The 144179-nt window shown below is 33.7% G+C and overlaps 5 protein-coding genes and 2 long non-coding RNA genes across 15 annotated transcripts; 5 read left to right on the forward strand and 2 right to left on the reverse strand.

The window, feature by feature from the left end:
* The first annotated feature begins 3974 nt into the window (after nucleotides 1-3974).
* Nucleotides 3975-5834, forward strand: LOC141483747 (uncharacterized). The gene is made up of 3 exons (XR_012466266.1): nucleotides 3975-4144; nucleotides 5414-5521; nucleotides 5629-5834. It is a non-coding gene; the product is annotated as an uncharacterized lncRNA (long non-coding RNA).
* A 27475-nt stretch (nucleotides 5835-33309) lies between these two features.
* On the forward strand, nucleotides 33310-56129 carry Ncoa6 (Nuclear receptor coactivator 6). Of its 5 annotated transcripts, none has more exons than XM_074178550.1 (9): nucleotides 33310-33573; nucleotides 33980-34418; nucleotides 38275-38507; nucleotides 38567-38971; nucleotides 39046-40632; nucleotides 48020-48535; nucleotides 51263-51790; nucleotides 51914-52697; nucleotides 55501-56129. In XM_074178550.1, the coding sequence occupies exons 2-9, from the start codon at nucleotides 34061-34063 to the stop codon at nucleotides 55539-55541; spliced, it is 4452 nt and encodes a 1483-aa protein (XP_074034651.1). In that variant the 5' UTR covers nucleotides 33310-33573; nucleotides 33980-34060; the 3' UTR covers nucleotides 55542-56129. The 5 variants fall into 5 exon arrangements, with proteins under 5 accessions (XP_074034651.1, XP_074034652.1, XP_023022070.2 ...); XM_074178551.1 differs by having other exon boundaries at nucleotides 33310-33553; XM_023166302.2 differs by having other exon boundaries at nucleotides 33310-33534.
* LOC141483749 (uncharacterized) lies at nucleotides 50524-66960 on the reverse strand. Of its 4 annotated transcripts, none has more exons than XR_012466268.1 (4): nucleotides 66096-66960; nucleotides 65900-66014; nucleotides 60699-60893; nucleotides 50524-51180 (listed from the first exon to the last, which is right to left on the reverse strand). XR_012466268.1 is itself a non-coding variant. In XM_074178552.1 (3 exons), the coding sequence occupies exons 1-3, from the start codon at nucleotides 66253-66255 to the stop codon at nucleotides 60857-60859; spliced, it is 312 nt and encodes a 103-aa protein (XP_074034653.1). In that variant the 5' UTR covers nucleotides 66256-66960; the 3' UTR covers nucleotides 60664-60856. The 4 variants fall into 4 exon arrangements, 2 of the variants coding, with proteins under 2 accessions (XP_074034653.1, XP_074034654.1); XR_012466269.1 differs by lacking the exon at nucleotides 50524-51180 and adding an exon at nucleotides 57921-58001; XM_074178552.1 differs by lacking the exon at nucleotides 50524-51180 and having other exon boundaries at nucleotides 60664-60893.
* A 6778-nt stretch (nucleotides 66961-73738) lies between these two features.
* On the forward strand, nucleotides 73739-76291 carry LOC141483752 (uncharacterized). The gene is made up of 2 exons (XR_012466270.1): nucleotides 73739-75870; nucleotides 76067-76291. It is a non-coding gene; the product is annotated as an uncharacterized lncRNA (long non-coding RNA).
* Nucleotides 76292-92315: 16024 nt separating this feature from the next.
* Nucleotides 92316-107478, reverse strand: LOC111514720 (glutathione synthetase). Of its 2 annotated transcripts, XM_074178557.1 has the most exons (9): nucleotides 107327-107478; nucleotides 106860-107241; nucleotides 105251-105384; nucleotides 104528-104570; nucleotides 98287-98525; nucleotides 98092-98190; nucleotides 96292-96504; nucleotides 95763-95990; nucleotides 92317-92602 (listed from the first exon to the last, which is right to left on the reverse strand). In XM_074178557.1, the coding sequence occupies exons 2-9, from the start codon at nucleotides 107220-107222 to the stop codon at nucleotides 92476-92478; spliced, it is 1446 nt and encodes a 481-aa protein (XP_074034658.1). In that variant the 5' UTR covers nucleotides 107223-107241; nucleotides 107327-107478; the 3' UTR covers nucleotides 92317-92475. The 2 variants fall into 2 exon arrangements, with proteins under 2 accessions (XP_074034659.1, XP_074034658.1); XM_074178558.1 differs by lacking the exon at nucleotides 107327-107478 and having other exon boundaries at nucleotides 92316-92602.
* Nucleotides 107479-118652: 11174 nt separating this feature from the next.
* Nucleotides 118653-121014, forward strand: LOC141483737 (uncharacterized). Its single transcript, XM_074178537.1, has 2 exons — nucleotides 118653-120174; nucleotides 120233-121014. Exons 1-2 carry the CDS (start codon nucleotides 119613-119615, stop codon nucleotides 121012-121014), a joined length of 1344 nt encoding a protein of 447 aa, XP_074034638.1. The 5' UTR covers nucleotides 118653-119612.
* LOC141483750 (uncharacterized) lies at nucleotides 120990-122051 on the forward strand. Its single transcript, XM_074178555.1, has 2 exons — nucleotides 120990-121276; nucleotides 121340-122051. The coding sequence occupies exons 1-2, from the start codon at nucleotides 121122-121124 to the stop codon at nucleotides 122043-122045; spliced, it is 861 nt and encodes a 286-aa protein (XP_074034656.1). The 5' UTR covers nucleotides 120990-121121; the 3' UTR covers nucleotides 122046-122051.
* The last annotated feature ends 22128 nt before the right edge of the window (nucleotides 122052-144179 follow it).

The following is a 144179-nucleotide window of genomic DNA, read 5'->3' on the forward strand; positions in this document are numbered from 1 at the left end:
CTCCACTTGAACGAGCTATGAGCGAACGGCGAACGGTTTATCGGACCAATTTAGTTTTTGAAGTTACGGGGTGGACCATCCAAACCGTAACAACTTCGAAAATAAAATTTTCAACAACCCCTGTATAACGTTAACCATGTTTTCCTTCTCCAAATCGACGCTTTGCTCTCCCCCACCTCGAAAACAAAATTTTAATACACCCCTGTATACTTTATTGTTCACCGTGACTATATCACGAGCAAAAATCACGAGCAAAAATCGCCAGAATGAACTTTATAATACCTTGTAGAGATTAACATGTAAAAATGTACTGACATGCAAACATTATTATTATTATAATGTTATCATTAATAACATATAAGGCAATTATATTGCATCGTCATCCACTTCAGAGCTATGCGAAAGTTTGTTTAATATTGATTGCAAAATTTGTATCAAACATACAAACATTATTATTATCATGTTATCATTAATAACATATTAGATAATGTTCATATTGCATTGTCATACAGTTCTGAGATAGGTATATAAAGTTTCTTTAAAATCGATCGAAAAATTTGTACTGAAGAGGAAAACCACGATCTTATATAAATGAATCGGAGGTGCTAAGCACACTAAAAATATTAAAAAATAAAAAGTCTACTGGATTGGATGAGTTGTCAATAGAAACAATAAAAAATAATAATCGATGTAGTGATTACCCCTTTGACTTATTTATTTAATCAGTCTTTTTTGCAAGGATACTTTCCCGAATAATTCAAAAAGGCATTAGTAATGCCTCTTTTCAAAAAGTAATGCTCGGTAGTAGAAATTATAGGCAAATCTCTTTGCTCTGCTCACTGGCTGAATTATTTGAAAAAATAGTCGCAAACAGGAATACAAATCATTTGGAGAAAAATAATATACTGTACAAAGATCAACATGGATTCAGAAAATATAAATCAATTGAAACTGCAACAAATCACTTACTGAATTATATCTACAAAGAAGTAGATTTGAATAATTTTATTTTTTGATCTAACAAAAGCGTTTGACACAGTGTCTCCTGAATTTCTAATTGCAAAACTAACCCAACTTAGTTTCCCAAATAACTTGTTGAAATGGATCTTACCTCAAAGGGCGTACCATGACTCTAAAATGTGAAAATGTTAGATCAAGGTACAATGACGTTAAGCTTGGAGTGCCACGGGGGTCAGTGCTTGGACCATTGCTTTTTTTGTTTTATGCAAATGATTTGTCAGAATATCTGAAAGATTGCCACCTGACTATGTTTGCGAATGATACTACTATCACAGTTACAGGGAGAAATATTGATGTACTGCTTAGTAAGGTAAAATGCATAATCGATGATTTTTAGCTCCTGGTGTCAGAGAAACAGATTGATAATAAACTCCACAAAAACTGTAATAGTAAATTTCTATAAAAGGAATAATAATGTTCCAGATGACCTACAAGTTACTGACGAAATAAAGATTAGTAGGGAAGTAAAATTTTCAGGAACTTACTTGGATGAAAGCTTATCATGGAATCTGCAAATAAAAGATGTCTGCAACAAACTAAACAAGACATTCATTGCTTTAAGGCAAATGAAATTATGCATGAACACAGCAGGTCTACTAGAAATCTATTTTGCTATGGCATATTCACATATATCGCTCAATATTATAGCATGGGGTTGCAGTAATGAATTCACCAGAGTATTCGTAGCACAAAATGCGCATAGTTGGACTAATTTTCAGCATTGAACACCAAGACAGCGGTAAACCAGTATTCGTTAGGAAAAAATTATTATCTGCTCCCTCCATATACATTCTCAAATGTATAGGATTTGCTAGATATAACATCCATAAACTAGAAACGAATGCAATGGTGCATATTTACAACACACGTCATGGTGATGTTTTGCGTATTCCAAGTCATAAGACAACGAAATATAAAAAGTCCCCTTTGTATAATGCCATAAATCTGTATAATAAATTACCAGAGCAGATCAAACAAATTACCTCTGATAAAGTATTTCATGGTAGAGTAAAGCAATTGCTGCTGCAATTCCAGATGATGATTTCCGATGAGCACTGATTTTGTTTATTTTTTTTCTTACTGTTATTTAGTCTTATCTTCGACGCTTGTTCCATATTTTTACTGGGGATTTTATATACATGACCTTTATTATATATATATATATATATATATATATATATATATATATATATATATATATATATATATATATATATATATATATATATATATATACAGGCTGATTCATGGTGGATGGCACATTAGACGTTTCTGGTGAACCAGACAACGGATCACTTTGAAAATTTAATGGAGGGCATATTCGGACATTCTCTAGCCAACTAAAATATTTTCGACAATGCGGTGTTGCCGCTTCTAATAGAAAGCAGTAGCAACTTTGATTTTTCAAATGGAACACTCTGTATATAATATTATTTTTGGAATCTCCAACAATTGCCCGACAACTTTTCTTGATATTTCCCTATACCTATCTGTTACCGTTTTCGAAATAAAAATTAATTTCAATTTTTTTCTTCGAAAATCATGACTTCTAAAAATGCCGATATCTTTTAGTTAAGAAGTACTATGATATCGAAATTTGGTTTGGAGTTAGGTGATACTTGGACACTTCCCACACGTCAGCCTAATCTCCGTTACTTCAATACAGGGTGGGAAAAAAATACAGTTTTTTCGTTTGCTTGAAAAAGTTGCTGAAATTTGATTATTTTAAATGGAACACCCTGTATATTATTGAAAATTCGGAAAGCTGCTGAAATTTGCTTTCTTTCTATGTATATCATACCTATACCTAACTAGTCAAGTTTCGGACTTATGAACATTTATTTGTGAAAATGTCCCTTCAGAATGGTATTTCCATTCGGAATTAACCAACTTAATTGTATCTCTTAAAGAAAAAGTCACCAGATTGTCCCATCCGGATTTTGTTAAAAATGATTTAAAATTTTTAAAAAGTATTCTAATGGAAAATTCGTATCCTCCTAAGCTTTTGAATAAATATTTATTCAACTTACCCAAATTCAATCTTAATTCAAGTTATCCAAATTTATCTGCCCTAACCTCACGTAGTATTAGGTATGAAATTTCCGAAACAGATAATCCTTCTTCTAATGAGAATAATCAAATTATATATAATTATTCTATAAGATATATTCCAAATTTAACCCCTAAATTACTTAATATATTTCGTGACATAAAAAGTATTAGAATTTCTACCAAGATTTATAAAACAATTTCAACCCTATATTCTAAAATCGAAACCCCTCTCAGCAACAAAGAAAAATCTAATGTTATATATAGTATTTCATGTTCTTCTTGTAATTCAATTTACATTGGTGAGACCAGTCATAATCTATCTGGAAGAATCACTTCACATAAAAGTGACTGCAGACTAAACAAACGTTCCTGTGGACTAGCTGAACATGTTATCTCTTCAGATCATGTTATGGATTATCAAAATACTAAAGTTTCAACAGTTGAAAATAATAAATTCAAAAGGCTTTTTCTATAAATGGTTCACATAACTAAAAACATAATAATAATTTAAACAAAAATCAGAAATACAAAATTTAAGTCAAATTTACAATTATATTTTAACTTTTGATAAATAAAATTGAACAAATAATTTCAATATCATATTACTAATAATTTTTCACTTACACTTACATTTAAATCTCACTGTATGTGTAAATATTATAATAATCACATTTTCTCTGGTGCTGTAACAAAATTTTCAACGTCAAATTTTGCATTTGACTTTTCGTTTTTATGTTTGAATTTATATGCCTTTTTTATATTTTATACTATATATATATATATATATATATATATATATATATATATATATATATATATATATATATATATATATATATATATATTTATTTTATACTATATATATATATATATATATATATATATATATATATATATATATATATTTAAAGGTCATGTATATAAAATCCCCAGTAAAAATATGGAACAAGCGTCGAAAATAAGACTAAATAACAGTAAGAAAAAAAATAAACAAAATCATTGCTCATCGGAAATCATCATCAGGAATTGCAGCAGCAATTGCTTTACTCTACCATGAAATACTTTATCAGAGGTAATTTGTTTGATTGACTTTTCGTTTTTATGTTTGGATTTATATGCCTTTTTTATATTTTATACTAACTTTTGTGAGTTTTTGTAACATATCTATTGCTGTATAATGTTCACATGATCTTTATTTTGTAGATATTCTTGATAAAGGAGAAAAATATACTTTCCGAAAGCTTGAATAACCAAAAATAGTGTTTCCATAGCCCGCAGATATCAAATCAAAAATAATTTATAGAGCCACCGGCATACAGCTGTTTCAGCCTATTGATCAAAGGGTACTTATCTATTTATTTTTTGATTTTCATGGAATTATTTTCCAGCAGCTTGACTGCATTAACCTTTCTAGATTTCATATCATTTCTAGTAACATGTGGATTCGTTTTCCGATGGCATTTCAGGTTAACTATCCCAAATTTCTGCTACCGCAGTTGTCGGTTGATTGGTCAAACCACCAACACTGACATGAAAACTTGGCAAGTTGACTTGGGTGTCACACCAATAGGTGGTTCCACTTATGTTTCGCTTGCGTTTACGCAGTTATTTTTATTGAGTACTTTCTTGGTTTTTTCTCATTTTGTCTTCAATCGAAGACCGCCTGCCCGATACTGACGATGCCCAATAGGCTGAAACAGCTGTATACCGGTGGCTCTTAAATTGAAATCAATATGGGAACGATCAAAGACTACTTATCTATTTATTTTTTGATTTTCATGGAATTACTTTCCAGCAGCTTGACTGCATTAACCTTTCTAGATTATATATATAAGATGAATACCTACCTATTTTTTTCGTATCACACCGTTATTGTATTCTTTATATATTTTAAGTTATTGACATACCATATGTACATACTGTACCACAGTGGCAAATAAATAAATAAATAAATTACATTATTAACATCGTCTTAAAACTTCAGAAATGTTTTCTATTCACTCAAAAAAAAAGTTTCCAACTACACATTTTTGATTAAGAAATCGGAATTTTCCGAATTAAACTGCAAAATTAATTTGAAGAAAAAAAATTATGCCAAATACCTACTTGAATGATATATGATGGAAAACCTGAAAACAAAACTCAAATTCATATCACTTTTCGTCTCATTCAATTTCAATTGACACTCGCTCAGCTCCTAATAAACGCCATAAAAGGTTATAACGCCTACACTGTCTGGCTCGACAGACAGCTAAAATGGGACGTGACAGAAAACTTTACATGAATCTACCATTTACAAGCTAAATTTATTAGTTGCTTGAAATGATTGCATTTGTTTCAGATGGCGTCTCAGTACAGGCTATTTTCATATCAAGAACGAACGTCAAAGTACTAGATGGCGCGCGAAATTGCTTCAAACGATTTTATTACAGGCGCTTTATATTATGAGGTCACTTGCTGTTTTCCTACATGATTCAGTTTTATCATTATTAATGCTTTTAAATTATAATACGATGTTCTATCTGAAGAACATTGTTAATTTATATTTTTTTTCAGGGACCCACAAAAGATAATTGTGAATAAGCCAGTAGGTCACATGCTGAGAACTGAAGCGCAGACTCTGATGAATTCAATGTTATTCATGTTCATATAGCAACTCTACTTGTTTACAGTTTTATTTTTCGATTGTTCAACTGACAATTATAATGTTATGTGATGTTTATTATCACAATTAATAAACACATCGACTATCAGTATAGAAAGTGACTATTGCAATCATCTCAACCGTACTACAGACCCTATACTTATAATCTTTTTTTTGAGAACCTCTAGACTCTAGACTGTCAGACACTCAAAATATTACAGGTAGATTGCCGAGTCTCCCCAGGAATAAATTTTTTCTGTCTTTAAGGGTCAAACAAATTGATTACTTATATACCTGTATAATTTTTGGGAAAGAAAGTTTTTGGCTTTCTACTACTCCATCTTGATAAAAAAAATGTGGGAATCTTCCAAAGAAAGGAAGGAAGTAATCAATTTGAAAATAAGTAACTCTATACATGGATGTGTAGATCATACAAAGAAGCAACTTTCAGGAACAAACTGATAGAAAGCCCTCCTGAAACAGCTACTTTCATATAAACATTGAATTACACGAAAGAAAATAATTCTTCGAAACAAATACTTTTACATGAACACTGAATTATACAGAAGATACTTTTCTCTACTCAGTTTGTATTCCCACATTTTTTTATATCAAGATGGAGTAGTAAAAAGCCAAAAACTTTCTTTTCCAAAAATGAATCACTCCTATAAAATATAACCCCTTCAATTCAAATAAGATTCCTCTTGGCTGGGTTTTAATCAAATAGGTGAATGAATGTACTACGATGTCATCGATGACATAAGTTGATCAAACTTATTCCGTGACATTAAAAATCGTAATTCACGAATGAATTGTCTGTATTTTCTATAATGTTATCCAATTTGGTACTGACAAGCCCTAAGGCAAGTGTCTTATAGCGAAACATCGATGTATATCAGTGAGGATGACAGTGTTCCATGTAAGTGCAATTTATTACCATTCATTTAAAGTAGAACTCCTGTGAATGATATCTGAATTTCATTCCAAACGAATGTTTGGAATATAAACTGAGTAGAGAAAAGTATGTTATGTATAATTCAGTGTTCATGTAAAAGTATTTGTTTCGAAAGAATTTTTTTCTTTCGTGTAATTCAATGTTTATATGAAAGTAGCTGTTTCAGGAGTGCTTTCTATCAGTTTGTGTCTAAAAGTTGTTTCTTTGTATGATCTACACATCCATGTATAGAGTTACTTATTTTCAAATTGATTACTTCCTTCCTTTCTTTGGAATATTCCCACAATTTTTTGTATCAAGATGGAGTAGTAGAAAGCCAAAAACTTTCTTTCCCAAAAATTAATCACTCCTAAAAAATATAACCCCTTCAACCTATATCATCTTAGACACGTACCTATATTTGTGAAGCTGAAGAAATGTTGGCACTCGAAATATATTGAGTAGATTACAAATATTGTGAATAATTATAGGCTTCGTGTTAAATTACGTTACTTCCAGATTCCAATTACCTGAAGAAGAGTTTCCTGACGCCAGAAAGTGTGACTAGAAATATGTAGCAACCTTCACGTTAATTCAGTGAAATGGTTACATTTGAAGCCAATTTCAAATATGTGTAAGGGCAATCAAAAAAAAAACTGATAGGTATATATACCTCTTCCGGATTATAGACCCTGATCTGGAAGGACTGGAAACTCTTTCAAACGTATCTGATACTTCTTCAAGTTCTATTGCTTTGGAATTATCGGATTGGTAAACTGGTTTCTGGCAAGTTGATTCAATGTCCATTTCTGCTTTCAGTTGTGGAAAACAATTATTGTAATCTGTTATACAGAGTGCTGGTTGGCAAGGGATTAGTTTCATAACAGGTCGGTTATTGTGAACACTTATTGGAGAGGAGCAGAGTGTATCTAAAACCAAGAAATGAAAATTGACCCAAAATCAAGATAGAATATTATCAAGAATAAAAGTAATTACTTTTTACTGAAATTGAGACCCACCTTCGAATTGAGTAATGGGGTCCAAAATTTTTTTTTGGCCATAATTCAATCTTGTTGGATCTTCATAAAAATTGAATATGGATGGAACTGCTCCCTTTTTCAAATACTTCATCCCTTTGTTATTCACAACATAATCTTCTTTTCTAAAATGTCTGCTGCAAAGTGTAGCATAATTTGAAGGGTTGTAACCTTTTCTCCTCAAGGATGCTACCCATTGTTTCCTAATAATTTCATCCTTTGGGAATCTGTTAACATAATTATTTCTCTTAGTATACCCTTCTTTGGGAAAAACATACAACATAATAAAATGTATGTAGTAAATGAGTCATAACCTCAAATAGTTTTTCATCTCACCTATGAAAGGATATATCACCTTCTTCTTTATTGTATCTAACTGTACAATTATAAGCCGCACAAGAAGCCACCATATTATTATGAGTTTCATATAAACAAAATTCAATAAGTAATAGAACATATAAGAGCCTTGCAAAAGACACAGCAATCCATATAGTGCACAAACCACCTATATAGTGTCGGCACATCTGTGGTGTCGGAATACTGTTCCTTCCAAGAGTTCCAAGTGCCAAAGACCAGAGAACAGAGAACACTCATATATTTATTCTGTGACTTATATGAAAGACTATTCCTAACCCAAGTCACAAAATTAACTTTCAGTCATGAAATTTGTCTTCATTCTATACAAATCTGATCGGTTGGTTAGTGGCACTCGATCGGCAAACATTCTTTTTTCTCAGTTACATCTGATATGTGTTCTGTATTTACAATAGCTCAACTTACAATAGATCAACTTTACGATTAGAGACAGTTTTGAAATGTCCTCATATTTAAAATAGTGGTTGTATTTCAGCTTTTTTTTTGATGAATCATTTTTTTTTTCTTACATTCTCATTGACTTAATGATGCCTTCTTTAACCCTAGTCATTCGAAAATAGGTAGTTGCAAAAAATGTTCGCTGAAACGTCGAACAATGCAAACTGTGAGCGCGATTCAACCCGAAATTCAGGATGTTCAAATTTCTAGCCGCGGAAACCATTTGTATACTTATCTAGTGATGTTTCGAAGACTCTATCCATCTTCATTATCAAACCCACGATCAATTTGATATTACCAGTGTCAATAATAAATTATCAAATTGATTTACTTCAAAAGACGAATTATAACTACAAATTATAATGTTTTGATTCAAATAGGTTGGATATATAAAGGAAATCGATAGTCTTTAAAACGTCACCAGATGATATATATTTATTTTTATGTGCAAAATTTTATAACTTCAAATTACTAAAAAACTAGATTTTTTTTCAAAATCCTAATTTATTTACTACATTTGTTTGTTTTTATTTTTGAATTAAATATTCTGATTATTTTATAGATCTGTAGAATGTAACAATCCTGAATAAAAAACTATTTCAAATATAAATGGTCCTTCTCAAAATAAAATTTTTGAGCTAAATTAGGTAGTTATTTTCACAATATTTCAATTATCTTCGCATCTTGCAGAATATATCATTGGAAAATTTATATTAATACCCCCACCCCGACGCCTATCAATACTATATTTATCGCGATATGATAAACATCGTTGGCCACCTCTTTTGAAGTTCTTTGTGGCAAGTCACTATTTTAATAGCTCCTTATTAGCGGCGTCCTCAAGAGGCATAGCGGGTACAAAAATCTCAGTGACTTTGTGGATGAATTACAGTGTCACTTGCTTGAGATGACTGTATTACTTCCTTTGATGTACCGGCATTTTTGTATTCTTGAAATTCATTCACTTTCAGTTAATACCGAATGGACTATAACGCTATTCAAATATAATTCACTCCGTTGACTTTATGATCACGTGGTATCAAGTCAATATCTGCTCGCTTTCTTCCAGATTTTTGAAACCGAACATACCTACTTAATTCAAGAGCCGCCGATACCGATATACAGCTTTTTCAGCATATTGGGCAATACCGGGCAGGTGGTCTCCGATTGAAAACGAATTGTGAAAAATCAGGAAATCAGAGGGAGTAAGTATTTCATCAATATCACACCCAAGATAACACCTCAATATATACAGGGTGTCCCTTATAAAACTCCGCGTGCAAATATCTAAAAAATTAAAAAGAGTATCCATATTTCGTGAAAGCAGATAATTTTGGTGTCAAAAGGTCCTCTTATTTACGTAGAGATCCAGCACTAGGCGTCATACGTTAAGGCGTCGCGACACCGATGCCAATTTTTTGACATGGTAACCCAATATTTTCAATTGGTTTTTGAATACTGCATTAAATTTTGATTTCAGCCATATAGTACACTTGTAGTTTTCCTTTGAATACTGATAACAAAAGGCAATTTTATTGCGTATTAATAAAGATGGCCATGAATAAGTCAAAATAAATGCAATAATGTATTTATCGATCTGTCAGAAGACCTGTCAGATTTGACGAAAGTGTATTCAGTTTTGTGTTGGTTTTTCGTAAAATTGAAAAATGGTTCAATTTTCAAATGCAGAAAAGTTGGATATAATATGTATTTATGGCGAAGCAAGAAGGAATTCAAAAGAAGCTGTGAGAATATACGCTAATCGGTATCCTGACAGAAAATTACCGTCAGACAAAACATTCGCTGGCTTAGCCAAATCTTTGGCACGAAATAGATGTTTTAATGAACGGAAGCGAAGAAACCAAAAACGGCTACTGATGAGAATCACAGTGTTGCAGTGCTAGGTCAAATGTTACTGGAACCACATAGTTCCACCAGACAAGTAGCAACGAATTGTGACATTTCTAAATCGTCAATACAACGTATTTTGTCAAAAAACAAATTCCATACATACAAAATACATTTGGTTCAAGGACTACATCCAAGTAATAATATTCATGTTTCATTTTTAATAACTAAAATATATTCCCATATTCAGGAGGTGCTGATAGAAGATTGAACTTCATTGCATGGTTATCCATCCGTATTCATGATCAGTTTCTGAAAAAAATATTATGGAGTGATGAAAGCCGTTTCCATAACAACGGTATAATAAACAAACATAATTGTCACTATTGGTCTGACCGTTTCTTACACCCTCATTGGGTGTAAGAAACGAGATTTCAGATATATATATATATATATATATATATATATATATATATATATATATATATATATATAAACATATATATATATATATATATATATATATATATATATATATATATATATATATAAACATATATATATATATATATATATATATATATATATATATATATAATTAAAGGGAATAATTTTATAGAAAATATCATTATTATCATCATCAGAAAAGGCTAAATATTTCACCTGAACTCTATAGTACCCTATTTTCAAGCAGACAGCCATACAAACCCAAAGAGCCATCACACAGTACTAAAAAACATAATTTCTTAAGCAAGTTTAGTTCATTCCGCCAACTTCTTTCGCATTAAAATAAACCAACAGCCTATCAGCCAAATTTATCTGGAAAAACAATAATACTTTTTAATTATATAGCAAAAGTAAAGTCCACAGATTAGGCAGAACCAATAAATTTCGCGAGTGCCGTGAAAAAGACGCGTATGACAACTTGGCAACGGTAGTTGTGTATTGAGGAGATTGTTTTTTTTGTAAGATATTGGTGAATGAGTTTTTTGTACCGGCATTTATAAAATCATCAAATTGTAAAGAAAAACCACAAAAACTAAGCAAAATCCAAGTTATATCCTCTCAAGAAAGGTTCACTATAGCAGGGTAGTAACATTTTCACCTGATGAGCAGATCCAGAGAAGAAAATCCTTGTTGAAAAACTTCACCACTCCAGACCACATCGTCACCTGCATTTGCCAAGGTATTTATTCCATATCATCGTTCGTGGAGAACTTCCTTGAATTTTTGAGGTATTTATTTGAAGCCTGAACTATTACAACAGTTTTCTTCAAACATTTAAAATCGTGCAAAGCAAATAAACTTTCATTTCCTCGCACCAATTTCCTAGAGAACTTTTTTACGCCCTTCTTCCGCACTTTCAAGTCATCTATATTCGTTATTGACTGCTATTTGTAAAATTTCATAATTTTCTGTAAAATTTTCAACATAATCAAAGAATAACTCATAATTCTTCAACAGTACGTTTAGAAATCTATCCCGAGCAGAACGCTCTCAAGTTTGTTGAATATTCTGATAGAGTGCGTTTCATTTATAGCTTGACTCGGAACTTAAAATTCTTTGGTTATTAGCATTCAGTTAAACCTGATATTAGCAAGCCAATAGATAAGTTATATAGCGCAGAGTAGGTAAATATAAGAACCACATTTGGGAATATCACAATTTACTGCGTGTCTTTTGAAATTTGATGAAATAAAAACATATTTTGAGTGTTTGAATATTTGAACCTTTATTTATTTGTATAAATATAACAAACAAAATATTTGGCGAACCCTTTCCTGGAACCCAACCTGAAAAAAGAGACTGCATGTTTCTTTGGCAACGACTGAGCTAGCTGCTGAAACAAACTAAAATTTTTATACAAAAGGGTAACAAGAGTAAGTAATTTAGCCATCATCTATATCAACAGGCATCTACAATCTCTACTTATCCTTTCAAAAAACTAAAATATAAATATAAATTATTATAATAATTGTCGCCGACAACGTGAAGCGATTTGGAAAGGGCAAATTTGAAGGTAGATTGTGAGTTTGATAGAAGTCAAGAGTGTGATTGGAAAGAGTGAAAGATTTTAAAAGAGTGTAAGTTTGGAGAATAATTGAAAATAGAGAAAATGGATTTGAGGGACAGAAAACGTACAGGTGTGAATGAAGAGAGTGGAGATCATGGTGAAAGCGGTGGAGTGCAAGAGAGGGAAAGACAGGTGGAAAAGGAGAATGAGCAAGGAGCAAGTGGAGAGAGCATGGCATTTGAAAATCAGATACAAATGTTAATGCAATTTATATTGAATAAAATAGAGAATGTGCAATATCCTTTGTTTCTAGAATCACCAAGAAATATGAACACAATTACAGTGTAACTGAATTAGAACTAGCAAGCATAATATTCTGTATAAATAAGTTGAGATTTTTCTTACTTGGAGAAAAGTTCTTCATTGAAACTGACCATGAGGCATTGCTTTCTATTGTAAATGGGCTAGTAATAGAATCCAAAGATGGGCATTGCTCTTACAAGAATATAAATTTGAAATCAGACATATACTAGGACGACAAAATATAGTTACAGACACAATAACTAGAATGGAAACTAACAAGACTAACAACACTAGACAAATTAAAATAGGGGTAAATGTATTTAGGAACAAGACGGGACTTCACTCACTACAAACAATAATACAAGACCAAAGAACACTCACTGACAAAGAAAAGAAGGGAGCAATAGACAAAGATGGAATTATTATTAAAGTATTTGATGGGGAAGAACTCTATATGATAACAAAAGGACTCACACAGAAAATTATTGACGAAATACATCAAAAATACGCACACATGGGAATTAGAAAAACATGGATGACATTTAGGGAAAACTACATCAGCAGAAAAGACATAGAAACGACAAAAGACATCATAAACAAATGCAGACTATGTCAACTAAGGAAAAACAAGAACATGACTAACAAGAACGAACCTAGGAGTATTATAACACACAGACCACTACAAATAATTTCTATGGACTTTATCAGCAATTTAATAACCACAGACAACAACAACAAACACATATTCATAATTACAGACCATTTTTCCAAATTTGTAAAACTATATGCAATGACAAAGACAAATTTCAAAATAGTAAGACAAAATTTAACTTACTACATACTCGAATTTGGAAAACCACAACAAATTATTCTAGACAATGCCACTTATTTCAACAATGACAAAATGAAAAGATTGCTCAGAGGTCAGATATCAAACTGAACTTTACAAGTATTAGGCATCCAGATTCAAACCCTACAGAAAGGTACACACGGGAAGTTATAAAATATTTAAGAATTGTTTCACAAGAAAACCACAGGAAATGGGATGAAAAGTTGCATTTAGTGGAGAACTATCTTAATGAAGTGCCAAATACAGTTACAGAGGAGTGTCCAAAATACATTATGACTGGAAGAATGCCTGAGAGAGAATGGGTTAAGAATGAAAGAGATTTGGATGAGAGTGAATGAGAGGATACAGAGAAATGCTGGTAAATATTTGAGCAAAAAGAATAAGCGAAGGAATAAAAGGATAAAATTCGAAAAAGGAGAATTAGTGATAATCAAATCATTAAAAGTGCCGAATGAAAGGAGAGGTATATGTGCCGAATGAAAGGAGAGGTATATGTGCGAAATTACAACTACCATTCGAAGGTCCTTACGAAATTGCTAATGAAAATCCAAAAAAGAGTTGAGTTGAGAAATCCTGTGGATGGAAGTTTGAGGGGAATTTTCAATATAGAAAGTATATATAAATTCCAAACATAACTCAAGAATTATTTGAATTATACCTATTATGATTATTCAATTAATGTACACTTTAGGAAAGAATTTAACTTTTGCAGAACCAGCTCTTGAAAAAAAATTATATTAGTGTAGAAATTGTGAATATTGTGAAATTGTGAAATTTTACATTTGATTTTTGTTATTGACAAATGAAAAATTTGGGGAATTTGTTATGTAATTAATTATAGGGAATAATTTTATAGAAAATATTATTAGGTATTATTATCATCAGAAAAGGCTAAATATTTCACCTGAACTCTATAGTACCCTATTTTCAAGCAGACAGCCATACAAACCCAAAGAACCATCACACAGTACTAAAAAACATAATTTCCGAAGCAAGTTTAGTTCATTCCGCAACCTTCTTTCGCATTAAAATAAACCAACAGCTATCAGTCAAATTTATCTGGAAAAACAACAATATTTTTTGATTATATAGCAAAAGTAAAGTCCACAGATTAGGCAGAACCAATAAATTTGCAGAAAAAAGTAATATGAAAGAACTCAGGTAGGTATTTGAAAATCTCATCTAAATTCTATGCACAAGTGTCAGAATTCGTTAATATGGCAATTCTTATAGAAAAATAAACATTGCATAATTTTTGACAGAGCCCAAAAGATAGAATAAATCACATATCCTTTATAAAAGCAAGTTCAAATTGTGATATTTGCTACATAACCTAGATTAGAAATTAGTCATAAGAATTTTCTGTACAAATTAGTGAATAAGAATAGTCTAAGCCCATAGAAACTAAAGTGCGTGGAAAAAGTGAAATAAAATTCGCGAGTGCCGTGAAAAGGACGCGTATGACAACTTAGCAACGGTAGTTGTGTATTGAGGAGATTTTGTACCGGCATTTATAAAATTATCAAATTGTAAAGAAAAACTACAAAAACTAAGCAAAATCCAAGTTATATCCTCTCAAGAAAGGTTCACTATAGCAGGGTAGTAAAATTTTCACCTGATGAGCAGATCCAGAGAAGAAAATCCTGGTTGAAAAACTTCACCACTCCAGACCATATCGTCACTTGCATTTGCCAAGGTATTTATTCCATATCATCGTTCGTGGAGAACTTCCTTGAATTTTTGAGGTATTTATTTGAAGCCGGAACTATTACAACAGTTTTCTTCAAACATTTAAAATCGTGCAAACCAAATAAACCTTCATTTCCTCGCACCAATTTCCTAGAGAACTTTTTTACGCCCTTCTTCCGAACTTTCAAGTCATCTATATTCGATATTGACTGCTATTTGTAATTATATTTGTAAAATTTCATAATTTTCTGTAAAATTTTCAACATAACCAAAGAATAACTCATAATTCTTCAAAAGAACGTTTAGAAATCTATCCCGAGCAGAACGCTTTCAAGTTTGTTGAATATTCTGATAGAGTGCGTTCGATTTATAGCTTGACTCGGAACTTAAAATTCTTTGGTTATTAGCATTCAGTTAAACCTGATATTAGCAAGCCATTAGATAAGTTATGTAGCGCAGAGTAGGTAAATATAAGAACCACATTTGGGAATATCACAATTTACTGCGTGTCTTTTGAAATTTGATGAAATAAAAACATATTTTGAGTGTTTGAATATTTGAACCATTATTTATTTGTATAAATATAACAAACAAAATATTTGTTTGTTATATTTATATATATATATACATATATATAAATATAACAAAAATGAATATATATATATACATATATATATATATATATATATATATATATATATATATATATATATATATATATATATATATATATATATATTCGTCTGTCCCCTCTCTCTCACTAAGAAAAGCAGTCAAATGTCAAATTATACTGAGGGAGGGATGAATACGTTTTGAGTACCATAGTGTTAGCGTCTCTTCTGTAGCTATCTATCATTATTATCTTTTGTTTTCAGTTTTAGCATTCAATATTCAATGTTTCCATTCATTTGAACTTTAAATAAAAATAATGGATAAGTGGCAAGTCAAATACAATAAATAACAATGAAATAATAAAAAATAATAATTTTAAAACTTTTGAGGGAAGATAAAAATGAAACTTCTGCTGTGAGTAATGATTCATCAATGTGTGAATCAGTACCTTCCACTCGCATAGAGAGTGAAGAGATACCTGTAGAACATGAAATTGAAATCGAAGAGGAATTCTCATATACTTCAAATGAGGAAAACGTGGAACCCACTATTTCGAAAAAACGAAAAGTGCTCAAGAGGCATAGGATAAATAAATATTGCCAATCCTTAAAGAAACTCCAAAATTCCAGTGAACATAAAAAAAGTGGACATGAACTAGCTCATTGTAAAATTTACAATAGTTACTTTACGGCCCACAAAACTAACATCAAAAGGCAAAAATTATCTGAAAAACATGTATATAACATTGCACAGGTGTCTAACACTCCAAAAATAATTGCGTTGGTAAAAATGTTGAATAGAATAAACAAATCAGAAGATCGGAACTGAAAATATGTTCATTATTAGCAACAAATAATCTACCTTTCTTATTGATGGACACGCGTTGTGTCCCTTACTTGGAAACCTTTTCCCTGATTCTGAAATTACCAAGAAAATGGCACAAGACGCACAAAGTCAACTCAAATAATGAAAAATGTATTGAGAAGTGAATTTGAAGATACACTGAATAGTGTGTTACAAAATACCTTTTTTTCATAATTGCAGATGAAACAACAGTAGGAGCATTGTAAAGCAGTGTGCATTCACCGTCATTAATATTATATTGAAAAACAATCAGTTCTGACAATTTTTTTTTGATATGGTTGATTTGAAATCTTGTAGAGCAGACGACCTTTTTAATTGTTTGAAAAATATTAAGAAAAAAAAACATTACACTACAAAATTTGGTGGGTTTTTGTTCTGATACAACAAATGTAATGTTTGGAGAAAGAAATTCTGTATTCACGTTTTTGAAAGAAGTTACTACCTTATATTGTTTGTATGAAGTGTTTCAGTGTTTGTGCCATATAAGATTCACCTTGCTGCATCGCAAAAGCATGTTTGACACTTCCCAGAAACATCACAATACAAAATTTGGTGGGTTTTTGTTCTAATACAACAAATGTAATGTTTGGAGAAAGAAATTCTGTATTCACGTTTTTGACAGAAGTACTACCTTATATTGTTTGTATGAAGTGTTTCAGTGTTTGTGCCATATAAGATTCACCTTGCTGCATCGCAAAAGCATGTTTGACACTTCCCAGATCTGTTGAGGACGTATTGAGGGATATAGGTTCCCATTTTCACCGCAGTTATGCAAGAGTAGTGAAGTTTCAGGAATTTCAAGAGTTTTTTCAGAGTGAAATTCACAGAACATTGGATCCTGCTAACACAAGATGGCTGTCAGTAAAAGCATGTTGATCGTATTTTAGAACAGTATCTTCCTCCTTCCTCTGAAGGAAAATACTGATCTACTAATCCCTCAAAAACCACAAAAGATATTTTAGCCACACTTGTAAACAGGTTTACCAAAGTTTACATTGAATTGGTGTCTTATGTTTTGTTTCTTTTCAGGGAATGCAATTTTCTGTTCCAATCGGAAATACTTTTGCTCCATGAGCTGAAACCAGGATGTGAAATACTACTGAAGACTGTGTAGTAAATTCAAATCAGTAAAATATTTGAAAGATTGTAATATATTTGATCCACATAGAATTAAAGGATATTTATTTATCTCTGTGCCTGAAAATGTCAAATGTAGTTTTAATGTGAAACAAAACTTTGTTTTTGTAGTCACGTTTTATTAACGCTTCAAACTGTAATTCTCTGGAGACAAAATTCAAGTGCTTTTGAATGTGTCAGAATGGGGTAAAGTGCGGGTATTTTGAAATAGTGCGCGGGCAAAATCGGGTCTTTTGGTTGAATGGTATGGGTATTTTGTAGATGTCATTGGCAACACTGATAGGAGAATACCCGTGCACTGTTGCCAAGTTTCGCAGAATAGCCACACTTTTGTATGCATTTACCTTAACATCTGGAAATAAATGTTTGAGTAGATTTCAAGTCTTGAAATCTACTCAAACATCTTTAAGACACCCTTGAAATTCAAGGGTGTCTTAAAGATAAAAGAAATGAAAGATACCAAATGCTCATCGATGTCTTTGATTTCTTGAAAAATATTTTTGGCATTTTTTGCTGAAACTTTCGTTAATGATAGATCATCGATATTTATTTACCAAAATGCTACAGATAAATTATAAATTTATAATATTTGCATGATTTAATCAATTTGTAGTGCCGTTGGAAGTTTGAGAAAACTAAAAAAATGTGTTTGATATTTTTTGTAATATTTCAGTAAACTGAGAATGCTCGTTTCGTTTTCACCAAAATATAGCACATTTTTCATAGATGACATAGGTATACAAGATCAAATCAATTTGCAATTCCGTCGGGGAGAAATAAAAAAAAACGATTTTTTTGACATATAGGTACATGTATTATTTTGAAAGGGATGAAAATAAAATATGCACAGGTCTAGTTCCATGACCCTGAAAATGGAATGAACGTAAAAAAATCAGCAATAATAACAATCATGACACTAGAATTGTGCTAGAGTATATGGAATTCAAGATTTTGGTAATGTAAATTTTGAGGTAGAGCATTATGATGACAATTTCAATAGATGATATTAAATAATTATTGAATATTAGTTTTTGATATATAGCCTAAATTTGAGACATTTTTTGGAAAATCTTTAGAACAATTCCTATGTCACAAAAATAGTCAAGAAATAACTGATGTTTGGTAGCACATTTGTTGTATCAGCTGCAGGAAAAGTCCAAAACTTACAGCACTAAGTACCAAAAAGTTTAATGAAAATAAACATATTCAAAAAAATATAACTCAAGATTCTTAAAATCAACATACTTTGAAATAAACACATTTCACATAAAGAAAATGAATAATAAATGACAACCCAATATATTGAACATAAAGTGCAAATACAAAGTTTGTATGGAAGACCCTTTTTCCTTTAATCATATTCACAAATAATCATACCAGCGTGACTAATTCTCTGCTAAAAGCTGCATGTTAGTTCAAAACATAATTGAGACACTCCATTTTTACAAAACAAACATTTCTGACTCATATCATGGGAAGTTCTAATGATAATTTCCTTTAAACTGTAAGTAATTATTATTTTTCATTCTTCCCATTCACACACATATTGAAAAAATATATAATAAAAACCCACTTGCTTATCATGTTCTTAAATTTCAATTGACCCTTTTCAGTATTCAAATGAGGTTCCATTCACTTCATTATGATATTTTAAATATTAAAAAAAAAAGTTAATTTTCAATATCCACAACTGAGCAAAATGATGAGAACTTGAATTATCTGAGTAACCTGAATAATTGGAATTACTATAACTTTTTATCAATTTAGAATTCTGTAATTGAGGGATGTTTATAAAAATTTTATTAAAACGCAACGATAAAAATAAAATAAAAACAACAATAAAAATTAATTGGCGCTCCGGGGCGACTTTATTGATTCCAGTGGCGCATTTGCTTTTTCAGCTGTAGGAAAACCCGGAAAAACCTGCAGCACCACATCATCTGAAGATCTTGATCTAACAATGTCCTCTCTCTTATAAAACAAAATGTAGGGTGTCTCCAGAGGCTCCAATAAATTCAATGCATCGCCAGAATACTTCGTCACACGACTATCGTCAAACTTAAACCAGTCCGTTTCGTCTTTGACCAAGGCGTTATAATGACCAAATTCAACGCCAGAACCACAGTGAACAATGGCTGCATGAATATTATAATAGTGGTCTGCTGGTTCCGTTAGAGGTTGAGTCTTTTTTGAAAATCATCAGTGTTATTATTAGATTGACTGGTGCCTCAGCTATTCTTTCGATCATCACCTGTTAAAAATTCCATTTTCAGATAATTTAACAATAAGCTTTGCATGGACTGGTTATTAGTCATATTAGGAAAAGCTAGATGAAGTTCCAGAAATTCACATAAGTTTTTGGTACTTCTTGAACATTTACCACAGAGTAAACAAGTTAGGATTTTTCCAACAAAAGATTTACAAACACAAGACGAGATGGGCTGTACGGAATCATTCAGTCCAGAGCGGTCAGGAGTATTGATTTTGCTATTGTTTTGCTCACGAAGAGTATTCAACAAGAACCCCAAGAATTCGGAACAAACCTCTTGTTGTCCTAACGAGTATCTAGTGGACTTCAAAGACTCCAGGAAATCGGTTGGAGGGAAAGATGATACCTTCTTACGAAACTGCAGCTGCATGAACAGGTGTTTGAATTTGATGAATAAGTAGGAAACATTCCCGTTCTCATTCATTATTAAAACTTCGTTCTTGAAATTCTTCGTCATGAACAACATTTGTAAAATGCTATTCATGTAGCAAGTGTTTCCTAAATTATCCAATCCAATTTTCTTCTCTAGATTTTCAGAACAACTATCTGCTGATTCGTAAGGAAGAACATGTTTTACAGAATCTCCATAAGAACCATTTCTCAAGCTGCGATCGATCCTTCCAAGTGAAGAAGGGTTTCGTAGAGGGATCAATTCGGCTCTTGCTTCATGAAGCTCTTCCACTGAAAGGGATCAATTGGCAAACAAGCATATTCTGGTAGCCAGCATACAGATTACAATTTGAAATGTTTTTTCAGCATCATTAAATATGTTCAGGCAAATGATGATAATAATAAAAGATGTTATTGGTATAATCAAACTAAAATAACATAGGGCCAGAGAAAATGTCCTACAATGAAATTTGTTCCCCAAGGTTATTTCCAAATTTTCATTTGTAATTTATTTCACTTCACAATTGAAACTAGGAAAATATGAAATATAGTAATTTTGTCCAATGTTTATATAATATTCTGAAACAGCAACTACTCGATTTGGTGATTTAATCAGTTCATTTGCAGGTTTCCATTCAACAAATATAGTTGTAACTACTGACCTCTGAGAGACTTGGAAGCATCATTAAATGAAAAAATATGTTCAATTTAGGAAACATTACTCCAAAAATGATCACTTCTATACATGTGTTCTACTTCAACATCCTCCGATATCCAAATTACACCAAAATCTGTCAGCCTTTGAATGTGATATTGATATTTGTAATTTTTCAAAATAGGTCTGGAACTCTCATCGCAAAGGGTTATTTGACCAAGAAAGCATGTCTCATTGGGATTTGAATTTCTACACGAATAAGGTACATTTAACCTCAACCAAGCCATCATTGTCTATAAACCCATCTGGAAATCCAGCAATGAACTGATATTCTTTATGAATTATCAAACCAGAAAGATCACACTTGTTGCTAGTTATTGCTTTATATTCACTAATAGTTTTCTTTTCAAATTGTATGCCATGTCTGATTGCTAGATTAGATTCAATATTTTTTGGATTAGAAATGCGCTCAAGATATTTATCAAGCTATCTTCACTTTTACTTAGACAAATATTTCCAAAATTAGATGAAGTAACTTTGCTTAAACCACAAGTTTGTATGTCCCATTTCCACGTTTGAAGGTTTATCTTCATGAATTTTGATACATACCAAATGAATCCAGTGGTCACATTTGTCACATTGCACCTAATCAGTCTGGAATTCCAAGTCCTTTTACAATGAATCAGTTTCTTCTTAATACTGGTTGTGTTTGTTGCGAAATATAACCCAAAACAATATTAGTATTGATGACTAAAAAGATATTTTTCCTGAATTAACTTTCTGTCTTTCAATATTACAAAAAATTCGTCTGGGTTGTTCTCTTCTTAAGAACAGTTTTTGTAATTGAAAGTTTTATAATCAATATAGATCACATTTTTTCTACCTTTCTGTTTTCTCTGTGTTTTCAGGTGAGGATATCGACAGATTTTGGAATAAATTAATTGTTCCCAACGTTTGAAATAAAAGATTTTCTTCAGAAATTCAGTTCTCCAAAAGTAAAAATAGATATCGTTCTGCTTTTATTACTCTCAGTAGTCCTTCCAATGCTAATTAACTTCATCGATTGTTTCATAGGAGTGGTAAATGAGTATTTATGCACTAACAAATTGAAGTTAAACATAACAAAAACAAAAGCAATGGTATTCATCACGAAATATAAATACAGTTCTCTAGATATCAATGGTATAAATCTCAATATCAATAACGAAAAAATTGAAGTTGTGTCATCACACAATTGTGATGACACAATTGTGTGGATAATTTTTTAAATTTTGACAATCACTTTGAATATATACATAAGAAAATATCGAAAAAACTATATTTTTTCAGTAGAATAGCACAAAATTTGTCAACGCAGTCCAAAGTAACAGTTTACAATACCATTATTCAACCACATTTTGATTATTGTGCGTCATTATTATTTTTATTTAACCTCAACAAATTAAATATGCTACAAAAACTACAAAATCGAGGGATGAGAGTAATCTTGAAAACAAATCGCCGTACTCCCATAAAAAGTATGCTTGATTGTTTGAATTGGTTATCAGTTGAAAGTAGACTCTACTTTTGTTTGAAGGTGATTGACAATGTTTCGTGATGAATTTCACTAGTTCGGACTTCCATTGTCTACTATATAAAATGATTTGAAATCCCTGAAACAAGTAAAAAAGAGTAATTAAAAGAGAATAGTTGAAAATAACAATTATATTAAGCAACAATAAACCTGAAATAAAATGATAGTGAAATAACCTACAAGTAAAAATATAATAATTGAATAAATAAAAATTAAAGGAATGAAAAAAGAAAATAATAAAGAATAAAAAAGTGTAGCGATTCCAAGTCACCTTAGTTCACGACGTTTCGATTGTTGGTATCTACAATCGTCTTCGGGTGATGACTGGGTGATGACAGTCATCACCCGAAGACGATTGTAGTTACCAACAATCGAAACGTCGTGAACTAACGTGACTTGGAATCGCTACACTTTATTATTTTCTTTTTTCATTCCTTTAATTTTTATTTATTCAATTTTTATATTTTTACTTGTAGGTTATTTCAATATCATTTTATTTCAGGTTTATTGTTGCTTAATATAATTGTTATTTTCAACTATTCTTTTTTAATTTTTTTTTTTACTTGTTTCAGGGATTTCAAATCATTTTATATAGTAGACAATGGAAGTCCGAACTAGTGAAATTCAAGATAGACTCTACTATTTTACAATGACTAAAGAATATTACTGGAGTTTTATCTTCCTCTTGAAGATGATCACTTGGTGATCGAAACACGTGTCGAGGTGTAAAAATAACGATTTGGTGTTGGGAAAAAACTCCAGTAATATTCATTACTACACCAAAGGTTCCAAACAGTACATCATAAGTACAATGACTCTAGTATACAAAATTGTAAATGGGATGGCACCAGAATATTTTAAAGATTACATGAAATTCAATAAAAACATTCATAATTATAATACAAGAAATTCCAATAATATACATATAAACAGACCGGCATTCGGAAGTACCATGAATTCGTTAATTTTTAAGGGCTTCCACGAGTTCAATGAATTACCTGAAGAAATAAAAAAAAAATACATTTTAAAAGATTTCAAAAGAGCACTTAAAGAATTTAAGAAAGAGTAATAAAATACAAATTGTATAGTTATGTGGAATTATTTGGGACATTATTGATTATCATTTATTATTTTTAATTGTTCACTAGGGTATTTGTATCTGTAATGAAACCAAATATCACTGTTTTAATAATAAGTTAATGTATATATGTACCTATATTTCATTATCTATTTAAATGTTACTTAACATATGATACTGAAATCTTTATATGTAATATTCACTGTCTGGCTACATGCTAGTTTAAATCTCAAATTGTTTAAATTTAAAATTTTTTACATACATTTTTTTTATATTTCATTGTGCTAGTGTTATTACACTCATAGATATGTATATTAGGTTTCCTATTTCAATAAAGATTATATCTTTTCGATACTCTTTTGACAGTTCACTTCACTGTCGCGACAAGTTATTGAAGTGTCGATAAAAAAAAATAAACAAAGTTTAATTTCCGATGGTGTTTTTTTTTTATATACTTGTGATTGAGTCGTTACTTTTAGAGTTTGCAGTGTGGAAAATACTCATTCAGTTAATTTAACCACTGGAAACTTGGCAGATCTCACCGACAAATTGTTTCATTGAAATGAAATGATTGTAATAGGTACATTAAAATTGTTTTTACTCACCATTTAACGTTGGTCACCCGCGGAATGTTAGATGTTATATACATATACATTCTTCCATTCCCGCCGGAAAATGACAGGGGACATAAAACCACAGTATAGGTAAAGCACATATTTACCAGATGCGAAAACTTTGATGTTCGATTGCTCAAAATTCGTAACCTTGAGTATTCACCTTTATATACACGAAGAAAAAAGTTTGGTTGATTTCAACGATTTCTTGTTAAAGTACACTGAAAAAAACATGCTTTCGCTATTCACAGAAAAAGTGATGGTATTTTTGTGGTACATTATAATGAAATAAACTCGCATATTGACAAATTTGATTATAGAGATAAGTAGATATTATCAATTAAGTTCAATAGTGAAATTTGATAAAAATTAGGAATATTTCTAATGTTTAAAATGTTTTTTTCCGTTAACCAACTATCGCACCACTACAAACGATAACCCTCAGAAGTCGAAACTTGTGCGAGCTAAGGACTAACGAGGTCTTACCTTTCAACGTGTGATTCCTAACATTTTGTATATTACAAAAATTACACTTCTTATTGGTTGAGATAAATTTCGTAGATAAACGAACAATACAAACAGACTACCTTGTCACCTAATAACTGGCAAACATAAACATAGGTTTTCCTAAATTATCATCATCTATTCTTCTTAAACAAGAGATTTCTTATTTGAAGACTTATTTGAAAAAACAAACAATCCAACTTGTTATTTATTCATTACATTCAATCAATTCAAATAACAAAACATAGGTACGTAATTATCAATAACAACATAAAATCGGTTTCAAGACACACTTCGATGAAATATGTGCGATAGATAAATGTTTATTTCACTATGTTACATATGTTATGTGGTATTTTTAGTGGATCTGTCGATCGTCAGAAGACTCTCCACACGACAGAAAATCTGTGACACTACCTTATGTCAAAGGTGTGACCGACAAAATCGAGAGAATACTAAGACGTAAAAACATCCGGACAACCTACAAACCGCACAAAACGATATCCAGTTGGCTGCCCAAACCGAAAGAGAGAATTTCTCTAGAAAACCAAGGAGTATATAGCATCACATGCGAGGAATGTGGTCAACAATATATCGGTCAGACCAGCAGACGTATATCTGCCAGAACCCAGGAGCACAAAAACTCGATAAGAACAAAACAAACCTCCTCTGCCCTCTTTCAACACCATCTACAAACAGGTCACAAGATTAATTTTGAGTCCACAAAACAGATAGCACAGGTGCAAAACCCAAGAATTCGTCAAATCAGGGAAGCTATCGAAATCGAAAAGCAAGGCCTCATCAACAAAAGGGATGACTCACTAAACATCCCAAGGATTTGGAAAACAATAATTAAAAACAACCACCAAAGACAACCACAAATTGATAATGAACCATCGCAGGTAGGAGAACCGCCAGAAGCCATTAACAACCCTCAGGTAGAAAAACAGGTAGGAGAACCGCCAAAAGCCATCAAAAACCCTCAGGTGGAAAAACAGGTAACAAATCCATACTACTTACGCAAGCGAAACCATATAAAAACACCACAAGAAGAACCTAACATCAGTTACACCTCTCGAAGTGAAGCAGTATCTCGTCTTGATAATGCCATCTGAGATGATGGCGAAACGTCGACTATCGAATAGTACACAACGGATGAACAACGGGAAAAACAACACACACACATATATATATATATATATATATATATATATATATATATATATATTATATATATATATATATATATATATATATATATATATATATATATATATATATATATATATATATGTTCCCAGGCATCATCTAACATCACCACGTAGGCAGCTCTAGCTACCTGCGTGACTTCCGGGTCCAGGATATAGATACAGCGATATAGATATTATTGAGTGTATGATATAAATCAAAAGGAGGAAATTCGTGGACATGACACTCAAGAAATATGGAGGCAAACCGCGGACACGTGTTTCTGGCTGTTGGCCTCATCAGCGCGGTGCAGCCAATTGCAAAGGTGGACAACAACTGGTTACCAAAAATGGAAAAAAAAACATCACATATGCACGGTGTCACCAACAGGAGCCAACCGCACATTTGTGGTTTCAATTAGAAGACCAAGCATTCCCAGGCATCATCTAACATCATCATCTATATCCTGGACCCGGAAGTCACGCAGGTAGCTAGAGCTGCCTACGTGGTGATGTTAGATGATGCCTGGGAATGCTGGGTCTTCTAATTGAAACCACAAATGTGCGGTTGGCTCCTGTTGGTGACACCGTGCATATGTGATGTTTTTTTTTCTTTTTTCCATTTTTGGTAACCAGTTGTTGTCCACCTTTGCAATTGGCTGCACCGCGCTGATGAGGCCAACAGCCAGAAACACGTGTCCGCGGTTTGCCTCCATATTTCTTGAGTGTCATGTCCACGAATTTCCTCCTTTTGATTTATATCATACACTCAATAATATCTATATCGCTGTATCTATATCCTGGACCCGGAAGTCACGCAGGTAGCTAGAGCTGCCTACGTGGTGATGTTAGATGATGCCTGGGAATGCTGGGTCTTCTAATTGAAACCACAAATGTGCGGTTGGCTCCTGTTGGTGACACCGTGCATATGTGATGTTTTTTTTTCTTTTTTCCATTTTTGGTAACATGTTGTTGTCCACCTTTGCAATTGGCTGCACCGCGCTGATGAGGCCAACAGCCAGAAACACGTGTCCGCGGTTTGCCTCCATATTTCTTGAGTGTCATGTCCACGAATTTCCTCCTTTTGATTTATATCATACACTCAATAATATCTATATCGCTGTATCTATATATATATATATATATATATATATATATATATATATATATATATATATATATATATATATATGTCTCAAAGATGAGACAGTATTGAAAGCTTTCTGTTTTTTTTTAGCTTTATTATTCTTCATTTCCTTCCTTCCTTCCTTCCTTATTTGAGAATTTCAATGTATAGAATATCTTCAATCTGATAAATAATTTGATTACATACAATAACAGAAACTGAGAACAAGGGTGAGTAAAACTAATTTTTCTCATTTCCTCCAGATATGAAAGTGATATGCGATTTCCTTTGCACAAATCAAATTTTGAAATGAATATCTCCTCACATTGATAAATGAAGTTAATGAAGTCTTCACTAGGAGACCTAAGTCCACCATAACAACTTTGATCATTTTCAAATGCTTTGAAATGAGTCAACAATTTATTATAATCTAAATTATTAACCTCTACCGAGAATACTCTACAAACTTAACAGCTGTGAACAATCAATGACTTTTTGATTAAATAACCACAGACATAATTGAAAGCATTCTGCATGGGTATAAGTTCTTGTCTGTAATCATAATCGGGAAGAGTTATTGATTTCTCGTCTTTTAAAGGCTTTGAAATTTCATCAGTAACTATAATATCATTAGATTTAAGTTTCATCAGCAATTCGTCAAAATCATCACTGCAATTCATATTTGTTGTATGAAGAAAATTATGAAAAAACAGTTTCTTGAAAGCTCTCTCAAACTGGATTGGTGTAGGATTTACACAATTTCCTCCCTGTTGTCTAACAGTACCAAAAAAATTCTCAATTGTATCTTGATTTACTCTTCGAGTTTTCAGATTTTTGAAATCTACTGCTTGCAACTTTTCCCAGAGTTTCAAAATACCATCGATGGTAACAATCCAACAATTTTTGAACTTTGACTTGGAAGTAACATCATTTCCATCCTTATTCAAAATCCTCAGCTCACAAATGAAATCTTTCATTTCTATCATGTATTGCATCTGATAATCATACCCATCAAAAACATTTTTGAATTTATTTGGGTGATTATTGTCAGAAGAATTCAATAAATTAAATAATTTATCAAATTTTTCAATTACGTCTATAGTTGCCATGGCATCTGCAGGAAGAGCCCCCAAACTCACATAAGTATTCATTGCACTAGCTACTGTGTTACTCAGAACTTGGGTAGCAAGTTTGACTTTCATTTTTTCAAAATTTGTAGGACAAATATGTGAAGATGTGAGTTTGGGTGCACATCTATAGGTTTGTTTTTTATCTTGCTGAAAAAACATCCAAGACAGCAATTTTCTTAGGAGGTCCTTCGCAATTATCATCATCGATAACTTCCAAGGAGTGCTTAGTGGCACTGTAAGGAAATATGGATGGAACTGCATTTTGGAATAGATGTTTACAAGTTCCAGATTGAGAAATGACTTCTTTGGCAAAATGTTTCTACCCTATAGTTTCTATGCAAGGCATGGATACTTTTACCTAATAAATCCTCTCTGTTGCATAACCACAGCCAACAAGCAGCCCTAAAAAAAACATGAACAAAATATCAATTTATTTGCATGGGACATTTCCAAATGATTATAAATAAAACGTTCAAAAAGTTGCGTTGAGATAATGCTGTGAAATGAAAATTATTATTTCCGTGTTAGGAATTACACGTTAAAAGGTAAGACCTCGTTAATCCTTAGCTCGCACAAGTTTTGACTTCTGAGGGTTGTCGTTCGTAGGGGTGCAACAGCTGGTTAACGGAAAAACAGATTATAAACAGATTAACATTTATCTACCTTGTAGAATCCTCTGGAATTCTGAATAAACTTATATTTTCGCCAGTTTTGGAAAACAACAACAAACAACACAAACTGTCCCTCCTTTGCGAAACATTCTCCTGTCTAAAATATATTTCACTTATTCACAAATTTTATTATATTCCAATAGCACAGCCAATAGTTATTGAAATAAAATTTGTAAACAATAACAAAGGAACGTTGAGTGAAAAGTGAGGTTGACGTTAAAAACACCAAATGCGTATAAAAACTAGGTTCTGGCGGGTAGCCTAGCTTTCGTATCTGGTCAGCTAAAGCATATAGGAGATTTCTTATGTGTCCTAACCACTGACGTAGTCCTAACATAAATGGTTGTGAATATTGCAAGTGTTATAATTTTTGAACTCAATGAGAACTAAAAATGTGTGAATGAAAGGTTGGAAATCTCCAAAATACTCAGACCCAAGAATAGCGATGAGCTAGGATATATTAAAGAAATGTGCAAAAATGATAATATCTGAACAAAATAATTAGAATAAAATTATGAAGATGAATGATGAAAATGATGCTGAAAACAAAAATGAGAACAAATATTTAAAATCAAACTACTTATGACGTTTTGATCGTTGGTATCAACAATGGCTTTCAATTAATATCTGGTTAATATATTTAAATTGAAAGGTTCATTTCTATGTCTTTTACCACCTTATTTGTAACTAACGTTACTGCAGTTTTGTCCTATACGGACATTTTCAAACTTATACAATAAACTAACAATGACTCATTACATTCTCAAGACGGAACGTAATATTTACAGTAATATCATAAATTCCAAATGCGTATGAAAAATGAAAAAAGAGTACCTCCTGATTATGTCATTTACCGAAGTGTGAAATTTACCCAACATGTGACTTATCAAAAAACCCAAATATGACTTTACCCGGATGTGTCATTATATCACGTACAAGCAGTTTGAACTGCTTCTGTGATTTCTCTGTTTGTTTTTTGCATGTGTTATATTGGTTTTGAAATATTTTATTTTATTATGCAAATAAATATTATTATTATTATTATCATTATTATTCGCCATTATATACCGCCCCTGTAGATACTAATAGAAATAGAGGTACTTGACTTGATTAAGTACCTGAATTTACAGTTCACAATGCGGATGTGCCAATTTAAAAACCGGAGAGTAAATTAAATCGATTTGATCATTTAACAGGTTGCACCCGCAATGTTTATGCTTGTGAGTTTCCAAGGATTCTAAATAATTGAGTTTGCAACCCTTCCTTGCATAGTGAAGAATTTCCGTATCGTTTAGATTCAGAAACTTGTGGTTGCATGCCAAGGAATGGTTTGAAAACGTTGAATCATTTTTTCCTAGTCTGAAGGACCTTTCATGTTCAGCATTCCGTTTTTGGAAATTTCGGCCACATTGTCCCACATGAACACTATTACACTCCGGACACTTAAGCTTATAAACTCCAGATTTTTCCAACTTGTCGACCTTATCTTTGGCATTGAAAAGGAAATGAGATAACCTGGCATGTCGTCTGAATGCTACTTCCACATTGGTTTTTCTGAAGAAACCTGCAATTATTTCTGTTTCTTTTCCAAAATACGTTAGCGTTACCCATTTCTTGATTTATGGTTGTTTGACCTGAGGGTAGGTGAATCATTTCTCTTTTCATTATGATTTCCTACCCCGTAGTAATGGCTACATCCATCAATTTATTGAAAGGTTTATATTTTTAGGAGAGGTTAAATGTTAGGAAAGAAAGTTTTTGGCTTTCTACTTCTTCATCTTGATGAAAAAAGTGGGAATCTTTCAAAGAAAGGAAGGAAGCAATCAATTAAAAAAAGTGACTTCATATAAAGATGTGTAGATGATGCAAAAAAGGAACTTTCAGCTGTAAACTGGAAGAAAAATCCCTCTCGAAACAGCTACTTTCATATAAACATTGAATTGCACTAAAGAAAAATACTTTCGAAACAAATACTCTTTAATGAATACTGAATTATACAAAGAAACACTTGTCTCTTCCCAGTTTGTATTCCAAACATTCATTCATTTAATTTTTTTTTGTTAACATATTATTGATATAAACTCATTATTCGACCAATTCGATTATTCCTTTTCATTTTAGTCATTTAGGATCACAATACTCCGTTTTTTTTCACATTCTATACTCATTATTGATTTTTTGTCTTGAATATTTCTTTTTCAACTGTTTTTAATTTGTTTCAATTATTTTTTTTTCGATTTCCCCATTCTCAGATAGATTTGTTTGCCAACTCGTAATCATTCGGAGTAAAATGTTTCTTGCAAACAATAAGCCATTTGTCAAGGATTTGTTTATCATTTGGAAATCTGTGATGAGAACTACTCACGAATAAAAGACGTTTTGATCAATTAGGAGGCATATTATTAACACTCAGTTTGAGCCAAAACCTCGCAAAACGAACTCGAAATAATTTAAACAAGCCAAAATCAAACATCCATCTCTCAGGCACTTGAATAGCTGTCGTCTATACCACTTGTCCTCCAACGCCCTCTGATGGCCTGGCCGAAGATGGTCTTCATTTGATAAATAATTATTCTGGAAAAATATCCTCATATTCTCAGCATGGAATCAGAATAACCAATTAATTGAAAATTGAATCAGCATGTGTGATGGTTCATACTTGAAAAATAATCCAAGCTACTTTTTATGGAGTTTAGGATTGTTGAAGATATAATTATAGTATCCTCATAATGCACGATCAACTTGGGAAGAAATATATGTGACAAAATGACTTCAATATCAATATATTTTACATTACTCTCAAGTTTCTAATACAAATTCAAGTGATTGGAAAATCGTGTATGTGAAAGGCCATTAAAGTTGATGATTTTTCTCTCCTTTTCATGAAACTTCATCAATACTGAAAAATAAAATGTTTCATCTATGATTCACTTCGGCCCAACTTACTTCACCATTACTGAAACGTATTATAATGCATTGAAAGTACTACTCCATGAAAACAATAAAAATTATTGACCTTAGTGATGCGACCCCAAGGTTGCCAACTGCGGTAAAATAATGACATTTGACAATTTGACATTCTACTAATGAATAAATAACCTATCTTTCTGAGTTCCTTCTGTATTTTCATTTTTGGGACATAATTGGGACATATTTCTCAATAGCTAAATCTTCATTCTGGATCCCCAACTTCATATAGGACGACTGGAAATCTCTTTTCGACCATATTATGGAAATCAGTTTCTCATTTACCAAAAATGAAAATGCAGAAGGAACTTAGAAAGATATGTTATTTATTTATCAGCAAATGTCAAATGTCATTATTTTACCGCAGTTGGCAACCATGGGGTCGCATCACTTAATAAGGTCAATTCTCTTTCTCTAATTTTGTTGGACGTTGCTTCCCACTCGGGCGAATTTATCCAGACTCCTCCTATCAAAGTTACGTCGGGGTGGGGGGGGTGCAGCGGTTTTGCTCGAAGCAATGCTGCCACCCCTTTTTTGTCGAACTTTTTCACGATAAAAACAATTCAAATTTTTTATTGTTGCCTTCTGCTCGGAAGACCTTTTGATCTTTTCACATATATTTTATGAGTCGCCTTCTCTTCGGGAAACCTTCAGGTTTTCAAATTCACATACATGACCCCCTTTACGTAGTTATCCGAACCACTACGGCCTGGATACCGGCGTGAATGAAGGGGGCCCTCACTTCACATTTTTGTTTGAACTTTCACATACACTTCAACATCTTTGCACAATAGACAATCACAACATAAATAGAAGCCCCGTGATAGCACGTAGCATCCGCGCACCTTCTTTGTGGACGGACGTTATCGGCACACGTCCACTACCACGGCCACCACGAAACTCCATAAAAATAATTTATTCAACATTTGTATTTTCTCTACACATGCCATCGTCCTACCAATCACTGAAGCCGCACGATTTTGAAGAGCTCGTGCTGAAACTGACTACAATTCTCAATGACCCGGCTTTCCAATGAAATAAGTGGAATGACATTTGTTTCACCAATGGAACACAAGCAATGCACTCGTTTGGCACTGATTTCAGTAAAAGAAAACGCTATGAGTCGAGTTGCTGAGATATGTGTGATTGAAATTGCAAACGAACAGAGGTCATTAGTTCCTCCAATAATTTTATTGAATTCTAAAAACGAATTGTTCCTGAATCATTGAATGTTCATACGTTCATTTTTTCCAGTAATAAAAACATTAAAAAATTGTTATAAAATGGACTCGTTCAAATCTATATTCAAATGTCAAAATATTTTCCGTGTTTGTTCGATTTCCACCAGCTTGACTCTTGACTGCGCATTCAGTTCACGCATGACGAATGGCGTCCAGTTGTTATTGTTGAAAGCGTTTAATTATTTGTAATAAGATTATGAGTGTTTTTACAGTCTTTTTACACAAAATTGTACAAATTAGTGATCTTATTGTTTAATCGGATAAGTGCTACGCAGGACTTTCCAGCCAGTTTTCTGGGTTTGAGTGTCAAAAGTATGTCACATAAAATGGGGTATATAATGTTTCTTGGCCGTAAGCAAATCAATTTCCGTAACAAATTTTTGGACTTTTGTATGAGAGGATAACTGCAAACTCAGCAGAAACATTCTTTGAAATAGTATTCAGCTAGTTTGAAAGTTTTTAAAGTGTAATTAAGTTTGTGAGTGATAAAATATCCATTTGAACACATGGAATAACACTCCCCCGTCCGTCGAACAAGATGGCTGCGATCAGTTCCATCTTTCCATTTCGCGATATTGTTGGCTTTTAGTTACGGGAATGGGTTTAATATTACTTGCTTATACCGCATTCGCGATTTTTTCTTAAAAGTCTGTCGTTTTTAACGGTCGCACCTTTTGGGAAACAAGTAATATTTTCTGTGTGTAATTGATAAATAAGTACATCTTTATAGCAGTGATAACTAGGGATAATTTTCCAGGTGCCTGAAGTGCTTCATATGGCTTTTCGAGAAAATGTGGTTGGCGATAGTAGCAAATGTACATCATTATGCTAATTTTTAATGGCAGCAAATAGTGACGGACAATTAGAACTATCTACGGTTTTAACCTGTGAAGGGGACCTGACAGACCCCAGGTTCCCTACACAGCTGAACAAAGTGTTAAACAGGTTGAATGAAATTTTGGGTGATACAGTGAAACTACGCAAACTGGAGCCCTGGAACTCGGTGCGTGTAACGCTGTCTATTCCTAGGGATGCAGCGTTACGCTTCAGAAGACTAGCCAATGAAGGCTCACAAAAACTCACAGAACTTGGGATACTTAGTGTTCACATTGAGGGGGACGAGTGGATATCTCTTAAATTTGCAGGTGAATCTGGCAATTCCGAACCTCGAGAAATAATTCTGAGAACCTCTCAAGGTAATTTTGTTTAAAGTAATTATATTCATATTATATAAAATTATTCAAATGTTTGGTAAATGTTCGCTTTGCAACTCTCTCTGGCTTCTGTTTGTTTTTTGTTTACTGATCATGAATCTGAAGTCACTTTGAGACATACAGTCACTCAAATGCGCCACTGGAATCAATCAAGTCGGAGTGCTAATTAAGTTTTGTTGTCGTTCCATAATTTGTTTTACTTTTTTTTTTATGTATTGAAAATTTACTATTTTAGGAACTCGCTTACCTGTAAAATGTCCTTTTTTCACAATCACATGCTGCGGGTTTCTGTTTACTGGCCAATTCCATTTCTTCCATACAGACCAATTAATTTCCTCAAAATCTTGAATAAAACTTGCAGTTTGACAACATATTTTTCATTTCTTGAATTTAACTTTTCATGATGTTGTCAACAAATAAAACTACTCCAGGGAAGTGATGATTTCATTTTATCATTTATAACGTGAAACCAAAAAGGGTTAGAATTTTTCATGATATAAACATTTTTCATTCTGTGAAAATATTTGATATGGGTGAATATTACAATTTCAACTTTTAAGAAGCCATATCCAAAGCCCAAATATTTATGTCTCATAGAAAGTTTTGCAAAAACTAGCAATAACTGGATAAAGGAACATTTACCAAATATTTGCAGAGTACTGTGATCAGAAATAAATAAACAGGTCAACGTCTACACCCTCCAAATGTATGCAATAAAAATATAAGTTTCTATTGGTTTTCATGTAAAATATTTATGAAATTGAAGTTTAAAAAAGCTGATATAATAAATACATTAACTTACATATTTCTCATGATATGAAATGAAATATGTTGGAATTCATAAAACCTAAACTTTTTTCAATAGGAATGAAAATTTAGCCATAAAAGGAGTTGAATCCAAAACAACTCCTTGTGGTACCTTCCTCAGATCTTTGATGTGAAAAAATCATATCCCTGGAGAAACCACCTTGCTTTTGTATTTATTATCAGACCATAATTGTAAGCAATTTTTTTAGTCAGTTCCTGAAATTTGTGCTCTTTATTCAAGAGTGATATCGTGGGTTCTGTCTCTCCTGTCTAAAAATAAAATTGATTTTCGTTTTTTCAATTACATTGTAAAAAGCAATATAGATCTACATATCTCAACTGTCCCAGCTCAAAAATGCATTCTAAACCTAATGTTCTTGTTATCACATCTTGTCAGGTTTAGAAACATTTTTTTGTTTTTTCCACAAGTTTCAGTTTGTGTACAACTGGGGTTTCTTAAACAACTGATTTAATGCCAGGCTCACTTTAGGAGCCGTTTACTGTTGAGCTGCCAAACAGTTTTAGGCTTCTTAATTAGCCTATTGGATACATTTTTGCTCCTAAAATTGTTTTTTTTTGTGACTACCGTAGACATGCACGATAAAAACAGAATTAATTTTATGAATTAGTGGGGGAGAGATAGAAATATATTGATAATTTTAAGTTCATTTAGTGGTTCAAAAGTGAAGCTAGCAGAGCCGACTACTTGAAGAAATAACAAATAGAAAATCGGTGATGGTTTGGAATACGTGCCTGAAATTATGAAGTACCTAGTCTGATTCAACAAAATGTTTTTTCTGTGGCTCTATTCCAGAATATTATGCTCTTCATTTAAAGGAGGTATTGTGGGTTCTGCTACCTTGATGTTGAGTTAGTAGAACACATGATATATCCGTTAAATAACAAGTAAAAAATTCTGGAATAGAGTATAGGCTTAGCTTGAAATTATGGCTTTAAAATAATTGTGATGTCCAAAGTGGTTCTGCTGGCTTATTAGGGGTAATGTTATTTACTACTCCTATAAGACTCAAAACTCAGGACTCTCAAGGCCTTGCATTGAATATTTTTTAGGAGTCTGATTCACGATTGAAAACTTGAAACGTCCTGAAACATTGCTTCTACCATTTCCCCTATTGTTGAGTTTTGTATACGCATCCAAGTATTTGATGTGATATTAATCAAAAGAAATATATAATTTTTTATATAATATAAGTAAAGAAAAGTGTACGTCTTCACTGCTGTAGCTTACCGTTTGAACAGCCCTAGTGGCTGAAAGTATGTAAAATTTAGGTTCAAATTATTTCAATAAATCGGAACGACTCGTATTTTTTAACTCGCTTTAGGCATTCACATTTGGTGGTTGACGTCAAGCAAATTGACAGTAATTTGTAAACTGGCATTGTTTTTGAGTAGAGTTGGTGGCATTGTGATAATTATTATGAGGAATGTATTTCTGTGCCAATGCCACTGTGCCAACCACTTTAAAAATTGCTGTCAGTTTGTCAACCGCTTAAGATACTATAATCCAATACACCAATATATCGGATTAGAGAAATAATTTATTGTGAGATTTTCACTACACAGTTTTACAAAAACGCAACACGTGCTTCTTATTCTATACATGCCTATACTAACTGAAATCTACAATTCAATGCTTCATATCTATTTTTACAATTTGAAGTATCTGAATTTTGTTATTGAATTACATAAAATAATTTTACTATTAGACCTGTGATGTCATATATAACGGCTCCATCCATAAAATCTCAGAAATACCCATAACATTAATGAAAATCTATACTAATTACAAGCCGCGATGTAGTATCAATAAAACATATCAATTGGTGAAGTAAAAGTAGCAGTCAAAGGTCAAAGTTCCGAATGCTTTAAGCCTAGTAAATCTTTGGGAGACACTGAGTTCTTGAGTTCTGATGTAATCTGGGACACTCATTATGAATGTCACCCTTAGTCACCAAAATGATGAATATGAAAGTAGCAAAAAAAAATTTGAATCCACAAATATTGTTGGTTAAAAGGAGTGTCAGCCACTTGAGATTCCTGCAGATGTTTTGAAAGTAATTGAAAATATTAATGCCAGGACTACCCAATGCAACTAACATTCAGAGATACCAACTACTTTTCCTTGTTTCTGTGAGCATATCCATTCCTTCCAAGCCCATTTATCCCACTCATCAACGATTCATAATTAGAAATATCCAAAAAAGTCAAATTTCGTGGTTTTCCTCGATTTGTACATCTACTCATACCAGACCCTTTACAAAGTCATTTTCGGATTCGTTAAAATTATCTAAAGATATCATCCCAGGCTTTAGTAAACATTGGCCAAAGTCACAAATAAGTAGAATGAAAGTCAAGAGGCTGAAATGAAAATTTGTGGAAAACTGGAAAAAAGTGCAAACAACAAGCGTATCCTTCAAATGAAATATCGCATAATATTTATATCATTATTGTTGCATTTGTATAATGCGGTTTACTTTCAAAGAGGATAAAATTTGTGTTTTTATGTGTAATTTCAGTCTAGGTGACCAATTTTCTCTGTGGAGATACCAATAGTTTCTGAGAAATTGAGTTTTCCAAAATAAGTCTAAAAACAAGAAAAAAAAACTTCGGTATTTTATTCCCACTTTAGGGGAATCACTTACAAGAAAGAAATTAAAGTATATGGATGAGTGCCGTTTTTCTTTAAAAAATGGACTGGTTGCCGAGGACAGAGTTTTCTGTCAATCCCACATATGGCATTTTCGTGAGGAGAGATATTGTCTTGATTTTCACTTTCAAGTAAACCTCATTTAAAATAACTGTCAAAGATACCATACTTTTAATTTTTCTGTTCCAATAAGAAAAAACTTTACATTGTGATTTTTTTTTCACGGAAAAAGGAATGAATCCTGAAAATTTCAAATTTTACTAGTTTTTTGTCAAAATAAAACACGATTATTCTCATGAATATGGTTTGTGATTTTATAGCCAGTCAAGTTGATTTTGCTAATTCAGTCATCTTGTTTTATAGATGGGTCAACTACTAGTGGTGGTAGTAGCGGAAGTAGTAGTCAACACGATTCAGATTTTGGAATCATAAATTTTTTGCAAACCAATGCAGCATCAACTTCTGTTGACACCAACAATATGCAAGTGCAATTTAAATCACCAAATGTGGTATGCCCCACAGATACGGTGGTACCCAAAGTGGGTAATAATGGGAAGGCATTCACTGGTCCATTTCCATTCGCCAGTATGAATCAGGTATTTGTCTCTATGAACAATTTTATAATCAGACTTTATAACTTTTTTATGTTTATTAGGTTAGACATGCTAATCGCGAAACACCTTTCAAGTCTTTGCCACCACCATATCCTGGCAAGCAGCCACCTGTCACCATTTCGAGTCCTCTTCTTGTTAATCTTCTACAAAATGATGGGTCCAAAGAGTCTGGCAGTGGTCCGAAGGTATCTGCTCGGGCTCATCCAGCAACTACTACGCTAGTGAATTCGGTGGGAGTATCTAGTTCTTCTATAGTCAAACCTAGCAACTCTATACCGATTCCTCAGGCCAATGTGCTAGTAAATAACTGTATATCACCAAGCGCCTTATCAACTAGTACTTCCATTAGGCAGAATAGCACCATACTGACAAGTACAACAGGAGTGATGAACAAACCACTGCCGCCACCCCCACCTCAATACCATCGGACACTTTCTTCTTCAGTGGTGAGTTTATTCAACAGTTATAATTAAGTCAAAGAAAAATAGTACGGTACTATATACATATATATTTTTTTTAGGTTAAACAACATTCAGTATCTGGCCTCCAAAACAGCAGTAATCCTCAATCAAAATTGCAAAATAATCCTCTACCCCAAAACAATAATATTATCTCACATTCTACACAACCGCAAGTCAATGCCATAACCCAGCCAGCAATCGCTGTACATCAAACCAATATTTATCAAATGCAAACTGCAACTTCAGGACAGCCTAGGAATCCTTTAGTACAACAAAGTTCTTTGCCTTCAACTGGGCTTGCTTTGAACCAAACAAACATTAATTCAAATCAAATGAAGCATAACTTTCCTACTAAAAACAGTTTCATATCTAATTTAGTCAAAACACCATCTACAAATATCTCCATTGGAAATAATCCCATTCCTACAGCTCAACAGAAAAGTTCTATTATGAGCCAAACTACAAATAATGTAAAACAAATACCTCAACCAAGTGGGTTGGTTGCTAAAAATACCACTAGTTACTTGCCACAACACATTAAGAGTTTTTCTCATTCAAATTCAGCTAATATTGGAGGTTCAGTTGTTTCCTTGGCACAAATCAGTTTGGCTACATCCACTCCAATATCTTCTGTATCAAATACAATGGAAATGCCAAGTGTAAATCCCACAAATTTGAGTAATACTATGTCGAGGAGAAGTTTACCATCTCCACCACCATACTCAGTTGCAATATCAAGGCCTTGGGATTCTTTAGTGCATGGAAATTCATTAATGGATTTAACTCCTACTCTAACTGACCTGAAACCTGATGATTTGGATGAATTACTGCCAACCTTGGAAAGGGAGTTAACTCAGAGTCCACTTCCTGAGCTACCTGAAGACTTTTTGGCAGTTCACTCCAATATTATATCATCTGCTGAAGAGTTAACTGAATTGAATGATAACAGAAAATTTCTCATTAACCCACTGACTGGAGAATTGGAACCACAATCCAGTGAAGAGAGTGATACAGAGGAAATGAAAGATGTTTTTACTGGTTTACCTTCACCGGCTGCTCTCTCAGATGATGATACTTGTTCAACTACTCGACCTGATACCACCACCGATCAAAGCGATAATGAAACTCGGTCAAGTGATACAAACAAGCCTCCCAGGATAAAAAACTCCAAGGTGAGAGATCGTGGACGAGATTCACCTGCTCTCAAACCTGAGAAAATAAAATTGAGATTGAAATTGGAAAAATCTGAGCCAGTACATCCGGCATATAAAGTCGATGTTAGCTTCATCAATCAGCAACCGAAAAAAGCTTCTACTTCATTGATGGTTGCTGGAGAAGAGTTGAGAGTACCACCTCTTCATATTTCATTGAGGGGGCGAAATTCTGTAGTAATCAAGAACAAGAACAAACTTAACCCAGATGGTACGCCCCTCAAACCTAAGGTGCGGAAAAATCCAGATCACATGAAGGTGAAAAAAAGTGAGGGAGTGAGTAGTGTGAGTAGTTCTGAAGAATCCATTGGAAGTACCAGTAACATGGCTTTGGAAGAGCAGTCAATATTGATCGGATCTGATGTTAATAAAGCAAGAGTTTCTGGCATTGATCAGAAGAAGTTAAAGAAGTTGAAAATTAATCATGAACATAAGGTAAGGAAATTCAAGTTAATATTTAGAATTTTGAGATAATTCATTAATTTAGGTTTAAGCGTCTAATATATATTAGTTTTTGTGTATAATAGTTGATTGCAATCATATAAATTAATATGAGTGCCCTAGTAGGCCTTTTTTTACTTTTTTATACATTGCATCACATTCAGTTATGAAAACATGTATTACCATATTTTTGATATGTGATAGATTACAGATTTGTTTTTTTTAGAGGTGTATACCTTACATTTTCAATATACTGGTAGGAAATCTGAACTTGGTCTACTGCAAATTCAAAGAGTCGATTCTCGAGAAATGTTAAAGCTTTAAAGTTCCATTGTCAAAAAGTGGTAACAGATTTGAAAAGTAAGAACAGAAAAATACATGAAATAAAATTATTCAAAAAAATGAAGACTGAAATGTAAAATTATGAGAAGGCAAATTTATTGAAGAAACAAAGTATTGTGACCTGAAATGAAAGATGATTAATAAATAAAGAAAGATTTCGAACCAAGCAACTTCAAGTTTTTTTAAACTTAGTAATTAGTGTGCTTTGAACAGTAATATATTATATACTATCTATTCAACTCCTTTCCCATTTGAATGAAAGAGATGTCAAAAACTTCTGCAATATAATTTGTAGTAACTGCTAAGTAGTGCATACATACGTAAGCAATTTGGAATCTCTGACGTGAAATGACAACACTTTTTCCTAACCAGAACAAAAATGCTTTCTCTCAATGTGCCTTTGCTAACCATATTAGCAATATTATGAGATGACTGAGACTACTTTTCCGACTATGCTAATGTTTATACATATCTAGAAGAATCATTACCTGTCATAATGAGGGTCAATAAAATTCCTAGTTTCTAATGTTATCTGATATCTAATCTTTTCCTATATTCTATCTGTAACTTAAATTGCAAATAAGGAGCTGCAAGGTATAGAACCTTAATTGCTATTCATAGAACTCACTTCATATTTATTGATTTCTGAACTCTGAAAGGCATCTGAAAATTTGTTGTCATGTATCGGTCTCAACCGTTACAAGCATTCCTCACTTATTCTGTGTTCGTTTTCTATGGCATGTTGAGCAACCTGGCCCATGAAACCAAAAGAGTGAAACATGTTTCTTGTAGCAAGCTGTTTTAACAATCTTCTTATTTTGACTGACATACTTTTCATCTCAATCCTCACAGCTTATTTCGTAAATTTCAGACTTTTTTTTGTCATCTTCCGATGACAGAAAAACATCGGCAAGACTAACCTCTGTGAGGTATCTTGTATAAATGCCTGTCAGATTTAAGTAATTGTTTTCCGTCAGGCAATTTCCAGAACCTACAGTGTGTGTAAATTGGGAAAGATGAATATTTCTAGATTTCATTTTGAAATATTTATTTTCTCAATACAATTCAAATTTGTTGGAATGTACAAGCAGTTTTGAAAGACACTTTCATATTCAATTTTTAAAAGTTTGAACCAATTAATTGGTGTATTAGGTTTTTGAATGGTTAAGGATTTAGGAAAACATCTAAATTTTTCTCTTCTTGATCAACTTATCCATTGTGTTTCAAAGACACCTGTTACTTACAGCTATCTCCTTGATAATATTTTTCTCAATATCGTATCTTTTTTTAATTAATTAACACATTTTTATTAGCTTCACCTGTATGTATGTATGTATGTTTGTTTGTAACTATCAAGCTCGGGATCTGTATTTGACAGAATTATCGACATTATTGATTGACCTATTCGCGGGCAGAAGGCGCTGTACGTAACCGCTGTACGTAACTAACTTAACATGTATTTCTTCATTTGAAAAAAGTATTTTTTTAATTAACACTTGGGCCTGCTGCCTTATTTGTAAGCCTCCTTTGCGCGCCTGCTGTCTTGAGCATGGTAGCTGATTTTCAGGCTCCCTCTCCGGAGAACAATATATGGCTGATCGGTCCCAAAGATTAGATAAAATAAATATAGTTTAAAAAGACTAAACACGCTTTTAAAGAACATCGAACTAAAAAGGTAAAAACAATTTTTTTCAAATAAGCTCAAAACAATAACGAACGAAAAATACTAGTATTATTGTGAAAAAAGCATGGGCACTTTGTGCAATATTTTTTGTATATCAAGCGCCCGTCGCTTTTTTCACAATAATACCAGTATTTTCGTTCGTTATTGTTTTTAGCTTATTTAAAAAAACATTTTCAACTTTCTGGTTCGATGTTCTTTAAATGCGTGTTTTTTAAGCTATATTTATTTATTAAAGGGACCGTGACCAGCCTACGTACATCAAATCCCATACCCAAATTTCTAATATTGTCTCGCGATTGTAATTAAGAGTAGCATATAACATTTTCATTATTCAAATAAATAAATCCTTGGCATCACACCCTCCAAAACTTTCGAAATATCTTATCTGAAAAACATTAAAACATCGGCAATGCACACACATTCGAAAAGTAATTTTGTAATAAAAATGGTCTCCTGCCACCAACTTTCACAACATGTTAGTTATAAAGTAATCTTTAACTATATCCAATACTTGTTTTTTATTTCTGATTCTTAATCTCAAATTTTTATAGCTGACATTTTTTTTATCAAAGAAATGATTCACTAGGGTATCATTATTTCTTGTTCTATACTTTTTTAAAAACCATCAGTTTTCTTTTCCCATAAATAACTATCCGACTTGTGATGCACTGTTTGGAATCTTTTTTGTAGTGATGAATATTACTGGAGTTTCATACCAACACCAAACCATTATTTTCAACACCTCGAAATGTGTTTTAATCACCAAGTGATCATCTTCAAGAGGAAGATTAAACATCTCTTAATCCTACTTCTGAAGATGATCACTTAGTAATCCAAACACATGTCGAGGTGCTAAAAATAACGGTTTGGTGTTGGGATAAAGCTCCAGTAATATTTCTTAACTATCCGACTGAAACAGCCTTCATCAATTATATCATTTTCAGCAACATATTAATTATAATAATAATATAAACCTGATCATCGCTCAAGCACAGAAGAACTCTGTTCGTTGGGTTTGGCACTATATTTTTTGTCATAATAACTATCATATTTTTTGTAGTTGTTACTTTACATTTATGTTTTCTTCAACTTTGTCAATAAGATGAAAATTTTCAGGCAATAAGTATATTTTGGTTTGATTTGAATGCAAAATATTGAGAATTGACTCTGTATGTAAATTCATAACAGACTGATCTTAAAGTTCAGATTAAATTTTAGTGTTTTGAAAATAGGGGCCCATCAAACTAACTGTACAGCAAAAATTCAAATCAGTATTTCTTCAAACCTCGATTTCTAATCCTAAATGTAACCCACTGTCTAAAAATATAGATGAATTATTGAAACTATTTTTAAAAACTACAGGGAAGAGACTTGTAGCTGCAGTTATATCTTATGAAGTATGACCAGGAGGTCATTAATTCAAAACCAAAATAGAACAAGAGTCGTCACCCAGATTTCTCTATCCCATTTCAGGTCGGCTCTATTATGTTTCATGATTCACGGTACCGCAAAATAAGTATGCGAATCCTGATATCATGAACACAAGGCTAGTGACTGCAAAATTTTAAGTTGATGCAGTTATGTCTGAACCCCTTTCCAAATTTCACCTGACAAAAGTGAAATCAATATGTAACAAGTTTAGTGAATAAAGTAGTTCTATTTTTTTCAAACTAATGTTCATATTGGAAAATTTTTGAATAAATGAAAATTAATTCAATATAGAAACTAGATGACCCAGCCACACCATTTAGGAATTAGGATACTGCTCTAAGCTAGTTCCATTGTGTATCACCAAAGACTCGTCCCTTGATCAGTTTGAGAAGAGTAGGGTTGTGTCTTAAGTGGAACACATGTCAGAAGCAAATGGAGCCCTAAGAAAAGGAATTATTTAGGAATGTTCACTAGTTATCTAGTCCTTTTGATAATTACATTAGAAAGCTTTAGTTGCCTAGCAGGTCAAGACCATGTTATGTGGTTTTTACTTTGCTTTGTGGTGTTCCGCTATGCAAAGTCATGCAGCAGTTACTTCCCTATATGTCTCCTAAAGGTAACTTGACTCGGAAGTTCCAGGTAATAATTGACGTTTTACTGATTCAGATTACTCAAATGTAGATAGATGTGAAACTAGAGTTTACTCGGGAATTATTGTATCAAAAGTCAATCAAAAATTTGTTAATTGTTTTGTAGCTGTTACTACATGGTAGTAAATCATCATGAAAAATCAGAATTGAAACTTTCTATGGTTTTTACCACTTTTATTTGTAACTAATGTTACTGCAGTTTCTTCCTATAAGGACATTTTAAAGTTTAATGTATATACATTAATGGTTAATGTATAAGTTTGAAAATGTCCTTATAGGATAAAACTGCAGCAACATTAGTTACAAATGAAAGTGGTAAAAAACAAAGTTTCAATTCTCATTTTTCATTTTTTCATATATACATACACATATATACATATATATATATATATATATATATATATATATATATACTTACTAACGTGAGAATAAAATATTAATTGGCACTCCTGAGCGACTTCATTGATTCCAGTGGCGCATTTGCTTTTTCAGCTGCAGGAAAACCCGAAAAAATCTGCAGCACCACATTATCCGAAGGTCTTGATCTGCTAATATCTTCTCTCTCATAAAACAAAATGTAGGGGTTTCTCCAGAGGCTCCAATAAATTCAATACATTGCTAGAACACTTCGTGACACGACTATCGTCAAACTTAAGCCAGTCCGTTTCATCTTTGACCAAGGCTTAATAATGACCAAATTCAACGCCAGAACCACAGTGAACAATGACTGCATGAATATTATATTAGTGGTCTGCTAGATTGAGGTGTTCATCTATTTTGAACATTCGTGAAAGTTTGGTGCTTACGTCAGAGGTTGAGTCACGTTTGAGATCATCAGTGTAATTATTAGATTGACTGGTGCCTCAGCAATACTTATTTCCTTATAACAGTCAGTTAGTTTGGCGCATGTTTGGCAATTCAGTCGATCATCACCAAAATGATGAAGGTGGATCAATCACTTGGGAATTAACCTTGATAGGAGATTGGTGAATATCCTCAGCTTGTTTCAAAGAGATTTTATTTCCGTACTGAAATTAGGGCAATGCATGATCTCATCAAAATTATGTGAAGCAGGAATAGTTCCAAGGACTGAAGCAGCATTACCACGTTGAATCGCAATACCAATTCTTTCTATCAAAAAAAGAGGTAGAACGGTAATCTTTCGTGGCTTGGCCTATTCTCCTTCCGAGTTCATGAACGAATAACTGAGACTCCGGGCCATAAACACCAAAAGTTTCAACCACTACTCGATGGAACAGATAGTTGTTATCAAGATTTTGGTATTTTTTTCTTTTCAATTTTTCGCTAGACAATTCTGCGTTTCCAGCAGACTTCAAACTTCCGGCTAGATGGGAATTCGCGATCATGTCAACGCAAGTGAAATCTTATACCACAGGTTTACCGTATTTCCATGGTATGAGAGACATACCATCTGGTCGTTTACCATCATCTCGATTGGTACCTGAAGGTTCCAGAATTGCAGGAACACCCGCTGACAACATAGCTCTTTTCAATATGTCGTTCACTTGGTGATGTCGAGATGTACGCCCTGCCCTTCTGCAACTCAAACCATGTGTACCTTTCTCATCAACTATACTACCACAAACAAAAGTATGATGCACATAAATAGATGAACCCATTCTAAGCCCTACTGCTATTCTGAAAGATTCATCTTCTAATAGTGTTCCAAGAGATGCAACAGGTAAAGCATTCAGCCAAGCACCCGTTCATTCAATCTGGTGGTCAGCAATTTGAGTGATTCCCGTTTTTCTCGAAGATGTTCTGAAAGTGAATCTTTAGAAAGAGGAGCACCCAGAAGACTCCATTTAGACTTTACCAAAATTCTTATACCAGGAGTCAATTTCAAAATGATGTATTCGGAAATATTATTCGGAGTTGAAAGAATAATCAATTCGCATTTTCCAACATTTAGTTCAAATCCAAGATGTTTTGAATAATCGAATGATTTTTTCTAAATCCTTTGAAACAATTTTTTCATCGCCAGCGATTGAGTCATCGTCAAAATCCAAACAATTAAATTCGGATGATGAGCTTCTAGTAAGTTTATTGATGGTCAGACAGTAAAGAGCAGGTCCTAAGGGATCACCTTGTTGAACACCTCTCTCAGACAGAATCAGATTGTTCACCAAAACTCAACTGACTTAAGAAGGGATATAATCCTGAAAACGAATCTTTAACCTTACAAAGCATGATGTTTCTATCAATCATGTTGAAGGCATTTTTGAAGTCTTTTTTCAGGAAAATTTTTGATTCGGGATTTGGAATAAGATTAATATATGTATGAGCAGCATGAGCAACAGCTTCACATCCACCTGTAACAAAAGAAAAAAGTTTCTCTTCTGAATTTCCAGAGCTGTGACTAATGAGGTCTTGAATGTGGCTAGGGCGGAAAGAATCTAAACCACCAGCAGAACCAGAATGAAAATATTTAATTGCCTCCGATACTTCATGTTCTGAAAATTGGAACACCGGAAACTCTGAAAAATCGGGTGGTTGCGAATCCAGGGAATGTGTGAAGGAATCTGATCGTGGGTGTTTTGATCCGAGAACTGAAAGTGTGGATTCATCATATTCGGCCAACGTATCACTTGAGCTCAAGATTCTGATATCTGACCTAATGTAACTATCAGCTATTTTTTGCAAAACATGCTTTAAAAAAATTATATATTTCCTTTTATCGATCTGAGATGGAATGACATTGGTCTTGGAATTAAGAAGTTTGAGGTTTTTCTTTATAAGAGATGCGAGAGAAGATCTACGGGAGTCCTTAGCATGTGGGATGGAGAACAAAGCATAAGGAAAAGTTAACAAGTTTTCCCAGCTTGTTGGAGAGTTTGTATGTAAACATTCATCTATAATTTGGCAGAGACAGAGCAATTTCTAGCAGATTTAGGAATCCTTTTTATAATATGACTGGATCGTTTCAATGAGGACAATTTTTCATGAAACGTAGTGTTAAATGACACATTTTTATGAAAATGAAAGAACTACTGAAAATTTACTCTCATCTTGAAATCAACTGATCGCAATTTTTATTTGTTTGCCAATAAAATAAACTTGGTGGAAATGAATTTTAGGATACTTGGATTAGATACTTAATTAAATGATCTTTCAAATCAGCTCTAATTTGCAAAGTACATTTAGATATTACAATTTTAATATTCATTTGTGTTGACCTCAAACCTTTTTTTGAATTCCTTTACAAAATCCCAAAATGAGTGCTACAAAATCAAAATGGTGTTTTTTTTTTCAGGATATCATTGCTAGTCTCACTCAGGAAGGTGATTTAAAATCCAAGTTTGTCATTCACAACCATTACAAAGAAAAGCAAAAGGAACGCAGAGGAAGTGATTCTGAACTTGTTAGAAATAACAAGAAATATACTGACAGCAATGGCATTTTGTGCGATGAGAAAAAAAGGCGGTTGAGTCAGTCAGAGCAAACTGAAGAAGACCATCCTGTTCTTGGATCTACCAATGTGGGTACGATTATGAACCTTCCTCAAAAACCTCGGAAAGATAAAATTAAAGTTAAAGATATTTTCAAGAAGGATTTGAGCAAAACTAAGATTTTCAACAAAAATTTTGGTGATAAATTACAGAGTAAATCTGTAACTTTACCAACAGCAGGGGATATGAATATGGAGGCCAAATTCAAACAAGGCTTACTTGAAGGAACAGAAGAGAAAGGAGTACCCAGGCCACCACATCGGACCGATGTGGTAAACCTTCTCACCACTGAAACTGTACGATCCGGAGATTCTGAGAAGGTGAGTCTAAAAGAAAGCAATTCATTCAAAAATATTCTACAGTCTAGTACATGAAAGAATATAGCTTCAAAGATACTTCTCATGCTCACAACTAGGGTTATCTCCAGCCACCTATCATCATACTAAGTGAGTGTCACATTAAGTAAGATTGCATCACAAATGAAGGATTGAAGTTATTAAAAAGTGTTTTGTATAAAAATTTAAGATTTCAATGAACTGGGCTTTTTTAAGTTATTCACGAATATACAGGGTGTGGCACCGAAAACAAAACAGATCAAATATCTTCAAAACACATGTTTTCTGAAAAAAATGCAAAAACTCGTTGATTTGTAATCCAAGAGGGACATCTTTCTATCATAACCTCAACTGTCATACCTCTCCCCCTACTCCTCAGTCACTATCACCCAAATATCGTCCGCCATCTTGTGTTTTGCACCGACAAAATCATAATTTCCAACTCTGAAAATCCCCACATACTAATTTTGATTCGAATCTGACCATAATTACAAATTTCGTTCGCCACCTTGGAGTCAACATATTGCTTTTTTGCATTGACAAACAAATCATAATTTCCGAACCTGAAAACCACAACTTATCAATTTTGAATCAAATCGGACCATAATTGCAAATCTTGTGGAGCCGCCATTTTGTTTTTTCCCTTAGAAAAATTTCATAATACATTGTCACCGAATTTATGTCAAATTAGCTTACAAAGGAAGTATCATAATTTGGAATACGGAACTTTTTTTTTCGCAAGAGGGCGCCAAAATAGAAATTGTTACTACTTTTCCTATTCAAATTGTTTGGGTGATAGTGACCGAGGGGTGGGGGAAGAGGTATGACAGTTGAGGTAATGATAGAAAGATATCCCCATTGAATTACAAATCGACGTGTTCTCATATTTTTTTCAGAAAACATGTATTTTGAAGATATTTGATCTGTATCGTTTTCGGTACCCCATAGAAGGGTACCCATAGAAGCTTGCCATATTGAGATTTTTTAAAAGAAGAATGTAACTTACATTGCTTTACATAATAATAATGCCAAATTCTACTATAAAATATTATGCATACATGTTTTCATTATAGAATAATGATTCAATCAAAACCCTTCCTTTTAATTTTGGGTGAAACAAAATTCAAATTGAACTTATTCTAATTTTTTTCATATCTTATTTTATATTTGATTTTCTGATATTTGATTGATTTTCTGTAATCAAAATTCAAAAAGAACTTTTTCTTTTTTCAAATGGAACATCCTTTATTTTTATTCTATGTTTTTCTGTTGTTTTGTTTGAGTGTGTAAATATGTAGCAGTTCGATATTTCATATTTAATTTAATTTAATATTTAATATAATCATATTATACAAAAGCACTGTAACAATAGGATTCTCAAAATCAATATACAATTTATACAATTGAAAATGATAACAATACAATAAATATGATATGATATATACACACACACATATACACATATATATATATATATATATATATATATATATATATATATATATATATATATATATATATATATATATATATATATATATATATATATATATATATACATATATATATATATGAAATAAAATACTAAAAAAAATGTAATATTTCTAACATTGTAATCAAAATATTTTGAATGATGTGGTCCTTACATTCAATGCTAATAATTTTTTCTATTTAACTAACAATATTGCCACCATTTCAGCTCGCAATGATTCCTTTTCTTTACATATTAGGTGGTGAATTTCATTGTATATTATTTTTCTCTGGTGAATATTGAATTAATCATTGACTATTTATCCCTTTCTTATTAAAAAAACATTTACAGTAGAAGTCCGATAATCCGGCACGTTCCGGACCAGCTCGGTGTAGTGTAGGCTTTGCCGTAAAACAAATATACTTTGTGTTTTTAACTACATACATACATAAATCGTAATTATAAGAACAATTAGGTTAATAATTAAACTACAAATAAAGTATACAAATACAACAAAGTTTATTTTACATTTCATATAATGTATGTACATGTACATATTTCACTTAAATTTAAAGAAGTCACGAATGTCTTTTTATTTTCTTGACTTTTGGCGTTTAGTATAAAATTTATATCTAATAATTTGGAAATCAATAATTTCTGAAGCACTGTAGCTAGTACTAGCCTCAACAAAAGAGATTAACTTATTTAGTGATTCTGTACTAGTTACTTTCTTCAAGATTTTGAGTAGGCTGAGGGTTTACTACACTCCTCTACCTCATCTTGAGGCAGATTTTTCAAGGGATTGTCAGCACTTCCAATGACATCCAAAAGTTTGGCCAGAGAGTCTTGATGGTTTTCTTTCTCATCAGTCTGTAGAGTTAGGTCAGATGCAGGGTTTGCAGCTGGTCAAAGTTTTCTCCAGCATTTTTGGAGTGTTATATTTTTCACCTGGTTCCAAGACAGTACAATAGCATAAACAACATCTTTTACTGTAAACTTTTTTTGATCCTGAACTACCCCGAAAACTTCCGAATAGCTCTGGAGCGTTTTTTATTTGCTTTAAAGACACTCTTTTGGAGAAAACCAAAATTTTTACAATTTTTCGGAGCGATGCCGGACTATCGGGCATTCCGGACTGTTGGATGCTGGACTTCAAATCCTGGAAATAATGGGTTTGAGAAAATAGTTTTTTATTTATCATTTTCCTTGAATTGAAAATAATTGATATATTTTATTATTAGGCAGCAAATACAATACCTGATACTACATCTCTCAAAGACAAGTCTCCCGAACCAGACAAATGCAACACTCCCAACAGGAAATCAGTTGAACTGATTGAAAAACCTCCTGCTGTGACGGGTAACCGATCGCCAAACTCTACTGGAAATCAAGGTGAGGACAGTGGCATCGAGAGCATGGATGCTCTGAGTGAAAAGTCTCCTAATCAAGCGAGTCAGAGCCCACATGCTGACATTTTACCTCCCAAGACTCAAGTGCCTAATATGTTGGATATTGAAGCACAGCTCGCCAAGATGGAAGGTTTGAATGGGGACTCTGACAGGGTCGATGGCATTGAGACAAAAGCTGGACAAACACCAGACGTGAATGAAAATAAATGTCAAGACCAGTCGACCAACTTGAAAAAGTGTTGTGAATTAACATCTGTATTACAGGACACCCTTCAACAAACTACAGTTAATTTGACTGCAGCATTAACTTCTCCACCTTTGCCAACCAAACAAGCTGACCTCGATATTGTTGCTCTTAAGGTAAGAGATTTTGATATTTATTTTTTTTTCATTGAGAATGGTTATCTTGAATGGAACCTGATGGCATTTGTTTCATTTAATAGCCCCGAAATGAAAACATTTTAATTTTACAAAAATTTACAGGTTAAAAAGGAGGAGGATGATTTGGAACCATTACCTGTACGAGTAACACCAGCCTTGTACACTTACTCTAACCCAGAAAAAGGTCGAGGAGATTCTGAGAGTCCCATTCTTTCAGATGAAGATAGCAATTCATGTTCAACTAGCAGTACAATGCCTGGTAAGCAGAGTAAAAGCCTCCTTGAGCAGTTACTCATAGAGATACCAAATGACAACCAAGGAGTTCCCAGCTCTCCAAGTCCTGCAACTCGACTATCTGTCAGGACCAGGGCATTAAATAAATTGGGCAGCCCAGAACTGAGCTCGCCAGTGGCAAAAAATACTCGCGCTGTCCCAGCGCCAAAGAGGAAAAGGAATGAATCGGATAGTTCAAACCACAGCTTAGATGAAACAAGAAAGAAGGTACGAAAACTCACTGATAATCTGCCTTCAGATGCTAGCAATGCAACAACAACAAAAATTCGTCCGAATGAAGTTGCAAAAATAAATAACGCTAAAAAGATGCCGAAGGTACAAGACGAGAGTTCAGATAGTGATGAGCCTTTGATAGAGAAGGTGAGGAAACCAGCTATTACAAATGTGAATCCAAATACTCAGGTGAACAATACCCTTGTCAAGACAAAGTTGAAGGCAGGGCCTGGGACTGTTGCTAATAACAATAAGGGTGGGATGGTGGTGAATACTAGGAGGTCGGTAAGAAGCAATATGCCTGCACAGAATACAAGAAGCAAAGGTGAAAAGAGTCAGTCTGAGTCGGAAGCTTTGAGGAGGAAAACGCGAAGTGCTGGTAAGTAAAATGATGATAATATTGTAACATTGATTGTGAGGAAAAGTACTAGGAGAAACAGAAATTGAAGGTTTTTTTTGGGAATAGTCCTTGTCTAGACCAGTCTACAAGAACAGATTACTGTATGTATAATCAGTAAAACAATATAAATAAGCAAATTTGGATGAATTACTATTTTGTTAAAAATTTTCTAATTTGATTAATAACAAAAAGGAGATGTGTTATCTATTTTAAGCTAGCTCATTTTTCAAACTAAAAATATTTTACCAGTTCAACAACTACGGAAATAAGGAGACAGTTGAGTAAGTTTGTAGTTAACCTGCACTAGGTATTGACAGAATTTATAGTAAATGCCTTAGGGTGGTTAGTGACATTTTATGTAATCCATTATATCACAAAATGGATCATTTTGCACTGAACAATATTCTGAAAAATTGAAATCATCAAACTTCATTCCAATTACCACAATGTTTGTATACAAAGCCAGTTAGCAAAGATAATAATAATGATTATTTATTTATTTATTAATCCAATAAAGTCACATGCAGACTTAGGATAAGTCACATAAGTAAGTAAAAAGAGTATATTTCAAAATAGATTCTGAAGAATATCAAAATTATATAGAAGCAAAGTGATAGTACCTGGTGTAAAAAGTTCACATATAGATATAAATAATGTATATAACATTAGTACTAGACAATGACTTAGTTAAAAAATTCATTCAGTCTGTAGAAGGGAGTAGTCCACATGAGCATTCTTCTGAGTTTTAATTTAAAGTTACAAATGTAGTGATTTCAGAATGGAGGGTAGGTGTTTGATAACCGTTTAATTTCAAGGCTCAGTAGCTTTCTAGAGTATTCAAATCTCTTTATTTTCAGCCAAAATGATAGTGAAATCCTATAGAATGGGAGTGTAGGGCGGCGTATCTAATTAATAAGTTGATTCATATTTGTGAAATAGAACTCAAATTGTTTGCATAGAATTATTCAGATTGAACATATTGAATGTATCTCAAGGCTCAATCCTGGGACCATTACTGTTGTTTATTTTCAGCAACAATATAATTTTGTCATGCTTATCCCCACAAAAAGAAACATTGTATTTGCTGATGATACAAATTAGCTTATCACTGACAAATTATATCTCGTTATAAGGAAAAGTAATAATAGTGCAAATGAATTTCATCAATGGTGTTCCAATTATGGAACACCATTGATATGGGTATGTTTATTTTATGGAAATTCATGTTCACTGAGGATACACTATAAAAACACACTTTAGTCTATTTTTCACAATGGAAAATAGACAAAAGTGTGTTTTTATAGTGTACCCTCAGTGAATTCTATAAGCCCTTTTAACAAAAGAACATTCATTATAATTTTAATTCGCCAATTAAAATTAATCGTAAACCAATTCAACGGGTACCACACATACAATTTTTGGGTATAACTTTGAGATTAGTAATAGGGTAGAATTGACATGATCCACTTTCCTGAATTACTTAAATTTTGTAATGTTAGGTATTGTGAAAAATGGCGAAGTCTAGCTGAGTCTATACTATTTAACCAGTGACGTGAAGTGAAGTGACGTGACGTACACATCAATAAAATTGTATGATTTGTACTATTAAATTAAATTTTGTCTTGAAACTACAATAATATTATATTTAGGTAAATAAATCACTTTTAGTCTTAAAACTACAACAAATTATATTTAGGTTAATCTATCACATACAAGCAACGGTCTCACCACTGACGCTTCGTGATTTTGTATTCTAGTTTATTCGTTTTAGTTGATGATTTTCATATTTGTATCGGTTATTTGAATAAACTTATATTATTATTATTATTATCAGAGGGGCTTACACACACAAAAGAGATGTATTATGTGTAATATGTAGAGTGGTTTAAGAGTTTGTCCTGTTGAGTTTTACTGTTTGGAAAGTAACAATTTTTTCATTTTATATTTGAATTTATTAATATTATACATTTTGAACTCTTCTGGGTAACTTATTATACATACGGATAGCATTAAAGACAAATGACTTTTGAAAAATTGATGTTCTATGCTGAGGGTAGACTTATTTCTGACATTTTTTGAAGGTATCTGATTGAGGAGTGAAATAACGTATCAGGCCTGATGGGTCGGGGTTATTCCAAAGTATTTTAAAGAAGGTACTTAAGTCAAGTTGTCTTCTATTTTCCATGTTGAGCCATTTACATTCAATGAGTTTATGAGAAATGGGTATATATTTCCTTCCAGGAAGAACAAATTTTTCATCTGTTACTAGTTGCAATACATTTCCAAAACATTGTTGTGTGTCTGGAAGGTAAATGCCTCTGTCACAATTGGGCCTGTCTGTGATTTTGAATAAATATTGTTCATTTATGAATATAATTTTAGTGAAAGTGGAATACTTTTGAGTAGTCCCAGAACTCCTGAATGTAACAATTTTCGACACCTGTCTCAATTCATGCTCCAGAATAGATATGCTTGCTAAGTGTCCTCAACATTATTTTTCTTGTAAGTTTTGTTGAAGATGATGATACCTTGCATTAAACAGCCACCTTCAGTTCATAATGCGTTGTTGCAAATTTCAACAATACTATTTTCTTAATTGTTGTATTGAATTGAACAAAAAGGAAATATTGGAATAAGCAATGAACGTACCTTTATAATGATGTATTACGAGCCCCTACTTTCCATTCAAACAATTACATTATCTTCCTGATAAGAGACAAAATTTGTTGGTGACGTCACATCTGTATTAAAAATTATGATTTTCATGTCAAATTTATTTCAGTTTCTGATGTGGACAGTAAACGCAAGAAAGAAGTGAAGTGACAGTATGGGAGCGGCTGCTGGGAAAGCAGCCACCAACACCATAACCCATACCAGTACCCACCGTATCGCCCTTACCTGTGTGACCTGTCATCGGAGAGCGAAGATGACAGTTACAGAAGCGAAGACTCTGATCAGTAACCACCACTCTTACTGTACAGATTGTGATATGCTACCCACTATAGTTGTACATAGATAGGCGAATTTATTGTATATAAAAAGATGCGTAGTTATTACACAAGCAGAGGTGTACATTGTAAATGTGTTATTTTCCATACAAGCTAATGCATAAATAATATATATATTATATATTATACAACTACTTTTGTTTACTGGATTTTACGTAGGGTGACACGAAATATGTGCGTGCGCGCATGTGTGTACAGTTGTTGAAGACATATTGTTTATTATATTTAGCTTAGTTGTACTTTATGTAATTTGTTTATTATTATTTATACCACGGAGCCTTGTAGAATGTTTCTTGTTTCTTTACGTAAAATACATTGACTTGTAATGTTCTTAATTGTAGATTTGTGGAAAGGTTGATGATTATAAACTATACATTGTTGAATAGAAATACCTTAATATTTATTTTCTTCTTTTTATTTATTGGTCAATCATTTTTGAAATGGGGAACAATGTGAGAGTTGGACTCGTACAAAATATCGAATATATGTAGTTGGGTTTATTTCAAGGTTGCCGTCTAATCGACCAGTGAAGCCACCATCTATTCTCATAAATATCCAAGCCTTTAACTTTCTATAGGCGTTCTGTTATCAGAACTATTTTCTATTATATAAAGAATGACCAATCTCGTACAGCAGTTAAGTACCATATCTACTTCAACAAACCAACTATCCATAAGAAGGAAGTTCTTGTGGAATTTCTCTCAATGTCCGTTTCTCAACATCACTTATAGAGATTATTATATCGAGCCATATTTAGATGTTGTGCTCCAAACCCGAATTATCAAATTATTTTTAAGTAATTCAAATAGTGACTATCAAATAAAATTTTCTTGTTAGATAGTGCAACCTTCTGAACAAAAAATAATTCCTTATAGGAAAACAATCTTTTGAAAACAATACATTTATATAAAAAGTAGAAGCTGAATATATTCTTATTCTATATCTGTCATGAAAACTATGAGATCAATTTTTTGTGGAACTCTATGGAAAAAATATCAGAAAACGCTGATCTTCATCTTTGATAATGAAATTGTGTTTTTGGGAAATGAAGTTATTGGCTTTCTACCACTCCATTGTGATACAAAAAGAAGGAATCTTCCAAAGAAAAGAAGGAAGCCCTCCTGAAACAGATACTTTCATATAAACATTGAATCACACGAAAGAAGAAAAATTATTTTGAAACAACACTGAATTATACAAAAAATACTTTTCTTTACTCAGTTTGTATTCCAAACATTTGTTGTGGAGTTGAATCAGATATCATTCACAGGAGTCCTACACAGTATACTAAATTAAAGGTAAAAATTTCACTTACTGGTAGACATCGATGTTTCGCCTTAAGACTCTTAGAGCTCTTCGACAGTACCAATCTGGATAACATAAGAAAAAAACACAATTCATTCAAGAATTACGACTTTGTCACGAAATGAGTTTGATCTACTCATGTCATTGATGACATCGTAATGACATTCATTCGCTCATTTGATTGAATCCCAGCCGAAGGAATCTTGTTTGAATTAAAAAGGTTATATTTTTAGGAGTGATCAATTTTTTTTGTGAAAGAAGGTTTTTGGCTTTCTAGTACTCCATCTTGATATAAAAAAAAATCTGGGAATCTTCTAAAGAAAGGAAGGAAGCAGTCAATTTCAAAAGAAGTAATTCTCTACACAATGTAGATGATGCAAAGAAGTAACTTTCAGACAAAAACTGGAAAAAAGAGCACTTCTGAAACACCTACTTTCATATAACCATTGAATTACATGAAAGAAAAATTATTTCGAAGCAAATACTTTTATATGAACACTGAATTATACAAAAAAAATTCTCTTCTCAGTTTGTATTCCAAACATTTGTTGTGGAATTGAATCAGATATCATTCACAGGATTTCTACACAATATACTAAATGAAAGGTAAGAATTTCACTTACATGGAACACTGTCATTCTCACTGGTAGAGATCTATGTTTCGCAGTAAGACACTTGCCTTAGGGCTCTTCGACAGTACCAATCTGGATAACATTATAAGAAAAAACACAATTCATTCATAAAATACGACTTTATGTCACGGCATGAGTTTGATCTACTTATGTCATCGAAGACATTGTATTGACATTCATTCTCTTATTTGTTCCAATAAATATTATAATGAACTTTTTGGAAGATTCGTTGATTGACTGTTGAGGTGTTTGCATCGTGCTGTCTACCCAGGAGTTTTTTGCGACGAAGTTGGATTCAGGTGTGCTCTTTTCCTACTAATTTTTCACATTTTCTCAATCTAAAATTTCATTCTCTTTTAACATAAAAGAAAAAAAACATTTTCTTAGTTTGAGCTAATTTAAAATCATGAGTGTTCATTCGGGTGGCGGTTCCCCGCCACCCACAAAAAAATCGTTTTTGCCGGCTGATAAAAACTTGAATTATGAAGAGGATCAGGAAAATATTACTTTGGACGAACTTAATGATAGGGAAGTTGAGAAAATAATGAGTTTTAGTAACTCAAGGGCAACTCATTCATCAGATAAGGAAACCGAGGACGATTATAATGAAGAAAAAAGAGAAATTATTCTTTACAAAGAAAACGACCTTGGACCTTATCTGGTGATAGTAGAGGCCAACGAGACCTCAGACAACAATATTGGTCGATTCAACCACCTAAAGATAGCAAAAGACATATGTGATTTGAAACTTAACCATATTATTAGAATTAAAAACAAGGGAAAAAATAAGATAGGGATTGAATTTAACAATAGGCATGCAGCCAATGATTTTGTTACAAACAAAGATTTAATTGAGCAAGGTTATCAAACATTCATTCCGTATAATAGAGTAACATGTAAGGGAATTATTAGAGGAATCTCAGAGGGTATTCACGAGAAGTATTTAAAAAAATTAATCAAAAATCCATATAAAGTTTTAGGTGTCAAGAGAATGAACAGGAAAGTGGTAAAAGGGGACATAATAGAATATCATGCAACTAGTACTATTCAAATTACTTTTGAAGGCATTAATCTCCCCAAACATGTAGAAATCTGCTACATGAGCTTTAACATTATTCTTTTCATTCCGCCAGTCACCCATTGTTTTAATTGCCTCATGTACGGACATACTAAAAAGAACTGCAAGGGAAAACGCAGATGTCACAGCTGCGCAGAACAACATGAGGATGAGGAGGGTTATAATTCATGTCAGTCTGTAAAATGTTTCAATTGTAAAAGTGAATATCACAAAACTCTCATTAAAGAATGTCCGGAATTTGACAGGCAGAAAAAAATCAGAGAAAAAATGAGTCTAGAAAACCTCTCATTTCATGAAGCCATTCAATTCTTTCCAAAAAATAACCACTTTAATACTAACAATATAACTGAATTCCCTACCCTAAGAAATAGATCAGAACCTTCCCCAAACAACATAATTACTACTTCCCAAAGAAGACATATCTACCATACAAACACAATTAATAAAAGAACCTTTTCTCAAACAATCAAAACTTCCAAACCTGTCCACAGTAATAATGAGATGCAAAACTTAAATGAATACCTACTATATCCAAATGGACAAATACCACAACCCAAAACAGGAGTCATGCTCAACAGGACTGCTAACACAAAAGCGGGAACTTCTCAATCTACTTTTAATGTTTTACATCATCCGAACGAGGAATATAATATTATTAAAAAAATGAAAGATTTACTTTCGGGACTTCCCGAAAGTATTAAACCAAAAATAATTAGTTTATTAAACACGTATGAATGGTTGAAAAATTCCCAACATCCTGACGAAACGAGTCAGGATGAATACTAATTAATTAAATCAATCTAACAAAGGGGAACTACAGGGGAACAAGAACAGTACATTAATGATAATCATTCAATGGAATATTCGAAGCATAACTAGTAACAGAGATAATCTAATTAAATTAATTGATGAACATAACCCAGATGTAGTAATACTAAACGAGACTTGGTTAAAAAAAGACAAACATTTTCAAATTAAATACTATAATATTTTCAGGAAAGACAGGGAAGATGGATTCGGAGGTATAATTACCTTGATTAAAAATAATATCAAAGTAACTGAAATTAAAATAAACTGGGACGAACAAGAAGAACATTATCAATTCATAATAACAAAAATTAAGGACATTAATATAATTAATTCTTACATAACTAGCAATAATATGCCTAACATTAATAAAATTAACCGCATGCTGGAAAATCTAGAAGGAAACATCATCTGGATGGGGGATATGAACGGACACCACCCTTTGTGGGGTAGTAGCTATACTAACAAAAATGGTAAAATTATTCACGATATATTAGAAAGAGATGACCTCGTAATATTAAAAGATGGAAGTGCCACAAGGTTTTACTATCCCCAAAATAATAATAGCCCAATAGATCTCACAATTGTATCAAACCCAATCGCCCTTCAATGTCATTGGAGGGTATTGGAAGATTGCGGTAACAGCGATCATTATCCCACCATGTGCACATATCAAAAAAATATTTCAGAGTTCGAACACAACAATAATAATTCAAGAAAACATATAAATTTTAATAAAGCCAATTGGAAAGGATATTATGATACGGTTCATAATTTAATTGAAATTAATGAAAAATACACATACGAAGAACTAATAACAATCCTAAATCAGGCTGCAGATACTAATATACCAGAAAAAAATACCACTTTCACTCAAAAAAAACCTTCGAATCCGTGGTGGGATAATGAATGTGACGAACAAATCAAAATCAGGAGGGAAAAACTCCCATTATTTAAACAATTACCCACTCTAGAAAATTATATAATAACAAAAAAACCATAGCCCAAACTCGTAGATTTAAAAAAAAAAGATCAAGTTTTATTTCATTCTGCTCCACCCTAAATAGGGAAAGTAATATTTCTCAAGTCTGGAGAACATTAAAAAAATTTGCTAATAACTCAGTCACATATAGTAATAACAAGAAATTACCTAACAGTACAGTTGCTAAAGAAATTCAAGACAAACTCTCTATATGTAATATATCTCCAGAGTTCACTTTACAAATAGGAACCTCAGATTCGGATCCATTTTCTCTCCCAGAACTCAACCTCGCGTTGCAACGCAGGAAAACCAAAACAAGTCCAGGGTTAGACGGAATTTCTTACAGCATGCTTACGAATGTACCTGAAATATTCAAGTTCAAATTATTAGAAACATTTAATGAAATACTTAGGGGGGGTAATATACCCAAAGAGTGGAAAGAATCGCTGATTCTGCGCTTACTTAAACAGGGCAAACCGGACGGTGAAACCAATAGTTATAGACCCATAGCTCTAACCTCCTGTCCTCTGAAATTATTAGAAAAAAATAATTAAATTCAGAGTAGAATGGCAAATAGAAAATAACAATACATTATCATTGTATCAATACGGGTTTCGTAAAGGTAAAGGAATTATGGACAATATATCACACTTAGTAACATACATCCAAATAGCATTTGGATTAAACCAATCAGTCAAAGTGGCTTTTCTAGACATAAAAGGAGCGTATGATAATGTAAATATACATAAACTATACAAATACCTTTTGCAGTATGGAATAAACTCAGATATCAGTAATCTTATATTTAACATATTAATGAACAGGGAAAATATAATTATGGACAATGAGGGAGAGAAACATGGTCCAGCAGTAACAACCAAGGGTCTTCCACAAGGGTCCCCACTTAGCCCTACCCTGTTTAATATTTACATTGCTTCACTTTTTCAAATAATTCCTAATCACAGTAAATTAATAGCATATGCGGACGATTTAATAGTAATGGTGAAAGGATCAGATATTTCTGACATCAATCAAAAAATTAATAAAACCCTAGATATTATCCATCAATGGATGGATCATCACGACCTGACCATTTCACACGACAAATGTGAGGGTATTTCATTTAATAAAAAAAAATCAAAATAAATCTCTTAATATAAAGATAAATAATGCAACAATCAATTTAAAAAACGAGGTTAAATACCTAGGTATGATCATAAATTTCAATCTGAAATGGGATAAACATACCTATAGACTACATTACTAGAAAAGCAAGGGAAGGACTTAATGTTCTGAAATGTTTCTGCAAAGTATGGTGGGGATCTGATCCCAAAACAATGATGCTAACTTACAAGGGACTAGTACAATCACATTTAGATTTTGGCTCCATGTTCTTCAAACCCACCACTAGAAGAAACTTAAACACTCTTAACAAAATTCACAATCAAGGGCTAAGGTTAATAACAGGTACAATGAAATCCACACCCATAAACGCATTACTAGGGGAAACTGGGGAAATAAAATTAGAATGTCGTCAACTCTTGTTAGCCTCCAAATTTATGACATACAGACTGGCATGCAACTCACCAATAATCCAACTTATCACTACCCTTAAAGCAATCTGCGATGAGAAATTAGGTTACTGGAAAAATAGAGAAAAACCATATTTGGTAACAGTATTAGAAAATCTACAACCTTATAAAACTTGGGTATACACTAATGAGATTCCTCCTTGTTTCAGCTTTAACTTTAAGACCTACACACATGAAATGACAGTAATAAATTTAAATATGAAAAAAACAAATATTAATAATAATATGATATTTGAAATAGCCACTGAAGAATTTAAAAATCAATATAAGTTCGTATATACAGATGCTTCCAAAAAGGAAGGAAAAACGGGTATAGGGATCTTTATACCAGATATAGATTATTCCTTTTCAGCCAGGGTCAACGACATATTAAACATATGTGACGCAGAATTAATAGCTATCCACGAAGGTATGATGACATGTTTAAGAAAAAATTAAAAAAAAAATTTAATACTTACAGACTCCAAAAGTGCATTAGAAAAAATCTTGCTGAAAAAGGTCACTTCCAAAATCGACCACATTAGTCTTTCGATCAGGAATATGGCATATCACGCTTCTTTAAACAATATCATTTTCAAATTTGCATGGATACCTGGACATTCAGACATCATAGGGAATGAGAGAGCAGATTGTTTAGCAAAAATAGGAACCAACTTGAACATCCCATTAAAAATCAAAATAGACAACAACACAATATACTCGATTTTAAAAAATAATATCATAAAAAACTTTAAGTCGCTATGGGAAAATGACATTATAAAAACAGGTAAAACCTATAACAAAGTCCATGAACAATACCCCAGTAAAATAGCAATATTCTCCCTACCGTACATAGATAGGAGACACATCACCACCATAATACGGATGAAAACCGGTCATTGTCATACTAAAGAACATCAGTACAAGTTAGGAATAGTTGATCACCCATACTGTGAATGCGGTCTAGTAGAAAACGTAAACCATATTTTCCTGGAATGCCCTATCAATGTTATCCCTAACAGAGACATTTATTTTGAACTTATTAAACATGGTATTAATTCCCCCTTTAACATATTTCAAGTTTTTCGTAATCTGAATATACACATCACAAAGATTCTTATCCAATTTTTAGATTACAATAAAATCAAACTATAAACCTTTAATAAACTAAATTCCTATACTTAAACTCCATCATTTATCCCAGAACATTTTGTTTGTGTATCTTTGTCAATCCCTAACATTCTCATAGCACGAGAAGAAGTAGACGAACAAACACTAAGAAGACGACAGCATGATTCAGAATTAAAATATAAGGGTTGTTACTGAGTGCTAACCCAGACAAGGACAACCCCCCGTATTGAGCTGGCCCCAATTGCGCCTGAACAAGAAGCATCGGCCAATAAAGAAGAGAGAGAGAGAACTTTTTGGAACTAAAAACATAAAAAATAACAATCTTGAACTATATTTTTCAAAAACTTTGTAGAAATCATTGAATATACACTTATAAACCCATTAGTCTAGGTATAAAACAAAAAAAAATGTAAACAATAGATGCCTGTTGAATATATTTAATAACAGGAGTAAATAAAGGAAATAATCAAATATCAGTACTCCACCAGCATGACTCATAAACATATATTCCAACAACCATATATTCCAATTTCACAAATAAGTCCAATGATAATTATAGGATTATCTTTGCATGAGACAAACATTTTTATTCTGATTATGAAAAATTTGTACTTTTTTGTATTGTTGTGGAGAAATGTGGACTGTTTGACGTGTGCTTTTTTCTAAATGGTATTGGGAGACATACCATATTGGCGATGTAAGGGTAATTCTTGCAATTATTGCAAGAATTATGCGTTATTTTTGCGTTATTTTTGTAAATTTTCCCCATGTCGTAGATTGAACGCAATGTGTTCCTTGTAAATTAGGTTGTGTCTTATTCAAGGTAGGTAATATTATACATTTGAAATCTTGAAAATTTTCGAGGAATAACATTTTGTTTTAGGGTTGAAATGTGAGGAAATTACTTAAATCAGCTATTTTGGAGAAATTGTAATTCATTGTAATTAGTATGATATTCTTCGAAACAAAAATTAAGTATACAGAAAGGTATTTCTTTTTGTAATTTTGGAAACTTGCCAAAAGTTTATTTTCCACTCCACCACTCTGACATGAAGATTTTAACGATACTTTTTTAGTTGTGGAAGGTTCACTGCCATTTTCAAAAATCCAATTTTTTCAACATTTTGTGAAAATATTGAAAATCCATTCAAAGGCTATAAAGATAGTTCATCTTGGAAATGGCTAGTAAGTCTACGCTAGAATTGACTATAAAACCTGATTACAAACTATGCTGAATTCTCAATCCATATGCCTGCCTCCAGTTCGTGTGTAGCCATAAAAAATATAATTATTAATTGGAAATTTCTGACTGGGGTAAATCGACTGTTATGTGTTTTGTTTCATATATAGTGCAGGCTTACATAGTCCCTTCCCGTCTCAACTTTTGAACGGGACAAAATATTAAGGCCGGCGATGTTGTACGTGAGTCCTGTGTTCTGCAGTCTCAAGAAGTCCCCTTTAATGAGACTCGAGAGAATGCAGAATGAGGTGCTCCGTATTTGCACTAACAGTGACAGATACATTTCATTGAACAATCTGTTAGATCTGGCAGAAGTGGAGTCAGTCACCGACCATATCAGGAGACTGGCTCAGAAATTCTTCAAGTTCTTTCTACCGAAGAGCTCGCTGACGAGGGACGTCACGGCAGTTAGAAGCTATCATGGACAGCGCCGTAAGCACGGGCTAGTCTATGAAGAACTGGAGATATACCGTGAACGGCGCGAATGCGATCGCGCTTAGTTCATGGAAAAATTGGATAAGAGTATTCACGCACACATGATGACGTGATAGCAGAAATACTCTTACCTGGTTTTTTAATGAACTTTTCCAGGGGGTTATCGACAACTGCTACCAACAAACAGACGAATGATTCTCTGAGAAGTACCGAAACGCGACAGAATGACAACTTCCGCGTAAGCCTCGGCAGGAAGCGGAAAACTATAGATAAGGCGTTTTTGAGTGGAGATCCAACCGCCAACACCAGCGGGGGCTCTCCACTCAAAAACGCCCAGGGAGTGTGGTCCAGATAGCAAAAAATATTTTATAAATATTTTTAAAAAATATTGGGTAAATATTTGTAGCGACAGATTTTTATTAATATATATATATATATATATATATATATATATATATATATATATATATATATATATTTATATATATATATATATATATATATAATATGTTATGCATATATATATAATATTGTTATGCATTATATAAATATTTCCTATAAATATTTGTTGTTCATTATTTCTTATTTAAAATACTGTGAAAAAATACAAAATTTGTGTAATTTGAAAAAAAAATGTAATTCTCAAAAGGTAGGTATCTACATGTTTGTTAATTAAAATTCTTCTTCGGTACGCTGCAAAACAATTTCACTAAAAAATTAAACACTGATAATAATATATTTTATTACTACACAGTATTAAAGATTTTCATGCATGTTATTGCTATAAATTATGTTAAGCTTTTAGTCTTATTTCAATGTATAATAACTATATCATCAACTGATGATATCATGAGTAGTTTATTTATAGTTATTCATGAAAAGAACAAAAAAGATTCAAATATATTTTCGTTAAAAGAGGTCTGACTTAACACAAGCCTACATAGAACCACTAAAATATTTGATAACAAAATAACAACAGGCACTACACCTACCTGCCTAATGCATTCTGTTTATTCAATAATCTCGATTTCGCAGTAGCTAAAAACAAGGAGACAGATTTTTTAATTGATTCGTCAATCACATTATTATGCCTTTTCCTAACTGCAGCTTAAAAAGAAAAAAAAAGCAATTATTTTCATATCAAATAATATTCATTCTTTTTGTTAAAACTGAACCAATCATACTCACAGACAACAGCTTCATAAATCTTCATAGAGCAAAAAGGGATTCTCTTCTTTTTGCCTTGTCCACTGTAGAATATAGCTAAATTTTTGGCAAATATCTTTTGCATTGCCATATATACACTTTTGTGTGAGTTGCTTCCTCCAGCAAGATATAGAAAACTCATATGCAAATAAAACCATAATATTTTACCATATGAAGAGGTCAGGGGAAGAATGTACTTTGTTTAGTCTTACCACATTACAAATAAGAGACAAAGTACACTTATTTTTCCTTGCCAAATTAGCACTTCAACAATACAAACATTTTTGGTACAAATAAAATTATTTTTTGAGGTAATGATTATCGGCAACTTTAAAAATTTGTTCTCGTAACAAAATAATGTTCAAATTGAAATAACTCAAAAGATTATCTAAAATGGACAAAGTACATTTTTCCCCTGACCTCTCTTCATATGTTATAATTTTTTGTTGATTACAGAGAACCATATAATCAATTAACTTATTAACTTAACTGGAATTATATCCGATTCATATTGTTGTTGTTGACCACTACACTAGTCGCCGAACTTTCAGATTCTAAATTAAAAATATTCAAAGAATGACGTAGTTTCTCGATGTTCTTTTTTTTTAAACGGTATTTTTTACAGTATAAAGAATTGCGTTGCTTATTCATGATAATACTCACACCATATAGTTCAAATTGAAACAACAAACAACTCTAACAAAGTATATCTACACAAAACACGTTTTGCACGTTGTCTCCAAAAGTCTAACCTAAAAAGCCGGACAAAAGACAAAACAAAATATAGCTGTTCATCCCGCACACGTTCACGTTCTACACCTCAATGCATGCTCGGTCACTGTGTCACTGATTGCGCAAGAGTAGAACTCCGCTGTGTTAAAGAATTTCAATTTAAATTATAAAAATACAAAAAATAAGCATTAGAAATACTTAATTTTCGTTGGAATAACTGAATAAACGCAGATTGTGATTTAAACTCTCAAAATATAAAGAAAACAAGATTAAATAAAATTTATAACTTGTATTTTACTTGGGCAGAAATGTTTTTCAAAAACGAAAAATAAACTGTCTTTATAGTAGGTACCTATAACATCTTGGTTCAAATTAAAACTTGTTATATATTATTCATTCTTGTCGAAATATTTATAAAATATTTTTATAATATAAGCTCTTGAATATTTTCTATACGTTAGAAATCGAATATTTGTTCTATATATTTAATAAAATATTACTTTTCGAATATATTGGAAATATTTATTGAATATTTGAAATGAAATATTGTAAAATAAATATTTAAAAAATATTTGTTTTAGATTACAAATATTTGTAAAAGATATAAATATTTATTTCATGCAAAGAAAATATTTACCAAATATTTGGTGCTATCGGGGGGAGGCGCTTTCCTCTTCCGTGCGGAATTCTTGAGAGCGCAAATGTATCGGGGTCTTTTCCTGCCACTCCCTCTACCCCATTCACTACCCATCCCAATCCTTCCCACTATCCCACTCCATAGGGGAAACCCTTGTGTACATTTTGTATATTTGTATATATATTTTTTTGTATATATTTTATAAACACCACAAAAAAATACCTTAAAATTGTATGGAGAATAGTTAATAAAGAACATTTTGATTTTGATTAAGGTCAGACAAAATTATGTACTTTTTAATGAGAAAGACAAGGTGTTCTTGTTATAACTAGTTTGAAAGGTACCTAGTTGATTCTCCATTGAACCCCTTTTTTTTAGAAATCGGATCAGCCATTTCGGAGTAATTAGCAGTTTTATATTCGTTTGAAGGATGTGCACCAAAAATGCTGTTTTTCGTTTTTTTCGAATGTAATTGTTATTTCGGAGAACATCAAAAATTGAAAAAGGAAAATGTTATTGTATTCGAAGCGTACTATGACGATGTTATAATAAATCTATCATATAAAAATGGATGTTTGTTGGTTGGTTGGTAAGTGATAAACTTCTACATCGCTCAACCGATCGTGTTGAAACTTGACATGTATAAGTAATTTTTCATAGAGAAGGTAAAAACCTTCTATCAGTTTTTTTTGTAACTCGCCACTAGATCGCCATCTAGTGGCAAGTTACTGTAGAACAATTTTTTGAAAGCACTGTGTTCTATAATGCTGTGCACGTCTAAGTTCGTTGATTCTGATTATGTTTAAAAAAAATCTGTTTAAAATCTGTTTTTCCGTTAATCAGCTGCCGCCCCCATATGAACGACAACTCTCAGAAGTTGAGAAGCTTGTGCGAGCTAAGGACTAACGAGGTCTTACCTTTTAACGTGTGATTCCTATCACGGTTGCAGAATCATTCCAGCTTCAACCAGATACATTCTCTCGAGAAAAATATCTGGTCGAGGCGGGAATCGAACACACGACCTTCCGATTGTGAGTCGGACGCACTACCACCGCGGCCAATTCCACAATTCTGTCAAAACATTGGAACAGCAGCGATACAGCAACATAGTACTAATTAGTACTACAACTACCAAATTCTACGCGGGCAAAGCCGCGGGCAACAACTAGTATTCAATAAAACATTCCGTGTCAACATGGCCACCATCAACTTTTTTTTTAAATATGGACCTGTCTTTTCTATTACATCATAACTTTAGCAGTATATAATCAATTATTAGAGTTTATTAACAAAAATCAAATCATGTTTAGCAATCAATCTTCTTTTCGAAAAAAACATTCTTGTGAAACAGCACTACAGTTATCAGCATTAACTAAATGTACTAATCAAACAGATAAAGATAAATATGTTGTAGCTGTCTTTTTAGATTTCAAAAGGGCCTTTGAAACGATTGATAGACGTATTTTGCTTCAGAAGCTGAGAAGATATGGGATTGAGAGGATGATTTATGAATTGATAAGTAATTATTTATAAAATAGGAAACAGAGGGTACGTGTGAACGATTATTTCTCATCATATTTAACAAATCATACAGGAGTGCCACTAGATAGTTTGCTTGGTTCCCTATTATTTATTTATTTATTTTTATTTATTTATTTATTTTCTTTCCAGCAATTAATTTGTGAAAAAATACAGGAAAATTGTGAAAAATGTCAAAAAGTAGTATAACAACATAATACAATACAGATTTGAAAAAATTGTTATAGATGTTATGTGGTTCACACTGAATTTATATTTTTAAAAATAAACTTTATTGAATATATTTATTCACAATAAAGTATTAAATATTACAAAAATGATTCAAGAAATCGACGAACTTGGATAGTCGCGAAATGATTCAAGAATCTGATCAAATGTTACAAATAATGATTCAAGAAATCGACGAACTTGGATAGTCGCGAAATGATTCAAGAATGAGGCGTCCTCTTGTTTTCCCATATTTATAGGATCAGGAACTGCTGATGTAGATATGCGTTTCTTCGACTGTTCTAGAAAAACCTTGGAAATGTGCTGAATATGCTGAGTCATTTCCTGGGTAACTGCGTAGTGGCTGATGCAATGTTTGTTTATTATGGTGCAATCCTTGGACAAAGGGTGCATTGATTTTTCTAATATAACATAGATATTCACATAAATATAAATACACATACATGTTTACATACATAAATGCACATTAGTTCGCATATACATGAAAAGCATATTGCGCCTACATATTCCATTTAAAATTAAAGTTTCCTAATTAAAAAGTAGAATACTATGGTGTGGCATGTTTTTGCGGAGTAAGTGTTTTTTCAGGAGATTTTTGAAAATTGTTAAAGAAGCTGCATTCTTTATGAGATCTGCCAGAGAATTATAACATTTGCTTCCAATATATTCAAAGTTTTTTTGATACCGGACGGTGATATGCCGGTGGGGTAAAATAAGGTTTCTTCTTCTGGTATCATGTTCATGGTGTGTTCTGATGGCATTATAAGTGGCCTTATTTTTGAAAATGAAACAACACGCTTCTAGGATGTATGTGCTCATAACAGTCAAAATATTAAATTTTTTGAAAATCTCTCTGCATGACTCTCTTCTACTCACTTTTGCAATTATTTTGATTGCGTATTTTTGTAATAAGAACACCCTTTGTACAGAGGAACTTGCTCCCCAGTTTAAAATTCCGTATCTCATATGAGAATGGAAGTGGGCAAAGTATAAAGACAGAAGAATATTTTCACTGCAATGACTCGACATAAACTTAAGTGCATAACAACCTTTTCTAAGTTTGCCGCAGACAGTATCAATATGAGAAATCCATGAGAGCTTTGAATCAAAGGTAATGCCTAGCATTTTGATAGATTCAGAAGAAGACACGACGTTATTGTTATTTTCAAACAACAAAAGCTGGTGGTGTTCATTCTGTATCTGAATGATATTCAATTATTTGTAGACTGTGAGTCCATCAACTTATTTGCAGATGATACCTTATTGGCCTGTACTGGAGTAAATTTAGAAGAAACTGTTGGCAGAATGAATACAGTTCTAGATAAAGTAGAAAAATATTTGAAAACCAATAAAATGAAACTTAATGTTTAAAAAACAAAAGCAATGATAATCACTACTAAATTCAAATATAATCAAATAAATACAAACAACATATCAATATAAAAATTGAAGATGAACGTATACAACTAGTAACATCAGTGAAGTATTTGGGATTTTCACTTGATAATTGCTTATCATTCGACGACCACTTCAAATATATTGAAAAAAAGATTGCAAAAAGTCATATTTTTTCTCAAGTATCGCCAATAACTTATCAACAGATACAAAATCAATAATCCAACCCCATTTTGACTACTGTACATCTATTTTCATTCTCTTTTAATTTGAACAAAGTGCAACAAATAGGTACAAAAACTACAAAATCGAAGAATGAAAATAATTTTGAAATGTAGTAGGTATAGGTACACCAATTTCTACCATGCTTTCTGCTCTACAATGGCTCTCAGTATCCAAAAGTTTATTCTATTGTTCCATGGTTTTCATTTATAAAATATTAAATAAAATGACCCCACCATACTTACTGTCATTAATAACTTTCAATAAGGACATCCATCACCATTCTACTAGGCACAACAGTCACATTCATATAAATAGAACAATAGTATGAGCAGTTTATTTTTTGAAGGTTTTGTCCAATTCAGTGATTCACCTGATTCAATTCAATCCACTCTATCATTAAAGAGTTTCAAGAACGAACTGTTAAAATATATTCATGATGGAAATTGAAAAATTCCTTTTTGTTCAATTCAAATTATGTATGCGTATATAAAGTTGAATTATTTATGTAAATTTTGTTGATTGTATTATATTTTAACTTAGCTAGACTGTTGTCGGTCCAGACAATTTCTGTGGCATTTTCCAGCATAATACATGTAAACATGCATCTCTTAATTTTTTTTGAGATGGTCGATATCTGTACTTAGTGTTGAAAAAACTTTATCCTTTATGTATTCTCAGACAAAAAAATTTAATGAGTGAGATCTGGGCATTGTCCATTGGTCCATTGTTTCCAATCCATTTTCTTGAGAATATTGCATCTAAACTATTGTGGCGTTATGAAGAGGAGCGCTGCCCTGTGAAAATATTGTATTTCATGGCGGATATTCAGTGGCAATTCATCTAAGTAGCCATTGAATTCATAGAATAGAAAATGAAGATACATTTCACTTTTCAAATGATCCTCGTAAAAGAAATGGCCCAGAATGTTTGTTCCCACAATTCCCAACCAAGCATTCATTCCGAACCTTACTTGAAAATTGGTGTCCCTATGTAAATGTTCATTTGTATTATCCCACCTATAATGAATATTTCTGTTAAACCAACTATTGTTGGTGAATTTTGATTCGTCCGTCCATATTATTTTTTTACAAATATTTCCCACTTCTCTATTTCTAAGTCTTAACCACTTCGCAAATCGTACGTACTCTCCTTCTGTAATCCCTTTCATTGAGGTGATGAACTTTGCGTATCCTGTAGCATTTATATTTGTTCTTTTTCACAGAAATGGATTTTAGAGAAATTCCCATTTCATGGGCAATTTCTCGTAAAGAACAATCTTGAATAGCCAATCCTAAATTAAAAAAAAAAGATGTTTTCACTGTGTAAATTTTTATGTGGTAATATTTGCTTACCCATAACATTTATTTGATTCCTTCCACTTCCAGTAACCACGTTTTCTTATTTTCTTTCTGTCGAATGCACCAATGTCCTTCAAATTTCTTTCTAATCGTCTAAAGTCTAAACATTTTGATGTTTGGAATAGGACAATTCGGGTATAGCTCAACATACATATTCCTTGCCAAAAGAGGATTTCTATTTGATTTTGCATAACTAAATAGCATATGAGTTCTTTCATCATTTGAACACATCTTTAATATGTTCATAAACGTCTAACAGTTCTCAACAGATATCAACAACACAATTATTTTTCCTGCCACAGAAACCAAGCAAAGCCTATACGTTTAAGATGGTAAATGAATTGAGATGATATTTGATCATACCAAATTATACAACAATCGAATTTTGACCAAAAACTGATATTTTCATTACTTCCAGGATTGACGATTATAAAAATATTACAAATTATAATTGATTAGGGAGAACAAAGCCTTGAAAGGAGGATTACTGCAATACAAAAATATCCAAAACGAAAAAGTATGAATTTTCATTGTGTTAGGGTACCTACCTGTCGAATCGAAACAATTTATAAAAGAAGTAACGATGATGGTAGTTATTTCAAATGAAATGCTATAAAAATATCAAATGTGATATACTCTTGTATTTTGAATTTATTGTTATATCAATATCTGTAATAAAAAAGACAGGTCAGTATATTTACAAAAAAAAGTTGATGGTGGCCATGTTGACACGAAACGTTTTATCGAATATTTATTATTACATCATTATAGTGAATTGAAGGGGTTATATTTTTAGGAGTGATTAATTTTTTGTATCAGATGGAGTAGTAGAAAGCCAAAAACTTTCTTTCCCAAATCATTATAGTATACTTCGAATACAAAATGGTCAAAATATTCATTTACTTTTGTCAAAACAACGATAGAAATCTGTGTCTGTTTAAAATCTGTTTTTCCGTTAACCAGCTGTCGCACCCCTACGAACAACAACCCTCAGAAGTCGAAACTTGTGCGAGCTAAGGATTAACGAAGTCTTACCTTTTAACGTGTGATTCCTAACACGGAAATAAAAACAACAATAAAAATTAATTGGCGCTCCGGGGCGACTTCATTGATTCCAGTGACGCATTTGCTTTTTCAGCTGCAGGAAAACCCGGAAAAACCTGCAGCACCACATCATTTGAAGATCTTGATCTACCAATGTCCTCTCTCTTATAAAACAAAATGTAGGGTGTCTCCAGAGGCTCCAATAGATTCGAATACGATAACATTTTCCTTTTCCATTTTTTGATATTCTCCGAAATAACAATTCCATTCGAGAAAAACGAAAAACAGCATTTTTTATTTTTCCCGTATAACTCATGACGGGCGAGAGTCCGAGAGTCCCCGTAAATTTTCTTTGACCATTGTATTGTTTCCAATGACAGTTACCTTTTTTCTCACTTAATCGTCTTCGTATCTGTTACGGTTTAGAATATAGATGTTACATCATGTAAAAGTGACGGTCTGTATAATTTCAATAAAATACGTTACTTGGTGAAAATCAATAACAATATTCATGATGATTACAAATTTTCACCATATAAGTACGCGTTTTACTACAACAGTAGTTTTCTCAGTTGGACTGGTACTCACAATAATCTACAAAGCAATATATACAAATTATCGGCCTTAATTATTGGAGATCACTAATTGGAAAACAAATAGTTATAAGATCAGGTAGGTACTCAACAGGTAAAAATTATTTTTACTCATTAGTACTTGAATAATTATTCAAGTAATTCTTGAAAATAAATTTTAGAGTAGTGAGAGATTTAACTTCTTGTTGGAAATTTGATTTTGTTCCATTAATTTAAGGGATAAGGGCAGGTTTATTTTTTGTCATATATTTTCTATGTCTATGTCATATATGTCTATTTCACCCTGGTAGGTCAACTCATTGATTTCAAGGATAAGGTCATTTATTTTCTTATGTCTATTTTTACCCTGGTAGGTCAACAGAGTGCCGCTATCTCGTTCCTAAAATATATTTATCGTCTCAATCTAGCAGACCACTATTATAACCTTCATGCAGTCATTTTCAGTGTGGTTTTGGCGTTGAATGTGGTCATTATTACGTATTGGTCAAAGACGAAACAGACTAGTTTAAGTTTGACGATAGTCGTGTTATTAAATATTCTGGCGATATCTTAAATTTATTGCAGCCTCTGGAGACACCCTACACTTTATTCTATGAAAGAGAGGACATTGGCAGATCAAGATCTTCAGATGATATGGTGCTGCAGATTTTTCCGGGTTTTCCTGCAGCTGAAAAAGCAAATACGCCACTGGAATCAATCAAGTCCCCCGGAGAGCTAATTAATTTTTGTTATTGTTGTTTCATGATTTATATTACTTTATGTATAAATATATGCATCTAATATTCCAGATACGAAAATAACATAAAACTAGTTTATATTAAAAAACTCCTCCATACGCTGGATCAAAATTTTTCAATTGTCTGCCTTTTTGTGTCAAAACAGACAAATTTTGACAAATTTATTTTCGAACTTATTTAGTGGTTTTGTACGAGTATAAATGTACTATGATATGAATATAAGTGTACATATATGTGAATATGTATATTATTATGTTTGAAATATGTTTCAATATTGTATATGCACAAATACTGAACTGTATTTGTTTCCATAGTATAGGTATATGTATATTTTTATAACTTGACGGTGACGATTCTGATATGGTTATGGTATGGTTATGATATGATCTATGGTTATTAAATAATTTTAATTTGAACAATTCTATGACTATATTCTGATGATAGCCCAAATCAGATTATTCTAGTAACACTATTGTGAGATCTGCAACACGTTTCACTATACAATAGCGTTTTCACACTGATGACCTAATTCTACTAAATTTGTGCTTTATATAATAATTTGAATTATATATCCTTCTACCTATGTAATGACTAATAATTCAACCTGATTTTAGGTAAAAACTAATTAAAAATTGAAACATTATAAAAGAGATTTGTATTGAAATTTAAATGGATATTTAATAAAGTAATTACCTACATTATGTGCTTTATAGAATGAAAATTTGGTTTACTTTTTAAATAATGACCTATAAGAACGGTCACATAAAAAGTGAGAAATGTATGAAATTGCTGAGACTAAATAATAACAAGCTTTCAGATGCCTAGTAAGTTTAGAAATAAAAAAATATGGAATGAGATAAATGAACAATGATAGAGGTCCCATTCCTAATAACCCATTGTTTGCACTCCTACATAATTACAGGTAGAAAAAAGGTAAAGATTAGGTATCAGTCAGGTAGTAAATAACAATAGGACAACAACAAAATACAGGGAATTAGTTTAATGACCCCTCATTATGCAAATAACTCGTCTAAATGCATATAAAAACATTAAGATAGCTTGTAAGAATACTATGTCATTTCCTATATAAATATTCCTGTAGTTTTTTCCCAACACCAAATCGTTATTTTTAACACCTCGACACGTGTTTCGATCACCAAGTGTCATCTTCAAAGAGGAAGAAAAACTAGGAACTAGTGCGGGCTAATCCTATTTATGCCATAAAGGTAACCCATACAGGTAAACCATCCAGGCGTACCAACCATACAGGTATACCAACCTAAATTAATTTTACAATTTTTCCTTATCTATTATTTTACAATATATGTTTATATAAAACAATTTTCAGCTATATAAAAATTAATTTCACAATATTGCCTATCCAAATTTATTTTTGCAATGTGTCCTTATGTAGTAATTAGTAAACCCAACAACGTTATTTTATTTCAACAAGTGCTCTTTCCAGGCTCTAGAGAAGAACCAGGGTGAGGAAAGATTCAAGATCTGATACATGATCTTGCGGTATTAGCACACTAAGATGTTATTTGATAAGTGACTTTTCAACCAATGGGGAAGTAACCATAGAGCCAAACAGTGGAGTAGTTAGTAGGGGTGTGATATATTATTCTGTATCAATTTTATATAACTTGTCTTTACATTATTTCATGCACAATAAAGTATATTTCAATCATTATAATTGATTGATTTATACTGTAATACTGAGCGTCACTTGTTGACGAAAACAAGGATAATATAACTACTTTTCGTATGGATCAATGGGTGGTTTGAAGGGGAAAAACAGTGTATTCAAAAATCTTAATTGAATGAAATTTATACTTATACAATATAAATACTCTTGAAATTTATAACTTTCGTTTATAAATGCGGCATATAAGCTAAATAATTCGCTTAGGTTTATCAATATATCATCACTAAAGTTCAAAAGTCAGAAACTAATCACTTACATTAAAAATATCCAGGAAACAATTTCAATAAGATTTTTCAAAAACTTGATTTCTGTAGCAAGTAAGGAAAATATATCGAAACCAATGAATAAAAAACTTACTAATATATTTTTTCGGTTTTCACTATATAGCTTTACAAAACCGTGACACGTGTTTTGTTATACAATAGCTTTCTCCAGCAGAACTGAATTACTGTTGAATTATAATCATTTTATACTCTGAAAACAGGCCCCGTTCGGATAATTCTAGGCTAGATTTAACTATCTGGAAAGATTTTTTTTTGAATTCATTTATTGAATTAGGATTCCCTAATATACAAGTTGGCTAACTTAAAATAGAATGTAATCAACAAAATTTATAAAAAATAATACAACTTTATATACATACATAATTTGAATTGAAAAAAAAGGAATTTTTCAATTTCCATCATGAATATATATTAACAGTTCCCTTTTGAAAATTTTCAATGATAGAGTAGATTGAATTGAATCAATTAAATCATTGAATCCGAAAAAACCTTCAAAAAATAAACTGCTCATACTATTTCTTGTATTTGTTCTATTTATATGAATGTGACTGTTGTGCCTAGTAGAATGGTGATGGATGTCCTTATTGAAAGTTATTAAGTAAGTATGGTGGGGTCATTTTATTTAATATTTTATAAATGAAAACCATGGAACAATAGAATAATCTTTTGGATATTGAGAGCCATTGTAGAGCAGAAAGCATATCTTCTCAGCTTCTGAAACAAAATACTTCTATCAATCGTTTCAAAGGCCATTTTGAAATTTCAAAAGACAGCTACAACATATTTACCTCTATTGTCGGTTTTAAAATTAAGCTAGAACGACTCGATGAAAATTGGAAGCGGGAAAGTGATATATTAATAATAAGTAATCAGATTTAAGAAAAAATATAACAATTCAACCTGCGATCCCTCAATGTGTACGGGATGTTTCAAAATACCTCATTAAAGAAAAAACATGGCGTCGATGTGTACAGAGAGCCTCAAAATACATCATTTAAGAAAAAACATTACAGTCCCACGAGGCTGTAAGTTTTCAACGTGCGATCCCTCAAGTGTACAAGGTATCTCTAAATACATTATTGAAAACAAACATGGCGTCGAAGTGTACAGGGTGCGTCAAAATACATCATTCAAGAAAACAACATGTCGGTTTAAAATATGATATCAATGTGTATACAGGGCGTTTCAAAATACATCATTTAAGAAAAAAAACATGCCGGTTCAACAGAAGTCTAGTGTTCCAACATGTCGGAAGGATACTAAGCCTCGTATCTTTGTTAACCAAGTTAGCATCATCAGGAGAAGAAGGAGATGGCACCAAAGGTGTCGAGGAGTTATGTATTGTAGAGTTAACATTCGAAAATGAAATAGCACAGGAAGAATTGCAAATTCAAAGAAAGTCATTGAACAAACTTGAAATTAAAAGATGTTTGGTTATGAACAATTATGAGTGTATTCCAATTGCAGAATCTTGATTCAAAACGCAGAATTTATTGAGAAAGAAAATGAAAAAATCATTGTATACTGAAACATGATATATTTGAAGTCCTTAGGGTGAGAAGATTTTGAATTCATCAAAAAACGATCACTTTCGGTTTTCACTTCCGGTCATCCGATTTCGATGATTTCTACATCAATGAATTCGTTTACATGTCATGAAACATAATTAATCATTTTCCGAAGCCAAAAGGGCCTTATAACCTATTTTCATTATACTAGCCGCAACAGACCAATGTGGGTACTCATTTCAAATGATTTCATTTGTAGATTATGAAAAGTATAATATACAGCGTCTAATGTGAAATACCATAGGAAGAATTGCACATTCAAAAAAAATCATTTAATATACTTGAAATTAAAAGTTGTTGGGTTATGAACAAGTACGAGTGTAATCCAAATGCAGAAGTTTAATTCAAAACGCAGAATTTGTTGACAAAAAAATTTAAAAAATCATCGTATACTGAAAAATATGGAATTTTTGGATTCCTTAAGGTAAGAAGGTTTCGAGGCCGTTAAAAACAGGTCACTTCCGGTTTTCACTTCCGGTCGTCCGATTTCGATGATTTTGACATCATAACCTGTTTTCGCCATACAGGTCGATGTGGGAACTCATTTCGAATGATTTCATTTGTAGACTATGAAAAATATAATATCGAGCGCCTAATGTGAAACAGCATAGGGAGAATTGCGAAGAAAGTCATTGATATAACTTCGGATCGTCACGTACAGCATTTCAAAGGAAATAATAAGAACTGTAAAATTCATCGACAAAAAAAACAAATATGGTGCAATATGTCAGAAGGGCACTAAGCCATATTGATGATAACTGCAGCACATCAAATGAAAGGAAAAGAAATGCAGAATTCATCGACAGAGAAAAAAAACGAAGACGATGCCAAGAAGGCACTAAGTTGTATTTTCACTAATAATAGCCGCATCATCACATGTAGCAATTCAAATAGAAGGGAAAAAAAACGGAATTCATGTGTTTGTTGCGCTATCCATACCCAAGGTGACATGGATCAATGTAAACGCTGAATAGGCATCTAACAATACGCCTCAAAACGACTAAACAAAGACTCTTTGATTTTCTTTCTAGCACCCTCAAGTCGTGATGCCTGTCTCGCCCCCTTTTTTCGTATCACTTTGAACTGACTCCTTAGACTTTTGATATTACGATAACAGGCTTCCAAATGCTGCTTCTCACCCAGTGATGATGCGGTCTTTATCGCCTCCCTTATTCTTCGTGAACCTTTATCACATACTTTGATACCATTCAGAGCAGTTTTTTCATCAAACTCAGTGGATATAAACCCCAAAAGAGAGGATATAAACCCCAAGTCAGCGAAGAGCGGCATTTTTCTGTGATAAGATGTTTGAACATTAAATGTTTGTAACAGAATGACAAAACTCAACTGCGCGAACGCTTTTATCAACTAACGTTAAGTTTGTGTCGGTAGTGTGTAACGAAGTTCACTAATACCCTCTGCAGTATGTTTGTTGCGATACACCGCAGAAATATCAAAAAAAAATAAAAATAATTCGATACAACGTAGAATTTGTTGACAAAAAAATTAAAAAATCATCGTATACTGAAACATATGGTATTTTTGGATTCCTTAGGGAATTCAATTCTTGGAATGCAGTCCGCGTTTGGGGGCCTGGTTTTCGTGAGGCTGCTACGGATAGTGTTACCGGATCTGAAACAGGTTCTAATGTTGTACTTGGAACCAATTCTTCTTATCCTCTCCGATAATCCTCTGATGTAGGGAAGTGCAAGCACTGGTTATGACGGCTTCTCTTCCTTGCGAGGCTCCTGCTGTCTTTTAGCCAAAGTCTTTTCTACCATCGCTTTGGAGTATCCAATCCGCTGAAGATCATTTTTGATGATGTCTAGTTCCTTCTCGAGATCTTCCTTTGTATTACAGAGCCCAAAAGCACGGTCTAATAGAGTCTTGATGATTCCTCTTTTTGTCGATTGATGGTGGTTGTATTCGTGGTTCAGATACTGTCCCGTATGAGTGGGTTTTCGGTATACAGATGTTTCCCACTTAGTGTCGGTCTTCTTCACCAAAACGTCTAAGAATGGCGATTCATTGTGGATTTCCTTCTCCATTGTGAAAGTGATGGAAGGTCTCACGCTGTTGATGTGTTTCAGAAACGTTCCGGTCGAAGAAGCACTCCAAATCATACAGAGAAAGCTATCCGAAGACGGGAACCTGAAAGAGAGAACGAATCTACCTATAGAAGTGATTATGGAATTACTAGGATGCTGTGTACGAAACTGTTATTTCCAACTGAAGGACGAATTCTTTACACAAGATGAGGGACTGCCAATGGGATCGCCTCTTTCACCAGTCATAGCCAACATATATATGGAGTGGTTTGAAACTCTGGCCCTGGCCACAAGAAACCTCGAGTCTGGTTGAGATATGTTGATGACACCTTCATAATATGGAACCATGGGAATACTGAACTAGACGCCTTTCTGAAACACATCAACAGCGTGAGACCTTCCATCACTTTCACAATGGAGAAGGAAATCCACAATGAATCGCCATTCTTAGACGTTTTGGTGAAGAGGACCGACACTAAGTGGGAAACATCTGTATACCGAAAACCCACTCATACGGGACAGTATCTGAACCACGAATCCAACCACCATCAATCGACAAAAAGAGGAATCATCAAGACTCTATTAGACCGTGCTTTTGGGCTCTGTAATACAAAGGAAGGTCTCGAGAAGGAACTAGACATCATCAAAAATGATCTTCAGCGGAATGGATACTCCAAAGCGATGGTAGAAAAGACTTTGGCTAAAAGACAGCAGGAGCCTCGCAAGGAAGAGAAGCCGTCACAACCAGTTCTTGCACTTCCCTACATCAGAGGATTATCGGAGAGGATAAGAAGAATTGGTTCCAAGTACAACATTAGAACCTGCTTCAGATCCGGTAACACTATCCGTAGCAGCCTCACGAAAACCAGGCCCCCAAACGCGGACTGCGATTCCAAGAATTGCATTTATCGGATACCCTGTGAGTACGGAAAATCCTATATTGGTGAAACTAAGAGGCCATTGAATGTTCGCATTGCCGAGCACAAGAAGCACACACAGCGAGGGAAAACCAGCAAATCAGGAATAGCAGACCATGTTTGGACCCATCAACACAACATCGAGTGGTCCCAAGCTGAGATCTTGCACAGAGAGGAACATTGGTTCAGGAGAAAATTTAAGGAAGCCGCATACATGTTGTCCAACAACGTATTCAGCCAGGCCAGCGTAGATATACGAAACATATGGAAACCCATCATCAAACGAAAAATGACCAACTCCCGCCAAAACGGTCATCTCTCACGGAATCAGTGAAGCGGAAAATGGAAAGTAGAGAAAGTGAAAGTATTTCAACGACCTATAAAATAGTCATCTCTCGGAGGAATCAGTCCAGTCATCACCCGAAGACGATTGTAGATACCAACAATCGAAACGTCGTGAACTAACGTGACTTGGAATCTCTACACTTTTTTATTTTTTTTATTATTTTCTTTTTGCATTCCTTTAATTTTTATTTATTCAATTATTATATTTTTACTTGTAGGTTATTTCACTATCATTTCATTTCAGGTTTATTGTTGCTTAATATAATTGTTATTTTCAACTATTCTTTTTTAATTATTCTTTTTTACTTGTTTCAGGGATTTCAAATCATTTTATATAGTAGACAATGGAAGTCCGAACTAGTGAAATTCATCACGAAACATTGTCAATCACCTTCAAACAGACCTATAAATAGTCATCTCTCGGAGGAATCAGTCCAGTCATCACCCGAAGATGATTGTAGATACTAACAATCGAAACGTCGTGAACTAACGTGACTTGGAATCTCTCCAGTTTTTCTTTCTTTCTTTTTTCATTTCTTTATCTCTATTTATTCAATTGTTTTATTTTTATTTGTATTTTATTTCACTATTATTTCATTTCAGGTTTATTTTGCTTAATATAATTGTTATTTTCAGCTATTCATTTTTAATTATTTTTTTTTAGTTGTTTCAGGGATTTCAAATCATTTCATATAGTAGACAATGGAAGTCCGAACTAGTGAAAATCATCATGAAACATTGTCAATCACCTTCAAACGAATGTTCAACTAACTACTTTATATTGTCAGTAAATTTGAGGTATAGAGATTTAAAAAACTTTAATAGCAGCAAAATGTGTCGATACTTGTAGAATGTAATTGTGAATATACAGGGTGTAACTGAATAAGTGTAAAAAATTCAAGGAGGTGATTCCTCATCGAAAAAAAGATAGGATCTTTCATATAAAGAAACTTCATTGGAGCATCCCTTGTTAAGATACAGCCCCTTACAGGGGGTACATAAAATTTGTATAACAATTTTTTTCACAAGCACTGAAAAAAATACAATAGGTATTGAAATTAACCTGACGTTTTGTACTACCAAAAAGACACTTAGCCAGTAATTTATTTGGTTTACCGCATGGTTGTAAGGGATGGAAAACGCAACCCCTAAAATTTATTTCCAATGTAACTTTTTGTCTCATCATTTGTTTACCATTTGAAAATTTATTTCCGATAGCCTGTTTTATTCTAAACAAAAAATGTCTCTTGGGTATTTTTCCCAAAATAAACCAGTTCGCAGCAAAAAATTATTTTACGAACAACTACAGAGATACATCGTCATAAATGTGAACTGGATTTATTGTTATTTTGTAGTTAGTACCTGCATTAAACGATTAAAGGCTAATAAACAATAACAATAAAATGTATCAATGACAAAACACACAACATGTAGAAATCATAGTAAATGTTCAATACGTCTACCTTCAGACATTTCGCATGCGTCTAGACGTCGGCGCATTGAGCCATGTATTCGCTCAAATATTCCTGGAGTCTCTCTGATTACCCTGCACGCATTGATGATGCGGTTTCTTAAGTCCTCTACATCGCGAACAGGAGTACGATAAACCAAATGCTGTAAATGGCCTCAAATAGAGAAATCGAGAGGATTGAGATCCGGGGATCGAGTGGGCCAATTCTGTGGTCCTCCTCGACCTATCCACTGATTTGCATATGTTTCAGTTGAATGCTGACGTGCTACTTGACTAAAATGGGCGGGAGCCCTATCATGCATAAAAAACATATCCCTTCTGACGCCCAAAGGAACTTCCTCCAGCAGTACTGGATGCATTTCTCTTAAAAATTGAACGTATGCCTCGCCATTTATTCGACCGCCAATAACTCCGAGCCACACGTTAAGAGAAAACTGTTCTTGATGGTTAGTTTGGACAATAGCGTGAGGGCTTTCATCAGCCCATATGTGGTGATTATGAAAATTAATAATATTGCCCCGAGAAAAACTACATTCGTATGTGAATTATATCGTCTTCAGAAAGTCACAATTTCTTCTAATCATTTCCAGCATCCAATTGCAAAATTCAAGACGGTTCGGAAAGTCTCGCGGTAACAGTGCCTGTACTCGTTGCAGATGGTGAGGGTATAAGAGTTAAAAATTCGAAATACCGTCATATGATCAACATTTAGCTGGAAAGCAATCTTTCTAGAACTGGTAGTAGGTTGTTCTTTAATCAAATTAAGTACTGCTTCCTCAAGCTGTGGTGTTCGTACTTCTCGATGGCGACCACAATCCTGCGTTTTTTTGTCGAATGAAACATATTCTCGTAATCGTTGATGAAGTCGAGCAAATATTCTATGTGAAGGATGCTGCCGTTGAGGATACATTTCAGCATATAGAAGCTTCTAACCCATTCTCCTCCGACAGACCATAGACGTAATGCATATCAGCCATTTCCTCATTTGTGTATGCCATTTTAATAACAAGTGAATTATTAAAGTAACAAATTAAGAACAGAACAACAACACACAATTACTGTCAATTCAATTTCTAAAATTCACAAACTGACAGCGTCATACCAATTTTATTGTCACTATCGCTAAAAGCGACCTACTAGATAGATTAGTTTCGTATTTTCGCATTTATGACGATGTATCTCTGTAGTTGTTCGTAAAATAATTTTTTGCTGCGAACTGGTTCATTTTGGGCAAAAACTCCAAGATACATTTTTTGTTTAGAATGAAACAGGCTATCGGAAATAAATTTTTAAATGGTGAACAAATGATAAGACAAAAAGTTACATTGGAAATAAATTTTAGGGGTTGCGTTTTCCACCCCTTACAACCATGGGGTGAACAAAATAAATTTCTGGCTAAGTATCTTTTTGATAGTACCAAACGTCAGGTTTATTTCAATATTGTAACTTTTTTAGTGCTTATGAAAAATATTGTTATACAAATTTTATGTACCCCCTTTATAAGGGGCTGTATCTTAACAAGGGATGCTCCAATGAAGTTTCTTTATATGAAAGATCCTATCTTTTTTTCGATGAGGAATCACCATCTTAAATGTTTTACAGTTATTTAGTTACACCCTGTATAAATGGAATGATTAGCTATCAATAAATATTTTGTAGTATATTGTTTGAATTTATGAATAATTCCTTCCTATGTTAGAAACTTACAAACCGATCTTTTTTTCCGGTTCAACTAACCCTCACTCATAAATAACATGATGCTAATTAGTCTACGAGCAATTTTTATCTATTCGAAAGGTGGAATATTGCTCCTTCACGTGGTGGCGCCGTTATAAATTATGATTCAACCAAAGAAGACTGATTTCCTATTTTCACCAATATCCTGAGTGAAAACTCTCTGTGCTTCACAGAAAAGGTTTTTTGATTAATTCAAAAAGAAAATCAAAGAGTCTTTGTTTAGTCGTTTTGAGGCGGATTGTTAGATGCCTATTCAGTGTTGACATTGATCCATGTCACCTTGGGTATGGATAGCGCAACAAACACATGAATTCTGCTTTTTTTTCCCTTCTATTTCAATTGCTACATGTGATGATGCGACTATTATTAGTGAAGATACAATTTAGTGCCCTCTTGGCATCGTCTTCGTTTTTTTTTCTGTCGATGAATTCTGCATTCGTTTCCCTTTCATCTGATGTGCTGCACGTTGAGATCCAACTATCATTAACGAAGATGTGGCTTAGTGTCCTTCTGAGATACTGCGCCATCTTTGTTTTTTTCTCTGTCGATGAATTTTGCATTTCTTCTACTTTCATTTGACGTGCTGTACGTGACGATCCGACTATTATTAACGAAGATGTGGCTTATTGCCCTTCTGACATGTTGCGCCATCTTTGTTTTTTCTCTGTCGATGAATTCTGCATTTCTTTTCCTTTCATTTGATGTGCTGCACGTTAATACTCAGTTATCATCAACGAAGATGTGGCTTAGTGCCTTTCTGACATGTTGCACCTTATTTGTTTTTTTTGTCGATGAATTTTGCAGTTCTTATTCATTCCTTTAACATGCTGTACGTGACGATCCGAAGTTTTTTCAATGATTTTCTTTGCAATTCTCCCTAAGCTCGCATTAGGCGCTCGATATTATATTTTTTATAGTCTACAAATGAAATCATTCGAAATGAGTACCCACATCGACCTGTTGCGACTAGTATAGCGAAAATAGATTATGAGATCCTTTTGGCTTCGTAAAATGATTAACTATGTTTTTTGACATCTAAACGAATCCATTGATGTCGAAATCATCGGAATCGGATGACCGGAAGTGAAAACCGGAAGTGACCTGTTTTTGATGGATTCGAAACCTTCTCACCCTAAGGAATCCAAAAATACCATATGTTTCAGTATACGATGATTTTTTCATTTTTTTGTCAACAAATTGTGCGTTTTGAATTAAACTTCTGCAATTGGATTACACTCGTACTTGTTCATAACCCAACATATTAAATGATTTTCTTTGAATGTGCAATTCTTCCTATGGTATTTCACATTAGACGCTGTATATTATACTTTTCATAATCTACAAATGAAATCATTTGAAATGAGTACCCACATCGGTCTGTTGCGGCTAGTATAATGAAAATAGGTTATAAGGCCTGGAAATGGTCGATTTTTGATGAATTCGAAACCTTCCCGCCCTAAGGACTCCAAATATATCATATGTTTCAGTATACAATGATTTTTTCATTTTCTTTCTCAATAAATTCTGCGTTTTGAATCAAGATTCTGCAATTGGAATACACTCATAATTGTTCATAACCCAACATCTCTTGATTTCAAGTTTGTTCAAATACTTTCTTTGAATTTGCAATTCTTCTTATGCTATTTCACATTAGGCGCTGGATATTATATTTGTTACGCCATCTTCGTTTTTTCTCTGTCGGTACACTCTGTATTCGTTTCCCTTTCATTTGATGTGCTGCACGTTGAGATTCAACTATCATTAACGAAGATGCGGCTTAGTACCCTTCTGACATGTTACGCCACCTTTGTTTTTTCTTTATCGATGAATTCTGCGTTTCTCATCCTCTTATTTGACATGCTGTACGTGATGATCCGATCATTATTAGTGAATATATAACTCAGTGTCTTTCTGACAGTTGCCACAAGTTTTTTTCTAATAACTCATTCATTTCCACAAATCATCACACATTTTCTACCACTTCTCGCGCTGGCTACGTCACTTTCAAAGTTTGAATGTTTTATCACTATTATTATTATTATTCAACCCACATTCTTCAGTTCAATTTCAACTAACACAATCAATTGAGCGATATTTGATTCCTTCATTCTGATTGGCTGACCGACACCACTCTGTAACAGAATTTAGGCTGAGTGTTCCACAAGGTTCCGTTCAAGAGTCTGAAAATTCGCAAAACGAACCTTCATACGACAAAGCATAGACTTTAGTCATCTCCTGATGATGCTTACTTGGTTTGCGAAACGCGTTAAGTGATAAATGACTGTCATGTTGAAACACGAAAAACGGTTACGACAATAACGATGAAACGATAACGAATAAACGCACGCAAAACGGTCGAAAACGCACGCAAAACGGTCGAAAACGCACGCAAAACGGTCGAAAACGCACGCAAAACGATCGAAAACGCACGCGAAACGGTCGCACGCAAAACGGTTGAATACTTCGCTTTTCCCATTTTCGAATGTTAACTCTACAAGAACTCCTCGACACCTTTGGTGCCATCTCCTTCTTCTCCTGATGATGCTAACTTGGTTAACAAAGATACGAGGCTTAGTGTCCTTCCGACATGTTGGAACACTAGACTTCTGTTGAACCGGCATGTTTTTTTCTTAAATGATGTATTTTGAAACGCCCTGTATACACATTGATATCATATTTTAAACCGACATGTTGTTTTCTTGAATGATGTATTTTGACGCACTCTGTACACTTCGATGCCATGTTTGTTTTCAATGATGTATTTAGAGATACCTTGTACACTTGAGGGATCGCACGTTGAAAACTTACAGCCTCGTGGGACTGTAATATTTTTTCTTAAATGATGTATTTTGAGGCACCCTGTACACTTCGACGCCTTTTTTTTAATGATGTATTTTGAGACCCCCGTACACATTGAGGGATCACAGGTTGAGTTGTTATATTTTTTTTAAATCTGATTCATTATTATTAATATATCACTTTCGCGCTTCCAATTTTCATAGAGTCGTTCACGCTTAAATTTAAAACCGACAACGCTACATTGCCCCATAAACAACGATTTCTTTTACAACCGACAACACTTGCTGCGCTAGGAACGTAAAACCTCGATACCTTCTCCATCTCTCTTTGCCTCGATTACGTCACACGCGTCTCTCGCTCTTACACACAACACATCTTTATATGAAATATTAATTCTTTTCCAAATCTAAGTATATTTTCCTATCTTCAACATGATAATGACGATTACAACTTCCCTAACATTTTACGGAAATCAAAAAAATGCGGTCACGTATATAAAATGAGTCAATTTCGGTCCCGACAAAACTTACCCAACATTCGCAGTTACTTTCAATATCTTACGATGGTTTAGATGCTAAGGACAATGTCTACCACGCGGACGTCGTGGGTTTGATTCTCGTAACTACAAACTTTTTTAAATTAGAATCACGTGACAAGAGGGCCTGAATCTCAAAGGAGCGGAGTACTGAGGCCTGATAGGTGAGGCATAGTACTAAGTGGGCCGAGGAGCGGAGTTCCACGCTTGAATCGCTACGATACTCATTCCATCCTGCGTCGATACCATCACACGTTTCCCCCACTCCTGTTTGAACCAAAAATTGCAAAAAGTTTAGCTCCATAAAAAAATACATGGTGTTTTGGGCCAGAAGTCTCTTTGTTTGAATTTCCCGCTGTATGCGTGATAGCTGATTGGTTGACCGAATCACAGTAGAAGTGGAGGTGGTCTGAAGTTGGTTTTGAAGGCTAAGGCCCAGTTTACACATAATGGACGTCTGGCAGAGACGAGGCGCTGACTTTTGCCCGTTCCGTGTGAAGTGGGCCTGAGGTCCAAAAAACGCCAGAATGAACCTGCTCAAATGTGCACGTGTTTTTCCATAAGGAATTGATTAGAATTCCTATAGCTATATCACTGAGGATTGCATGACTGTTTCAAATACTTGCTTTAACATTTTACAATTCAAGATTTCATGGATACATGTATTATCTAATGACCCAATTATATCATTCAAATTTCTCAAGGTAATCAATCTAACGGTGCTGAAGGGCAAATATAAATTATTATCCAAATTGAACCACAGTTCGGAATTCTCGAAACCATGGACTATATGTTGGATGCTGTTTACAAAGTATAGGTTGAAAGTTTCGCCCATATGTCAGGTTCACCTTTTTTAGTACTCACTACCCCTTCATCTTCAAATTGGATTAGGTTCGGAAATGTACGATCATTACTATTAACAAGGGTTTTTAAGGTTTTCCACATCAAATGAGAATTATTCTTGTATCTAGTTTGTTATGATAATACTGAACTTTCTATATTTTCAATGAGTTAACCACATCGTTTCTCAATTTTTTGAATTTTTCCTATCTGGTTATTTTTAAATTTTCATCTCCCACCGTAGTCACAAATATTTTATAGGCTTCATGTCGTTTCTTAATTTTGATAAAAACTTCATTGTCAAACCAAGGAATATTGTTTTTGAACTTACTTATTTGTATGGTAGAAATTCTTCATAAAGTAAATTAATATCCATAGAGTTTGAAGACCAATTACAAGAAATTAGCAGGAAATTGACAGAAATAATTGAGTGGTCAGTAATTTTTGGGGTTAAATGAACATTTGAAACTATATTATAGTTATTAGTCAAAACCAAATCTATTAATGAGTGTGTATCTAGTGTCTTTCAAGTAGGCTCAGTTAATGTTTGATTCATAATTATAACATAGGTTGTGAAAATATTCTTGATTTTTTTGGTATAGAAACTTTCTTCTAATAAGTTGAATTAAAATCACCTACCATAATAAAACGATTGTTAGATGACACACGCTTCTCGCTAACATCCTCGAAATCTTCTAAAAAAGTTGCATGAGAACTAGAAGGTGAATGATTTTAACATACGATCAACCATATTGAAGATTTGATGTTAATTTTAACAATTTTACACCATTAGTACGATTCCAGTATGAACTTCTTAAAAATAGAAAATTCGAATTTTTTATTTATATACATGACAACGCCACCCGTATGTCTATTTTTTGAATCACAACGGATGCAAGTATAATTGTTCATTATAAGTTCCACATCTTCAATATCGTCAGTTGTTCTGGTTTCACTTAATAGAATTAGTTTTGGATCATAACAAACAATACTTTCTTGAATTTCATCTTTATGTTTCAGTAGGCTTTGTGTATTGAGGTATATGATATCACTGTTCAACTGTATATCAGGGTTATTTACTGGTTTTTTCTTACATGACTAAAATTTGTGTTTCTCACAACTGTGGGCTTTCCATTTATACAGATAGTAACTAAATAAGTGTAAAACATTTAAGGAGGTGATTCCTCATCGAAAAAAATATAGGATCTTTCATATAAAGAAACTTTATTGGAGCATCCCTTGTTAAGATACAGCTCTTTAAAGGGGGTACATAACATTTGTATAACAAGTTTTTTCACAAGCACTGAAAAAGTTACAATATTGAAATTAACCTGACGTTTTGTACTACCAAAAAGACACTTAGCCAGTAATTTATTTGGTTTACCCCATGGTTGTAAGGGGTGGAAAACGCAACCCTTGAAATTTATTTCCAATGTAACTTTTTGTCTTATTATTTGTTTACCATTTATTTCCGACAGCCTGTTTCATTCTAAACAAGAAATTTCTCTTGGGTTTTTTGCCCAAAATGAACCAGTTCGCAGCAAAAACTTATTTTACCTATACCTATTTATCCTATCTTGTTTTCGATGAGGAATCACCTCCTTAAATGTTTTACACTTATTCAGTTACTATATTTGATGGTACTATTGTTAACCCCAGCTGCAATCATTATATCCAATTTAGATTTCACTTTACGGAAATAGTATCTTTGTTTTGGAGTTTGGTCATTAGATATTTTCACACTGGGTATTTTTATTAATTGTTTATTCTTCAAATTATATCTGGCATCATCTTGTGATTAAAAAACAACCTTGATGGGTCGATTTCTGTTAATTATTGGTTTTCCCAATCTGAAATGTTTTATTTCTTCCTTATTGACGTTGAAGTCCTGCAGTATATTATTTATGGTTTCTCTTTCTTGTGCTGATCTTTCAGTGTGGAGGTTTCCCTGAGGTTCATTCACATTATTCAAGATAATATTGGCCGCTCGTGATTGTCTGTCTATAATTTCTGATATTAGATCTTCACTTCCAAGCAAATTAGATTCCATGTCGGAATGGAAGTTGGATAAACTCATGTCATCAACTTTTTTTTCACAATTTTTCATTTTCTTTTTGAAGTATTCTATTTATCTCCATAATATCACTTAGCTGTTGTTATGAGTTTAGGCATTTGCTTGATATTATTCCTACACTGATCACAGAAATACGTAATGCATCGACCTGATTTAAGGAAAATAGCTTTAAGTTCGGTACTTGTAAGTTTAGTACATGTTGAATGTAATACATTATTGCAGCAGTCACATACGACAATGTCTTCCCCTTCTAAATCCTTTTCACACTTATTACACAGTAGTTTACCCATTTTCCTCACGGTGAAGACCATTGAAAAAGCACGTCACTGGAAGGGTTTTATTTATCTACTTGTTTTGCCAGATGTGGCTAATTTCATGCAATTTATGATTTAGTCCCAACTGAATCGATTTAAGATATTATTATATTATCAAATTATCTACTAACTCAGGCCCAAAAACTGATTTTAATCTTCAAAAGTGTAATCGCGGCACTTTCACTGTTGTTTTGATGTGAAATTCGAAATTTTTCATCAGTAAATTACCACTAAAACTTTAGTTTCTGTCGGGACTCCGGCGATGCACGTCTGCACTTCAGTGAAACATGACATGACAATAAGACAAAATAATACTTGATTCATTTGTAAAAAAGGAAGTCGAAAAAAATCCAAAAAAGTCCAATTAGTCACTAACTTGTCATATTCATAAATTTTGCCTACAAATTGGTAAAAAATCAATTGAAAAAATTGAATATTGATACTTAGCTTTCTTAAGTGGTTCTAACACAAGTCAAAAGAATTATTCTTTTGACTTGTGTTTAAAGAAATTAGAAATATCACAGTTTGAGGCGAGATTTTCATAGTAAATACAGGTTTTGAAAACAGAAAACGATTGTTTCCCAAAATGTTAACCACTTAAGAAAGTATCAATATTTAATTTTTTCAATTAGGCAAAATTTATGAATACGATAAGTTACTGACTTTTCAGTAGTTTATATTACGCAGTAACTTATCGGGGTGAACTTTCCAGTTTGCCCTTTACTCCAGCAGATTCTCTATTGATTTATCTTTCATTTTTTCAGATTCTGGAAGATTATTAACCCAAAAAACTAGTATAGACTATATTAGTATGTTATGAAATGAATTTTTATCAAGTATCGGCCAGTTCCTTTCAACCAATGAATATTCAAAAAAAAAAAATAGCAACATCAACATTTTCACGTTCAGATCAATCCCTGTATGACTATCGAAAATAATTCGTTGGTTGAAAGAATTTGTATTGGTTCCAAATTCACTGAAATGATTGCTAAGAATTGGTTTGAAACAAATCTAATTCATTGTAAAATTAAATTACCAAGCCTAATAATCTAACTAACTAACTACCCAACTTTTTTTCAAAAATATTTTATTCAAGAAGTATTTTTCATAAAAACAATCATATTCTTTAGATGAAAATATCTGTTCTCAAAAAATATAAAAATTGCCGATAACTTTGTTGAATCAACTTATAGTGCTTCAAAGCTTATTACTCGGAATGGCAATGTAGATTATATTAGTCAATCAGATAGGGACTGTCCAATGCTCCAAAACCTGCTATTACCCCTCCTTCATCAGAGTCTGCCGCTTTAGTTCTCAGCATGTGACCTACTTGTTTATTGACAATTATCTTTTGTGGGTCCCTGAAAAAAATACAAATTAACAATGATAGATAGATATCCGTTATTAGTTCTTTCTAATAAAAAACCTTTTTATGTGCAGAACATGTCAATTACTGAAAACATTATAGAAGTAGTAGAAAATCATGAGGCAATATCATTAATATTAATATAAATGGCCACAGATGTATGAATAACAAGGTTATCACAGTCAATATACTTAATGTAATATTATTATATTAGATACAGAACATGAACATATACATCTATATGAAGGGTTTAAAAGAGATTAAACTACATCACAATGCAGAATGATACGACATGAAATATTCAACGCGAACAACATCCGTTCAAATTATCATTGAAGAATTCTTCCAGCGAATAATAAGCTTTGGAGAGAAGCAAAGTTTTCAATTTATTCTTCATGATCATAGAAGACAAAGTTCTGAGAGATTCAGGTATCTTGCCATAAATATTAATGATTGAAAAAGGCGGTCGCAAGCCAGGCGGTTCGACGTGGGTGCTTTGCTCACTCACTTGAATTGATTCCCGTGTTGATCGATGGTTCAAGCCCTAGTCTGAACGATCGATTTTCACTTGCTATCGTCCAATCCGTGTTAGGAATCACACGTTAAAAGGTAAGACCTTGTTAATCCTTAGCTCGCACAAGTTTCGACTTCTGAGGATTGTCGTTCGTAGGGGTGCGACAGCTGGTTAACGGAAAAACAGATTTTTTTTAAAAGGTATATTTTTTTTGAAGATAGGTCAAATGTGTCTTTATATTCAAAAGGTTATTTTTGTTTCGTGTGTTGTAGGTATGGTTCCTATCAGAGTCGCAAACAGAGATATATTTTCTTTGACAAATACCACAGATTCATAAATATAGAGACCTGTTAGTGTTAATATTTTTTTCTCTACGAATATTTTTTTACAGCTTTCTTTCTGAGAAAGGTTGAATATTTTTCTGAGACACCGTTTTTGCAATATGAATATTTTTTGTGTTTGTGCAGACATTTCGCCGAACATAATGCCATATCTTATGTGACTGAATATAACCATTATATGAGAGCTTTCTGGCCCTCATGAATATTATAAGTGATGCTATCGATAAATGTTGTCCGACCAAAAAACACAAATCGTCCACTAGTAACAAACATAATTGGATAACTCCTGAAGTGAAACAGGCCAGTCTTGATTTAAAAAGTATGCATTGGTTATGTAAAAATATAGGCAACGAAGATTCTCGTGCTGCATACAAAAAAGTGAAGAAAGACTATGAATCATTAATAAAAGCTTCAAAGTTGAATTTTTACGAAAATGTAATTAAGAATTCAAACAATAAAAATAGAACAGTTTGGAACCTAGTTAACAAAGAAACGAACAGAAAAAAAATTCAAAGAGATATTACTCTTATAATAATATAGTAATCACAGACAGAGGTCATGTTGCGAACATATTTGGGGACTATTTCTCTTCAGTAGTAGAAAATAGTTTAGCAGACCATTTTGGCGACAATAGATCATCCGTATGCACGGTTTCTGGAATTGAATCGAATACTTTTTTCTTTATGCCCGTTAACGAATGTGAAATTGACGCAGTAAATAACAATCTAAAAAATAAAAAAAGTACAGGAATTGATAATATATCAGTGAGAATTTTAAAAGAAATTTAGTTACACATTTCAAAACATTTAGCTTATTTGTTGAATCTATCAGTCACAAGTGGCAAATTCCCTTCAATTCTAAAAACATCCATGATCATACCAGTTCATAAGAAGAACGACACATCCGATATTACAAACTATCGCCCCGTGGCCCTGTTAAGCATTTTTTCAAAAATTTTTGAAAAGGTTGTGAATGAGAGAATATTGAGATTTTTATCAAGGTTTAATATCCTGTCCCATTCTCAACATGGTTTTTGCAAAGGCAAGTCCACTCAATCAGCTACTTGGAGATTCTAAGAAATCATATACGCTTCTTTAGATAGGGGTAAGAATGTTGCAGGAGTATTCTTCGATCTGTCACGTGCGTTCGATTGTTTACATTTTAAATTCATCGAGAGCAAATTATATAATCTAGGATTTAGAGGGGACTTCCTAGAATGGATCATTGACTTTCTTACAGATCGTAGGATGTTCGTCAAGATTAAAGATATGAAATCAGACTATCACGATATATGTTCTGGAGTTCTGGAGGGAATCATGCAAGACATTTTTCATTAGTCATCAAATTTTAACCTTTTCCTGCATCTATATCTTTAAAATACTTTTATATGTTCGCGAATGTATAACAGACTGTACTAAGAACTCATTCTATCATAACTACCCAACTCGATATGCAGAGGAGTTGAGCATTCCTAAACATAAAACTATAAAATTGGAACATTCTCCCAAATATATGGGAATGAAATTATTCAATCGGTTACCAGACCATTTCAAACAGATGAACACTGTAGCATTTAAAAAAGCAGTTAAAACATTGCTTCTTTCTAAGGCCTACTATAGTATTGGCAAATTTCTCTCGGACCATCTCGACTGAATGGGTTCATGCGGCTTTGGCATGACATATTCAATTTTTATAACTACAATTGTTTTAATTTTTGTAATTCTGACTTTGTTGTATACATTTTTATCTACTGATCTACAATTTTATCGTTTGATGTGATTTTTATGTGCTTAATACTGACCTATCCTATACGTTTGTCAACGTCTTTGAGGATGAATAAATATTATTATTATTATTATTATTATGCTAACAACGCAGCCTCCGTGGATATATTTTGTGTAATTATTTTCAGGGCATAAAAGTACCTTGACATTTGTGTTGTCCTTCAGATAGAACATCTTATTATAATTTATAAGCAATAATAACAATAAAACTAAATCATGTTGGAAAACAGCAAGTGACATACTCATAAAATATAACTTTCTCCAAAAGCTTTTTTCTGAATGTATTTAATATTTCATTGTGAGGTTTTCACAAAACAGTTCACAAATGTTTCACTTAGGAGGGTTCAATACTGTTTTTCTGAATGAAATTCCTCTTGATATAAGTCACTAGATTAATTTTCCAAAAAATAAATTCCAAACATAATCATCCTAAATTTGTCTTTCTCATAGTCACTTATGGAAATAATTATTTTATTATAAAACTTTTACAACTTAAAAAATACTGCTTCTACTTACCCAATAAGAACACCGAAGATCCCAAGCTCAGAAACTGTTTCAGACAAAGGTGGTGGATTGGGTCCCCCAGGTACTATCATATACCCTGTTTCAGAAGGTGGTAAAATTCTCTCCATCAAAATCCATGAAGTTCTTTCTTTGGTATCCTTTACTTTGAGCATAAAGTCTCTCACATCTTTTCCATATAAATTGTTACCACCACCTTCCCTTTGTGGTTTCAGGACATACCTTCAATGAATTACGGGTAACATTTCAGTTAAGGTACAGCTTATTATGAAAAATAATGATTATAATAGCAGTTCACGTTTATCAAAACTGTGCTAATATTATACATATAATCGAACAATACTAATTCAATGTATTTATGAATGACAACAAAGAAATTATTACTTGCAGAAAATAATAGTTAAAAATTTCAGGCAAATCTTGTATTACCAGAATTTAAAAAATTTGTTGAATATATTATTTTTTATTTTAATTGCAGTCAGATTTTCAATCTTGCATAATGCATAATAAAAAATGTATTCACCTTTCTGGGTCATCAAGAGCCATTTGGACAGCCTGGTCACCAAATTCATCAAATTCGAGTCCATATAATCCAACAAAAACTTCTCTAAGAGCTTCGATTTTTTTGGGATCTGTCAGAAAGCGTTCAAGTACTCCTGACTTTGCTAGAGCCTGTTGTACTTTTTTTTGTCCTACCAAATGGTACTGTATGTTGGGACATTTAATAGCCTTTGACCTTGGGAAAAATGTTTGTACATTTGAATATAGTGGAAATTGATACGGATTCAATGTATGATTTAAGTTAGGTTAAAGATTTTGATTTTTTATAAGGAAACAAATATTATGTTTGTCTTTCTTTATTGGAATCTTCATCATCAGCATATTCTTTTGCCCAGTAGCGGGGGGGTTGTTAGAATTACCCTGCAAAATAAAGTGTTACCTTAACGGTAATGCAGGGCTCTGCCTTGATGAACCCCCTTTCCCAAGTACTTGTGAAACCATAAGTTACTTGTGAAATCATTTATGGATCATGAAGTATCCAAAGAATTCAAACCTGGGCCTACAGAAATGAACGTCGACTGAACGACACCAACTGTCGTTTAGAAATCATGAAATTTGTAACTTCAACTTATTTTGGTGAAAGAATAGGCGGTTCAGGCATTCAGGCCATAGGTGGCATTCAGGCCACATGCCAGCTTATATTATTTCTTTTTTAGTGCCAAAGATAAAGTGGAAAAGACGGAGAAAATCATTGCAGGACAATGTGGCCGAAATTTCTCAAAACGGTATGCCTTCAGACTAGGTAAAAATGATTAAACGTTTTCAAACCATTCCTTGGAATGCGACCACAATGTGTGTACGCTAATCTGAAAACCGGCGAGTAGACCACGTCGAATTGGTCATTTAGCAGGTTACATCCGCAATGTTTATGCTTATGAATTTCCAAGGATTCCAAATTATTGAATTTCCAACCCTTGCTTGTATAGTGCAAAATTTTCGTATCGTTTAGGTTCGGGAACTTGTGGTTGCACTCCAAGGAATGGTTTGAAAATGTCAAATCATTTTTACCTAAACTGAAGGAACTTTTATGTTCAGCATACCGTTTTGAGAAATTTCGGCCACATTGTCCCACATAAACACTATTACACTCTGGACACTTGAGCTCAAAAACTCCAGATTTCTCCATCTTGTCCACTTTCTTTAGCATCTTGTCCACTTCATCTTTGACATTTTTAATGCCATCTTGTCCACTTGATCTTTGGGCTTAACAGCCCAAAGCTAACAGGAGTAAATATTTAGCTTCCTGAACTCTATATTGTTTGTTCTATACCTTTTATTAAGTTCAATCCCATCTTTTCTTTATTGATCTTTTTACTATTTTTTTTTCTTATACTTCCTAAGTTTTTCTTCACTGCCTTTTCTTCAGACCTGCCAAATGTATCCACCGTTTCTATAATGATTATTATTTTTTTTTCAACTTTCTGTTACTTTGAACTTTTCGTCTGAGTTCTTTGTTTTGAAGTTTATTCGTGCCCAGTTTCGGTTTTTTCCTTTATTTTCTAAATCCATATTTTCATGGATTGCAACTGAATAATTTCATAATCGAAGTTAAATATATACATGTAAAGTCCTTCTTTAAATTATTAAAATTGGAACTTTTGTTTAGAAGATATGACAGTTATCTGTGGCTGTGAGCTAACTTTCACAATGAAATTACAGTTGAAAAATGCACCTGTGTGAAGTCAGGGTGGATCGCTGGTTTTTTAAAATAATAAATATGCTTATGAAACAAACAGAAAAAAAATTAAATTTTATATTTCACCTTTCTATCAGTAACCTTGCATCCCATTCTTTTTTAGACGGATAATTATCAGGTTCATAGCCAACTCTTAAATAAACTAGACCCACAATGTCATTGTCTCTGGAACAGAAAAGTTACTGTTATTTTACTAGAAGTCTAATAATTAATATAAATTCGATAAAAATTTATCATGACAATAGTTTCAAGTATACTTACATAATCAGTTCCCCCTTAGAATTAATTGAACCCCTATCATGTATATCAGTTAACGATCTTCTTAACACTTTGACCTCAGGATTCAACTTGCTTATTTCGAATTCATGTAACCGCTGATCGCATATGTTGTAAGTTACTTCTTCAGTAAGGAATACTATTATCGAGTCAGGATTCCCATACAATTTCCATGCATCCAATAAACCTTGCGAACTTCCAGTAAGGGCATCGTTATCAGGGAGCTGAATGAATTGTAATTGAAAAATTATCAACAATACGGAAAAAAATTTGTGAAAAATTAAAGAACAATCTTAATTTATTTTTCAATTATCAAATGCCATGGCCTATATATACAGTTCGCTCAACTAGTATTTATTCTAGATGAAATTAGAACCCAAAAACCCAGCATTCATGATCCAACACCAAACAGCCATTTCTACATAAGTGTGTTAAGCTAAATAATAAATGCATTGTTGGACTCTTCTATTCTTAAAGAACAATCCTGAATCCAGTCATCACATTATATGAAATATAGTTATGAATAAGAAATTGAAATTCTTTATTTTGATCTACATAAATGCAAATTATCTATATCATTTATTTTCAAAAACTACACCTCACGATTTGATCTCCACAAACTACATTTGAAAAATATATCAAATAGAATAGAATAGAATATGTTTATTTCATCACATTAACTACAAAATGTATGATAGTACAAATCAAACTGACAAACAAGAATAACAATAATTGAACAATAGTTGTTGTTATACACGCTGATTACATCTAAAACAATTATTATGGAAATTGAAAAAAATTAAAAACACATATAACATATTAAAATATTAATGTCTTAAAATTCAAATATTCGTCGATGGAGTAGAAACAGTGCCTTAATAGCGAGTGCTTAACTCTAGCCTTGAAACGGTTATATCTCAGACCGGTAATGTCTGTTGGTATTTTATTGTATAAATGTAAGTTGAGTGAATTTCGAGCTGATAGATCCAGTTTATAAAATTGAGGCCTCAGGTATGCACCTCTTTGAATAGGGTAATTACGAAAGTCAGCATTTGTAAGGTACTTAGTATTACTTTTGTGGTAGAATTTTGAGGTTTTGAAATAGAGGACGACAGTGTTCTCTGTAAGAAATATTGGCTATGATCCGGATTGCTTTTTTTTGCATACGAAAGGCTTTAATTACATGTGAAGACAGACCTTGTAAAAGTATGCCATATGTTGGGTGGATGTTAAAAAGAGAAAAGTATGTCTGTAATACCATACTTTGACTAAGATTCATTTTCAGCTGTCTTAGTAGGAACAGTTTGTATAGAAACTTTTTTGCACAGACCAGCAACATGTGCTTCCCAATTTAACCCCAATAAATCTACATGTTGCTTCTTCGTTAGTTGTCTCTTTGATGATATTATAATTTTCAGTGTCTTATCCCTGTTTAGTTTGAGATAATTTGAATTAAACCAAGTTTCAGCATCATTATCTGTTCTAGAACATAGGTCCATTAAGTCGTTAACATTTGAGTCTGCTCCTACCATTGATACATCATCTGCATAGCAAAAAGATAAGCTTGGGAGTAAGAAATTAAAAATATCATTAATATATACCACAAAATGGATCTACATGTGCTAGAATTTCCAGATGTATAAACAACTTTTCTCCCACATAAGTAGGATTTCATTAGCTCTAAAGCTCTGCCACCTATCCCGTAATATTCATGGGTCAAATTTTCCATATTCTAATTATTTGAAGTAACAAGACATATGACAACGAGCTACAAAATGAGATAGAAGCTATTTTGGTAATTCATCGAGTTTTCTTTCGTTGATTTACGAACTTATTAATTTTTTTTCCATCCTGTTTTTCAAATTATGGAAACTTATTTGTTTGTTAATCTTCCGCAATCTTATATAGGTCCTTGTTCTGCACAAACAATGTAATGCATCGTATGGTATTGGGTTTTCTATCTTTTCTATGGTTCTTTGCGTTAAAGTTTTGAAGATACCTTTTTCTCTGGATAATGTATTTCCATGCATTTTCTGAAATTCGGTTTCCATTATTTGTGCTGCTTGAAGGAATGAGTTACTGGGTCTTAGAAGACCTCCCCTTGATATGAATTGCAACCAATCCAAATCTTTGGAAGAAGCTGGAAGAACTTCCGTTCCCGAATTATATTTTTTCTTGAATTTATGAGCCACATAATCCGCTATATAAGTTAATGAGTCATTGTTTATTTTTTCTTTCAATCCGAGTAACTCCAACGCCTCTTGCGACATATCTGGTCCATCAGTGTGACATTTTTCATAACATGGATTTATAAAGGAATAAGGAATCAAATTTTCTTCATCTTGGAATTCCCGGGAGTTTTCCAGACATTCCGCTCCCGTTGATATATTCCCAAACATATCAGCAGTAATGCAGTTTAACTCTTCAAACTCAGGATTTTCTTAAGTTTGTTCTAGAGGTTGGATTAAACATTGCTCTCCGGTTTCTTCGGTATTCCTGTTCTCAGTGAAAACTGATGCTGAGTGTTTTCCCAAAATGAACCAACGCATTCTATAAATGCAATCCAGAGGATTTGGATGATCATTAGATGGACCCCATCCCTCTCATGTAAGAAAAGAAGTTTTCCAGAATATCCTGATTCAGTGGCGTAGTAAAAATATATTGGACATCAGAGTGCCTCTTCTGAAGATAAAGGAAGAGCTCAACAATTGATCTATTACTCAAAAGTATACCTTTCTGAAACTGAATCAAGGATTTATGTTTTCCCACTCGTAGTGTTTTAATCACATCGGAAGTTTTTTCTAGTACTTTTTTCTGATCCTCTAAATTTATACCAAATGCGTTTTTAGATGGTTCGTTAGCCCTTATTTTCGTTTTCGAATTCATAACGTCAAACCATCTGTTAATGAGCTGAACGAAGTCTGATACTTGTTCCCAGGGTAACTCTGATGGCATTAATCTGCTTTTTCCACAATATGAAACTGCCTGAGAAACAGAATTAGAGAACAGTTGCTCTGCTGGCCTAACTTTTTGTCTTTCAGTTCCCTTCAATTCGATATGGTACTTGCTGACTTTATGTACTATAGACAGCTCTGATGTAGATATATCCAGGAGACTTTCGAAACAGGATTTATCCATAAATGTACCATTTAACCAAAATCCTTGATCAATGAAGTGATTTCTCAATAACTTGACAAACAAAAAAATCCTCATAGATTCATTACAAGGATGTGGGAATGAACAATCCTTATCGTGAGCAATATTCATTTCCGAGAAATATTTCATATTCGCAGGACCCATGTCACTTACTATGGCTACCACGGTGAAACCGGCATTGAATAATGCAGATATAATTTGGTTTAAAATTTATTTTTTCATTGGCTGATCAAAATCATAAAACATTGGTTACTTCCAGTTACTAATCAGTCCTCGTGCCATTACAGTTTGGCAAGTCTTATGTGGGCCTATCACTTGTTCATCTTTTTTATTTATATCAATCCTATTGGATAAATGGATTTCGTCGAAGGAAAGAACACACAACTTTTCAATGTCTATCAATTGAAATGACATTTTTTGCATGAGATTGATAACATTGGTCAAAAGTCCGGGGCTGAGATTGAATGAAGAAGTCCATTTCCTTAAAGTAGAGAGTGCTGGTAGGGGCAATGCGTTCGCTCTCAAATAGCGATAGGCCTTTGGACTAACACTTCTCAATGATATGGCAGATGCAATATCCTCTGCTGACCACTTTCTAAGATTCTTATGGGGATTCAATAGTCTTTCTATTTAACCAGACGAAAAACATTTCTCCAATGATTTTCTGCATGTCTCCATATCTTTCTTCAGCTGTAAATTTTCATCGCACAGCTCCCTATTTAACGATTCCAAATGTGCAACCTTTTCTTGTAGTTCTGCTATACATAACTCCGCAATTCTGAAAAAAATTTAAAAATGCATAAAGAAAAAAAAACGATTAGAGGCAATATTCACAGTGACAATAAGTTCGATTGATAAAAGAACCTAATCTCCCTTTTTCTGTTTTTTGTTGTGCATTCGACTGAACTGAAGTACTGCAAGTGCTATCTACGTTTGTTTGTTCAGGTTGTTCTATCTCTTCAGTATTTAATTGTAGTGATGTGGAAACACTACCTTCATAATTTTCCAATTGTTGCTCTGGTAAAAAAGTAGATTTTCTCCTTTTAGCAAAACGAATTGTTCTTTCTGATTCTTAAGTTTGCTTTCTCTTAAATAAGAGGTTCAGAGTGGGCACAGCATCAGTTTTCAAAATAAGGGCGTTTTTTGTTGAAAAAGTACCATATTGCTCTTTGACTGATAAATCTTCGAAACAATCTTTATGGAAATGAATAGAACAAATAGTTGCTGAAAACCATTGAATACCTAATAAATTATGTGTCATCATTGCTTTAATTAATACACACCATTTTTCAAATCGATGTTGTCCTTCCTCCTACATGCTGAAATCCATTGTTTAGACAGTTCTTTGCTCTTTGGGAATCGAAAATACTTAATATTGGTCCCTTTTGTCACTCTGTTGTAATTATTACAACCAAAAACCGCACAACCAGGCATTCTTAGTTATATACCTACCTACTCGTATTTTTGTTTAATTATTGAAGCTTCGAATACGACACTAAATTGACAAAAGCTAATTAAAAATGTTTGAAAACCACTCTTGACAATAATTTCGAAATAATTCTTAAATTTCACAGCACAACAGAAAACTTGTGAGAAATTCAAATTGAATTTAGGCAAGTCTACGAAGTTACAACCCCGATATGCTTCGCACTCACGTCATCTGCGCGAACTGGACGCGTTTGGAACTAACGAGTAGCATACCGTTATGAGTGTACCGTGCAAGCAAGCAGAGTTTTTTAATTTAATTATTGCTTGTTCAACTTCAACCTCAGTAACTGGACTAAGGAATATAGAAGTACTAGGTTTGAGGAGTGTAAAAAGGTAAGGTAGAGCATTAATGTTGCAGGAAGTTTGGTATTTTACAGTTTGTTCAGCTATCTTTGTGATAAAGATGTTATATTCATCAGGGGAAATGCTGCTTGAAGCTGAATCAAATCGTGAGGTGTAGTTTTTGAAATTACTATGGATCTTCATCAAGTAACGGTAGAATCTATCAGAAAAAAAATATATCATTTTTATTTGAAAAATGGACCATTAACTTAGCTTATCAGATCATTGAAACAAAAAAAATCTCTCCAAATATTTATATAGAGCAACACAATGTAAAACTTTTGAAGATAATATAATCATATAATTGAGATAATTACACATGATTATATTTTTAAACAAACTGATGGAATATTTTTCATTCTATTATGATAATTTTCATATTTTATTAGTAATAACAACTAGTCGCTTTATATTATGGTTTTCTTTCTTATTTCATGAAATTAAAATAATAATATGATTATTCATCTCAGTGTATAAAAATGATGAAACATTAGAGTTTTAGATAGATTAAATGCATTAGATCTGTTTAACCAGTTTATTTAAACATAAATCTGTGCTTTTATTTCAAGTAAATCCTAAAATTTTGACTTTGAAAATAAATTTGAGTTTTTATTGATTTTTTTTCTGGAAATAAAGCTAGGCAGAAACCAGATGTTGAAAAAAAAACAAGTAGCAAAGCGAAATGAGGTAGAAAATGGGGTTTGAAATGAGCCTAAAATCCATAATCAAAGAATATTACTAGAAAATTAGTTTCACCGTTACCTTGTGCTTTTGAGGTTATTACCTAAATATTCAATTCAAATGAGAACAGAAAATTGTCCAATTAGGTAATTAAATAGCCCAAAAATTATTGCAAATTCAAAGTTCCCAAAAAATGAAGGATTTCGATTTGGTTTAACCAGTTCAATGGAACCCACTAATTAAAAAAAACAGGATGGAATAAAAGCCTAAAATTATGGTGCAGTCTGATGTAACTAAAGGTTTCATTCATTGTGGTTGGGTTCTGCTGGTTTAACGTGAAGTCAGCAGAAGCAACAATATTCCCTTTGAATGAAAAGCAAAAATTCTGGAATACAGTAAAAAATAAGCCCAAAATTATGGCCTCTAAATAAATTAAAAATCCAAAGTGGTTCTACTAGCTTAACAGGGATGAATTTCAATGAACTTTGGCTTAACAACCAACTGCTGAAAACAATAAGAGCAAAATCATAAAATGTGCTCTTTTCAATTCAATACTTACATTTTTTATTTTATCGAAATGCCCTAATTCTTGTAAAATATATCTGGAATAAAAACATTAACATTCAAATCAAACAAGAAAGCAAAAAACATCTAGGGATTTGGAAATCAAATGTCTATATTTATTAATTTTTCAGATTGCGGAAGGATGGAAACCAAAAGAACATTAAAGAACTTTAACTACTCCACAAAAAATTATGTTTTTCAAATAATATCTATGAGGATGTTATGATAAAATATGATGATGTTTGATGATGATGATATTATAGTAAAGTGAAATACAAAATAAAAAATCTTTTTATTATCTAATTTTGGAGAAACGCGAATTCCTTTGACAGACTTATGAAAGAAAACAAATTTTCAATGAAAAAAACAATTGATTTTTTTTCGCAACAAGACATACTGTGTTGCTTTTACTCATTAACATTTTATACATCCAATCCCCCCTCAAACCAAATAGTCAAAATATTTTCCTTTGTATAACAGGAATTTAGATTAAAAATATATTAGAATGGGACATTTCTGATACAAAAATTATACACGATGCATTCACATAAAGGACCACAAAAAATATAATTCATTTGATGTATACCCATGTTAAGATTATTAGTTAGGATTAATGGATCCTGGTACTGAATAGCTGAGAGGTCAATTATAATCTTATTTTCATACGATTCAACCTTATTTCTTTTGATTTTGTCCACATAATTTCAGAGTTTCATACCTGTGATATTGTGTCATGTAAGTTCCAATACCACTGAAGCTTGATGCAATTGTATTCAACTCAACCTGCTTCAGATTATTATTAGAAGTACTATGTAGTAAGTAGTCCGACCGAAATAATCCCACGGTGATTTCCTGAAAGTAAATGAAACGAGTAATATCAGCATAAAAATTCTAAGATAATAAGTAACTGTTAAAAATACTTTCGAAACATTAAAAAGGTGGAATGGAGAGAGCTAATAGGAATTTCTCCATTATTTCATTGAGAAGATTATGAAAAATAATACAAAGTTTGACTGAAACCAATCTCCACACACTTTTGTTGAGGAGGTATGTTGGAAGGCATAATTTTTTAACAGTATTCATGTCTCTTCTTGCATTATTGTAATAATTTTTCATTCTGTAAATTTTCATTTTCCATTACTCCATTATAGACTTTTTTTAATACTATTTTTATATACTGAAATGAAATATATGACCTCATATTCCCAAATACAAAAAGTTTCATCTATATACCATAAAATAAAATCGTTATAAGAAATAGGAATTTTATTTTATTGCAGTTTTTGCAAGTTACATCAGTTGATATAAAGTGATACCACTTTTACACATTCAACAAGAATTTTCAGGTTCTATGAATGTTCTGTTTCCTCAATATGCAAACTGAATCTGCATATTTCATAATATATCATACTCAAAGAGACATTGTTCAGTTGGATGAAGGAAAACTGTTCATTGGATCTTATATCTGTAGTGAGCAGTAGTTTTGTAGATAATTGCCAGAATAATTTTGGGCATTTGAGCTGTTATATTTTCAAACTCTTCTAAGTAAATAATATTTAATGGTTTCCAGTTTACAAAAATATTGTTCTATTGAGCTATCATGATATTTGTTGAGTTCCGTTTTACCGCTAATTTTATATTCCAAAACTCATTATCTAACATATTTTTCAAATGACTAAATATATGAATGAATGTTGAAAGCTGATGTGTAAAACTACTTGATTATTCTTCAGAATAAAAACTGATATTGTAAGCAGCCCATCTTATTTCATATTTCTAAAATTAACCAAAAAGAAAAGCCAAACTTCATCTTCTGAAGATGCCAACTATAGAAAAAAGCCATTGGAATTGTTAGCTTATTGCTCTCACTTTTGAAATCAATAGTTTCTGTTGTCCAATAATAACCCATATCTGGGTGAGCATTAAAAACATACTTTATAATTCTTAATTATTCTTGAATCAATTACATTGGTCAATTATTTTCAACATACTCTATAGTTAAAATATAGTGTGATGATTATACATTTTATGTAACTTAAAAAAGCTTATGTTAATTTACTATTTTTATATTTTAGATAGATACAAATTTTCTACTAACCACAAACACAGCAATTGCATTACTTTACGTGGATTTCTTGTTTTTGAAAATATATGTGTACATATAGTTGATTGATAATCAACCACACCCTGCATTAAATAGTTCTTCTGCATTACAAGAAAAATCATTGGGATTGATAGGAATACCACTTATAAGAAGCTGTAGACAGTGAATAATGACTATGCACCATACTGTAGGCCAAGTTTGCTAAATCACATTTCTAACTCACCTGAGATACTCCTTCTTGTTGAACTGTTTCATATATTTTGAATAAGTTTCCAGTGAATTCATCCACTTGAATGGTATCCTTGAAACATGCTTCCACAAATTCTCTATCGTGAGCTACTCGATGCATCAACTCGTTAAAAACTGTTTGAAGTTCTACAACTTTGTTGAATTCTCTTCGAGGAAAACTTGATGGAAGTAAATTGAAAGGAGAAATTTGAACTGAATCTTCACTGTAATTATTTTTTGACCTCATAGAACATCCATGCAAAATTGCCCAATCTTTAGCTTTTAATACTGTTTCTTTGAGTACATCTTTAGTAATTGGTAGAAATTGATTAGGAAGTTTTGGAACCGGTTTGGACATGATGATCTTTATGCTGAAACTTGAATATAGTTTATGAGTTCACCTGTTCGAATCAAACGTTGGATGAGATGGCATTACCAGTAATGTATCATTTAAATACCTACATTCGAAATAATATAACCAACCAATATCAGATTTTTATCGGTAGATAAGAATGTCTGGTCTGATTGAGGAATATGTATTATGATATGTCACAGTTACTGTGGTTTTGTTTAGTATATGAATGAAAATACATCATAAACTGATTCCCCCTCCCTGACGTTTGAAGTCACTTGACTGTTGAATGTAATTTAATCTGTGGTAGGAGTGTAGGAGATAGAACAAGAAATGTTTATTCTCCCGGCAGCCGGTATTCAACAAAGTTCGCTGCGAGCAACCGTTGAAGTCAGACGTGTTCAATTGTAAAGATCCGTTCTGAAGATAAGCAATCGTAGTGAGAAAATAAAGAAATTTGTCGAGTGAAGTTTTTTAACCAAAAAACGGGATAGTTTTTTGGAATATCGCCGAAATCAACTACAACATAAAAACTTTAAGCCAATAAGATCACAATTCCAACCAGAGAAAATTTTATTTTTGACAAAAGGATATTCAAAGAAAATTTTTTCTGAATCATTTGTGAAAGCTTTCTGGGATATTTCTAGCAGAAAATAAATACAGAAATACTAGTAGTGAGTCAAGAATTCAAGAAACCCACTCCGGGGTCGGACCCCGGAGTCACTAACAGTAGAAAATCTTGAAACTCCGAAACAGAGACCAGGAATAAAACAAAAATTCGGCCGAATACTGCTGAACAGCCAAAAATGGAAACTACTCAACCTGAAAGTGACAATCCGATATCAGAGGCGTCATCAGGAAGCAGTTTCAATATTACTAAAAAATCTCTACGACAAAACCCAAACAAACTATATACAACGCTTAGATACACAACGCATACACAGGACAAATCACAAAATACAAAAAAGGAAGAAGAGAAAATGGAAGTTAGCCTGGAGAATAGCGGCGACCAGGCTGCTGGGGGTGTGATGAAGCCACATAGTGGGGACGAAACGCAGCCCTGCAGTCTGGCCATTGCAGCCACAGGCTACTCAGAAGCACAACATAACAAAATAAAAATTATCACAATGGCCACTATTCATCCTGAACCAAAAAATAATAAAAAAAATGAAATGGACACACCTAAAACAGTTGAGGTGATTGCGCACAAGAACACAGCAACACAAAAGAAAACACATGAGGATTGGGACATGATAACAATCATAGAAGACGAAAATGCTACCCCACGAAATAAAGCTAGGATCGGAGAGAATGAAGGAATTCATCTCCCCGACCTAGCTAACATACTGAAAAATATTGAAAAACAAACAACCACAACACCGGCAAGACAAATCGAAAAAACGGAGGGTAAACTGAAGTTGAAAGTCAGAAGACAAAATGAAAGTCAAACCACAAGCGACGAGGAAGAATCTGCGCAAAGGAAGAGAAAACGAAGGAAGAGGAGGAAAACCTCCTCCACCCCTCCCACCCCCTCCACACCCCTTAAGGAAAAGGAGGAATACAGCACTTCCAATGACATCAAAGACAAAATAGAACGAATCAAAAAGGCCACAATGGAAAAGGTCAACCAAAAAGTGGAAATTTTCAGAAAGGTGAAACCAGTCATGGACCCAGCCCTTAAGGACTTCCCATTGGAAGAGATGAGGAAAACCCAAATTGAAACGATCCGAAAATACTATAGGGTCCTATATATCACCGAAGCAGAAAAAGAAATCAGGAAACTAGAAGGCTTGGGAAAAATCCAGAATAAAAATGAAAAAGAAGAATTTCCCTCCTTACCCCCTCACAAAAGACCTTCAGGTGAGTTTGTAGCTCCCAAGAGGACCGCGCGTAGGAAAGAAATGCCAAAAGAGGTACCTGTAAGCTTGTCGAACATGTACAACAGTCTCAGCGACACGGAAATGGAGACAGATCCCCCAGTGCCCAATGAGGTTAAAAAACCGAACAAAAATACTAGAAGTCTTCCGCCAATTGTAGTACAGGGAATAATCCCCATAAACAAGGCAATGAATGCTATAAAAGGACAGTTGGAGGAAGACATCTCAGTTAAATACACTGGGAGATTTACTCTTATTTACACGAAATCGAGGAAAGACCACTACACAAAGACACACGCTTTTGTCCTTCGGGGGTTGGACTTCGCCTCGGAACCGGAAGAAATTGAGGATGACATGAGAAAACTCAGAAAGGTCAACGTGGCGACCGTGTACAGATTAAGGACGGATAGACGTCCACTGTACATGGTCGTCACAGACAAAGATGTTACCCTCAACTATTTAAAAAGAAACGTCCCATGTGTCCTTTTTACGAGGATCACATGGGAACTCAACCGAAATACTAGAAAGCTGGTGCAGTGTCACAGGTGCCAGCTATGGGGCCACGCGACGAGCAATTGTTATAGGACCCCGAGATGCCTGAAATGCGCAGGACACGAAACCTTTGAATGTAAAAAGCCGAAAACTGAACCGGCTAAATGCGTAAATTGCGGAGGAGATCACCTTGCCAACTCTAGGGACTGTAAAGTCTACAAAGAGAAGGCGGAGGATATCGAATCCAAGCAATTGGAAACACAGGCATCCAGGAAGCCTGTGTCCCCAGGCTTGTGCCTGCGCCACTGCCCAAGGTAAATCCGTGGGCAAAGAGGAGCGAGATTCGACAAGCTCAGGTATCCCAGCCACTCCCTCCCCCCCTCCTGTGCAGAGAAAACAGGAGGGTGGACCCCCGGTGGAGACTCAAGAGCACCTTATGGAAGCAGTTAACTGCTTCCAGAGGCTTAACGAGGTCGTAAACCTCTCAGAGATCATTCGTGCGACGAATGACCTTTGTAAATTGATGGCACAGGCCGATAGTCCCCTGAAAAAGTGGAATGCATTCGCGACGTTCGCGAGTAATATCAACAGTTACAGCTTCTAAATGCCTATAAAGGCGTGTATGTTGAATGTGAATGGAATTGGCAACAAATACCCCAGTGTTGTTAACTTCATTCATACACATAATGTAGACATAATGCTTCTATCTGAAACAAAGCTACGACAGGAGCATAAACTGAAACTGCGGGGTTTTACCACTATCCGGAAGGACCGTCCTGATGCAGTGAGAGGCGGTGGGGTGGCTATACTGGTAAGGAGGAGTATCGCACACACGCAAATACCGCAGCAACGCAGTAACATTGAACATGCTGGAATCAAGCTTGCTGACGGTACCTGCGTGTTTGCGGTATACAACAAACCAAGTGTACACTTCACTCCGCATGATTTGGACATTAATGTTGGGAATAAAGTGCTGGTTGTGGGAGACCTCAACGCCAGGAGGCGTGAGTGGAACTGCCACAATCAACAGAATACGAATGGTAGCACGCTATTGGAATATTCCCTGAACAACAATATCAATATCGAATTCCCGGAGGAGCCTACCCACTACCCCTGGAATGGTTCGTCACCCACAACTATCGACCTGGTATTGAATAAAAACGTCCGCGATTTGGGGATGTTGGTTACCGTGGACGAGCTCAGCTCCGACCATTGTCCGGTGCTCTTTGATCTCAAAAGGGAGATACCCAACAATAAAAAAATAAAATATGACTACAAGAGCACGGACTGGGCGGAGTTTAGATCGACCATGAATAACCTCACAACTATAAGAGACAACATTTCCAAATCACGGATCAACGAGGTTTGTGAAGAATTCATAAAGAATATTCAAAAATCTCGTGACGTCTCTACCAGGAAGATAGAGGTGAAAGGGGAGCGAGATATACTTCCGCATGATGTGGTTGAGCTCATAAAGCAAAAACATCGAGCCAGAAAAGATTGGCAGCTCACAGGAGACCCCCGCAGCAAGGATCAAATGCTGATACTTGCTGCGGAAGTTAATGCGCGAATTTATGAGTTCACCAATATGAAGTGGAAGAACAAACTCGAAAGCCTGAACGTGCACGACCACTATGTGTGGAGGATGGCCAAAAAACTGAGCAATTAATCTGAGGCTACTCCTACCATAGAAAGCGGGCAAGTGCACGCGGTGACGGACCATCAAAAGGCTCAGTTGTTCGAGGAATATTTTTCCAGCGTGCACCGAGTTGAACCGGATGTCTGTGAAGAACACACCAATAAAACCAGACTGGCTAATGAAGTCAGAAATAGGCCGGCTCCAATTATACCGGAGCAAACATTGATAAAGTGGATCACATACGTAGAAGAAATCATTTTGAACATCAAGCGCCTGGGGAAAAACAAAGCCCCAGGCATTGATTGAATTGATGCAGTTCTGCTCCGCAACCTACCGCGAAAGGGTATCGTACAACTGGTGCATATTGTGAACGCAATAATCAAGCACCAGCATTACCCAGATTGTCTGAAACATGCGGTGGTAGTGCCCGTTCCGAAACCAGGAAAAATCAAAACACGTATTGATAGCTACCGACCGATCTCGCTTCTCAGTTCGGTCGCGAAGGTTATTGATAAAATCAATAGACTTCTCCGCCTGGAAGATAGGATGAAACTCATCCCCGAGGAGCAATTCGGGAGCAATTCCGAGCAGGTCGGAATACGACATCGCAACTGGTCCGGGTTGTTCACGGGGTGAGGGAGTCCTTCAACCAGGGGAAGAATACAGTTATGGTCCTGTTAGATGTCAAGAAAGCATTCGATAAAGTTTGGATAGAGGGGTTTGTCGCCAAAATGTGGTCGGCAGGCATGCCTTTATTCGTGATTAGGATTCTAGAATCCTACTTGAGCAACCGAACTTTTCGTGTAAGAGTGGACCAAACCACATCTGCAAATTATTCAATCAAAGCAGGTGTCCCGCAGGGGTCCTGTTTGTCAACGCACTTATATTCATTATATACGCATGACTTCCCTATGTTCTCGAGGACGAAGGTGGGTATTTTCGCGAGGACACCGCGATTTACGCGCACTCTTTCTCGAGCGAGGTGGCGAAGCAGCAGCTTCAGATCCACCTCGATAGGCTAGTCGTGCCGTATTTCGAACAAAATGAAATCGAAATAAATCCCGATAAAACTGAACTCGTAAACTTCACGAGGAAATTCACGAATGTGAAAATCTTCAAGAAGTTGCGAGTTAAGGATAAGTGCATTGACGAGCAGAAGAGATATCTGGGAGTGATCCTGGACAAGCGCCTGAACTTCCAGGAACACTTGAGTATGGCGATCCAACGAGCAGGTGCGGCGATAAAACGCACGTATCCGCTCATTGCACGGAACTCTAAGCTCAGTGTTGACAACAAGTTTCTTATTTATAAACAAATAATTAGGCCGGCTATGTTGTACGCGAGTCCTGTGTTCTGCAGTCTCAAGAAGTCCCCTTTAATGAGACTCGAGAGAATGCAGAATAAGGTGCTCCGTATTTGCACTAACAGTGACAGATACATTTCATTGAACAATCTGTTACAGAAGTGGAGTCAGTCACCGACCATATCAGGAGACTGGCTCAGAAATTCTTCAAGTTCTTTCTACCGAAGAGCCCGCTGACGAGGGACGTCACGGCAGTTAGAAGCTATCATGGACAGCGCCGTAAGCACGGGCTAGTCTATGAAGAACTGGAGATATACCGTGAACGGCGCGAATGCGATCGCGCTTAGTTCATGGAAAAATTGGATAAGAGTATTCACGCACACATGATGACGTGATAGCAGAAATACTCTTACCTGGTTTTTTAATGAACTTTTTCCAGGGGGATATCGACAACTGCTACCAACAAACAGACGAATGATTCTCTGAGAAGTACCGAAACGCGACAGAATGACAACTTCCGCGTAAGCCTCGGCAGGAAGCGGAAAACTATAGATGAGGCTGATATAAGGCGTTTTTGAGTGGAGAGCCAACCGCCAACACCAGCGGGGGCGTCTCCCACTGTCCCATCGGGGGACTGTGTGGAGGCGCTTTTCTCTTCCGTGCGGAATTCTTGAGAGCGCAAAAGTATCGGGGTCTTTTCCTGCCACTCCCTCTACCCCATTCACTACCCATCCCAATCCTTCCCACTGTCCCACTCCATTGGGGAAACCCTTATGTACATTTTGTATATTTGTGTATATATTTTTTATTGTATATATTTTATAAACACCACAAAAAAATACCTTAAAATTGTATGGAGAATAGTTAATGAAGAACATTTTGATTTTGATATTCAACATTCAACTGAACTCAAGTCACGAACTGGTTCGTTTCTCATTTGATTTCAAATTGTTCACTTTTTAATAAGACTTCAGACATAACATTATAAGTCTACATAGACTTACCGAGTACCGTCCTATAGACTCTGGATATAAGCTTAGTTAGACTGGAAACTGGAAGTCACGTTACTTTCACACCCTAGCAAACGTACCGCAGATCATACAAACAGAATACGGAACAGAATATTTTACAGAAGAGACAACACTCAACCTTGCAGATGTATGAACACACCTGATATACCATAGAGTTCCTGAAAATAATACAAAAAATTTGATGAATTGCTTCAACCAATAGAAACGCACTAACGTATCGAATGGGAATTTGAGAACTTACTGTATAGTGAAATAGATACGTGTTTCAGTTTTTTAGACTGTATAGTGAAAACACAACAAACTGACGAAATTTAAGCCTACTTAGTGACATAATTTCACCTGAGCTTAGGTAGAAACTAATTGAAATTCAAATCTGTTTGAAATCTGTTAAAAAACATTTTCCAAACTCATTAACTGGACATCCAATAAACTAATTAGCAATTTTTACACCAGAAAACAATTTTGTTAGAGAAATTATTTAATTCCATTTGTTCATTTAGTAAATATGGAGTAGTAGAAAGCCAAAAACTTTCTTTCCCAACTATTTTATTCTTTAGGAAAAGGTTCCACTAGTTTGGGCAAAAAAAATTGGCAAGAACCGCAAGTCAAAAGTCAACTTATTAGGGAATTTGGTCAATATGAACACACCAGAGGAAGCTATTGTATAATGATGAATGGAAGAGCAATTTCTGCCTTGATTCTCTTGAACTTATTGATTACTCGGTAACGACTGATCCGATTTCGAAAAATGAAATAATGTTGGATATAGATAAAAACAGCTATCAAACAAGGCACCATAAAACTCTCCGTCTTATTGAAAAAAAGTTAGTGTCGCCTTCTTGGACACGAGTGATGCAACAAACACTGCTGTCTTTCAAAAGTACTAATAATAATTATTGCCTTTCTACCTATTTACGTCCGTATTGTATTTTTTTGAAAGAAACACAGCAGCCGTTTTTGAATGCTAACAGTCTCTCAGGGTAACAGAAATTGAAATGAGCAATATTTTTCTGTTTAAACCACATACTTAATCTGTGGTTTAAACATACATATCAGCATTGTCTATATAAGATTTTATATTCGTGGAGAGCCATCTGCCGAGAACTCTTTCACTTATCTGGCAAGCTAATTCCTGAGGTTATGCTGCTACTTTTGTATATAGACTAATCTCAGAACAATAAAATAGGCTCTGAGAGACTAACCTAGTAGGATAATCTTATGGAAATTATATTTGACAGAAAAGGAGACTGTCACTAGATGGCGCTACTGAAAAAGGAGACTCGCGTTTGAATTTCATCTCCCCGCCATCAATAGAGTCGAAAATTGCTTGTCATGATTTTTACCTATACTAAAACCAATAATGATTGAGAGTAGAAGTAAGCTCAGTTGACAGCAAATCGGGGGCGTGCTTATTAATTTTTGAGAGGGTTAAGAATGAAAGAAAAATTCTTAGTACAATTAGTTAAAATAATCATACACATTTTTTATTTATTTCATTAAAACTTTGCAATATTGTAATTTACCTAATCGTTGTAGTCATTAGGTGGGCCTTATGAAAACGGAGTAATAATCGTGGTAATTATAGTAGGTACCGAATAAATTAACAATATTAATAAAAAACACAATATATATATATATATATATATATATATATATATATATATATATATATATATATATATATATATATATATATATATATATATATATATATATGTATATATATATATGTCATATATATATATATGTCATATATGTTGATTCAATGTCAATGACATTGAATCAATGTCAAAAAGTTGTCATTTTGATGTTGAAGACTTCTTTCAAAATTGAAATTTCTAAATTGAATATTCTCACATAGCACAGCCCTCGATAAAGCTAATAAACATTAGCGAAAGCTCGGGCAGCTAAAAAGAGTAAATATTTATTCTAATCAGACCGAATCCCCAAAAAACTACTATTCTATACATACATACGGTCGTTACACTATCAATTATATATATATATATATATATATATATATATATATATATATATATATATATATATATATATATATATATATATATATATATATATATAATTTTTTTTCACTATTGGGTTGCAGCAATTGATAAGTGAACTCTTTTTAACTATTCTCATCGTCAGGGGTACTAGAAAATACAAATTACAAATTTTTGATAATAGAATATAATATAAATGTACATGTACAAATTTTCGTCTAATCTTCAACCTCAGATTCGTCACTGTTGCTACCGCTATCATCAAAGTGAATTATGATTGGTTCAATACGGTTGTCTACATCCCACATTTTTTGCTCCTCTTTTAAAACATGCTGCATGCATTTCTTCCAGTCTTCTGCAGAAACAGTTCGAATAGCTTCTTGTAGGTGATGTTGCACGTCCACTAATTTAAATGTTCTGTTTTCTCGTGCCACATATCCTTTTACTTGCGCCCATATTAATTCTATTGGGTTTAATTCGCAGTGGTATGGTGGTAACCTTAAAACTGTAATTCCACGACTTAACGCCATTTCATCCACTGCGAATTTTTAATATTTGTCTGTGTGTAATTTTGTTAGCAGAAGTAGTTCTGCCTTTAAACTATCTTTGTTATATTGGATGTTCTTATTAATTAACCATTCTTGAATTGCTGCTTTTTTCCATGGTTGTTTCGGTAATGGTTCTAAATGTCGACTATGGTATTGTCCATGACGATGACAGACCTAGGTTCCACAAGTTGAATGATGCCTTCAAACCATTTTTCAAACACCTCCGCATTCATCTCTTCATGATAGTCGCCTGTTTTCTTAGATTTAAATATTAATTCACCATTTGGTAAAAATCCACTGTCGCTTCCTATATGCGTAACTATCAGACGACTACCTTTTCCAGATGGCTGTTTTAACCCAACTGACAAACCTTCAATAAAGGCTTGTCGTGCACTTGTTATATTACCATCTTGCCATACTTTATTGACCGTATGTCCTTGGTTAACCCATGTTTCGTCCATGAAGTACAATTTTTTTTTGAGCTTTCGAAATTCGTCAATTTTTCTTAGATAGTTTCTTCTCCATGCTATTATTTCTTGACGTTCAATGAGAATGCTTTTCCTGTCAACTCTTCCGTACGTAAATTTCATTTCGTGTACAAGTTTCCTAAAAGTTTCTTTACCATTTTTGGGACCAATTCATGATCGCTAAGTGCCTCCAGAACTGTTTGTGGTGTGGGCAGCTCATTTCTGAAAAAGAAACTGTGAATAGTTCTGCGAATACTGGTTTTGGCTTCTTCATCAACTGTGATTTTTTTTCGTCCGCTACTAGTTTTTGGCGTTTGTACGTCCCCATGAATTTCTGCTTCTCTTAGTATTTTGTAAATCGATGATTTTGGTACACCGGTATAATCAGAGCACATATCAACTAATTTATCTTTTGTAATTGTGGAACTTAATGATGTAGAAATGCCCGGTTGGTTATTCGGAGGTACACACGTAGAATTACAGCACATATGCACAAAGTCATCTTTTGGTGACTGATGATCTCTTTCAAGACAGTGAAATACTCGCAGTACAATTTGTTTTTCTCTTACTGACCGAGACTCCGACCGTTTTACCTTTTTCGACGTGGAAGGCCCGACCATGTCTCCCATTTTTTGAGTAGTTTGAGAACGGTGTAGAAATATAATTATGTAACGCTTAAACTCTTATTAGCACTATTATTTTCACCAATTGTTATCACAACACGTCGATTGCTGACTAACTTAACTGTAAAACGTACAATTCACGCTGTATAATTCACAAACCAATGATACGCTCATGGCTGCAAGTACATTAGTGAGGACTGCAACTTCAATAGTGAGGACTGCAACGATGAGATGGAAGTTACGGTAAAGTGACAAAGACAGAAATATCGTTGCGTACAGCGTTGCCACTAGTTGTAATAAATATCTAACACTATACAGAAAATATTGAATTTTAACTGATCAGTAATCAGGAAATGTATAAGTATTACTCATTACAAGCTCATTACTGATTTTTGTCATAAATAATACCTTTTAATCGTACTAGTATTGTGTATTATCTATAATTTGCCACAACCTACAACTCTACTGCTTACTATATGTTGATTCTGCTATAAACTGGTAACGTAAAATTTAGATATGACAACGCGCTTTACTCTCAATCATTATTGGTTTTACCCTAGAGCATCCTAGGCAGATCCGTATTAGGGTCATTGTGTACGAGTTTACCATATTTATGCAGCATTGTATAAAGATGGGAACAGGTAGATTACTGGAATGTACCGGATGTAATGGATTAACAACTAGATAATGTCCTTTGTGTTCAATTATAATAAGAGAATTAGAATAATTGAGAATTTGGAAATAGTGGCATTTGCTAAATCCGTTTGTATTTGGGATACATTTGTAAATAGTAAGTATTCTGCCAGTTTCAATTGAAGTTAAACTTATTTTTTTTAAACATCTGAAACATCTTATTAAAAAAAGAGTAAAATGATTTTTTTCAGTTGAAATTTGCAAAATATCAACAGTTATTGTTATTTTTTCAGATGTCTGGAAATAAGTGTCAATTTTATATATGTGGTCAAACCGCCAGGACTGACAAATCTTTGAGGTTCTATAGATTTCCAGTGAAGGATCCTTAAAGGTGCAAACAATGGTAAGTTTTTAGCTACAGGGTGTAACATAGGTTATAACTATAATTTCAAAGTATGATTTATTGTCATATTTTGTTAGTATAAAGACTTGTGAAAAGCCTTGTTGTATCAATATGTAGTTTTACTCTCATTTTGTAGTAGGTAACAAAATGGATTCATTTTATTATTGAAAACGTTGAATTCTCAAATAATTAGATATGCACAATTTCAGAAATGCTCCTGCACGGACTCGGAAATCTGAAACTTTGGATCTTATGGTCAATGACTTCAGGTTTTGCAAGCGTTTCAATAGAATTTTTAAAAGGAACAGTTGTTTTGCACAGTAAACATCAAAATTATGTTTCACAAAAAAGAAATGTTTAGTGAAAAATAGAATACAGATTGCTCATTGAAAATAGTAGGAGATTTGAGCCGGTTCTAAGCCTCCCCCCACCACTATGACGTATTAATTGGTTTTTTATTGGTTGTTGTTTGGTGAAGTTAATGTGATGTGACCTTGAAGGGTGTGGTGTATGGATCGTTCAGAAATTTTTTCCCGGTTCTAATCCTCCCCCCACCAATATGACGTATTATTTGCTTTTTTTTGTTGTGCAGTGAAGTCAAGGCGTTGTGACCTTGAAGTGTCTGGTGCATGGATCGTTCAGATTTTTTTTTTCATATGAGATTTTGTGTGTGTATGTGTGTGTGTGTTAGAGAATGCACGGTACAGGGTTTCATCATGTGCTTGTTTGTCTATGTACAAACATACGTCTGCATACTTCGAAGATCCTCCAAGTAATGAATGCTCCATCGGTGTGAGGGCACCAAGTTAGTAGTGGAGTGACGTCACAGCAATAACCGTTCAACGGCTAGAGAGCGACATGTTCACTCCACGACGTGTGGCAGAGTAATGCGTATTCATCGGTCTGCTCTCACCTCCCTCGATGTAGTGAAGGATGTGACGTAACGCCCCAGACTCGCCATCAATAGTGACACGCAGGCGGGCGAGGACTGTGCTAACGTCTGTCTTCTCCGAGAGCGCAACGACAATTGCTTGTTCGGCTATCGCTCTCGAAGCAGTGAATGATGTGACGTAACGCATCACCCTACCCTCGCTATTGATGGTGACACGCAGGCGGGCGAGGACTGTGCAAACGTCTGCCCTCTCCGAGAGCGCAACGATCACTGCTTGCTCGTGCCGGCAACTGTTATCGCATCAAATTGGGAGATGGGCTTGGCTGTGACGTCAGACATCTCTAGCGGATGCATCGATGTGTCCTTACCTACCCTCACTCTCTACGGTGATGCGCAGGCGACGTGGATTATGGTATTTAAGAAGCGGGCGAGTGTTGGTTATGTCAGTTTCCATCGAGTGAGTTAGTGAGAACATATCATAGAAAATGTATTCTTGTGAATGTGGTAAATCTTTTACCCGTAGTGACAACCTTCGTCGTCATCAGCTCCAGAGTTGCCAAGGAGGGCCATCAGTGAAACGAGTGAGATTAGATGACGCTGCAGCACCTATGTACACATGTAATTGTTGTAATGTGATGATTCCATTGACTCAAGTGAATTCTCACAATAGAACTCTACAACATAAGAATAATACATGTGTTCAATTCAGTGATGGTGTTCAAATTATAAAGAGCGCCTTCAAACGTCGGATTGCGACATACAGGGTGCAGAGTTCCATTGTTTCCACCGATTACATGTTATTCTTTAATGAAATCAGGCAGAAAGTTATAGAATTATTGGAATCGGCCATCAGGGTTCACAAAATCATCAAAGTGAATATGGAAGTATTTGGGAGTTATATTCTACAAACACAAGACCTGAAGGAAACGAAATCATTTAATTCACAGAATAGAACAGTTGATCAATCTACTGATTTGAATTCCTTATTTGATGGATTTCGAAATGGGATTATCGCTCAAACTACAGAATTCCAGGAACGTGATTCAGGTAAACATTTCTACCAAGTTTTAATTGGATGGATTAGTAATATTGTTCTGTATTTAAGGTTGGACTTGTGAAAAAATCATGTTTCTGGAGTTGAACATTAATAAATACAGCCCGCTCAGTGGATGTTCATATGTGAAGCTGCCTGAATGTATTGAGCGTAGGAAGGCCGTGGTTAATGTCCGTAATGAAGATCAGCATTGTTTTGCATGGGCTATCACTTCAGCACTACATCCTGCAATCGATAGAACATCAGAAGTTTCATCGTATCCACATTTCAGTACAGTCATAGATGTAACAGGTATGAATTTTCCGGTAAAGTTGAAAGATATTGTGAAATTTGAAGACAAGAATGATATTTCAGTTAATGTGTACGGTTTAGAAAGTAAATTCGAGAAGGGTAAAATAATGTATGAAATAATTGGACCATTACGTTACTCTCAGAGAAGACTTAGAAGACATGTCAATTTGTTACTTATCACAGATGATTTCGGTAATAATCATTATTGTTGGATCAAAGATCTTTCAAGATTAGTTTCAAGCCAATTATCGGCTCATGAACATAAGAAATATTTTTGTGATGGCTGTTTATTATATTTTTCTAATGAACAATTACTATTACGTCATAAGATAAATGATTGTAATCACTTGAGTACTACAACACCATCAACCAATTTCAAAGTCAATAAATATGGGAAAACGGTACCTGAAAATATACTAACTTTTGAAAATTTTGAGAAACAAATGAAGGTACCATTTGTAGTGGGCCCCCCACCCCCACCCCCCGGGGTGGTGGGTGGCCCCATTACGCTCGCTACGCTTCGCGCGCCGGCGCGAGCGTAGCGAATTGGGGCGTAAGCCGCGCGGAGCGCGGCCCGCTTTCTTCCCACCATTGCTCACCCCGCCCACTTCCTACCATTTCTCGCCCCACCATATTCCAACCATTGCGCATGCACGCCCCCACCTCATTCCCTCCACTCCCAATGATGTTGATACCCCGAGGAGCACGTTCTTCTACATTCAGTACGACAACTCCAGTCATCCAGAGCAGTCCAGCCATACTCAACCAGAAGCAGTGTACTATACGACGAGGAGCTAAGTTTGAGTAAGTTAACAATGTACTTTAATTTTTTACATCTACTAACTTTGTATTATTTTACATTTTCAGAATGGCATCCAACACTCAGGAATTAAATAACGCTGTGGCATCCATCATGCCTATGACAGAGCAGGAGAAGGCATCCACTTCGCGAGTTAGGTGCAGATCCACCAGCCCTGACTTATTCGAGGAGGAGGAGGAAGTCAGGCCTGTAAAGAAGGTTTGCCAACGACCTGCAGCGAAGGTTGGTCCTATTTCTAAGTACCGAGCTACTTGCAATAGGACTAATCCTTATGCAGGTAGTTGGTCGACCGCTCCAAACAGCTTAAGGCCCTCCACACCACCCGCAGCAGTAGTGGAACAACCTAGGGCGCCTTCTCCGGAGGAGCCACCAGTTGTATTGTCCCCATCGGAGGAGGCTCCCATCGTATTCACTCCGTCGGTGGTGCCGCTTTCGCCGATGCTGGCAACACCGGTGACGAATCCTGAAGTGTTAGTGCCACAAGTGCGACAGCCTATCGGAGAGGTTAGTGAAATGTTGGACAGTTTTCTACAGAGATGTAAGGAAGCAGAACATGCTTCTCGAGCTAGTGAGGCCGCGTTGGTTAAAAGGAAGCGCGAAATGGCTGAAATTGTTAACCGACGGAGGGAAGCAGAAAAAGTAATAGCCGAACTAGATCGGAAGTATGCATCTCTGGAGAAAAAGTGTGAAGCAGATACCTCTTCGATAGAGACTTATAAAAAGTTAGTGACTTTTATAAAAACTTTCCCATAGATTAAGTGTAAGTGTAGTAAGATTAGTTTTAGGTTAGTTAGGAATATTTAATTAAGATAGTTTTAAGTTTATGTTTGTAATTTTAGGAAATAAAAATAAAATAAAAAAAAAAAAGAAGTGAAATTAAGGGTGTACATTGTTTTGGTTTGGTACACATTGAACAATGCGATGGTTGGAGCATTTTTCTTCACTTCGTCTCATTATTATTTCCTTTTTTTATTTCAATTACAAGTTCTTCTATGCAAATACCTCACATCAATTTTTGTGTTCTCTAATCTATTGTAAATAATCTCTTGGGAAGAAAATATGTTTCATAATGAAATCAATAAGTATATTTCATATAATTCATATAGTATTTTCAATTTTCTCTTTCATGGAATATAGCTCATGTCATTTTTGAAATTCATTCCCACTTAATCCCCTCTCCTCCCCACTCCTCCCCCACTCCCTTTCAAAAGTATAAAAGTAGGAATTATCTGTTGGAATATTCAGTTGATCAGCCACCTTCAACATGGAACCTGATTCAACTACTGAGCCGTACAGTGACCCAGCGCATCAACATCCTTACTGGGCTTCTATCCATGAAGGTTTCGTTACCTCCACGACGGCACCTCACTCGATGAATTATGATGACATAATTTATGATGATCGGATACAAGTGCTTCACGTTACTGGAACCGATCAAGCGGACCTGTCTGATGGGGATTATCCAGATCCCTATGATTGGCGGAATGATTACGAATGGGATACACAGTCCGGAAACACAGACGACGACGACAGCGATGACGATGATGACGGTGACGCTGACAATGAGTCCGATGATAGTCCTCCACCATCCCCTATCCTGATTGATGAAGTCCTGAATTCAGACGATGATATGTAATCGTTTCCTCATTTCTCCCATCCTTTCTATTCCTTTCCTTTCCTTCCACGGAGTACACACTTTTTGGTTGGTGTACACGAGGCACTGCGAGGTTGGGGCAGTGTCTTTTTCCCTCTCCCTTATTAGTTTTTTTTATAATAATCACTCAGAGTTTCTCATAATAATAATCACTTAGAATTTCAAGAAAATTGTCATTCTTATTGCTTTCGAATTTCAAACACTGAATTGTTCTACATTTACACTTCACCCCCTCCTTTTTTTTCCAATATAAATAAAGCATCAATCCCAGTTCTATATCATTCTTCCACAATGTCGAGTGCTGATTCCACCACCGAACCGATGAGTGTACCAGAGTGTTCTATGACGAGTACAGGCCCCATCCAGGTACATGGAATAGATTCAACGTTCGATCATTTCAGTACAAATTTTGCACAAATGCTGCAACGTATCTATGATCTACCTGATGATTTCCCGGCACGTATGGAAGAAGGTATGCAAGAGGAAGTAGAGGCAGAGTTAGAGATGGATGTCAATGAGTTAGACGATCTAGAGGATAACGAGCTAGATAATTATGCTAATGATGATGCCATTAGTATATCGTCTGATTCAGATGATTATGAGGATGACATCATCAGTATATCATCAGATACAGATGATGATACAATCATCATTGTTTCTGATGATGATGAGGAGCGTTAGTCCATACCATTGCATGGATTAATAAAAAAAACAGCCCTTTTCAGGGCTACAATTGAAGACTGAAACAATAAAAAAAAATAGCTCTTTTCAGAGCTATCATTATACTTTCAAACAGAAACAGGTTCATACCATTGTTAACATTATAGTCTCAAACAAAATGTATGTATGTAAAAGTATTCATCATTATATGCATACAATGATTGACAAAATGCCAACTTCAACTTTCATTTAAAGTAGTACTCATCATATGCATAGATATTCAATGACTATCAAATTCCAAATATCGACTTTTCAGTCAAAGTAGTAATTTATTTGTCATATAATGTATAGATATTCAAAGACTAACAAATTACTTAGACTTTTATTAGTCAAAGTATTCATTTGTCATATAATCTATGAATACTAATACAACTAACTACTGTTTGTGTGAATAATGTAGCCCTGAAAAGGGCTGTTGTTTTTTTTTGACCAGTAGGTCCACGGTTATTGTGCCACAGGTTGGACATTATTACATATAATACATGTAGATACTCGGGTGAAGTTTGTTAGTGGCCTCTCGCAAGCTTCACACCAATTCTGCCCCATTTCCATAATTGAGACAGTGTTGTGGGTGTTGACATGGGCATACCACCCTCCATTATTGTTTCTATGCGAATAAAACCGAAAGCAGCACCAACATAGTTTTTTGTTCTCTCCATCTATTGTGCTGATCAATACGTATGCATCCATTGCACAATACAAATCCAAGGTATCTTCCAGTGTCTCACTGACATTGAGCGTTCGCATACCGATCCTCAAAGCACCATCGCCTTCAGTTGTGTCAGCTTCTATCCCTTCATCATCTCCTTCTTCATCCATGACCCTCTCAAACTCCATCACGTCATCATCTTCGTCGCTTTGGTTGGCCTCGTTTTCAACTTCGTCTATCTCATCTTCATCGACTCCAACATCTTCTGCTTCAACTATCACTTCCTCTAGCGGAACATTGACATCCTCATCATCTGATTCGTCTATCCAATTGTTTTCATCAACAGCAGATATTCTATTTAATGCAGCATTTATTTTTGCAGAATTCATCTTGTTGTTGTTTGATCACAGTTGTAGAGAGTGAATGAATGAACTCTAGGTTTGCAAGTCGACTTATATAGGAGGTGATGCGACTCCCACTTGACTCGTTTAGAGTGGAATAGTAGGAGAAGTTATCCCACTATACTTTCATATGATGTTGATTTGTATAAATAGAGATCGTAGGTGTAGGAGAGAGCATTCAGAGTTTCTGTAAGTCATCTCTTAATATTTCTAATCGAATTAGTAAAATGCCGTTTCCAAAAGAGTGGAACGAAAAACCAAAAGTGTGTGTCTACCCAATGATGATTGCAGGGGCTATTGTGTGCTACTTTTGTCAAATAAGTAGACCTAAGGATTCAATCAATCCATGTACTGGTATGTGTAGTGATTGCGTGTTGCGGATTCAACTATCGCCTCCTTCTCATCCACCGAAGCGAACAAAATCGGATTATCGTCAACAACAGTTACAGTGTCTGAAGTGTTCCGAACCTATAATATTTAACAATATAGGTATCTGTAGAAATATTTGCGGTACCTGTGCTGCCGTTCCAACTCCACTGCAACGTTGTTTGCGTTGTGATACATATTCCATGAATTGTTGGAATCATGTATGCAATGCATGTAGAAGTACTTGGGATCTGTGTGAGAAGGTTGGTCAACTCTACCCCAATAGGAGAATCCATTTTTTTCAATGTTGGTGTTTGACGCACGAGCAACAACTATTGAGGAATAGAGTCAAAGAACGTTCCACATCCACAGAGACATATTAACATTTTTCATTTTATATTTTTTATTATCGTTATTGTCCTCTATTATTAATAAATATATATATATATATATATATATATATATATATATATATATATATTGTATTATTTTCTAACATTTAAAAATACATGCATGCAACACAAAGTTTTCCTCTTAAATGACAAAGATTGTTACATGCGTGAATAGTTTAGTGAGAGAGCGCATGTGCCAGTTGATGAAAGAGCGCATGCGCTAGTTTATTCTCTTCTATAAATGGTGAGGTCTCAGTAACATCATCACCTTTCCTATCCACATTCTATTGCTATCACATATCATTCCTCAGACCTTAATAATCATGAGCTCTATGCCGCTATTGATTGCTGAAGATGGTTCACCACTTGTTGATATCGATCAGACTGATTTTGAAAATATTCCAGTATTACATTTATCCAGTCAAGATTCGATAAATGATTTTGATATTAACGACTTCGTTAACTTTGCAGATGTGCCAGAACCAAATGAGCAAATTATTATTGAAAATCCGATCGTTTCGCAATTATCATCACTCAAACACTCTTCATCTACCCTTCCTCTTGGTGTTGATAAGAAATCTAGAACAATCAAGAGGAAGGTTACTAAGGCATCTTCATCGATTGTCACTGACTTTAAAGAAAAGAAAGAATCCAAAAGTGTTGTGCGACAGAAAAAACCCGCAACGAAAAGTGACAGATCGAAGAGGAAGCCAAAAGGTACTCCTAAAGAAATGAAGAGTGATTTGAAAGCTGAACCGCTATCTTCTTTCAGTCCCCTCCATCGGTTTGGGGAAATGAAAAGGAAAGCAAAATACCGTCTTGTAAAGGCACAGATGACTATTGCTGAACTCGAAAAGAGTGAGCGAGCTATTAATGCTAATAATGAAACTCTTGAAGCATTAGATGCCAAGATTGCATTAGCGAAGGTTGAATTGGCTAGAATGTCTAAAGATGCTGATGAACTCCGTTCAAAAATAGGTAAAGATAAGCAATTCCATCAACGTTCGAGAATGCAAGCTCAGGCTGAGCTTGAGCAGTCGACTAAGCTTTATGAGACGGCATTATCAGTGAGAGATAATTGGCAAAAGAGTTGGATACTGCATTTCAAAGTGACGGCGATTAGTTTTGGGAATGATAATGTGTTTTCAATATCGTGAGTTGAAAAATATAAGCGGGAATGGAGTATACAATTAATTTGGTTTGGTATACACAGAACATTGCGAATGGCTGGGGCAATGTTTACCGCTGCAATATTTTTCAATTCACATACTTATAATTGAAATGAAAACAATAATGAACTTTAATATTACTTTATTCATAAAAGTCACTATTAGATACATTTAAACCATATTTGATTCATCAATCCAAGAATTTTGTTCGCTAGGAAGACCTAACCACTTTACATATACTTTATTTTTTCTTCTCTTCAACACCTTCTCAATCAGATATACGTCAGGATTCTCGGTTCGTAATAACTCTTCTTCGTAAAAACATCCTCTAATCGGCTGTTCATTCATATCTTCAAGATTATAAGTCGTTGGGATGGTTTTATTAATTTTAACAATCTTGAATAGCTCCGTGGTAAAATTCGCAGTGTAAGACTTTTCAAAAATATTTTTGTATTTACTTATACGTACAATATCATTCAATTGGAATTTGGGTTTACTTTGTCTTCCTCCAATTCCATTGATACCCTTGAATTTCAATTTTGTTGTTGAATCAACATTGATGGGTGCCATACCTATTGTACGATGAACTTTATTATTATATCTACTAGTTATAATTGGAAGAATATCAAGCCATTTGTGGTGACCTCTCATCGAAAATTCCTTGTAGAGCCATGCCTTTATTGTACGAATCACTCTTTCTGCTATAGCTGCCTTCTTTGTGCTGAATGTTGAATAATGATTGATATTATATTCTCGCATGAGAGATGAGAAGCTTCTATTAAAAAATTCTTTCCCTTGATCGCTTTGTATATGTTTAGGGGAAAATTTGGCTTTCTTCAGTACATATTTCATTGCATTAGTTATTGTACTACCTGTTTTATCTTTAACTGGCACAGTCCATAGATATTTTGAGTAACAATCAATTACTACAAGTATATATCGGTATCCTTCATTACTTTTTGCATAAGGTTGTAGTTCAGCTAGATCTATTTGCCATAGATCTGCAAAACCTTTGATGGTAGTTATTCTTCTACGAAAATTACGTCTTGCAGGTCTATGTAATTCATTAACAACTTGTCGTTTGATATCACTTACTTCATTAGTCATTCTATTTCAATATGATTAAAGAGAAAAAAAGTGATAATGTTACTGCATTGAATGATGATGTGACAGTGATCATTACTTATGGATATATATTAATATATTATACCTTCTTCACGTAATTCTTCAATTATTGAAATTATTTCATTATCATGTCCGGTATGTCCAGCTGACTTTGATGCTACCAATAGTCGTAGGCGAGCAACTAACTCTTTCGGTGAATTCCAGTACACATAATTCGCAGGTTTAGAATTATATGTTTTCTCCATTTTCACTCGTTTGAGTGCTCCACCAATTTTACTTCTACTCCTAATTGGATATTGTCGTGAGTCTAATAGTGGTTTGATGACTTCACGAAATTTTTTAGAATTTGTATTTTTAAAACCATTCTTCAGATGATATTGTTTATATGGAGCATTCGTTATTTTCAATATTTTGGAATATACTTGACGAGTTTCTTCATTATCAACATCTTGTGGATTCTTCAAAAAGATCATATCATATAATTCTGGACTACCTGCGCATTCATATTTTTTCACTTTATTAGCATCCCAAAATGAAATGTTTCCATCTTTGAAATGTACCACTAGACTTCCCATTTTCAGCTTTTGTGTAATTGGATCCATACGTACGCCAAATGTTCCATCATATGCTGGATTTCTAGATTTTACATTATTCAAATGTTTCATCAAAACATCTTCACCACTTTCATTCATAACAGGTGAGATGTCAGGATCCGAGGAATCGATGTGGGACGATGATGGTGTTTCGAATAGAGTTGTTCTCATATCGTCTTGAAGTGTGCTCGTGTCACTATTCACAGATGATACACCATCAAAAGATTGTTTTCTTCCTATTGGAGTACTCATGGGATAATTTGAAGTAGATTGAACAGATCCACGATTTGGTGATAACACTGCTGATTTAGAAGTAGCGTTTGATGATAAAACATTCAATGGTTTCATTATGGGCTCATACAATCTTTCAAGTGTCGAACGATTTTCAATATTATCATTCTTGATAGAGTTGAATTTCTGTCTGACAGCTTCTGTTGTCTCTACTAGTTGACGTTTCAAATTCATTTCATTGTTTTTATGTTCAGAATCGTTTTTTGTATTCATAATGCCCTTTTTAAATTATAGCTCAATTCGTTGATGAAGTGACCTCTACAATATTCAGTGATCGAATAAGTTTCAAAAACAAGATCATGGGTATATAAAACTATCGAATCCTTTGCGATATCTACCTTCATCTATTTTTCTATCCTTATCAATTACTAGAAATCCATATTGATCCTCCCAGCATTTAACACACATCAATTGGAATTGTTTGAATGTTACATCGGGTGAAACATGATCTGAATAAATGTGATGTAAATTCGTCTCATCTTGTTTGAACATTATAATGAAATTGGTATTGTCACGCACTAACTGTTTGGGTACCCGTGAATATGTCTGTGCTAGATAAAAACAATCAACATCCTTATGACGTCCCATACAGAAATATGATCTAATAATATCTTGCTTTTCACATATCACATCATCGAAAATGAAAACAGAATTAGGCTTAGCGTCGGAGGGTTCCACTATTTCTACATTATTGCTGAATGTATAAAAACCTAATCCTTTTATAGGTTCCAAAACACTTCGCAAGTACTGATATTTAGGTTGATTGAGTGACTTCGAATAGAGATACACATTTCTAAATCTCAATCCTTGTGGATGTGTTAATAGTGATATCATTGCATTCGTCTTTCCACAATTTGAAGGTCCTATAATGAGTCCTCGAACTGATGATGGAAGTAGTGGACCATGTCTGAATACTCTTTGTCCATTCAATCCACACCCAAATTTCTCATCTAGATTATCTACAGCAAACTTTTCTTTCTGTTTTACAATGCGCATCGTGCCGTGGTTGGAGACTATATAAATGTTATTAGCTTATTCATTTCAATGTGTACCATCAAACGATACGGACGTATTGAAAGTGATCGTAAAATTAAAAGAGGTTGTGGTTTTGTTAATGATTTAATAAACAAACTTCCTTTCGAATTACATCTACCTGGAGGATATCAATACTGTGGACCGGGTACAAAATTGAAACAACGTTTAGCTCGTAACGATCCTGGAATCAATAAATTAGATATTGAATGCAAAAAACACGATATTCAATATTCTAAGCATCCATCTGATCTTGCAGCAAGACATTTAGCCGACAAAGAACTTGAATACAGCGCTTGGGATAGGGTTAAATCAAAGGACGCGAGTATTGGGGAAAGAGCAGCTGCATTACTTGTCACCAACATTATGAAAGCGAAAAGACATATGGGCATGGGTTGTAGTACCAATAAGAAAAAATGTAAGAGGAAACAATCGAAGAAAAATAATACTAAAAAAGTTGCATTTGGTGCTGGGATAGTCCATAAAGTGCGAAATGTATTGAAGAAAGCTGGTGGGAATCAATTTGTGACGAATAATAGCAAAAAAGCTATCACTGTGGCATTGCAGGCGGCACGTAAATACCTTAAAGCTGCCGGTGGAAAGAAGAAAATCCGCACACCACGCATAATTCCTGTTCCCAAGATCGGTGGACTTTTACCATTGATACCAATTTTTGCTGGACTATCCGCACTAGGAAGTTTGGCGGGAGCCGCTGCTGGTATTACCAAGGCCGTGAATTCGGCAAAAGCCAGCAGAGCGGCTTTAATGGAAGCCAATCGTCACAATAAAACCATGGAGGCTGTAGCATTAGGCAAACGCGGAAGTGGAATATATCTCAAACCATACCGTAAAGGTTTAGGACTATATTTAAAACCATACAAAGCCACAAACAAAACAAAAAACTGATTGAACCCCTACCTCAGAGGCCTCTTACTGATCTCGATCTCAGTTATTATGCACAAAAAATGAAAATTCCACATTTTCGTGGTGTTTTTATGCGTGATAGATTACCATCTTCAGGTCCAAAACAAAACGAGACAGCTATTGTTAATTTAGATGGAATAAGTGGACCAGGAACACATTGGGTGGCATATAAAAAATGTGGGAAAGAAGTCACATATTTCGATAGTTTTGGAGATCTACCCCCACCATTGGAATTGACTCGATTCTTTCGAAAATGTTCGAATGTAAAAATCAAATATAACTATGATCGACAACAGAAATTTAATACAGTTCTCTGTGGTCACTTGTGCTTGCAGTTTCTCTCTAAATAATTTTTCAAATAAAAATGGATTCAACACCAAAACTGGATCGGGAGGCTATCAAGGGAATGGGGTTTTCACTTAGAATGTTTTCAAAATATGGTACCTTGAAAAAAATGGATAAAGTGATGCTTGCAAATATGCCTAAGGAAGTGATACTTGCATGTGTTGCACATGAGATTGCATATGTTTGGGAAAAGTTGCCTAAGCATCTGCAAGATGACATCGATATAATGAAACATAGATATTGTTATGAGCACCACCACGATCAAAATTCAGATTCGGATGTTAATGATGGTCCTATACCTCGAAAATCTATGTGTTGTATTTGTAATATAGAGGATGTGAATATTGGTATCAATAAAAATGATACTTATTACAATACAACACCTTCCAAAAAGTGTAAATTGTCTCAAATGTGCTGTTGCTGTGTACAATAATAAATTGAAATGTGTTTCAAAATATTCATCAGTCATGTCACGAAAGTTCGAGCTACAAGCTGTCGGGACAAGTGTCTTGAGTGCGGATTTTTTTCCACCAATTGAATTGGATAGGAACAGTCGTTATGGATTAGGACTTTTGGGATTCTATGGATGCAATACAATCAATAATATAACTGAAGCTAATAACTTAGTTAGTTTTAGAATCAGTAATGACAACTCATCGATACCCCAAAAGTTGACAATTGAAATTCCATGTGGTGCTTACGAAATAGAAGAGATCAATGCCGTCATACAGAAACATATCATGTTCAGATTGTTTCATGATAAAAAACCAAATGATGTCGTTGCAGATGATATTTTCTATCTACACGCCAATAATAATACATTCAAATGTGAAATGCGATCCAAATATGAAATTGATCTGACACATCCAAATTCTATAGCAGAAATGATGGGGTTCGCTCATGGAATATTTCCACCAAATCAGATACATGAATCATCATTACCAATAAACATTACAACTGTGAGACTTATCCGCTTAGATTGCAATATAATATCAGGTTCATATATAAATGGTGAAGAATCTCACATTCTTTTCTCATTCGATATTGATGTTGAACCTGGCTACAATCTTACTAAAGAACCACACAGTATTATATATATGCCTGTCAGTCCAGAAGGTCGTCAATTGATTCACAACATTACAGTGCGTATTTTGGATGAAAAAAATAACCTTATCGATTTTGGAAGTGAAGAAGAGATTTTCATTATTTTGGAATTGAAGAAAATCGAATAACTGTTGTTATGGGTTTCATTTACAATAGACAAAATCGCATTGAACAATCCCAAACGAGTTGCACTATCAAAAAGAAAGGTGTGCATAAAAGAAAAGTGTGCATAAAAAGAAGCTCATTCCACAAGTGTATGCTAAACAGTTAGCATATAACGCTCTGTCTGTGAGTGATCTTAAATTTTTGAAATCGATTGGATTGAAAGTGAGAAAATAACAATGGTGCTCGAAACAAACAGTGAAAAGTTGAATATATTCAATGAACCAGTGCTCGATCATTCTCTCATAAGTTTACATGAGCACACATATAAGCCCTATGGATCACCGCTATTCAGGAATTCGGATGAAATCAGAATTGCAATCAATAATCAAGATGTTATACTAGATATTGCCGACAGCTTCATTTACATAGAAGGTAAATTCACCCCCAAAGATGTAGCGAAAACATGCTATCTCTCGAATAATGCAATTGCATTTCTCTTTGACGAAATTCGTTATGAAATGGGTGGTGAACAAGTGGCTGTTGTTAGAAAACCTGGGATAACATCTACAATGAAAACCATGATATCATTTGGACAATCTCATGCTAACACATTATTGACATCTGGTTGGGGACTTTCACAATTGAAGCAAGATATCTTGGATACAAACAGTCATGTTTTTAGTGGAAAACTACCACTGAAATATTTGATGGGTTTTGCTGAAGATTACAACAAAAGTATCTTGAATGCCAAACAGGAATTAATTTTGATTATCGCTCGATCATTCAAAAACTCGTATATAGGTGAGGTTGATGCTGATTTGGAAATAAATAAAATCGAATGGAAAATAAGACATATTGTACCAGATGATAAACACAAGCTAAAACTTTTGAGTAGAATAAACAAAAGCGGTCTGAATGCCAAAATCAAGTTGGCGTATCGTATGTGGGACCTCTATGAACTACCATCATTACGTGGGACTTCTTCAGACATATGGGCCATCAAAACAACTAATGCATTGGAAACTCCTCGTTTTGTCATCATCGCATTCCAAAGTACTACCACATCTGAAGATAGAACACAGGATATTACAAAATTCACAACTGCTGATATCAATAGTATTCGAGTATACTTGAATTCTGAAGTTTATCCATATGAGCGTTGGAATTTGAATTTCGATAAAAAACTTGATGCTCCTGCTTATTATGCTTTTGAGAGTTTCCAGCGAAGTTATTATGATAAAGATATGAGTGAACCTCTGATGGACATTGGGCAATTTAGAGAGAATCCACTATTCGTCATCGATTGTTCCCATCAACCGAATGCAACAAAATCATCAACTATTGATATAAAGATTGAGTTTGAGACGAGGAAGACCAAGTTTCCAGACAACACTAAAGTATATGCATTAATTTTGCATGATACAGTTTTAACATACAATGCATTGGATGGTTCAGTTCATAGCAGATATTGACACTTTTTTTCACCCTATCATATACTGTTTTATGATCTTTTTTTTATTTGTAACTGACTTATATCATGTATTGTATTTTATATCATATTTATTGTTTTGTAATCATTTTCTATTGTATTTCATGAGATTTAAATAAATAAAACATGAAAATAATTCAAAGTTTTTTATTTGACATTATTTATGATTAACAGGAACATACAGACTATCTAAAATAACTTCTTCCTCATAATCATCATTTTCGCGACCATCTTCAATTTCCTCTCGATTTTCATCATTCAATTCAAAGTGATGAATAATCCATTCTGGCAAGTATGGTTGGAGGCTATACAGGAATCTTCTTAGGTTCAGTTCAATCATAACCTCACAAAGTTGCCACAATTCCAATTCATTATCCAAAAATTTGTTACAAACTTCTGCACCACTCCAATACTTCTCAGCATCACGAAGGCATAATTCGATTTGTTTTTCATCATAGCATACACTCATATCATAATTGCTTGCATGTTCGGCTCCATCACCCAACACCTTCAATTTAGACGACAAATGTTGAACCGATGATTTGAGATCTACAACATCGACCCAATCTTGACTTGCGTACTGCATCCACATCTTTAAATGGTGGAACTGAAATCGAATAAAAAAAAACAATAAGCAACCTCCAATTTTTCAGTGATATAATACTCACATTCCCATTTTACTTGTAGTTACAAAGTGGGTGTATTCAACTAAGTTAGTAATGTTTATATTTCCATATAATTATCATCTAATATATGAATATTAATAAAACAATAAGAAATTCATTATAATTACTATTATTATTCAATCATATTGAATTTGACTAGAGTTAGCGTTTTCACACCAAAAAACTTTGTAAGCTATGACCTAAAGAAATTCGCTATAAATTATTACAATTATTATTCAATCATATTGAATTTAACTAGAGATCGCGTTTTCATGCCAGCAAAACTTTGTTGGCTCTGTCCTAAATACACCATCGTATATTTACCACCTGATGAGTTGATACAAGATATATCGTCATCACTGAATTGCAACGAAATACGTTTTGGTAGCCATGTTTTAAATAATTTATCATTGCTCACATCTTGCAAAGTTAATAAAATTGATTTACCAAATCGTGTAGAATAAGTTGACATATTTTTAATTATGTACACTTCATCAATTGGCAATGATGATAAGGCCTTTTGCTCTAGTATTTCAACCTCCTGTACAATCAAATTATTAATTTTATTCAAGTCTACTTTTGAAACGGACATGATGATAATATATATGAAAATATAAACAATTTCCAACAGACAAATACACTCACCGTCTTCCTTCTATTACGAACTGAATAACACTCTACCAATTGCTAACTGCTGCAGATATATTCGTCTACTGATTTCATAGTGTGCCAGGCATTTCTTTTATATTAAACAGTGCGAGTCACCCCCACCATGAAACCGTGAAAGGTTCACATTGCTAGTTGCTATCCACTAGAGATGCCTGACGTCACAGCCAAGCCCATCTCCCAATTTGATGCGATAACAGTTGCCGGCACGAGCAAGCAGTGATCGTTGCGCTCTCGGAGAGGGCAGACGTTTGCACAGTCCTCGCCCGCCTGCGTGTCACCATCAATAGCGAGGGTAGGGTGTGCGTTACGTCACATCATTCACTGCTTCGAGAGCGATAGCCGAACAAGCAATTGTCGTTGCGCTCTCGGAGAAGACAGACGTTAGCACAGTCCTCGCCCGCCTGCGTGTCACCATTGATGGCGAGTCTGGGGCGTTACGTCACATCCTTCACTACATCGAGGGAGGTGAGAGCAGACCGATGAATACGCATTACTCTGCCACACGTCGTGGAGTGAACATGTCGCTCTCTAGCCGTTGAACGGTTATTGCTGTGACGTCACTCCACTACTAACTTGGTGCCCTCACACCGATGGAGCATTCATTACTTGGAGGATCTTCGAAGTATGCAGACGTATGTTTGTACATAGACAAACAAGCACATGATGAAACCCTGTACCGTGCATTCTCTAACACACACACACACATACACACACAAAATCTCATATGAAAAAAAAAATCTGAACGATCCATGCACCAGACACTTCAAGGTCACAACGCCTTGACTTCACTGCACAACAAAAAAAAGCAAATAATACGTCATATTGGTGGGGGAGGATTAGAACCGGGAAAAAATTTCTGAACGATCCATACACCACACCCTTCAAGGTCACATCACATTAACTTCACCAAACAACAACCAATAAAAAAGCAAATAATACGTCATAGTGGTGGGGGGAGGCTTAGAACCGGCTCAAATCTCCTACTGAAAATTATGCATTATCAGTTATACATTAGATGTTGAATAGGTATACCACATTTCACTTATGAATTGTTCATTAGAGACATTCACAAATTGAGTATACATGCGACATATAATGAAAAACCTCTGTTTTTTGTACCAGTACAAAATGTGACAGAAGTTAGAAAATAAAAAAAGTTCAGGGTATGACGAAATTTCGGTATATCTACAGGGTGCTTCAAATTCGATCCTCACCATTGGGATCTCAGTAACTATATGAGAGATACGAAGATGGTTGAATAGCGACAAAAGTTTAAATACATTTTTCCGATGTCATAACACTGTTTCTATCGTATTTGTAATACATTTGTATCATATCTCTTTTTTCTTCATCCGTGAAAGCCATTTTCGCCAAAAATTCAATGGCATGTACAATAACAAAATGTCGTTGAGTTCAAACACATTATGGCGCCTCTGTCTCATCATCAATTCTCCACTCAAAACTGTACTTTTCCCTTCAAATCTCAAAGTTTCAGTAATACAACCATGTTACAAAAAAGGAAACCCCGAATCATTCGAAAACTACAAACCAATCAGCCTTCTCAGCTCATGTTCAAAATTTGTTCAACTACGAGTATGTGTGTACGACAAATTTTTTTTTTAAGTTTTATAGGTTAAAAGGGACATAATTAATATACATGTTGAAGTCCTGAGTAATGTATTTTGTAGTGGGTGACCAAACACAATATTCTAAAATTGGTTGAACCAGAGAATGCTATCAAAAATTTATTTCCTTGTATGTTGAAAGTTAGGAAAAAATATTTTTTCTTGAACATGCCTACCTTTGTAGTGAAATAAATGAATATATTTTGTACAATGGCGCTTCAATGTGTAAATGGCACCTCTATTTTTCAACTTCATATCTCCCGTAACCCTTTATATCTGTTTGGAAGTGGCTACAGTGTCACCTTACAACGTCAACTTGAATGTTTAATTTCAGTTGAAAATTTTTGACGTTTTGGGGAAAAATATGTTCAGTTTTATATTTTTATGCAGGGTGTTTCCTAAGTATATATATATATATATATATATATATATATATATATATATATATATATATATATATATATATATATATATATATATATATATATATACAGTGTGACCCATTTAAAATGGAACCACCCCTGTAGAATGTGCATTTTTCAATCAATCTCAATTTTTTTTATTGAAATATTAAGCATGAAAAACTGTATCTTGACACTAACTTTCACAATTTTAGTTTCATTTCCAAGGCACTCTATGGTTTTTTTTTGTTTGTCAAAAACGGCAAAAGTTTATTAAGCAATTTTTGTTTTCAAATTTGACTACACCACTGGATTCGTAGTCGTTATAAATCAAAACTGTCAAATTTTCATTAAAAAATATTTGTTAACAACTAAGTTACAACAACTTCAATTTTGGAAACAAAGTATTTGTTTGTAATTTTTATTCAGATTATAGACATATTTGAGATCTGACAACAATGTCATCACCAAGTAGAACACCAGTGAATTTGTACAGTGAAAATCCGAAGTCAACAGCTCAATGCGTTCTACAGTTATAACTCCTGAAAATATGGTAATGTGAGAGATTTGTGGTGCAAGCGTTTTGTAATAAAAATCTGACTACGCCACTGGATTTGTGGATAATATTCCCTTAAAATCATTCATTTGAGTGTAGGTTACGAGAAGTGAAATTAAAATAAAAATTGAATAATTGAATAACAGAAAATTAAAAGTTCATTTTCAAGTTACGCAGTAGTAGACCAAGTTCAGAATCTCATGTCATGGGATCTCCCAATTGCGCTTTTACCAAATCTTGATAGAATCTTGAAGTAATAATGGTCATACTTGTAAGCTTTTTGGAATTTTCCCAATAATAAATAATAGTATTTTTGTAACAGCGCACCTGGAAAATCACATTTTATGAGATTCTGAACTTACTCTACCTTCTTCTATAGCTGATGAAAACAAAATGTATACAAACAAGTTTCAAAGTATTTATTCAACAATTAATTGCCATTAAGAAAAAACTGATACTAAAATAAACATTGATTTAAAACTAAACATTCAAATTTTTGTGGCTTCTACCAAACCTCCATTAAGTTCAATACATTTATCGTATCTCTTCCGAATATTGTTTACACTATTTCTTATTTGTTGAACTGTAATTTCGGCACAAGCTTGTCGTATCCTTTGCATGAGTTCAGCTCGATTCGTTGGTCTTGTTCTGTATACTTTTTGTGTCAGAATACCCCACAGAAAAAAGTCTAATATTGTTAGATCAGGCGATCTAGGTGGCCATTCAATTAAGTCACTACCTCGTTCTATCCAATGATTTGGAAACTGGTTATTTAGCCACTCTTTAACAATCCTCGAATTGTGCACGGAACAGCCGTCGAGCTGAAAATATAAATTTACTTGTTCCGCAAGAGGCATTTCATCTATTTCGTCCGATAATTGGTTATTTAGAAATTCCAAAAAATTTTGCCCGTTTATGTTTCCATCAAAAAAATATGGACCTATTATTCTATTTTGTACTATACCACACCAAACGTTAACTTTTTCGGAATATTGACTTTTACAATTTATGATCCAGTGCGGATTTTCCGTAGCCCAATACCGAGCATTATGCGATGAAACTATCCCATTGGTGCTGAAAGAAGCTTCATCACTGAACATTATGCAGTTTAAAAAATTTCTTGTATTCAGGTACTCGCCTTGTGCCCACAAACAAAATTCCATACGTTTCACTTCATCACCTGCCTTTAAAGAGTGAAGAAATTTAGGTTTAAATGCTCTCATTTTGTTTTGTTTAAGACATCGTCGAATAGTCTCTCTCGGTAAGTTTAAATCCAAACTGGCGACTCGTAAACTTCTGTTTGGGTGGTTTCTAAAATAATCTAAAACAGCACCTTCGTTTAAATTTCTTCTTCGGTGATTATTTTTTAAAATATGTTTGCTACTGCACCGGTTTCTTTAAATGTTTTGTTAATTTTACTGACGGTGCTTCTGTCAATGGGAAGTCGATTTGGATGTCTGTGATTAAATATCCTAGCTGCTTCTCTTTCACTATGATAATTGTCCCCAGAAATTCTCACAATTTCAATTCTTTCTTCTAATGATAATTGCAAAGCTATTATTAAATGCACGTAACTAACAACTATTATTTTATTTATGATTAACTGTCAAAATCACAGCCTACTGTTGATTTATTATAAAACCTTTGCATAATGAGTTCAGCTTCCTCAAATTATTGAAATCTCCTCTAAAAGATTGTTTTAGCTGAGTTATGAAGAATTTACAGGGAACAATTTTTGTCCTGCTCTCTGTTTTATTATTGAATAAATGATTTCCATGCTTTAAATCAATTTGATTTTAGCGGCTATGCGGAAGAATGTACTAAGTACTGCATAACTTGAAAATTAATTTTTAATTTTCTGTTATTCTAGAATACACTTCTCGTAACCTACACTCAAATGAATGATTTTAAGGGAATATTATCCACAAATCCAGTGGCGTAGTCAGATTTTTATTACAAAACGCTTGCACCACAAATCTCTCACATTACCATATTTTCAGGAGTTATAACTGTAGAACGCATTGAGCTGTTGACTTCGGATTTTCACTGTACAAATTCACTGGTGTTCTACTTGGTGATGACAGTGTTGTCAGATCTCAAATATGTCTATAATCTGAATAAAAATTACAAACAAATACTTCGTTTCCAAAATTGAAGATGTTGTAACTTCGTTGTTAACAAATATTTTTTAATGAAAATTTGACAGTTTTGATTTATAACGACTACGAATCCAGTGGTGTAGTCAAATTTGAAAACAAAAATTGCCTAATAAACTTTTGCCGTTTTTGACAAACAAAAAAAACCATAGAGTGCCTTGGAAATGAAACTAAAATTGTGAAAGTTAGTGTCAAGATACAGTTTTTCATGCTTAATATTTCAATTAAAAAAAATTGAGATTGATTGAAAAATGCACATTCTACAGGGGTGGTTCCATTTTAAATGGGTCACACTGTATATATCTATATATATATATATATATATATATATATATATATATATATATATATATATATATAAGTCAATTCCCTTGTCTTAATAGATGAGGTTACAAATAATGAGTACTGCGGTTGATGCTTGTGATAACTGAAAATATATTTACACTATATACAGGTATTCAAAAAGGTTTCAATAATTATAATATAAGATTGTACATAGGTTTACCTGAATCAACAACAAGTACAGCTCGGGATTATTATAATTATTGGTTCAACTTTCTAAAAACAATAAGCGACAAGCGCCATGAATCAAAGAACGTGTTTACTCCAATATCAAACAGCTACGACTGATGGTGACGGCCGCGCGCTTCGAACTTGGTATTTTGGTATGAGTGTCGTGCGGGCGACCTATGGCTTGTCGCGCTATAGTTTGGACACCGTCACAAACTTACATCCCTCCTCCCCCCCCGGCATATGTTACAGGAGTCAGGAGTCTGGAAATAGGGAATTATTTTACTCGCATGGTAAATGTTTGACTCTGGTGTTTTAAATCCCGAGTCAATAACATACATTAAATCAGAAATTTTTTGTTTTATCTTAAAAGGACCCACCCTGATCGGATCCAGCTTTTTTCTATTTAAACGATTTCTGTTCTGAATATAAACAAGATCACCGACTTCGTATGTTATTTTACGTTTATTTTTATCATAATAAACTTTATTTTGATTATGAATTTTTTCTGCATTCAAAAATGCTATCTTTCTGTTTTTTTCTAGATTTTCTAGGTTATTTTCGTTGAGTTCCGAAGGGAAAAAGGATTTATCGATTCCGTTCAAAAGATAATTCGGTGTAAATTTTGTTGTGCTATGTATTGTGTTATTGTAGTTTTCTACACACTGTTCCGCTATGACTGACCACGGCCTATCTTTATTTTCAAAAATTTTACACCTAATCGAATTAACTAGTGTTTGATTTGTCCGTTCATTTTGTCCGTTTGAAAAGGGGCAATCTACCGCGGTGAAAATGTTTGTTATGTTTTCTGCTTTTAGAAAATTTTTAAATTCTTTTGAGTTTATACCAGCATATTGATCAGTCAGAAGTAATTTTATTTTTCCCTTTTTTTGAACTTTTTTTATCAGGTTAATGAAATCTTTTCCCGTCTGTGTTTTTGAGGTCACTACAAAAGCGTACTTCGTGAAATGGTCTACAACTAAATGTAAGTATTTTTTTGGTGACTTATTTCCACTGAACCCTCCTATTGTATCCACTGATATTATTTGAAGGGGTTGCGACGCTGGACCTAATTGAGAAAGGGGTTGAATAAAATTACCGAACCTTGATTTATTTCTTACACATGTGTCGCATGCTCGACAAATAAGCTTTATATGCTTATGCATGTTTTTAAAATAGTATTTGGGAGTTAAAGTTAGAGTTAGCTGCTTTTGTATTATTTTCGCCTGGGTTATACTTGATTTCAAAATCAAAATTTGAAATGTAGTTTAATAAAGCTAATAGTTCAGTATCTTTACTCTTTTTTACATTGAAATGTTCAAGCGGTTTGTGGTCTGTAAAAATCGTGAATTTATTTCCTATAAGTTTATATTGCCAATATAGAATACACTCTTTTATCGCCAGGACTTCCAAGAAAATAGCGCGTTTACTTTCTTGTGATTTTGTTAATTTTTTTGAGAAGAAAAAAACGGGTTTTATAGAGTTGTCTTTTTGAGGTTGTTTTAAAATTGCCGCTACTCCTTTTTTTGATGCATCTGTGAAAATGTATATAGGAAGTTTTGGGTCAAAGATTGCCAATATCGGATCAGAACTGAGATAGTTTTTTATTTTTTTAAAGCTATCTTCACATTCTTGTGTCCATTCAAATTTTACATTTTTCCTGAGTAATTTATGTAGTGGTTCTAACTCAATCGAAGCTTTTGGTATATATTTTAAGTAAAAATTCATTTTGCCCAAAAGCTGCCTAACATTTTTTTGATTTCGCGGTGTAGGGAAATTTTTGATTGCGATTAAGTTATCATTTACGGGTTTTACCTCATTTTCTTTGATTTCATGACCTAAATAGATAACTGAATTTTTTGCAAATGTGCATTTTTTCTTGTTTAACTTGAACCCCGCTTTTTCTAAGGCTATGGGAACTTCGTTGATGTGGCGTAAATGATTTGAATAATTTTTTGAAAAAATCAAAATATCATCGATGTAATTTATCGCGAAAGTATCAAGATTATTTTTTGCTAATACGTCACTCAGAATTCTCTGAAATATTGCCGGAGATGATTTTAAGCCAAAAGGTAAGCACTTCCATTGCCAATGCCCGTTTTGAGTAATAAACGCGGTTTTATATCGATCTTTTTCTCTGATCGAGATTGACCAGAAAGCCGAGTTAATATCTAATTTAGAAAAAAATTTGCAATCCCGTACTCGAATTAATAAATCATCAATAATTGGGAATGGATGGCATTCCGGTATGACTATCTTATTTAGTTCGCTATAGTCTACGCATAACCGTGACTTTCTCCCTTCTTCCTTCTTTAAAACAAGAGTTACCGGAGATGCAAAAGGACTAGTAGAGCGTTCAATTAAACCTACCTTCAATAACGATTTTATTTGTGAATTTATTTCTTCGTTATCCGCTATAGAGCATTTGTACGGTTTACGCGCAATATATTTATTTTCGGTAAGTTTTACTGACGCCTCGTAGCCTTTTGTTTTGCCTACTTCGAATTTATCTTCTGTAAACAATACTTTGTGGTTATTCAACACATCTTCCAAAGAGCTCTCACAGTTTACAACCGTGTTTGTTGAAATAGACTCTGTTTTCATATTCTTATTTAAACATTTCTTTGTGTCATTTTGAAAAATTTTCAAGTTTTCATCCTGACAAAGTTTAAATTCTTTAATTGCATCTAAACCTAACAAAATGTCATCATGAAAAGAAATACTTTTCACAATATAAAAACATATTGTATTCGTAATATTGAAAATCTTTGTTTTTAGATTTATTGAGCCTAAAGTATTCGTAGTGCCTGCGAATGTGATTAGTCTATTTTCCCCACCTATTTTTTTGTTTAATTTTAATTTCACAACTGTATCAAAATTTATTATTGATACATTTGCTCCCGAGTCATATACCGCAACGACTGGGATATCCTCGATACATATTCTTAATCTGATAAGTGGGGCTGCGATTCGTTTTTTGATTCTTTAGAAAACGATACACTCTCTTCTATATTCGTGTTATTTATTATTTTTATTCTCTCATTTTTTTTATTCTCAGCGAGTTTTAACCTGCAAATTCCTTCAGAGTGATACCTGTTAGGAAATCCTTTTTTTGTGCAATAGGGGCATGGTTTTTTCTCTGATTTAATTTCCTGTGGAATTTTTGTTTTAATTTTTGTTTCTTTCTCTATAAGACCTTCTAACTGATTTATGAGTGACATTAAATTATCAATTGTATTTAAATCTTTTCTATTTATATGAAATTGAATTTTCACTGGTAAACCCAAAACAATTAAATTTATTTAAGTATTTTCTGATATTTTTGAGTCTGTATCTAAAAGCAGATTTCTTTTTTTTAGCGCATACTCTAAAAGTGACCCATTTAAATAACGAAATTCATATGCATACTTTATTTCGGGCCACCCTATAACCGCAAAAGTATCTATAAAAGAATTTTTCCAATACTCCCATGGTCTTGTGATCTTGTTTATTTTTAAGAAACTCTGGAACCAGTCGAGGGCCGGTCCCTCCAAAAAAAATCTCAATGTCTCTGCATAATTTTCTTCCTTACAATTTAAACGAGTGCACTCACTTATAAAATGATCCATAAAAGTAACCGCGTTCTGGTTCTTTCCAAAAAATTTATCAAGAATCATGTTTTTTACTCACGACGTGGTTTTTTCATGCGGAAAGGCTTCAAGGTTATGAGTAGGAACGGAGCTGGGGTCAACATATGCCCGACACTCATCCAAATAAATACCATCATAACATACGTTACCCTCCTCATCCAAATATTGACTTTTAAGTTCGTTTCCTAGTGAAATCCACACCTTTCGAAACTTTCCACGTGTTTTCAAACTCTTGGCTATATTCTTTACTATAGTTGTTTCGAAAAGTTTTGGATGATTCTCCTTTGTTGAAAGATGTTCTGGAAATTCGTACGACG

The sequence above is a fragment of the Leptinotarsa decemlineata genome, unplaced genomic scaffold (genome assembly GCF_025532065.1).
Source record: "Leptinotarsa decemlineata unplaced genomic scaffold, Ldec_3_MD MMD2_tig00004067_RagTag_RagTag, whole genome shotgun sequence".
Lineage (NCBI taxonomy): Eukaryota > Metazoa > Arthropoda > Insecta > Coleoptera > Chrysomelidae > Leptinotarsa > Leptinotarsa decemlineata.

Coding starts and splice junctions, on each gene's coding strand:
- Ncoa6 (XM_074178550.1), top strand. CDS start 34,061: ATGGCAGCAAATAGTGACGGACAATTAGAACTATCTACGGTTTTAACC. Junction 40,633..48,019: donor AAATTAATCATGAACATAAG/GTAAGGAAATTC, acceptor TTTTTTTTTCAG/GATATCATTGCTAGTCTCAC. Junction 48,536..51,262: donor GATCCGGAGATTCTGAGAAG/GTGAGTCTAAAA, acceptor TTTTATTATTAG/GCAGCAAATACAATACCTGA.
- LOC141483749 (XM_074178552.1), bottom strand. CDS start 66,255: ATGAGTTTTCTATATCTTGCTGGAGGAAGCAACTCACACAAAAGTGTA. Junction 66,015..66,095: donor GATTTATGAAGCTGTTGTCT/GTGAGTATGATT, acceptor TTTCTTTTTAAG/CTGCAGTTAGGAAAAGGCAT. Junction 60,894..65,899: donor AAACAGAATGCATTAGGCAG/GTAGGTGTAGTG, acceptor TGAATATTTCAG/GTACATTCGTAAGCATGCTG.
- LOC111514720 (XM_074178558.1), bottom strand. CDS start 107,222: ATGTCCAAACCGGTTCCAAAACTTCCTAATCAATTTCTACCAATTACT. Junction 98,526..104,527: donor ATTTCGATAAAATAAAAAAT/GTAAGTATTGAA, acceptor CAATTCATTCAG/CTCCCTGATAACGATGCCCT. Junction 95,991..96,291: donor GCTCTTGATGACCCAGAAAG/GTGAATACATTT, acceptor AATTCATTGAAG/GTATGTCCTGAAACCACAAA.
- LOC141483737 (XM_074178537.1), top strand. CDS start 119,613: ATGTATTCTTGTGAATGTGGTAAATCTTTTACCCGTAGTGACAACCTT. Junction 120,175..120,232: donor ATTCCAGGAACGTGATTCAG/GTAAACATTTCT, acceptor TCTGTATTTAAG/GTTGGACTTGTGAAAAAATC.
- LOC141483750 (XM_074178555.1), top strand. CDS start 121,122: ATGCACGCCCCCACCTCATTCCCTCCACTCCCAATGATGTTGATACCC. Junction 121,277..121,339: donor CGACGAGGAGCTAAGTTTGA/GTAAGTTAACAA, acceptor TTACATTTTCAG/AATGGCATCCAACACTCAGG.